At 32.6% G+C, this 144179-nt stretch overlaps 13 protein-coding genes across 17 annotated transcripts; 7 read left to right on the top strand and 6 right to left on the bottom strand.

Annotated features, from left to right (window-relative positions):
• Positions 1-412: 412 nt before the first annotated feature.
• LOC128180902 (RBPJ-interacting and tubulin-associated protein 1-like) lies at positions 413-10549 on the bottom strand. The gene is made up of 2 exons (XM_052849097.1): positions 10282-10549; positions 413-2005 (listed from the first exon to the last, which is right to left on the bottom strand). Exons 1-2 carry the CDS (start codon positions 10443-10445, stop codon positions 1399-1401), a joined length of 771 nt encoding a protein of 256 aa, XP_052705057.1. The 5' UTR covers positions 10446-10549; the 3' UTR covers positions 413-1398.
• On the top strand, positions 2679-7965 carry LOC128180896 (SUMO-specific isopeptidase USPL1-like). The gene is made up of 5 exons (XM_052849083.1): positions 2679-2804; positions 2994-3110; positions 3894-4963; positions 5109-5269; positions 5504-7965. The coding sequence occupies exons 2-5, from the start codon at positions 3000-3002 to the stop codon at positions 6697-6699; spliced, it is 2538 nt and encodes an 845-aa protein (XP_052705043.1). The 5' UTR covers positions 2679-2804; positions 2994-2999; the 3' UTR covers positions 6700-7965.
• A 1240-nt stretch (positions 10550-11789) lies between the features above and the next one.
• On the top strand, positions 11790-21938 carry LOC128191330 (acetylcholine receptor subunit beta-type lev-1-like). Its single transcript, XM_052863407.1, has 2 exons — positions 11790-12537; positions 20028-21938. The coding sequence occupies exons 1-2, from the start codon at positions 12036-12038 to the stop codon at positions 21101-21103; spliced, it is 1578 nt and encodes a 525-aa protein (XP_052719367.1). The 5' UTR covers positions 11790-12035; the 3' UTR covers positions 21104-21938.
• A 5817-nt stretch (positions 21939-27755) lies between these two features.
• Positions 27756-29726, top strand: LOC128155829 (acetylcholine receptor subunit beta-like). The gene has a single exon (XM_052817708.1). The coding sequence runs from the start codon at positions 28213-28215 to the stop codon at positions 29347-29349; it is 1137 nt and encodes a 378-aa protein (XP_052673668.1). The 5' UTR covers positions 27756-28212; the 3' UTR covers positions 29350-29726.
• A 506-nt stretch (positions 29727-30232) lies between these two features.
• LOC128155839 (U5 small nuclear ribonucleoprotein 40 kDa protein-like) lies at positions 30233-37112 on the bottom strand. Its single transcript, XM_052817718.1, has 9 exons — positions 36951-37112; positions 34622-34751; positions 34300-34393; positions 33925-34090; positions 33467-33589; positions 33041-33161; positions 31572-31654; positions 31154-31319; positions 30233-30820 (listed from the first exon to the last, which is right to left on the bottom strand). Exons 1-9 carry the CDS (start codon positions 37056-37058, stop codon positions 30771-30773), a joined length of 1041 nt encoding a protein of 346 aa, XP_052673678.1. The 5' UTR covers positions 37059-37112; the 3' UTR covers positions 30233-30770.
• A 229-nt stretch (positions 37113-37341) lies between these two features.
• On the top strand, positions 37342-46627 carry LOC128166509 (transmembrane protein 241-like). 4 transcript variants are annotated; one of them, XM_052831720.1, is made up of 17 exons: positions 37342-37431; positions 40128-40357; positions 40591-40637; positions 40977-41060; positions 41424-41505; positions 41954-42031; positions 42391-42426; positions 42766-42843; positions 42924-42972; positions 43101-43149; positions 43267-43302; positions 43602-43636; positions 43918-43987; positions 44229-44325; positions 45528-45592; positions 46008-46084; positions 46316-46627. In XM_052831720.1, the coding sequence occupies exons 2-17, from the start codon at positions 40265-40267 to the stop codon at positions 46438-46440; spliced, it is 1101 nt and encodes a 366-aa protein (XP_052687680.1). In that variant the 5' UTR covers positions 37342-37431; positions 40128-40264; the 3' UTR covers positions 46441-46627. The 4 variants fall into 4 exon arrangements, with proteins under 4 accessions (XP_052687680.1, XP_052687703.1, XP_052687711.1 ...); XM_052831731.1 differs by having other exon boundaries at positions 37344-37431; positions 40141-40357; XM_052831743.1 differs by lacking the exon at positions 42391-42426.
• Positions 46628-46705: 78 nt separating this feature from the next.
• On the bottom strand, positions 46706-54354 carry LOC128166500 (dynein regulatory complex protein 1-like). The gene is made up of 20 exons (XM_052831708.1): positions 54145-54354; positions 53353-53553; positions 52830-52881; positions 52697-52753; positions 52510-52584; positions 52248-52385; positions 51749-51958; positions 51037-51176; positions 50848-50907; positions 50627-50701; positions 50290-50436; positions 49985-50082; positions 49510-49643; positions 49092-49181; positions 48608-48703; positions 48307-48345; positions 48036-48184; positions 47658-47810; positions 47096-47198; positions 46706-46934 (listed from the first exon to the last, which is right to left on the bottom strand). The coding sequence occupies exons 1-20, from the start codon at positions 54258-54260 to the stop codon at positions 46872-46874; spliced, it is 2196 nt and encodes a 731-aa protein (XP_052687668.1). The 5' UTR covers positions 54261-54354; the 3' UTR covers positions 46706-46871.
• Positions 54355-54374: 20 nt separating this feature from the next.
• LOC128166522 (60S ribosomal protein L11-like) lies at positions 54375-59404 on the top strand. Its single transcript, XM_052831763.1, has 6 exons — positions 54375-54408; positions 54881-55046; positions 55383-55489; positions 56551-56698; positions 57240-57334; positions 59322-59404. Exons 1-6 carry the CDS (start codon positions 54403-54405, stop codon positions 59349-59351), a joined length of 552 nt encoding a protein of 183 aa, XP_052687723.1. The 5' UTR covers positions 54375-54402; the 3' UTR covers positions 59352-59404.
• Positions 59405-62316: 2912 nt separating this feature from the next.
• Positions 62317-64066, bottom strand: LOC128166493 (uncharacterized). Its single transcript, XM_052831695.1, has 2 exons — positions 63330-64066; positions 62317-63146 (listed from the first exon to the last, which is right to left on the bottom strand). The coding sequence occupies exons 1-2, from the start codon at positions 63919-63921 to the stop codon at positions 62728-62730; spliced, it is 1011 nt and encodes a 336-aa protein (XP_052687655.1). The 5' UTR covers positions 63922-64066; the 3' UTR covers positions 62317-62727.
• A 3746-nt stretch (positions 64067-67812) lies between these two features.
• On the bottom strand, positions 67813-75353 carry LOC128166475 (methenyltetrahydrofolate synthase domain-containing protein-like). Its single transcript, XM_052831660.1, has 10 exons — positions 75329-75353; positions 75037-75183; positions 74702-74805; positions 74374-74487; positions 73030-73143; positions 72638-72728; positions 71971-72224; positions 70950-71095; positions 70102-70248; positions 67813-69418 (listed from the first exon to the last, which is right to left on the bottom strand). The coding sequence occupies exons 2-10, from the start codon at positions 75098-75100 to the stop codon at positions 68875-68877; spliced, it is 1578 nt and encodes a 525-aa protein (XP_052687620.1). The 5' UTR covers positions 75101-75183; positions 75329-75353; the 3' UTR covers positions 67813-68874.
• A 3010-nt stretch (positions 75354-78363) lies between these two features.
• On the top strand, positions 78364-85333 carry LOC128166482 (hydroxymethylglutaryl-CoA lyase, mitochondrial-like). 2 transcript variants are annotated; one of them, XM_052831672.1, is made up of 10 exons: positions 78364-78488; positions 78664-78732; positions 80615-80722; positions 80959-81054; positions 81296-81354; positions 82159-82248; positions 82377-82440; positions 83429-83617; positions 83980-84105; positions 84661-85333. In XM_052831672.1, exons 1-10 carry the CDS (start codon positions 78411-78413, stop codon positions 84763-84765), a joined length of 984 nt encoding a protein of 327 aa, XP_052687632.1. In that variant the 5' UTR covers positions 78364-78410; the 3' UTR covers positions 84766-85333. The 2 variants fall into 2 exon arrangements, with proteins under 2 accessions (XP_052687632.1, XP_052687642.1); XM_052831682.1 differs by lacking the exon at positions 78364-78488 and having other exon boundaries at positions 80939-81054.
• A 5733-nt stretch (positions 85334-91066) lies between these two features.
• LOC128187854 (uncharacterized) lies at positions 91067-93646 on the bottom strand. The gene is made up of 3 exons (XM_052858498.1): positions 93260-93646; positions 92827-92895; positions 91067-92588 (listed from the first exon to the last, which is right to left on the bottom strand). The coding sequence occupies exons 1-3, from the start codon at positions 93459-93461 to the stop codon at positions 91285-91287; spliced, it is 1575 nt and encodes a 524-aa protein (XP_052714458.1). The 5' UTR covers positions 93462-93646; the 3' UTR covers positions 91067-91284.
• Positions 93647-123128: 29482 nt separating this feature from the next.
• Positions 123129-139437, top strand: LOC128156335 (zinc metalloproteinase nas-36-like). The gene is made up of 21 exons (XM_052818435.1): positions 123129-123484; positions 126837-126944; positions 127061-127265; positions 127383-127539; positions 127655-127730; positions 127830-128036; positions 128208-128349; positions 128604-128744; positions 128874-128974; positions 129087-129226; positions 129430-129551; positions 129854-130010; positions 130142-130230; positions 130353-130557; positions 130685-130819; positions 130963-131028; positions 133620-133654; positions 134607-134737; positions 137242-137333; positions 138322-138461; positions 139262-139437. Exons 1-21 carry the CDS (start codon positions 123320-123322, stop codon positions 139435-139437), a joined length of 2790 nt encoding a protein of 929 aa, XP_052674395.1. The 5' UTR covers positions 123129-123319.
• Positions 139438-144179: the final 4742 nt, after the last annotated feature.

The following is a 144179-nucleotide window of genomic DNA, read 5'->3' as shown; positions in this document are numbered from 1 at the left end:
CATCAAGCACTGAATCATGTCATTTTAAATCCTCTTTTAACAAGGTCCATGTATATACAATCTAAAGAGCAATAATTCAAACTTTACTATATGGTTTTACAACACACAGTCATTGAAATACAATTATAACTAAAACTAATGTTTTACATTTGATTTTATCTCTCTCTTTATAACCCTCCATTTATTCAGCCTGCTCTGTTTTTTTAATTGTTGTTTTTTTTTAAGCTATCCTCTTCGAGAGAAGGGTTAATTCAACCAGCAAGATATTAAGATCAGTGGCATTGAAACAAATTGAAAAAGGAGGGGGGGGGGGGGGGGCTAGACTTATCCTAAGAAATCTTGTCAAACCAAAAAAAAAAAAACTATTCCCAAAATCATCAAATTCCTAATCCATGGGGGGGGGGGGGGGGGGGGGGGGGGCTAGTATACCAATTACTCCAACTTCTCGATATTTCAATCTTTTCAAGGTAAATTTAGGAACTTTTATCTTTGCTGCAAGAACAAGAAAAAGTGGGGGTGGGGGGGGGGGGGTAGGGGGCTGAACCCTCTATGATCCTACGTACCTAATGGTAAGGTCTTACTTTGCAAAAAAAAGTTAGACCTTACCTGTTCCGACACTTATAACGATAACATAATTTTCTGCATTCAAGGCATCAGCATTTTTAACAGATGTTTTACTACATTAGAACAGTTATAATTTTAGTTTTTCAAGTAACTTACAAAAATATTTTCCTATCTTATGACCAAAAATTTAGAGCCCTCACTACATCAAGAACTATCCTCTTTAAGTCAATACATAACATCACTAGATGGTGATTCATCAACAAATACTTTGTTAAATTGTTTACTTTATATCAATCGTTTTGGTTGAATATCATCATAGCTCAGAGGCTGAAGTATTGGGATTGTGAACCGAGGATTATGAGTTTGAATCGGCCTGGGGATTTAGTAAATTAAATATTTGAAAATCAGAATTTTTTTAAATTCAAAATTGCATATTTTTTCACCTATTTGACTCATAATAGTCATGATCATTATCAAGTAATTTTCTGCTGAGAAACTATTTCAAGATGTAGTGAGCCACAGAACAGTTTGTCAGAAGAGGGCAAATAAAATTTTAAAGGTTGCATGATCTAGATATATACTGTATATGCAAGCTTTACATTTTTCCATTTATCAATATTTGACATCATCAATCACTCTGACTGTATATTGTCACAGATTCATTAGCAATATACATAAACTTTGTAAGCATGAAAATTCAACATTGCCAATTATTTCATCATCTGTAGTTCACATTTTGTTGAAAATATAATATGCTTAGTATACAAAGTGCAGTTGTGTATAATTAGGGAAATCCCATGTACCTAACAGTTGGTTAAAATATGGCTAACAGAATTATGGCTTCCAATAAGACTTAGCACTTGACACACTTTCCACAGTACATGGTCTGGTTCTAGTGCTAGCAGGTCGCCTTCCTTGCCTAGAAGGAGGCCTTCCATCCAAAGAATATGGTTCAATCACAGAACTAGCTTGAGTCATTTGTCGTGTTGAAAATTCTGGAGGTGACCAATGCAATGGGGTAGGTTTCTTTTTCTTTTCTGCCCAAGGAGCCTCAAATGAAGGCTCTTCCAATTTAGGTCCGAACAAGGTTTCATCAACAAATGTAGGTTTGTGGTTGTGAAATCTATACTTCTGGGACTCATGAGAGTGATTGATGCGAGATTTTATATTATGGTAATTGCTAGGCTTTGGGTCAGTGGAACTAGGAGCCCAAATCAATGGTGGTCCTCGCTTTTTATCTTTTGGAGTTTTTGATTGCAAAGAAAAATCATTCCTTGGACTGTCATGATGTTGGGTAAAGTTATGAGATCTAAAAAGAGTTTCATCAACTTCTGCAGTATTGCTGACTTTGCGATATCCACTGCGAGGTCGACTACCTGTAGATGATGGGGGACGAGTTCCAGTTATTACAAATGTGTCTGTCATCTTCCTTGTGTAGTATCTGGTAAATGTAAAAAAAAAATAAAAAAATTTATCATAACAGACTTTGAAAAACAAAACAAGCATTTTCAGTTTATACATATATCGAAGGACAAATTAATAAATATGTCAATTCCCATGCACTTTCAAAATAAATTAGTAACAACAATTACAGTATATCCATTCACATAAGAGAAATTCAAAGACCAAACTATTTCCTTTTGTTTAGAAACTATTCATCATTTGTAGCTGATCTGCGTGGATCGCTTTTTAAGTTTTTTATCAATATATCAGTGCTTCACTATATAAATAGTAATGGCCTCGACCAACTTTTCGTAAGACTCTTTCGCCTCAAAACACTCCGAACAAAAATGCATTGTAAAAGATCAATTAAAATTAATTTAAGAGCATAAAATGATTCCAGTAATTAATTACATTGATAAGCTGAAATTATCTCAAATCTACGATCTGTTCATTGCTGCCTGGCTGCATGTCAACAAAAGATCCGGGTTAACAAAACGCTTAATGTGGGTAAATTTAGTAAATCTGTCAGAGAAATGACGTCTAAATTTAAATCATTATGTTTCGAATTTTAAAGAGCATATCTTACGATTTTTTTGTTTAAAAAATGACAGATATTTAATTTGTCTTCACATAAATACAGACATAGTGATTTCCCTATTTACCCATATCATTGTTCCCACAATTCACAGCGTATTGGAGAAAATGGCGTCGGGCATGTGTTTCCGTGAGAGAGACTCAGAGAGCAAATGTAATGTCTTACATTGGTACTTTTACAACTGAGACATCGTGTACAAAAGGTAAATCTAGTTCAGTTAACATTTTATTTCTAGAATTTTTATATTTAAAACTCTGAACTATTGCACTCATTAGTAGAATTTATCAGGACGTCTTATAAACGTTCGTTTCGGTTTTGGTCACATGGTATCAAACGTATGAAAGTCGTTAAACGCTAAATACTTATCTCCTACCGTATTTCCAATTTGTAGGTCGCCATGAGCAGTCCAGAAAATTGTCATGTCTGTTTCTCGAAAGGGAAGACGAGTAGACTCCGAGTTTACCAGATAAATTTTGACGAGGCAGTACGCTTTTGTGAGGATGATAAGGTAAAAATTTGTATTAATTTGTCGTTTGGAATCCCTTTTTATTTTTGCTCACCAGAGCTGAAAGTTCAAGTGAGCTATTATGATCACTTTTTGTCTGGCGTCAGTCTGTATGTAACTTTTTTTCTTTTTTTTTCTTTTTTGATGTCTTCTCTAGAAACACTAAGCCAATTTAAGCCAAACTTGGCATAAAGAATCCTTTGGGGAAGGAAATTCACATTTGTTAAATGAAGGGCCAGGCCCTTTCTCAGGGACACAATAAGGATTTTTTTTTTTACATAGGAATATGGTCACCCCATTTGACAACAAAGGCTTAATTTTGAGTGAAAGCTTCCTCAACTTCGTTCAAATCTGATAGTAAAGAACCAAAAAATTGGCTGTAAATGTGTTATTAAAAAGGGAGTATACATATTTGTGGACAATTGCAAAAAGAATTTTCAGGAAAATATCTGGATAAGACTATTTTTTTTAAATTTATCCGAGGGATGATCTAATAATTTCAAGAGAAAAACAATAAAATGCCGGGTAGGGACCCACCTCAAATAAGATCATATAAACTAAATTATGAAGATATTTTGTATTTGATACCATATAGCCAATTTGATCAGAGCTACCACTTTTGTTGCTCAGGTGAGTGATGTGGCCCTTTGGTCTCTTGTTTCATGCAGCTAAGGGGAACACATAGCTTCTTTAGATAAGAAAATAACATTTTATTAGATAAACACTTTTCTTCTAAATGGAGTTTGTATTTTAACAAATTAAAAAAGAATTCCTTTGATTTTTCAGTGTACCTATCCTGCTGGTCAGCTAGCTACAGACTCTTTAATTTTAAACAGGAAGTATACAGATATTTCTCCAAAGAAAACAACCCAAAAAGTGACACCAACAACACTACAGAAATCACAACCAATCAATGCCAAATTAAGGAGCAGGAGTCATATTCCATGCTTACCAAGTATTAAGAAGATCTTAGATACCCCAATTAACAGAGTATGCTCTCCAACTGGCAAACGACCCCTAACTCCTTACATTCCTGGAAAATCAAAACAAAATCATGACAGAGAAATCCTTGCTACAAAAACAACATTATCGTATCAGGAAGAAGAGAATATCAAATTAAAGAGTGACTGGACTTTTTTCCCACAATGGCAAAACAAAGAGGCAATGTGCTGGTTAGACGTTGTTATATGTCTGTTTGTACACTGTAAAAATTTGCAAGAAAACTTGGAGTCATACACTGAAGATGACAAAACTGTGCTCAAAACATTACTTATTGCATACAACCAGGCCTGCAAAATTTTAAACAATGGCTTAGATTCAAAACAAGATAGTCCAAAACTTGATTTGACCAAGGTTGAATATCAGCAACCTGTATTACAAACTTTAACAGCATCACAGAGATCTTCAGACATTGTCCGAAATTTTCAGCAAATGTCTGTTGTTGACAAAGTTAAAACAGGTGCTGGAATTAAATTTAGTTCTGAGATTAACAAGGAAATGAATGTAATTGAAGACAGATACCTTCATGCATTTAACATTTTGCAAGATGTCAGAGAAACTGTTTTTCTGAAGCTTCAACCCAAACTACAGTGTGAAAAGGGGAAAAATGACAGTCCATTGTTTGCCATCCCTCTTCTGGTGAAAGGAGATTCTGTAGTGGAGAAATTAATGAGGATGAAGTATAGATTTGACTTTCATTGTAAGGCATGTGGATACATGCAGAGCGACTCTTTTGAACAGGTTTTGCCAACATTACCTAAACCTCCACAGAATATTGCCATAGCAGAACCAACAGTTGAACGATCCTGCTTTAAATGTAGAGCACCATGGCAGCAGCGAAAAATGATATTTGAAAAGTGAGTTTATTATTGATTCAATATTATGAATTTTAGTGTTGATATAATAAAGTAAATAAACATATTTATGACCATTCAATTACTATTGCTTTAAATTAATGTTAAATTTTAATATATAAATAATTATTGAAAATCTGTTTTTCAGGTTACCAGAAGTTGTGGTTCTACACTTTGTGGAGGGTTTGCAGAGTAATGACATTGAGTCCTTATCATTTTCATTCGGAGGAAGACAGTATAGAGTGAGGGGCTTGATCCAGTATCTTAATAACCCAGATCACTTTGTAACCTGGATACACAATGCTGAAGGTAAGAAATAAAGAATATATTAATTAAGTACGTCAATTATCATGATTAATTGCCTCAATTACATTATCTTATTTAGAAACTAGCTGAAATTACATAAAGGTAAAAGTATTGAGAAGAAAATTTGTTCTGTGGAGAAAAATAAACATGGTAAATTTTGTTTCGGATCTTACTTTACATTTGAAGTGTTCATAGGAAATTTGATCTTCTTAATAGAAATTATTGACCTCTTTCCAGATATGACTTGGATGGAGTGTGATGACTTAAAGTCCCCTGTTTGTCAGCCCCAAAAAGTGGACCTAAGGATTCCAGCTCAACAGATCCATATTGTAATGTGGGAAAGTTTTTCAACAGCAAAGACCAAGGATATACCAGTGAAAATGGAAATAGAGTCTCCAGCGCAATTAATCAAAGATCAAATGAAAAATAATAAAATCAACTTGCAGAGCTCTGACACAGGTTCCGTTGGGGTTGATTCGCCAATGTCAGTTGACACTCCGACAGAAGATGATTGCCAAGATAGTGTGAAGGCCTTGCGTTCGTCTTCTTTAAAGCCCAATATGGTGGTAAAGTTGACACACACAGGACAGTTAATTCAAGTTCAAAATCAAGTTACCTCTACACCTAGTCCAAATTACAGCCCAGTGCTGCAGAGCAGCAGCTCTTCAAAAGTCAAAGTACCCAAGCGTGTTGGAAAAACTGCTGCCACAAAGAACCAACCAGATGCAAAATCTTCTCCAGCTCTGTCAAATCCTGTTGGTTCATACACCCCTTCTTTTCTAAAGTCACTTATTCAGAAAAAGTCTAAAAACTCCCTTGTCTTGCAGGCGGAGAGTCGTGCTGGAAAATCTCCCTCCTTCCATGGAAGTACTGGTGCAATAGCTAGGCTGAGAGGATTAAGTGCTACAAACTTTAGACCTCCTGTACTGGGAAAAAAGAAGTTTGAAGGGTATTTTTCACAGAAAAATTGTAAGTCTAATACCCCCCAAGGTTCAGGACTCTTTCGTAGTTCCAGTGTTTACTCTTTATCGGGCGACTCCTCGCGTGCAAATAGTCCCACTTTAAGTTCCTTTAGTGATACTTACACGCTACAGAAAAGAAAGTTTACAGACATGGAAGAGATGAACAGCAAGAGGAGGAAATCTATTTGCAGTGACTCCAGTACTAGTTCTCCTGAGTCGTTCCACGTGGAAGAACTGATTGACGTGCCAACATCAGAAGGATGTGATGTCTTACAAAATCTCTACAATGCATTAAATCTATCTTTACCAGAAAATTTAGAGCTCCCACACAACGCTAAAAGCATAAAGTCAGCTAATGCAAAGTTATGTGATGAAGAATCTCTGCCTGATGTGCAAGATTTAGCAGGTTTCATTGAAAACTCTAATGACAATAATGTGTCAAGTTTAGATGATTTTCTTGCACAATTGTAATTGTTCATCAGTAAAGTTTTTCATTGTTTTCTTTTTAAAGCAACTCAATCTTGTCCAAAAGGTATTTTGATTTTTCTTGATATTAGTAGTTTCTTGATGTTGATTTAATCATTTTGAAAAAGGTTTTGTTACATCATGTTATATTGTGATACCAACTCATGTATTTTGTGAGTGCTGCGATTTGATAGACAGCTCATTTATATATACACTTTTTACCTGCTAATGCAGTTTTCAGAACTGACATTATGAAGGTCATATAAATGTTTAAGTTGATTTGTGATTAGTATGTGTAAGTAATATCAAATGATCTCATGGAAAGAAAGAAAAAAATAAGCACCAATTTAACGTTCTAGCAAGGAGAAATGTCAGTGGTTTATGACATGATAATGTGAGAAAGCCTTGTGGCCTTGGTGACCACCCATGTGTTCAATCCTAAAAGTCCTTTATTTACATTTGTTCACACCATTGTTTATTTTACAACTGTTAACTCTTGCATTTGTTGAAATATTACATTGTTTTCCAAAACAGAGTTCTGATTTTGTTGTAATTTAATTGAATAATCACAAAAGTTTTATAACAACAGTTAATTTTGAATCAAAATTTTAGTCGTACATGGGTGTTATATGGTCAAAAACTGTCTGTCTGAATATTTCTTTTTAATTTTTTGTCTGTCTGAACAAGGTCACTGGAAAAGATCACATTGTTTGTCTGTTGATCAATGGTTGGTGATAAGCCTTTTTTTTTTTTTTAAATTAATCTTATGTAAGGTTATTTGCTTTCTCTAGAACTCGCAATGACAACTGAACTTTTTGTCAGTGAATGTTGTTGTAAAAATCTGATTTACAGGAGCATATGGATTATCGAAATATGGAACTGTCAGCCAAACTACATGTGCTTTAATAACATTGATTCTCCATGCGAATGTTGGAATTGTCTGTCGTCTGCAGTGTTACCAAACTTGTGTCTGTTGTCATCAACGTCGTAAGGAAGAACTAAAAAAAAAAACACTTACCAAACTTGGAAATAACGTCTGTCGTCTTGGAAAAGCTCTTGTTTGTAATTAAACAGATCTTGACAAGCTTAAATGACTTGTAACAGCTTCAAGGTCACTTACTATTTATGAGAGATTGTCATGTCTAAAGTTTCAAATGACTTGACAGCTAAATGTTCTACTTTGAACTTGTAGTGCTCATGGAGAGGGTCACTTTGGTTTCTTTTGTTGTGCTTTATATAATAATTCAACAATAAAGTTCATTGTTATTTTCATTATCAAGCTTTCATGGGTAAAAGAGTGTGTTGAACATAATGCATTTAAATCATATAGAAATTATCAAATATTTATCATCTTGATCAATTGAATGATCAGAGAACGTAGAGATCCAAAACTTGTGGCCAGTTTCTATAAAAATTGTAAACTACCGGTAGTCACAAAGGGCTCAAACAAGCTAAATGTTTACCTTTTTAGCATATCTGGCCCAAGGGCTCAAATATGTTTTTCTGATTAAAGTATGTCTGTTGTCATTATTTTCCTGTACATTTTCATCTCTTTTTTTTGGTTCTACTGTCTGATTTTATTTTAGTTCACCTGAGCCTAAGGCTCAAGAAAGCTTCTTTGATTAAAATTTGCCTGTCGTTGATATAAACTCTTCTCGTTTTCATCTTCTTCTCCAGGACCAATTTCAACCAAACTTTGCACAAAACATCATTGGGTGAAGGGGATTCAAGTTTGTTCAAATGAAATGCCATGCTTTTTTAAAAGGGAGATAATTAAGAATTATTGGAATTATTATTTGTTGGTATTTTTCAAAAATCTTCTTTAAAAAACTATTTGGCTAGAAAAGCTAAAACAAGTGTTGAAGCATCCTCAGGTAGTGTTAATTCGAATTTGTTCATGATCCCCAAGGGTATGGTGGGGTGGGGCCACAATGGTGGGAGAGGGGGCAAATTTTTTACATAAGAATATGTATAAAGGAAAATCTTTAAATGTCTTCTCGAGAACCAATTACCCAGAAAAACTTTAACTTTGGTAAACGCATCCAAAGATTGTAGTTTTGAGTTTATTAGAATCTTTGGGGGTAGGGTGGGCCACATTGGAGGGGGGGGGGTCCAATTATTACAAAGGGGGAAAAATTGAATTATTCTCAAAAACTCGAGTATTACTAATATATGTCATAAACTATCAGATCAGCTTCCAAATTAAGTTTGTGAAAATAATGACCCCAATTGGCCAGATAAAAACTTAATGGGAGCGTTGAATCATTCCTTTGAGAAATTGGGATTTTTTTCAACCCAGCTTGGCACAAAGCATGTTAGTGAGCATAAAATAAGCCTGTAATATCCAAAGTTTTAGATTATAGACCAGTAAATGGTAGATATAATATAAATTACAGGCACGTAGCATCGATTTTGAAAGGGGGGGGGGGGGCAGACTCGTTCAAAAAATTTTGACAAGCAAAAAAAAAAATAAAGGGAAATGGGGACTTTCCCAAAATCCTAATGGGGGGGGGGGGGGGGGTGGCTGGCGTTGTATATATCACTTCAATTTCAATCCTAATTTCCTTATTTTCATATTGATTTTTTACATGCTCCCAAAAAAGTGGGGGGGGGGGGGGGGACTCCATGGCCATTCCATTTTTTATATGTAAATTAAGAAAAATTAGTTGCTGCGAGAAAAAGTGGGGGGGGGGGGGGTGTTCCAACTGTGAGTTTTAGTGAGTATTAGAAACAGATAAAACAAACCATTTTAGGACCTTAGAGGCTATGACTTAAGAGCAAGCAAGCTTATCTATCGATTCTTCATGTTTTGGTTGCTGTTTAGAGGAGTACTTAACAAGTAGAAGTGATTCTATTTCACAAATAAATAGTTCGGTGAAAAAAAATGGAAACTTTATTTTATATATATGTAATATATTTTGTAGTCGGAGAGGCCACGACTAGGGTCAAGGCGAACTCAATTTCTACATAAAAACACATTAATAAAAGGATGATACAAGGTTATCCATAACTTTCCCAGATGATCAGATGTGTAGCCACTTTTGTCGGCGGTGTTGGGGTGACAAGAAATTATAAGAAAAGTATAATTAATCAAAAATTCAGTGTGATGTTTAGTTGCATTGTATTCAACAAGTTTTTCCAGATTAAAAAGATATTATTAAGAGGGCGATTTACACAACTAATCTTGTTGAAATTGCATTTTAAAGCTGGATTGAATTTTTGGCCAATTACCTAAGACGTTGCAAGGTTCCACGTCCGGTAAATCGTTGTAGAGGATTACATGTTCTTAATTCAAGGACGCCTCAATTGATGTTTTTATTTGGGAGTGGTTTTTAAGTACATATACAGTCATTCAACATGCATTTGTTATTGGATATCGAATATCTCAACAAAACATTCGGTTTATACCCGGAATTTGTCCCCTTATTATGCAGATGTTGATGTTTAAAACAAGTACGTATATGATAATCGTATATATGAAGATGACCACACTGTGTACATTTTTGTTGCATAATTTATGCATGTAGTTCCAATGGAAAATGTATATTGGCAAATCCATTCAAGATGCGCAAAATCCGACCTTCTTACCTCTCGGCTTTATCGGCTTCCGAAGCAGAAAGTAGTCCCCATAATTTGAATTTCTCATAAATATTGGCACGGGCACTGGCTGTAGAGTTTTTATCCGGTTCATTGTCTTTGGTAAGCCACGACAAACGATCACTTTTACCGGACTCGCTCCTTCCTCCCGCCATCCTGTCCTCAAGTGTTTAATGTACATGTACACATGTATTAGTTTTGATCTTTTTTCAATTGGCAAGTTCCGCGTGTTTTTGTTGTAGCGTCGGACACATTGGTTAATGTGTTAATTTGTAAATATAATCACATTAATCTAGAACTTGCTAGGCATTTAATGGAATGAACGCGATGACAAGGCCATGACAAAAGGAACGAAGAATTAAATGTTCTGTTTATCTATGATACCTATCTTATAACCTAACCTTATTTTAATTTACACGATGGCTACTATAATTAGCTAAAGATTTAAAGTCGCTTACAAAAAATGGACTTGGGTTTTTGTTCAAAAATTTGTTTTACGAGAGTGGTATCAACTCACTTGATTCAAATGCTCAAATGAGCTTTGCTGGCAGTACATGTACTTGTTAGATTCGTGGGCGTTATCTTTTACTTTCAACATTATTACCTTCTCTTTCCAACAATAATATGTTCCATTTCTATCAATTTAACTTCAGAAATAGTTATCAAAACTTAAAAGTTGATGTTTCTGTGTATTTGTATGCCTGAATGTTAAACAGGGTAGCTATTATGAAAGTTTTTTTTAGGCAAATTAATAAAAATTCCAAATTATATAAAATTGTCATTACTTGGGACAAATCTTGGTTGGAAGGAAGTCGATATATTTGATAGTATCATTCATTAGCTTATCAATAAGATGAAATTTAAAACATTGTAATGTAATGTCAAATTACATTGTAATTATGCATTTAAATGTTTACTGGTGAGTAAGTAAGTGCTGGATTAAAACATGACCTCGTGTCTTCTACCCATCGAGTCATTTTCTTAACAACATTTATACATATTTACGCTGAAATTCCATTTTCAAAACTTTTCATTTTCTAATGAGAGTTTATGATATTTAAGGATTGAAACAAACTTAATGTTTTGATTTGTTCTGTTTGTTTTAAATTGCGACACTTTCACCGAATTTCACACAGTAAATTCTTGTACTTAATTTAAAACCTTGCCGGTTGTAATCGTGATCGTTTAAACAAATACATTTAACTTAAGATGGTTGGGTGGTCAACGTATTAACCATTAGATCTGCCTTAAACTTTGACGTACGACATATTTGACCTTTAATAACTAAAATATTTAAAATTTGAGCATTTTCCTAAATCTTTATAGAGCTCTTCTTCACAGGGAGGTAAATATAGCCTAAAAATGGCCACGACCAACCAGCTCTCTTAACTCTCAATGCTCTGATTATCAGTAAAGGTACATTTAACTCGATAGTTTAGAGCTGAATGCTCATTACCCAATATTTGTTCGAAACATTTATATCGTTTTCTCTCATAATAATAACTTGTTCGGAATGTTTACGTTTATAATTTGAGCATTTTAAGATCTCCTTTGACGTAAATATGGTATAAACTATTGTGTATCTAGAGCTGATTGTCATGGTCTTTGACAAAGCAAACAATTTGTGCACAAAGATTTAATAAATACAAGTCAAGTCTTGTCAGTCCGTTAAGTGAGAAAACAACAGCTCTTGAAGCAAACTTTTAGATACCTTTGAAGCCAAATCGACTTGAAGGAAAGACAACATGAGATTTACAAATAACGCACTGGGATTAATAAGTGTATCATTGGTAATTTTTCAACTATGTAAGGTGAAAGGATGGAGCCGTGTTGAATTATTCAAGAATGTCATCAGCACGGTCGACCCTGATATAGCTCCTTTTGAATCAGACACAACGAGTACTCCACTGACGATAACTCTTAACCTCATGGGTATATCGAAAGTCGACGAAAAACAGCACACGGTTTCAGGGACATACTGGATGATGATGGGTTGGGGTGACCCCCGTCTTTCTTGGGACCCCAACATGTACAGTAATATCACATCAGTGCAAGTCAAAGCCGAAAAGATCTGGTATCCAACATCTGTTTGTATAATCAACGAAATTGGAAACAACAAGTGTATCGATGCTAAAGACAAACAACTGACTGTGTACAATTATGGGTTTGTTGGATATCTGACAAACGTAGAAAGTGTCTCGCAGTGTAAAATTGATGTCACTAAATATCCGTTTGACACTCAAGTATGTGGACTGGCGTTTGAAAACGTAAATTTTGGAACAGAGTTTCTAAAATTCAATGAAGACTATTCGAATTTTCTCCTTCAGTATCTTCAGCCTAGTGAGGTTTGGGACATCACGAACCACACATTTAATGTTCACGATGTTTTTGATTCAAATCTGAATAAAACAAATCAAATTATATTTTTCTACGTTCAACTCGACAGAAAGCCAAACTATGTGATTATTTCAACTGTTTTACCTGTCATTATCTTATCCGTCTTGAATTTGTTCTGTTTCGTGGTACCCATCGAGTCAGGAGAGAAAATGGGTTTTGCTATGGCCATCTTTCTTACTTTTGCAGTATTTCTGACGATAATCAACGATTCCATGCCTAAATCTTCTGATGCTCTTCCATATTTTACTATTTATTTGATAACTCAGCTAGTTATAAGCGGATTAATTGTGATGTTAGAAGCATTCGTTCTGTTGGTTCATTTTCATTTTGCTGCTCGCAAGGAAGAGTTGGATAAAAATGGCAAATTGACTGTGAAGAAGACATTAAAAGTGACAGGGGTACATTTAGATATAGCATTTGTTTTGTGTGCAGTGTTTTGCGATATTTTTTCTGTACTTTACTTTTTCTTTAATGTACTACGCTAATATATAATATGCAATCTTTTATATTGTTTGAATGTCAGTGGCATGAATTCATAACTATAATTCTGTGCGACATGGTTTTATATTGTAAACGTATTCTAATAGGTTTTCAGTCACGTGGTCAGAGTGTATATATACAGACAGTATAACTACATAGGGCCACGCGGTATTTAAGGGAAAGAAGGTACAAAAAAGGTGGGTAGATGAAATTCATAAATTCAAAGTACGAATTACAGATGTTGCACAAATGTTGTTAAGAATGTATTATAAATTAAACGGTAACTAGCGGCGTTCCTATACAATAAATATATAAAGTTGGTTTATTCAGCACTTTGTTCGTTTTTATTTAGATAAACACCGTTGGGACAAATATAAAAGAGCATCATTTCTCTCCACCTTAAAACTGCCAACGAGCGTAAACTAATATTAAAGATTGATTTCTAATGCAATGCATATTCCTCTTTACCTGTTGTATAACAATCATGTGGCATTAAAAGAATTAATATTGTCGTTCACCATAAAGCTTAACATTTAATTCAAGGAATTGCTGCTGAAAACGTGCTATAAATAGAAACACATGCATGTGAACTGTTGGGGGATGAACAATTTAAAAAAAACAATCAATCATTGTGAAATTTGCTTGGAACTCGATAAATAAAGTTAAAGTAGGAATGCTTTGCAAATTGCAATTTTCCCAAACATAATTGTAATTTACTCCATACATAGTCTTAATTAATTTACGAAGGGATGGATGTCAGTTCTTCGATATTAGTATTATCTAACTGTAACATGTGAACAGAGAGAAGATAAAAACATCAATTTTTATTTTTGAACAATATTTGTATTTATTCAAATGCTTTGCAAATAAAGTGCATTCCATAAACACGACACCATATTGAACGCATTTACTGGTAAATAGGTTGTGGAAATGAATGTTTGCATTGTGCTGAAGTTCGGAAAAATCCATTCCCAATAAGAGTTACACAGAAATAAATGATTTAGACAGTTAAAGGCTAAAAACTCATTAAACCCTTTTAGTTATAGGTTTTATAATCGTGGATGCAGAGAATTATTTTAACAAAGAACATTCCACAGAGACGACAAAGCTCAATGTACACTATTTTGATCGGCCAATATGCCAAAAAGCATCCTTATGTAAAAGCCATCACAGTGACAATTAAGGCTTTCTCTTGCTGCATGTATATGTGAGGTCACAATGATAATGATTTAAAAGGGGTGGAATATGTACTGTCAGATTAAAACCACCCCTGGCGATTCAATGGCATAAAATTGTCGATCTAATTAGTGACCGTATTTTACATAAATTACAACACATTCTCCAACACACAGGAAAGAAGAACACATAAACAAGAACTTTATCAGTGCTTGTAACATACAATATGTTCTAGCTGGCGACCATACTCCTTTCCAGTTGTTTTAGACTTTGATTAAATCTTTTTTGATTCACTTTTAGGGACAATATATTTTCTTAAACTTTTCCATCTCTTTTTGTTGCATTTTTTTTATTTACGCTCTTTTTTCTGATTTCTTTTTCTTTCTGGTCTTTAATTTTCTTCTCCCTCCTTTTTTGTCTAATTTCATTGATAAATTCATTCTCTGTAACACATCTAGCACAAAGCCCTTTCTTAGTTTTTTCTTCGAGCACAGGTTCTTTGACAACTGCTGGAAGCCGAAGTCAGTCTGTATTGTCTTCTGAGATTGGTAAGGAACTCTGTGGAACCTGGGTTGGCTGTTCATTACAGACTGGCATTTTATCACCTGATGGGATTTCCCCTTCACCTGCAATGCTGGTTACTGATGCTAAAACTGAAGTTTTTGATGGTCCGCATGCTTGTGCTGGAATAGCCAGGGGTTGAAGGGATAAATACCCGTAGCTCTGAAACCTCCAAAGATGTTTATCATGTTCATTTTCTCATTATATGCATTCAAGAAAATTCTACAAAAGTCATATCTGGATATTATTCTGCCAGGATTTGTTTTTCAAACCAATAACTCGCAATGTTTGTTGTATACTAGTACCTTCTTTAAGGGACCAAAAACACTTCCGTCCAGTGGCTGTATCTAGTGTGTTGTGTGATGCAAATGAGAAAACAATATGGCATTGAAAAGTTTTATTTGTGATAAACGTGTATTAAACTTGTTATTTATCTACTTGAGCCATAGTTATACAGAACGCAAGGTGCCCAATTTAGTGCCGCCAGAGCAGCCCAGAACCGTGTTCGTTGGAGGACTGTTGTTGAAGGTCAATGTTCCCGACGGAACGAAGGCCTAAGTTAGTAAGGTGCCCAATGGTTATGTCCATCCATTTTGGCGATAATGCTAAATGACTTTTTCTTATTCATTTTTTTAAAGCATGAAATTTCAAAATAAGCATCTATTCACCCTAGCCATTCATTCGAACGTCTTTGCGAGATTTCTCAGTGGCAGTAGTCATATTGAAATCGTGTTTGCTTTGATGATTTACACAACATCTCCTTGAGAGAAGGGTCAATCAAATTAATTTACTTGTTTGTGACTTTATTTTATTAAAAGAAACTGTATATAATTTTTTTATGTAGTAGATTTTTCTGCTTATGAATAATTTTACCTGGTTAAACGAGCACGAGTTCAATAAGTGAACATTGTGATTTATTTTTGTAATATGTAGAAAACCAGTTATATACACGGTAAAATGTCGAAAACTGGGTAGCGAATTTTAGTTAACCACTCTGTAAAATAATAAAACCTTATTGTGTTATCACTGGACTGTAATTAGTGAGTCAGTTTAACTATCTTGGTATATTGTTTAATTACAATGGTGAATTTTTATCTACACAAAAGCACTGTTCAGTTCAGTTCAGTTTATTTCACTCAACACCATATAATGGTACAAGAGGTACATAAGAAGACCAAACATATTTACATATATACAATATAGTTGTAAAGTTCAAGAAAGTAAGTGGGGTGAACGAACAGTATGATTAATTTTTGAAATAAAGAAACACAATTTTCTTAATGTGATATAATCGACTGAAGACATGATTTCATAGAACTTTTTAGTGTTAGGAGAAGAACAGTAATATGTATCTAAAAACTGACTTCGTAATTTACTTAATGCCTTGCATTCTAATATAACATGAAATTCATCACCAATTTTGTTACAAGTACACAAATTACAATAACGTTTACTTTTTTTAACAATACCCCACCTTCCTATTTCAACAGGAAGATGATGATTTGTAGTTCTAAACTGAACTAATATTTTTCTTAATTTACTGGGTAACAAAAGTAAGTAGCGTTCACATTCAAAATTTGTTTTATAAATTCTATATACATAACACCCTTAGTCGATTCCTGAATATCGTTATGCCATTTTTGTAAAAATTGATCTCTTAACCTTTGGTTAAGTGTGCAGCACAGGGAAACAAACCAAAGAAAATTTGAATTTTAACGTTGAAACTCAATTAAATGTTTTTGATACCTATGCAAAAATTGTGTCAAGCTATGACGCTGAAATTTAGGGATTCCATAAATGCCAAGATGTAGAAAAAAGCATATAATTTTTTGTAAGAGGGTTTTGACTGTCAGAAAAAATACATGCAAATTTCAAAATGTAGATTTCCTCTAAAAATCTGCAGGAAACAAAAAAAAAAAAACAAAAACAAAACAAAAACAAAAAAAAACAAAACAAACAAAAACTCTTAATGTTAATAATCAAAATAGATTATGTACACTGTGCATGTCGCTAACGTACTTTATTCAATATGTATAAAAACATTTCCCACATATATAACCTATGAGATTTATTTGTTCAACGGAATACATACATGCAGACTTGTGCATTTCTTACTGTCATAATACCTTTTGTATCTTTATGCAGAAAAGTGGAACGCTTTAAAAATGCTTTCAACCAATCTTCTATTTATAGCAGGATTTCTTGGCAAGAAAATGAAAATGAATGTAAATCATATATTATCAAAGCATTATGAAATATCATGCAGATATAAAAAGCGAAAAATTATAGGTCTTTCAAACATTACTTCTGCAAACGTGAAAACAATGTTCAAAAAGACATAATTTTGTTACTGATTAGACTTCGTTTTGCAATTTACTTTCAAACTAGAGTCGTAGTTATTCATTGCTACCCTTGTGAACAAGGTGTCTGTGGACATTATATAACTACTTTGACAATTTTAGAAACTTTATTAATTTTTTTTTTGTGCATTATGAATAAATATATGTATTCATTACCTCTAGCTATTTCTACAAACTTCACGTAGAAATTGTAATACACAATGGTTAATGTTGGATAATCATCAGTAGGTTTAAACCGTTATATTGAATTGAATTGAAAAAGGTCGACACAACAAGGTGCCAAGAAATGAAAGATTTTGCAATCATTATAATAAAAAAGATTTAGAAGATGAGTTCCACTCAGGCTTGGGGTAATGCTCAATGTAATGGTAATGCATTGCAATGCATTACATGTTTTCAAAGTAATGCTAGTAATGTGTAATGCCACAAAATTAGCATTACAAGTAATGGTAATGTAATTCATTACTTTCCAAAATCTAGGGTAATGCTGGCATTACATGGCATTACTTTGCATTACTATGCTTATTTATGCATGTTCACTTTAAAAAAAGTGATAAATAAATGAATAGCTGAAATTGTATTTGATTAAAATTATTTTAAAGGAGAAAGCAATAATTCTTGAGATAAAAATGTTCTTCAGATAAAAATGTTTTGGTTGTATTATAAAAAAAGATTTTTAAAAATTTCATTTTATTACTTGATATAACAACACAATTCCATAACATTTTTAAGAGTGTTGTTATTAAGAGTTTGAAATCATTTAAACAATTTACTCCAATTAGTTTTCACTTCAATTAAGAAGTTGTCAACAACACACAATGCCCCCAGGATAATCTAAGTATCAAAACAATCTATTGTTATAAGAAGCACTGAAGACCCCAATCCCCTTCCCTTGGCTATGTTCCAATAGAAAAAAGGACAGACATGCACCTTTAAACAAAATGAATGCACTGTCCATCCATGATGAAAATCAAAATCACTTTCAATATTATAACCCATTTGAAAATTCTCTCTCTCTCCTCTCTCTCTCTCTCTCTCTCTCTCTCTCTCTCTCTCTCTCTCTCTCTCTCGTATATTAAGTACATTAGTTTACACTGATAGAAAATACAAGATTCATGTAATTTTTCTATCTTTGGTCTTGATATATATCCTAATATAAAGATTGCAAAAAGATGTTCAGTCCCAGCTTCCACTCCTCCTGTAAAAGGTTTATGAATTTAGTATACATGTTCAAAGCTAACAGGATGCAGTTAAGAGATGAACCCTTTGAAACTTTGGTGATCATAAAGTGCAACAGCAATCTTTTGTCTTAAAGTGTCCTCAGTATAAAGAAATCCGATTAAAATATATTAAGAATTACTGGGAAAACCCTCTGTTTATAAATTAATTAAGTTTCCAAAATTATAAAGATTTGTGTAATCTGGGGAAATACCCCCATTTAGCTAAAATAACCGCAACATTATTCCATAATTTGTTTTCTGTTATGCATGTACTTCTGTGTCTCTATTTCATACCTGACATTGAACCATGTCAAATGTCTATAAATATCAATTTACTTTATGTGATATGTTATTCATAATGCTATAAGATGATTATATATTGAGAAAATACAAAATGAATCTTATATAACTACAAGTCATTGAATTTGAACCTGATACTGAACATGAACCTGTAAATATGTTAAAGAGTGTTTTTTATTTGAAACATTTTTCAAAAACTCTTTTATTTAGTCTCTTTTTTAAACCAAAGTAATGGTAATGGTAATGCATTACTTTACTCATGTAATGGTAATGGTAATGCATTACTTCAAGAAAATCAAGTAATGGTAATGGTAATTTAATGCCCAAATTCATGAAGTAATGGTAATGTAATGCATTACTTTACAATGTAATTCGCCCCAAGCCTGGACTTCCACTTTATACTCATATGTCCTTTTTACGCTGAATTACGAAAGAAATATATAAAGAGTTTTTATTACAAAAAACCAAGTGTTTTTAAGCTAACTAAACTTTTTTAAGTGTTAACAATACAAAGGAACCCAATAATTTAGGAAAATATTTATCTAGCGCTTCCAAAATGAGAGCGCAGCATTGTAATAATACTACAGTTTAAGCTACTTATACATTTATGTTCATTCATATCTTAGATATGTACATGATTATATTGTCTTAATATGTCCACTCACTTACTGCACATTGCACATTTGTACATAATTTTATATGTATTATAATTTGTATTCCGATGAGTTGTAAAGCTCAAGGATAATAAATTGAATGGAATTGAATTTATAAATTATACAATGGCATGTGCTGTCTTTGCTTTGATATCGTTACTGTTCGGTTGTATTCAGAACATATTACCTATTTCCTAACGCTAATTGTCGATCGATCGATAAGACAAATACAGTATAATTTGGTTGCTTTATATACGTGATTGATTGAGAAATTGTATCTGAATCATCAATGCTTTTAATGACTGTTGATGTCTGTTTACGATTACTTCAAAATCCCGTTTTGTAAAATGAACTGTTCTCAATTGAAAAGCCTTAGTCGTGGGTCAGCGAGCAAGAGTTTTTGTGAAAGGGGTTTAAAATACCGGTAAGCGGACAGCTTTTGTCTGTTTAATCAACACTGCTCAGAACCTTCGCTAAAATCACTGCTCTGGTATTCATAACAGCCAAGTGACTTCAAGGAAGGGGAAACATGAAAGCTACGTTTAGAGTACTGGAATTGGTTATTCTATCATCGGCACTTCTTCTCCAAGGTGAAGTGAAAGGATCCAACCGGTCTGAATTATTCAAGAATGTTATCAACAAAGTCGACCCTGATATTGCTCCTTTTGAATCCGCCCTAACAAGTACCTATGTGACAATATCCCTCAACATCATGAGTATAGCAGAGGTGGACGAAAAACAGCAAACGTTTTCAGGAGCATATTGGGTGACGTTAGGCTGGAGTGACTCTCGTCTATCCTGGGACCCGAAAATGTACGGTGATATTTCATCAGTGCAAGTGAAAGCCGAAAAGTTATGGTACCCTACCTCTGTTTGTATGTATAACGAAATTGGAAACGACAAATGCTTCGACGCTAAAGACAAACAATTGACAGTTTACAGTTATGGGAACGTTTTCTATACAACTTATTTGGACAGTGTCTCGCAGTGTAAAATCGATGTCACCAAATATCCGTTTGACACCCAGTTTTGCGGTCTGGCGATGGGCAATATCAATTTTGGAACCGAGTTTCTAACTTTCAACGAAGAATATTCGAGCTTCCTTCTTCAGTATCTTCAACCCAACGAAGTGTGGGATATCAAGAATCATACATATGATGTAAATAATGTTTTCATCCCCGCTTTGAATTCAACTCAACAGCAAATTTATTTCTTTCTACAAGTGGACAGAAAGGCCTTCTATGTTGTGATTTCAACGTTGTTACCCGTGATTATCTTGTCCGTCCTGAATTTGTTCTGTTTCGTGGTACCAATCGAGTCAGGAGAGAAAATGGGATTTGCTATGGCAATCTTTCTGACTTTTGCAGTATTTCTGACTATAATCAACGATTCCATGCCTAAATCATCTGATGTTATTCCATATTTTACTATTTATTTGTTAACCCAGTTAGTAATTAGCGGATTAGTAGTTGTTCTTGAAGCATTCGTTCTGTTGGTCCATTTTCATTTTTCTACTAGCAAGGAAGAATCGGACACAGATGAGAAGCCTCGATTGAAGAATAAATTCAGAGTGACAGGGGTACATTTAGATATAGCATTTTTCTTGTTTGTCCTACTTTCCAATATATTATCGTTTCTCTACTTTTTACTCAACGTCATACGTTAACAGTTTTGAATTGTATTACAAACACTGATGTTTAGAACAAATATTTGTTGATCAAGCAAAAGGATTATACTGTAACATTAAACATGACCTTATCAAGGCAGACAAGGCTCTAAAGGGACTTGGACACGATTTGAGCTCAAAATTTCAAATTTTATTTTTCCATTTTTTAATGTTTTGAATGATTAATATGGGTATAGAAAGCATTTTATTGTTTATATTAACATCTTTCTTCAAGCTAATCGATAAATTGATTAGGAAAAGTAAGTAAAATTCACTAAATTACTGTTGATGTACGTAAGTGAGTTAGCTAAAAGAAACAGCCAAATCGTCTCCAGTGAGACTTTGAGTCTGACATCGTCATCGTTATTTCGTGCAGTCCGTGATTTTTCCTAGGTCGCTATAGGTTTGGACCAATCGATAAACAAGGCGTGTCGATATCTGTCCTGTCATTTTCTTGTCAGTTTCAGTCGCTGTAGATTTCGACCAATCGATAAATGGGGCGTGTAGATTTCAGTCTGGCTGTTTCTATAGAGCGATGAATTAACTATAAGTTTCCGTGAGAAATAGAGGGAATAATACTTGGTAGATGTAAATATATAACAATAAAGTTAAAGAAGGAATGCTTTGCAAATTGCAATTTTCTCAAACATAATTGTAATTTACTCCATACATAGTCTTGATTAATTTACGAAGGGATGGATGTCAGTTCTTCGATTTTAGTATTATGTAACTGTAACATGTGAACAGAAAGAAGATAAAAACATCAATTTTTATTTTTGAACAATATTGTATTTAATCAAATGCTTTTCAAATAAAGTGCATTTCATAAACACGACACCATATTGAACGCATTTACTGGTAAATAGGTTGTGGAAATGGATGTTTGCATTGTGCTGAAGTTCGGAAAAATCCATTCCCAATAAGAGTTACACAGAAATAAAAGATTTAGACAGTTAAAAGCTAAAAACTCATTAAACCCTATTATTAATTATAGGTTTTATAATCGTGGATGCAGAGAATTATGTTAACATAAAACATTCCCCAGAGACGTCAAAGCTCAATGAACATTATTTTGATCGGCCAATATGCCAAAAAGCATCCTTATGTGTGAAAGCCATCACAGTGACAATTAAGGCTTTCTCTTGCTGCATGTATATATGTGAGGTCACAATGATTATGATTTAAAAGGGGTGGAATATGTACTGTCAGATTAAAACCACCCCTGGCGATTGCAAAAAACGGGGTGGATTTAATCAGACTGGAATAAAATAATATAACTTATTAATTAGCTTTCTTTCATTAAAAAGCATTACAACCTGTTAAAAAAAGCGGTATGAATGTGTATAATTTGACCGTGTAACCTATAAAACTCGGGTTTAAACACTGTACAGTTGACTCAGCAAGCCTTCAATCTAATTCTGCATACAGGGTATATGTGAAAAGTGGACCACAGTAAGGGTTTCATAGAAGTTTGAATACTTCTAATCTGAACAAATTTTTTCCTCATAGTCTCCCAACTGAAAGTTCGCTCTTTCTCTTTTTAATGTACTAGTAAAGTATTTCTCACACTCATTCATTTTTTTTAAATATGGACTTGGAAGATGAATTTAAAAAATGATTAGTTACCCCATGGATTTGGGGGTAAATGTACAGTGTTAATTTCGTAATTGTTGACCTTTAATATACATTTACACAGTCTTATATTTAATCATTTAAGGCAAAAATGTTAAAATTTAATTTATAATTAATGGAATCGAAAATATTGAAATGCATGTGTATTTCTTTTTTCTAAATTCAATAAATTGGCATAAAATTATCGATCTAATTAGTGACCGTATTTTACATAAATTACAACACTTTGTCCAACACACAGGAAAGAAGAACACATAAACAAGAACTTTATCAGTGCTTGTAACATACAAAATGTTCTAGCTGGCGACCATACTCCTTTCCAGTTGTTTTGGACTTTGATTATGTCTTCTTTGATTCACTTTTAGGGACAATATATTTTCTTAAACTTTTCAATCTCTTTCTGTTGCATTTTTTTATTTACGCTCTTTTTTCTGATTTCTTTTTCTTTCCGGTTTTTAATTTTCTTCTCCCTCCTTTTTTGTCTGATTTCATTGATAAATTCATTTTATGTAACGAATCTAGCACCAAGCCCTTTCCTAGTTTTTTCTTCGAGTAGGTTCTTTGACAACTGTTGGAAGCCGAAGTCAGTCTGTATTGTCTTCTGAGATTGGTAAGGAACTCTGTGGAAACTGGGTTGGCTGTTCATTACAGACTGGCATTTTATCACCTGATGGGATTTCCCCTTCACTGGCAATGCTGGTTACAAAAGCTGAGACTGAAGTTTTTGATGGTCTGAATGCTTCTGCTGGAATAGCCAGGGGGTTGAAGGGATAAATATCCGTAGTTCTAAAACCTCTAAAAATATTTACCATGTTCATTTCCTCGTTATATGCATTTGAGAAAATTCCACAGAATTCAAACCTGGATATTTGTCTGCCTGGATTTGCTTTATAAAATAATTCGCAATGTTTGTTGTATACTAGTAACTTATTTATAAGGGACCAGAAACACTTATTTCCAGTGATTTTGTATAGTGTTTTTTTTTTTTGGGGGGGGGGGGGGGGCAAATAAGAGAACAATATGGCATTGAATGGTTTATTTGTGATATACATGTATTAAACTTGTTATCAACTTCAGCCATATTTATATAGAACGCAAGATGCCAAATTGTTATATCCATCTATTTTGGCGATATTGCTAAATGGCTTTTTCTCATTCATGATTTTAGAGCGTGAAATTTCGAAATAAGCATCTAGTTCAGGCACGTAGCATCGTTTTTTAAAGTGGGGGGGGGGGGGGGGCAGACTACTCCAAAAAAATCTTGACGAATAATTTTACCTGGGTAAACGAGCACGAGTTCAGTAAGAGAACATTATGATTTATTTTTGTCATATGTAGAAAACTAGTTATATACACGGAAAAATGTCGAAAATTGGGTAGCGAATTATAGTTAACCACTCTGTAAAATAATAAAACCTTATTGTGTTATCACTGGACTGTAATTAGTGAGTCAGTTTAACTGTCTTGGTATATTGTTTAATTACAATGGTAAATTTTTATTTACACTAAAACACTGTGCAGCACAGGGAAACAAAACAATTTTCGGCATATAATCATAGTAAAATGAAAAATTTGAATTTTGATGTTGAAACTCAATAAAATGTTTTTGATACCTATTCAAAAATTGTGTCAGGCTTAAGGATTCCATAAAGGCGAAGATATAGATAAAAGCCTATACATTTTTGCAAGAGGGTTTTGACTGTCAGAAAAAATACATGAATATTTCAAAATGTAGATTTCCACCAACAATCTTTAGGAAACAAAAAAAAAACTCTTAATGTTAATAATCAAAATCGATTATGTACACTTTGCATGTCGCTAACTTACTGTATTTAATATGTATATATACATTTTCCACATATATAACCTATGAGATTTATTTGTTCAACGAAATTCAAATATGCAGATTTGTGCATTTCTACCGGTTATAATATCCTTTGTGTCTTTATACAGAATTTCAAGCGAAGCACTTTAAAAATGCATTCAACCCATTTTCTATTTATAACAGGATTTCCTGGCAAGAAAACGAATGTTAATCATGTATTATCAAAGCATTATGAAATGTTATGCAGAAATAAATAGCGGAAAATTATACGTCTCTCAAACATAGGTAATCACAGATTACAAAGCTCACCGAGACGAGGCATCAACTTTATGAGGCATCACCTTTAAAACCACCTTTATCATATGATATGAAAATCATAGTTAATGATCTTGGATATTCATGGATACTGTTTTGACACAATATCGTATATCATATGTAAAAAAATTGTATGATAATCCTATGTTCATTTCATACATTATTATAAGATACAATGTTTATCAATACAATAATATAAAATATGATATTGCATCCAATGATACTTACAATATATATCATTTAATACAATATAATACTGTAATAAATATTGATGCAATATGATTTTGTAACATATAATATGACATTGTATCGTGTTATACATTATTGTATTTAATCACATAATACAATATCATAATATCTAATATAAATACAATATAGCATTATTTGATACTATATCATATCACATAATACATCACAATATTGTAACATATGATATTATATTGTATAATATAGTATAATTTTGTATTGTATGATATTGTATCATATTTGATACACAATATTGTATCATATGATACAATATAATTTGATAAAACATTGTTTCATATCATATGATACAATATCATCTGATACAGTACGATATTATATAATACAATATCATTTTATACAATATCATATCATATGATACAATATCATATTATACAATATCATATTATATGATATCTTATAATATCATATAATACAATTTCATGTATTATATAACAATATATTATATAAACCAATATCATATTATACAATATTGTATCATACGATATGCTATAATTATAATATACAATATCGTATCATATGATACAATATCATATATTGCAATATAATATGAAACAATATCATTCGATAAAATAATATATTATACAATATCATATTCTACAATATTGTATAATAATATACAATACTATACATAACAATATCATAATACAATATCATATAATAATGTACAAAAAAATTGATACAATATCATATCATATCATATAACTTTTTACAATATAATGTATGATATTACATTGTATCATATAAAACAATAGTGTATCATATCATAGAATACTATATCATAGGAATCATGTTAAATCATTTAACAACAAACACATCTATCAAGCAGGTTTGAGTGAGGTAGGAGAATTTTTAGCATCCTTGATAATGGAGATCAGGCTCTGCATCTGAAGCTACCTCTGCAATTCATTTATATTATAGTTAAATCAATTATGCAAGCTATTATCTATAAAACATGTAACCTGTTCCAAAAAACTAAACCTCATCCAGCATCCGAAACCTATGGCTCAGATTCAGCATTCAAGCCTGTCAGATGCATCAGTATCATGAGATGCATCATCCCTGCAAGTTTGGTGATGTAAGGACCAGTAATAACTAAGATATAATCATCAGAGGGCACCTGCTCTAAAAACTTTAACCAGCTCTTAAAACCTTAACCTCATCCAGCATCCGAAACCTATGGCTCAGATTCAGCATTCATGCCTGTCAGGTGCATCAGTATCGTAAGACGCACCATCCTTGCAAGTTTGGTGAAGTTAGGACCAGAAATAACTAAGATATATTTTTTAGCATCCTTGATAATGGAGATCAGGCTCTGCATCTGAAGCTACCTCTGCCATTCATTTATATTATAGTTAGATCATATATGCAAGTTTGAAATAGTGCTATTACCTACATATATTAAACATGTGACCTGTTCCAAAAAAACTAAACCTCATCCAGCATCCGAAACCTTCGGCTCAGATTCAGCATTCAAGCCTGTCAGGTGCATCAGTATCATAAGACACACCATCCATGTAAGTTTGGTAAAGTTAGGACCAGTAATAACTAAGATATGATCATCAGAGGGCACCTGCTCTAAAAACTTTAACCAGCTCTTAAAACCTTAACCTCATCCAGCATCCGAAACCTATGGCTCAGATTCAGCATTCAAGCCTGTCAGGTGCATCAGTATCATAAGACGCATCATCTATGCAAGTTTGGTGAAGTTGGGACCAGTAGTAACTTAGAAATGGCTATCAAAGGGCACCTGCAACAAAAACTTTAACCTGCTCGAAAAACCTAACTTCATCTAGCATCCGAAACCTTCGGCTCAGATTCAGCATTCAAGCCTGTCAGGTGCAAAAGTATCATAAGACACACCATCCATGCAAGTTTGGTGAAGTAAGGACCAGTAGTAAGTAAGATATAATCATCAGAGGGCACCTGCTCCAAAAACTTTAACCAGCTCTAAAAACCTTAACCTCATCCAGCATCCGAAACCTATGGCTCAGATTCAACATTCAAGCCTGTCAGGTGCATCAGTATCATAAGACACACCATTTTTGCAAGTTTGGTGAAGTTTGGACCAGTAGTAACTTAGAAATGGCTATCAAAGGGCACCTGCAACAAAAACTTTAACCTGCTCCAAACACCTTAACCTCCTCCAGCATCTGAAATTCATGGCCCAGATTCAGCATCCAAGTCTCTCAAGTCCATTAGTAGGTCCAGATGCATCATTCATGCAAGTTTGGTGAAGATAGGACAAGTAATAAGTTAGATACAGGACCTGCAACAAAAACTTTAACCAGGTCCGGACGCCGACGCCGACGCCGACGCCGACGCCGAGGGTATAGCATAAGCTCCCCCCGACTTCGTCTCGGTGAGCTAAAAATTACTTCTGTAAACGTGAAACCAATGTTCAAAAAGACATAATTTTGTTATTGGTTAAACTTTGTTTTGCAATTTACTTTCAAACTAGAGTCGTAGTAATTCATTGCTTCCCTTGTTGACAAGGTGTCTGTGGACATTATATAACTACTATGACAATTTTAGAAACTTAATAAGTGTATGTATCCATTACCTCTAGCTATTTATACAATCTTCACATAGAAATTGTAATACACAATGGTCAATGTAGGATAATCGTAAGTAGGTTTAAACCGTTATATTGAATTTATAAATTATACAGTGGCATCTGATGTCTTTGCATTGATAGCGTTACTGTTCGGTTGTAATCAGAAGATATTACCTATTTCCTAACGCTAATTGTCGATCGATCGATAAGACAATTACAGTATAATTTGGTTGCTTTCTATACGTGATTGATTGAGAAATTGTATTTGAATCATCAATGCTTTTAATAACTGTTGATGTCTGTTTACGAATACTTCAAAATCCCGTATTGTAAAATGAACTGTTCTCAATTGAAAAGCCTTAGTCGTGGGTCAGCGAGCAAGAGTTTTTGTGAAAGGGGTTTAAAATACCGGTAAGCGGACAGCTTTTGTCTGTTTAGTCAACACTGCTCAGAACCTTCGCTAAAATCACTGCTCTGGTATTCATCACAGCCAAGTGACTTCAATGAAGGGGAAACATGAAAGCTACGTTTAGAGTACTGGAATTGGTTATTTTATCATCGGCACTTCTTCTCCAAGGTGAAGTGAAAGGATCCAACCGGTCTGAATTATTCAAGAATGTTATCAACAAAGTCGACCCTGATATTGCTCCTTTTGAATCCGCCCTAACAAGTACCTATGTGACAATATCCCTCAACATCATGAGTATAGCAGAGGTGGACGAAAAACAGCAACCGTTTTCAGGAGCATATTTGGTGACGTTAGGCTGGGGTGACTCTCGCCTATCCTGGGACCCGAAAATGTACGGTAATATTTCATCAGTGCAAGTGAAAGCCGAAAAGTTATGGTACCCTACCTCTGTTTGTATGTTTAATGAAATTGGAAATGACAAATGCTTCGACGCTAAAGACAAACAATTGACAGTTTACAGTTATGGGAGCGTTTTATATACAACTTATTTGGACAGTGTCTCGCAGTGTAAAATCGATGTCACCAAATATCCGTTTGACACCCAGTTTTGCGGTCTGGCGATGGGCAATAACAATTTTGGAACCGAGTTTCTAACTTTCAACGAAGAATATTCGAGCTTCCTTCTTCAGTATCTTCAACCCAACGAAGTTTGGGAAATCAAGAACCATACATATTATGTAAATAATTTTTTCATCTCCGCTTTGAATTCAACTCAACAGCAAATTTATTTCTTTCTACAAGTGGACAGAAAGGCCTTCTATGTTGTGATTTCAACGTTGTTACCCGTGATTATCTTGTCCGTCCTGAATTTGTTCTGTTTCGTGGTACCCATCGAGTCAGGAGAAAAAATGGGATTTGCCATGGCAATCTTTCTGACTTTTGCAGTATTTCTGACTATAATCAACGATTCCATGCCTAAATCATCTGATGTTATTCCATATTTTACTATTTATTTGTTAACCCAGTTAGTTATTAGCGGATTAGTAGTTGTTCTTGAGACATTCGTTCTGTTGGTCCATTTTCATTTTTCTACAAACAAGGAAGAACCGGACACAGACGAGAAGCTTCGATTGAAGAAAAAATTCAGAGTGACAGGGGTACATTTAGATATAGCATTTTTCTTGTTTGTCCTATTTTCCAATATATTTTCGTTTCTTTACTTTTTACTCAACGTCATACGTTGACAGCATTCAATTATATTACAAACACTGATGTTTAGGCTAGAACAAATATTTGTTGATCAAGCAATAGGATTATAACTGTAACATTAAACATGGCCTAATCAAGGCTTTAAAGGGACTTGGATACGATTTGAGCTCAAAATTTCAAATTTTATTTTTCCAGTTTTTAATGTTTAGAGTGATTTATTATGGGTATTTTTAATGCTTTACGAAAAATTGAAAGTCAGATATTGAGTTATTAACAAGATACAGAGTTTGGAATTCTTTGTTTTGTAAACAAAGCTCGAGCCTTGTTATTGTTTAATTACCTATGTGTTTTATTGTTATAAGTTTCAATTAAATGTTGCCTTCTTCTATTGATAATATATTTTATAATCACATTGAACAAGTTTTCCTTGTTTCCTACGAGTTATTTAGTCAAAGAAATGGTAATGCATACTTTACATTATTTTTTAAACAAAAATAAGACTGTTTACAGAACAATGAATTCTTACCTATGTATCTCTTTATAACTTAAATTATAACATTAAAATTTTGGTCAATCATTCAGAATGTGCAAGTTAACCATTTTATATCTAAAAAATAAAATTTTGATATAAACTCATGTCTAAGTCCCTTTAATTGTCCAAGTCTTGCTCTGAATCAGCTCCATATCCAAGCCAAAACCATTGAGATTGTGAACATGGTAAAATGGGACTCATTTATTGAAAATGAACTTAGTGATCGAATTAAGTGGTGATTTAATTGACATCTTGTATAGACAAAAAGTTCCAAATAACTTTTACAGTAATGAGAAATACCCAAACCCACTGTCCTATTTCCAGTTTTTTAAACTAAATAATTTTCCTCAACTCTCAAACTCACAATTTACTAATTTCTGGAGATGTTTGTGAGATTTTGATTTTATTTATGAATGCGCTGTATTGAATGAAAGCATTGATAAATGATAAACCATCTTTATAATTGACACTGAAAATTTTAATAAAGAAAATGCTTTTATTATTAAATTGAAGTCTTTTCATTTATTATTTTAACAAAATTACAAGTGTGTGTATGGGATCAATGTTTAAAATGGAAATAAACATTCATACCAAAAGAATCAATGAATACTCTCAGATCCAACATTTCAGCAAATACAAATATCAATATGTCAACTTCTACAATAAAATCTCTTCACTCACTTGCACAGAATCATAATGGAATTGTGATGCATAACCTTTGTTCAACCTCACAAATAGCTATGTATTGTGTGCTTTCATCCTCCATTAGTTGTGTCAATACCTATGCATCAAACTAACACAGGAATTACTTCTGTTGTCTATGTTGTTTGACTCTGGAGACTCACTGTAAATTTTACTGCTGCCACTTACAGGTGCCCCTTTTGTCATCAAGAACACTTTGTACATGCACCCAATCTCAAAATTTCATTCAATTTCTCCAAGATAAATCTTCTTGTCACTGGAACATGACATAACTGAAAAAAGCAAAAATTACAAATAACATTTGTTATAAAAATGTTTCAAAGACAACAATGCCAGTATATATTATATTATGTACATCTAATGTACTTTTTATGAGCTAATAATTTCAGAGTTCTCCAAATGCTTTTATTAAGGTATTTGAATGTAGGGTGGCATTCTTTGTTTTCAAGTACTGGTAAAGTTAAATTAAAAATTCACCACAACAAAACCAGCTTTAACATATGCCAGGATTGCCAGTTACAATTAAAAACTCTTAAATATTTACATATCAAATTACTGTTTACAGAATGTTGACCTAATAATGCCAGCACTGAGTGCATGCGTACCTATTGGTTCTGTAGGATGGAAGCCTACATCATTCACAGACCCTGCATGCCCTGGTAACTTGTATAGTATTCGTCGAGATGTAGTATCCCAGATGTACAGGTACCTGTCCCCCGAGCCTGCTGATATTTTACTGCCATCTGGTGACCAGGCACACCTCAATAGATTCTACAATGAAGTTTACAGCTGCTCATTCAAATTTTAAGACTGATGGTACAAAAAAGATTATTTATGGTACTATAGATTAGAACACTGCATTTCATAACATTCCTCAAGCTTTGCCTTACTGATTTAAAGACACAATATGTACATATTGTTCTCTAGCAATAACAAAATATCTATAGTATCTTGTTTACAAAACTAGAATTTGGACTATTCAATATGATATTCCTGAAAAATATATTACCGGTACCTACTTACTTTTTCAAAAGTATGCTGGTGTCCTTGAAAAACCTTCACACATCTCTCTTGGGGAGCAAATGGCCGCACATCCCAAATTCTTACTGAAATTATATTGAACATACTGTGGTTTCATCAATATTCGTTGAATACCAATTTTCGTGGATTTCGTTGTTAAGTTGATCCACGAAATTAAATGTTCATTGAAGTTCAATTTCAACTAACATTTTGTATTGATAGGGTCTTAGGCCACGAAATTACGTATCCTTGAAACTGTGGTCTTCAGAAAATCCACGAAAATTGATACCCACGAAAATTAATGAAACCACAGTAAAAGGATTAAAATATTTATGTCATAGATTCATAGGATCTGATTTTCAGGAACAAATATGCTGTGTGAAGAATGCAAAATACTGTGGAATCAATTTTGGTGGTGGGGGGGGGGGGGGGGGCAATTTTTGTGGATTCACTGGATTGCTTAAATTTTGCAGGTTCATGGGGACGTAATCCTCTAACACCTACAAAAGGATATATGACTATCTAACCCTTATTCATTAATTAATGGAGGATGTTAATTTGTGAATGAGAGGTACCCACAAATTCCAAAAAAATTGAGCCACCACATAATCTTATGATTTCACAGTAGCTGAAGAATGAATATATCAACTACATTTAAAGTTTTTATAAAATTTCCTTTTTCAATTAAAAAATGTGATAAAATCCTATTTTGTATTAAGCCATAACCCAGTACATGTATCATGAATCAATACTCGCAATATATTCTTTTCAGTAAACCCACTAGCCAGCACTAATAATTAATGATTAAGGTCTTTCGATTGTCGCATGACGTCATTGGGAGCATTTTGGAATATTTTTCCATTATCGGTTATAATATTAGTGTTATGTGATGTATGGTTTTGCCAATATTACTTAATTTAACTTGTGTTTTACACATTTTAAGCTATGAAAAGTGAAATGACACTTATGTTTAACAATTTATAGAGGGTAGTTTGAGTTGAAGTTGCTGAATTCAATGAAAACTGATAAAACTGTACATAGGAAAAGTTGACAGAGACTACAATTCATTACTTTTCTTATTTTTCACCCGGCAAGGTAAACATTTCTTTATAGATTTCGATAGGATATATAATGAGTTACAAATGTACCAATTTTCAATGAGTTTGCACCATTATTTCAAAATTTATAGACTGACGTTTTATGTTGCTAAACTGTACTCATTCATGGTTGAAAAATTGTATCAAAATTCACTCTAAATGTGATTGCTTTCATACTGGCAAGTTTAAATGGCCTTTAAATGTTAAAATACATAAAATAAAGGATTGCGATTAATTTCTTTAAAAAATTGCTTCAATTAGTTAAACTTCAAGTTTAAAAGATGAAAAAAAAACCCTCCCTCCTTGGTCTAGAAACCTCAAGACGGCAATTCCAAACAAACTTATTTTTACGAGTGGCCTCCGTATATATCTGACCTGTGTTATCCATGGAGTTTGACAGAAGATAAGATCCGTCGGGACTGAGTTGAAGTCCAGTCACCGTGTCTGTATGACCTCGTAATCGGTACAAAATGTCATTCTTCCTCAGATCCCAAACCTGCACAAAGTCAACCAAACAAACTGACTAAAATGTGTATGATTATGTACCAGCTTCTACAGTAAAAGAAGTTTTTGAAATATTTCTATTTTTTATGCTAAATAATTATCTAAACATTCTAAAATACTTTAAACACATTGCTCCCTACTGTTTCTTTGTAGTTACAGCTAGTTCTTACTTTAAAGATAAGATTGGAAAGCGGTAGTAAGTTTGAGTTTATTTCGGTTAAAAATAAAGTAAGAAAGTAAGAAAAATATATATATATATATATATGTAAGAACTGTAAATTTGAAACTATTACTAACCTTTATATCATTATCAATCCCTCCTGATATGACCTGCTCTGCAGTATCATTGAACGACACAGCAGTGACTTGGTATGTGCTCTGAAAGGTCTGCTGACACCCCTTTTTCCTTGCATCCCAAAGCTGTAACAAAAATGTCATCAATCTGTGAGAACCAAGTACTGTGGAATCATTTAAATATGTGGGGGGAAGTTTAAATTCTAATACTTTTAAGATTTCATTGTGAGGATGTAATTTTGAGGATTTAGAAGTACACTAAAAGTGACTGTGTTTCAAAATTCTTTGAGGATGTTAATTTGTGTATGAGGGATACCCACATAATCCACAAAACTTAAGCCCCCATGAATTTTTTTGATTCCACAATGATTGTTATATTAATCCCACACATAGGTTTTGAATTGATATATCAATGTGGTAGAAATTAATTAACTTTTTCTTTGTTTACAAATATTACACACCTTGATTGTACCATCATCACTTCCACTACAAATGAGCTGTGGGCCTCGTCTGGCAATCTGACATGAATTAACAAATGTTGTGTGACCTTTCAACTTTTTGATCCTCTCCCCAACTTCAACATCCCAGAATGCAACAGTTTTGTCAGTGGATGCTGTGACCAGTGAGCTGCAATATTTACATCAAATCTGTTACCTTCTTGTTTTATTTTTGTTTTTACTAAATCTTTATAGAAATAGTGGTACACGTATCTCGAATGTTTTACAGAATATCTTGATTTCAAAAAAAGATCTTAAATTTAAACATTTATTAATGAATAATAAAATATAATCAGGTGTAACTATGTATATAAGTATCTATAAAAAATTTAGTTTTACTTTCCATCTGTTGAAAACTGAAGTTCCATGACTGCTCCTGTATGTCCTTTCAATACAGCAAAATTTTCACATTCACCGTACACAGTCCAGAACACTTAGTGGGAAAAAAAAAGATTTACCATTATATAGTTCTTCCAGTAATACAAACCACAGACATGATATATGTATGCTATCATACAGAAAGGACTCTCTCCTGTCTTGATATATTATAAGATTATATAAGATATATTACCTCTGATACATACATTTTTTCTTGTTCATTAAATCAATATTATTGTATATTTTCCCCTTAGAATCCAAGAATGTCAAAATAAAAAATTACAAATTAATCTGTCAAATCCTGAAGATGCTATCATCTGTCCATCAGGGGAGAACTTGGCTGTGTAGATTTCACCCTCATGTCCACTCAGCTGCATTATAGGAGCCTCCAGGTTAGAGAGCCTTGGTGGGCCCTGTAACAATTCATTGGATTAATGAAGATTTCAGATTGGAAGAAAACAGTCCTGTCTTAGTCCCAAAAAAACTTCAGGCGTTATTGCACATCATAAGAATAATGTGATAAATGAAACTTTACAGATTATGGGAAAACACAACCATCTAAATAACAAATAGTGTGTTGATCATGAAAATTAGCAACCGTGAACTAGTTTACCTTCAGTGAATTGTGCAATAAAGTGATCGCAAATAAAGTTAGTTGTCTATTGATATCTAATTACAGCTAAGTAAGCTAGGCCTCTAGGTGTATGGAAAAAGCTGTAATTCTAATAATTAAGTAGATACAATGGATAGTTTGTGAAAAGACAAAGGAGCTTTCCATGAAGGTTACATCTCTTGTTTGCATTTATCAAGCTTAAAGGACTTCAACATAAATGAATTTTTCGAATGTTACAGTCGATCAGGCTTAACTTGAAAAACCCATTATTGTAGAATAAACACTTGTTTAGAAACCAAATTTCCGCGAGATTTGTCAAAACTGAAAAACTCTGACTAACATTTCTTCCTAAGGTATACAGCAGTGTTTTCCCCAGAAAATTTTTTAATGCATGGGGGAAGTTACGCAGCCTTGGTGCGCGGTGCAACAGAACAGCGCCCCAGCCAGCGCAAAATCACTGCGCGTAATAGTACTACAAGTTATGTACTATAATTGATGCATTCTCATGAAATCTACATCAACAAGTATTATTTATTTCATTTTATTTGTAATTCATATATTTATCCATAATTTTTTTGGGGTTTATTTTGTAGCAAAACTAATAGAATTTTTATAAAAATCAATTTATTCAAGAGGCTTTTACAAGAAATATAGATTCATAAAGCAGTTCCAACACCTTCTGTTTTATTCTTTTACCTTTTATATATAGAGGAGGTTACTTCTTGTGTTTGTGTGTGTGTGTGTAAGGGGGGGGGGGGGGGGTTACAAGAAACAGGCAGAACCATGAAATTACAGCAATCATGTTTCAACTTATTCTGGACAGTCGACATTTTTTGTTTAAATGTTGGGTTTATATGAAACTTCCTGTGATAATTTGATCATTTAGATTTAATTAAATTAAGTTACTATACTATAACTTGGCAGTCAGTCCCTATACATGTGCACACAATCATTTTCAGAGGCATACTTTACTATACTATACGATGTGTCTAGTCATGTGACATCGCTTCTGTGTATTACTTGCAGTTAACTGTATTTTTTTTCTTTATTGTGTACATTTGCTTAAGTTTCCAATATTTTTACGGCAAATAAGCAGTTCAAACATATCGCAACCAAGCTAACACCATCGAGTGAACACTGTGCTATTTTTAGATCTTGGAAAATCCACAACATTCAATAATGGCGGTGGTGTTGAAGAAGGCACAATATATTAAAACAAGAAGTTATCACGTCTCTATTTGTGCATTTATTACCGATTAATAAACTCACTTTCAATATATCTCAATCATAAGCCAAGTCCATTAACCGTTAACCACGTGTGACCCCTTGCTGAGATCGATGTCCAAGTAAGCGACGCTCTCTGCGGGTGCAAGCGTTTTTATGAAGATTGAACGGAATAACGACAATTTTACATCTACTTATCACTGTTAAGATGTGAAATAATTAGAAAAAAGATTTTTTGCTTTATAATAAGTATGCATAGCGGGAAGCATGGCGGCACTGTGTGATGCATGGCGGGGGATTTTCTACCGGCTTGGGGAAAACACTGTACAGTACTCGTTAGTCAACACTTTTCAGTCAACAAATTTTGCTGGGATTATTTAAAATCATACAGCGAATTTCATTGTTATTCAGACCCTATATTAATTGAAGAAAGCAAATGTTTCCCTCTGCTGTTTGAATATATATACATATCTAGAAATGGCAGAATATCAGAACATCACTTGTCACCAGCCTCTGTGGTTTGGCTGAGGAAAAGGGTTAACACAGCTAGAATTTTCTCTGTTAATTCTAAATAAATAACTTAGAAACTTTTCGGTGCTAAATCAATTCTGAGTTCAGCCTATCAAGATTGATCAATGAATCATAACACAGTATCACTATATGATCACAAAAGCTTTTCGTATTTATGAATTCCAATAATATAACTACCGGTGGTAACGGCGCGGCTATTACCACGCGACATCGCCCATTTCGCATTGATTTTCAGCATATTTACCGATTCTATCAGGGCTCCACTCTGTCCTGCACCATATGCTGTGATGTCAGTTCGAGGTTTCTTCACTGGAACAACCGCAGTTTCTACTGCTTTCCTTTTAAAATCCATTTTTGATTCCAAAAAATCGACACACGCTTTTGCAGGAAGTTACAGCATGACTGAAATGTTGAAAGTAAACCAAAATCAACGTTCTCCGAAAAAAAATATAACAAAATATCTACGGCTGTAATCTTAATTTTTAGACTGTCTAGCTAAAATATATAAAGGGAAAATAATCATTATAATGCTAAAAAAGGTTTTTATGGCCAATTGAATTGAATTTTTAACCTGAAAATTAAAAACGCAAATGTATCCGGAAAGTTATTATTTACACATTTCATTGACATTTAGTCAGCTGTTTCTTTTTCCCGTTTTGGGTTCATGTTCTATCCCCCATCCTCCTCAATTTTTAGTGACTACATCGATGGCAAACGAATAGGTGGTGAGTTTTTATTCATCGACTTGTAGGAAAAACACACCATAAGATCATGATACCAAAACAAAACAAAAAATCAATACATTATATAGCCCTATTTTATCTGCTATGTAAAAATAACTTACTTTTTTGTATTTTTTCTGATATGAAATAGCATTTATACGGTGTGAACATTGCGCCGGGCGTAGATTTTTTGGTTTTATAAAGACAGTTTAATTTTTATTTTATGAATCATCATGACAAATAATCATTGAACAATACAAACATAAAAAAGAATTGATTTTATGTACTTAAATAATATTCTCTAAAGAAATTTTTTAAATTAATCAAACTGTTTGAACTAATCTCAGCGAGATTTGTCATAACTGAAATTTTTTTTATGGATGTCTCTTCCAAAGAGACGTCTGTCAAAAATTTTCAGTCTCGACGAATCTCGCTGAGCATATGTTAGAACTTGAGTGTTAGAAAAGTGCATCTTAAATTATTATATACATGTACATGTCTTCAGTTATCTGCTCTGTTAATATATTTGAAATATATATGTATTGGTATATATAAGTAAGAGGGTTAATCAAGAAAAATGTAGAAAATGTCGCGGTCTTTCTTATACTTTTTTTTATGAAAGCCATAACTAACACATTAATCACATTAATTCATGTTCAAACATTTATTTCATATATGTATTGTGAAGTTTCATTCCATCTGTTCAGTGTTGAAAGAGAATTTTTTTTTACCCAATTTTAAAAATACCATGTTCTGTCACCTCGGAGCAGGGTTATGTCCAAAACATGGTGTCAAGACATACATTTAAACACAAATGCGCAACAGCAAAAAACTGTTGATACATTATTTGCATTTATATTTATCGTTTATTTTCACAGTTTCATTCTTTGCTGAGTTGAATACATAGTTACTGTTATCACTTCTCAGTGGCAGCATCACCTTATTTAGTGAATTTTAATGAGGACTGGTTATTTCTAGTGATTGATATCTGTTCATTAAAACAATATACATTGTATCCTGTCAAAATTTGGTAAACAGAATGTTAGGGCAATAGTTAATTTTAGGTTTTATTATGATTTGGTTTTAGGTCCAAAATATAGAAACATTGCTTTTGATATAATACATGTATGGTTTATTGTTTACATAACAAATAATTTGGCCATGTGCCATGAACTCATTTTTGCAGTTTAAATTTTCAATAATTTTTACATATACAGGAATATACATTCAGATGCAAAAAGTATGTGAATTTTATTTTCTTTTCATATACTATATAATTCATTGAAAACCAACATTTTTTAAGGATTATTAAAAAATAAATAATAACCCCCTGACCATGTTGACCAATTTTAAAAAGACCCGGATAAATAAATTCAAAATTTCCCTATCTCTGTTGGCATCATATTTAAATATTTTTCTTATCTTTGGTTTTTGAGATTTGATTAAAAAAAATTCAAAGGAAGATTTTGGCTAGATCACATCTACCAAATTTGGTGATAATAAGATGTTGAGTAAAAAATCTATATCAAAAGTCTGCCTATTTTTTGATAGACCCTTGTATATAAATTTATTTCTACACTATGAAAATTTGTTTGGGCTGAGGTGTCTTTTATATTGGCAGAGGTGTCTTTATATGGGCTGAGGTGTTTTTGGACATGTCTGTCAGGGCCCACTTTGGACTAAGTAATATGGAATCTCAGTTATGATATTTGTGAAAAGAATGTAATTTGTTCAATACAGTGTCTAAATTTTTTTTATTAAAATATTTACACCTTTAACCAGGGCTACAGGAATGTCAGCAACAGAAAATAAAGTAAAATTATTAAAAAAAAAAAAAAAAATTGTGATCGTAATCTGTGAAAAAGTAGGCGGGGCCAAATCAAAATAGATATTATTTATCTTAAGTGACCAGCAGGGTCTATTGGGGTGTAATTTTTATACTCAATGAAATGGTTGAATGTAAAAGATAAGATGTTTATAATAATGATATTTATCTAGTATAAATTCATTGTTTTAAAATTTGATTACCAGGTACATAAAAAATTTGGCAGAGCCTTTTAGTGGGTGCTTTTAGCAATCAGACTGGAGGAGAAAAAGCTTATTTGAAGAAGTAATGATAATCATTAAAAGCAAAGTACATACTTTAAATATTGATTTAATACACTTTACATGCATTTATGTTGATTGTTCTGTTAATGACCCTATAGTGTCAATAATTGGCTGCAACATCTAATCCTGACTCTGTAGCAACCTGTCTAGATGACTATTGATTACCTGACAATACCTGTGTGTTGTGTGCATTCATGTGGAAAGAGATGCTCTCTCTCTCTGTTTTATTCACTCTTATTATTTCTTATTTGAATTAATATTTCCCTGTATACAGTATATCAGTCTTAGAGAACATTTGTACCTTTTGTCAATCCACTCTTTGATTAAGGTACTTATTAATCCACTCTTTGATTAAGGTACTTATTAGACACTAAAAAATAAGTTTCTAATCACAGTAACAGAAATATACTGGTATTTACAATAACTAAATCATTATCATGTTCTCTGTAAATAGTTGGTAATTACCGATAGCTACTGCTGATAACTTCAGCAATTTACAGTTCATCAGTGAGCCACTGTAACACTTCTACCTGTAAATTGCTTTAGTATCAGTAAGTAGTACCTTTGATGTTGATTTTGGTTTGTTGTAGTTGCTGAAAACAGAATCAAGCCTAAATTAAAAATGGAAACTTCCACCAAAGTTTGAACAACAGAGCAGGATATTTTGAGAGAGGATAAGGGAGATAACTATGAGCTGACAGTAGTGTGTCCGGACAGGTAGGGACCAATGATGCTAGCGGTTAAGGGGGAGGATAGGAAAATGGCATCATCCATAGGAATCTATGCCATATTGTTTGTCCTTACAAACTTTGTAAACAAGGTAAATAGATTTTTTTATGATTTCATTTCATTTCTATGGTTTAAATTTCTATTAATTGCAGTTTTTAAAATATGTGAAATAGTTTATCTATTATCTTTCTTTTGTTCACCAAAAAGGAGTTTGAAAAAACACATTTAGATTTTTTTTACATCATGAAAAACAAAACAAAAATGTATTGAGCATTAGAAATTATTTTGTATTATGAAAAGCCATTTTGTCTTTATCTCTCACAGTATGTTCTCTCAGTTCTGGAATTCAAATACCCAACTGTGTTTCAAGGGTAGGTATTTCAAATCATTTTATTTGTTCCAGGCAAGTTTGCATGCTCTCCATTCAAATTTCTATTTTGAAAATGCATTACTCTTTAGTAACTGGTACATGTGTGTATCAATCTATACAATGATGATGATTTTTACGTTAAAAAAAACAGTGCAAACTTGTTGTAAGCCCCCCCCCCCCAGCCTAAAACCAATGAATAATACATGTATCGGTGGATATAACAACATGTATTCATTATACAGATGAAGTAATGCATCATAGTTACCGTATGTAATTTTTTTTTCCGTCTGAAACTTCTTTCATTTACATCACAGTTTGATCTCTGTTTCTTACTTCACAGATGGCAGACTCTGGTTGGATTCATTGTGCTCCGTCTTCTTGTCATTACAAAACATGTCCCAGCAATGCTGACAGACACTCAAAGGTTAGAACATTTAAGTCTTTGTGATCTTATAGCTTTTTCAAACTTCGATTAGCATAAAAATGTGAAAATTTATGCAAGTGATAGTGATAATACAGCAGACATAGTTATTATTTTTGTGCTGGGCAAAGAAAATGAAAGCTGTAAACTTGAGTACCGGTATTATGCATGTGCAATAACCAGACAAGCTGTTTGATGTATGATTAATTTATAGAAAAAAAAAAAGATGACTTGCTTGCCATAGATTAATTGTAACAGATCAGTTATTAAATCATCAGCATTTCGTGAATAAAAAATGATGCTTATATCAAATAATTAACAGAATAAAGTCATTACCAATTGTTAACAGTTTGTCTCCTTCCACAGGTCAGACTGGGTTCGGTGGATACCAGGCATGATGTTGTTTGCCGGCTCTGTTTACTCGGGTTCTAAAGGTCTGGCTAACCTGGTAGGTTTCACAGTCTCCGACAATCCTGGATTGTTTTTTCTTTATTTTATCATTTATCCTCTACTCTTCTTCTTAAAGTGCATGTTTTGTGAAAGAAATAACTTTCCCATCAGAAATAACTATTTATTCCCATGCATATTCATTTATTCAAAGGCAGTTTTGGTGAAAATTTACCTTGCAATTTATTCTTGAATTCAAATGTATATTCATTTGAAAAACATTTATGGTACTTGTAATTAAATATCATATATTAAATCAAATTTTTATTATGAGTAAACAAATTAGAGAAAAAATAAATCTTATGAAGCATGGTTACATATATTACTTTCAATCACTTTTTTAAAAGTACAAGTATGATCCTGTAAACCTATCGCTTTTGAGAAATTTCTACCTTACTTGTTTCCTTCATTACCTCCCTTTTTAACACAGCTATTGGATCTTGTTTCAGCCAGTGCCTGTGTTCTTTGCTCTCCAAAACTTATCTTCAGTCATTGTGTGTGGGGTCCAGATGATCATTACTCAAACAGTAAGCATTTTTCTATTGCAAATAAAACATACAATATATACTGTATACAGGGAAATATTCACCCTGATTTTATTTTCGCCCCTTTTACCCAGGATGTCTGCGGGTGAATTTAAAACTGGACCTATTCCAATGTCTCATATTATCTCTCTTTAAACAAAACTCCGTCTGGATGAATTCAAGATGGGTCGAAACCATTTGCAAGTGAATATGGGCGAAAATAACCTGGGGCAAAAATAACCCTGTATACAGTAGTTTTTTGATGGATTAAATTTTGACAGTCACTTAAATATATCAATTTATGAAATTTAAGTTTATACACCTCTAACAATTTTCTTTGTTTTTTTTTTTTGACACATTAGCTCATTATTTACAATAGGCCATTAATGTATTTTGAGGTAAATAGGTTTATTTCATGTATGTTGTATACAAGTCTCAGAGTATAATGTAGAAAAGAGTTTTACTTGTTTGGATATTAATCCCAATTATATTTACAGGTAGGTACACTTTCACAAATTTGATGTTGTAAAAATTTCCATGGTTAGTTTTTAGCTTTATTATATAGTATCTTTCATCATCATTTTTGTGTTTTGTTGTCTTTAAAAATATATCTTATAACAACAAATTATTAAAAGTATATTATTGTCATTTAGATAATAATCAGACAAATATGTACCTGGTAATTGCTTTGCATCTGTAAATGTAAAACACATAACTATATAATTGTCTTTTGACAGCTCACAAGCTTTTTCACCTACTGTATGATGATGTTGACAGTCATATCTTCTGTGGTCATCATCCACAGTGATCCTCAGGTATTTATCTACGTACAATATTAGAGTCTTATCATACTTAATTCTAATCAATATCATTAATTTGTTACGTTTATTTTTAGTTTAACCAACAAGGATATATATGGGTTGGATTACACATCGTATTTACAGGTAAGAAAAATAAAATTGTCACATTAATATTAATTTTTATTTTATGTGTATGAAATTTATGATTGCTGAGCAATGTTTTTACATGAATTTCCCAATTTCCCCGTCAATATACATATTTTTTGTTTCAGGGGGGCTACAAATTTATTCAAAGTTGTCAACAGGGAGATTACAAGCTAGGTAAGCTAGATGCTACATGTAATTCTTTTCACATCTGTAAATCATAAATTTTTACATATACTGGTACATGTATATGTAGTAATTTGATTAATATGACTTGTTTCCATCTCTTTTCAGTTCTTTAGAAAAGCTATATTGCAATTATATTTACTGGTAAGACCATACTTTATGTACTGATTGAAATTCACAGTGTAGTATGCTGTGATAAAAGTAAATATATGTAATTTAAGAGTATTCTTGCTTTGGTGTGGTTCAACTGGCTTAATACCATTCATGCATCTATCAAATATAAGGATATAATATATGTATGGATAAATTACTATTTTTTCCCTCTGTTAATTAAACGGTTGAGTAATCTTTTAGGCATGTATGGTACCAGTATTTAATTAGGTGATATACCAATGCTTTGTATTTGGATTAACACTAACCTTACATTTTTGTAATCTTTGCAGCATAGTTTTGTTTGCACCGTCCAGTTATTTGATTGGTAAGTGGATTCTGTTTTAGTTTGGTAAAAATCTTATTACATTACACTAGAATAATTTAATGCATCACCACCAATTGGTCAGCTCAACATGCAAAAATTCAAGATTTCAAATAAAATGCTGTATGCATTACCGTACTTGCATACACAATCTTTTAACTACTAACTAGTGCTTGATATGGATCAGCAATTGCCTGCACAAAAAAGAAAATGAATAATCTTTTTGTATATAATATTTATGGTAGTGCTACACCAGTACAGAACTATTTCCCTTATTGTTTCAGGTGATGCACTAGAAGCAGCCAGCTTTCCTTATCTGTATTTTTCAAAGTTCTGGTTTGGCTGCATTCTAAGGTAGGTGTACCCAGTAGTCCACATCAGTGTGAAGTTTGCCCTTCCAATTATAGAAATGCTTAATTTTAACTACATAAATACAAAGTACATGTATTGGTAATAAAAATTAGTGAGGGTAAAAAAAGAATACCAGTAGGTGTGGTCCTGAATGAGTCCATGTCATATTCTGTAATTTTTGTTTCAAAACATCTGTGTGGAGTGTGTAGGGAAGAATTCATTACTCTAGATATTTTTTTTTCAGTGGCGTGTTTGGTGTTTTATTAAGTTTACATTCCATAAACTTACAAGAAAAAGAATTGGGACCAGTAAATTTTGCCAAAGTTCAAGGCTGCTCAAAGGTACTTTTGTTTAAGCAATTTCCTTGGCCCTGACCCTCACCTTTAAGTTAACTAGTACTCAGCAGCCTAATTAACAAAACTATACATCTACTGTAATAGATGTATTATACATGTACTTAATATGAGACGACAAGATTTATTAAAGAACTATATATGATAAGCGTTAAATTTGGCCCCCATAATTCACCATTTTTTAAAGTGTTTCGGGTACAATAACATGTAATGTTATAATTTAGAAGAGTTGATATAAAATGTATTTTTCACATATTTGTTTGATTTATTTGCAGTCACTTGCAGTATATGACGTCAGAAGTGACGCTATTTCTATAACTCAATCAAAATCAGTCGAAAATAGACATTTTTCTCATCTTTTTACGAATGGGAAATATAGAGCGCATGCTTAAACCAGGACAAATTTTTTGTCACTTATTAGACTTGGCTAGATACATCTCTGATTAAAATATTTAGTTGGTTCAAGCATGCGCTCTGTGTTTCCTGAAAGAAAAACTGCTTGAAAACAAGCTTTTTTATGCAAAAATGGCGGAAAAAGGTTGTCTTTACAATGCCGTATTTCTAAATTGTGGGTACTTGAATCAAAATGAACATTAAGTAAAAACATCACATATATATCTGTACAAGAAAACAAAGAATTACAGTACAATAATGATATTCCTTTTAGGGGCCATTTTAGGCCCATACCATATATAGTCCTTTAGTTATGAATGACACATCATTTATAATTGTAAATTTATGTGCCATTTTATACCGGTATTCCTAGCATGCAGAGATTTTATAATGCATTCATGTTATTAAATGGGCAACTTATAGAACAAATCAATTTATAGTGTCTACTGTGACATAGAATGATGAAAGCTCTGTTGTTTGGAATTTTTTTTCCTCTGTTTTGTCTGATTTAAACATGCACTAAAATTAGATTTATTTATCCACCAATACATGCAAGAAGTTGTGTAATTCATGTAGTATATTATGTGATACAGAGTATTGTCCCTTTAGCATTTATTTGATATGAAAGTGCCTGTCACAGTTATATCCACAATCCAGCATACCGCTGTGTCAGTATAACTTGTCTGCAAGAGTCTACCTGTCATCTGTGCAAGCTGCATCGAGGTTATATATTCCGGCCAGTTCATAATCAAATCACATTTGCCCCTCTTATGATTCAGTTTCTTCTTAATTTTCAGATTTTAGCTTCCTTCTTGTCATATTTGGTGTTCAGTGACTTCTATACAGCAAACTTTGCAATGTGGTAAGCAAAAACTTATCTTAAAATTGTAAACTTGATTACGGTAATCACCAGTAGATCTGAATATATATGTAGGTCAGGAGACACAACTCAAAGCTGTGATCTGTGATCATTTGTTAATTGATAATGAGAAGATTTCAGCAAATTAACGTATAGTGCCACATTAGTTTTATATTTAACTTCTAGATATAGAAAAAATTTTTAAAACTCATAATTTCATTTATATAATACATTCATTAGGTCCATATACAATCAAAGTAAATGCTGAATAGTAATGGTGTTAAAAGAAGTAAATTTTAATTGTGGATCAAAATTGAAAAGAGTGATGTGTGTAAACAACTCACTCACAATTTAATGTTTTAAACTATATGTATCTTATCTACGACCCATAATCCCTATCTTACATATAAAATTTCAGGATTTTAATAAATTTGTTGGCTGGACTCAGTGTAGAAGATTCTCGGCTATGTACAACTGACAAAGAGGATTCTGAAGGTAAAAAAAAGTCCTTAAGCGTATCTGTAGTATCCATTGTTTTATCTTGTTCACTGATTTCCCCATCTTCACTGGCCAAGGGTTAATGATCCTCTGCTCCCATAGAGGAGCGGAGTGGAATGTAAACTCTTGACTATCGAAGATGTGATATCCCGAAAGATATGATTTTCAATATCTTAATCCCAAAGCTACATATTCATTACACATTTACCCATATTGTTTTCCTTTCAGATTCTAGCCATTACAATGGTACCAGTACACTTCTGCCAACAAGTCGACATAATGTTCTCTTTGAGGATTACATTAAGGAGGATAAAGATTACATTGACGATTTTACAGGACCAGACGACCTTTGAGATTCATATGAACTTTTTATTATCTGTACAACCATTACAATTTTGTTAAAACTACTGTTGTCGTTTTTATTCCGTTGTAACTTGTTATTCATTAGAATAAGTATGTAATACTATGTGCAATATTAAAATCATGGATTTGTAGAAAAATACATTTATGTTATTCTTTGAATAAAGGATTTAATTTATACCTACACAATTATTACTTTTTACTTATCGATAAAGAATAAAAATTGCATTAGGTTTAAAAATAATAGAAATAAAGAAATCTTCGGAGTTTTGTATTTATTTACAACAAAGTAATAGTACATGTTATACACAGATTTAACAGAAAATATCACACATACTCCTGACAGAGTTTAAACTGAATGTTCGGACGGATCACTTAAAAACAATATGTTCTTCTTTCTTATCTTTTGAAATAGCTTTACACCTTATCGAGGATTCATTTCAAGCTGTAAAACTCTTGTTGGTGGAATTTCCAATTCAGCATTAACCTAAAAACATAATTTTTAAATGATTGTAGTTGTGAAATAAAAACTGCTTTTTTAACACATTGATCAATACTTTTCTACTTGGAGAAAAACTATCACCCAAATTTATGAAATAAATTTAAATTGACATTTTGTATTTCAATTTTATCAATGTGTCAACCTACCTTTGAATTCACATATTGATGGAGTAGCATTCGGAGTTCGGCATTTTGTTGGCGAAGAGCATCAGTCTCATTTATGAGGCCAGATCTGGATGTCAGAACTTCACTGTGGATGAAAAGTGATGGTCATTATTTTGAAGTTCCTGTTTTCCTCATTGTTTATCATTTTAACAAGGGCACACAGACTTAAATCTTTTCATGATAACAAAGGGTATATATACAAGCAAGCATGGATGGGCACTTGCCGTAAGCAGAATATTAATTTTTAATCATGTGAATTAATCATGTGACCATATTGTAAACTGACCAGATTTTCTCAAATCACACATATTTTTTCTTAAATGATGACATTTTAATCAGTTACCTAAATTAAAACTTTTTATTCCAAAAAAAAGGATTTACCCAGTATAAATGCAAAAATGCATGGATTGGCACTTACCGTAAACAGAATATTTATTTAAAATCATTTGAATTACCGGTAATCATGTGAGCATATTGTGAACTGACCAGATTCTCTCTAATCAAACAGATTTTCTTTTAAAATGATGACATTCTAATCAGTTACCTGTATTTCTCTAGTCCTTCTACAAGAGCATCCCAGAGCCTCTCTTTCTTCTCATCCACTAGTTTGGCATAGCTGGCCCAGTAGTCCGAGTCCTCGGAACTATCTCGCTCCTCCAGGGAGGCAATCTTAAACTGGGACTGTTTCACCCTCTCTCTGTTCAATGCAATTATTCACATTTTTGGGTTCACATAAGCGTCATTTCTAATAGTATCAGCTGAAGAATTTCAAAACTTAATATTTGAAAATATATTTTTTGTGTTTCTGAATATCTATAACTTCTATGCACACCAGAATGACAAATGATGTGAATCAACTTTATAATGATCAATCAATATGAAGTTAAGGTTTTTCATAATTTAACAATAAAAAGAAACCTACTTGGATGGTTGTCTGTTCTCCTCTACAAAGGCTCTCAGAGCCTTCATCACTTCATTGTGGTGGATCAACTCTATCGTTTCACTCTTGGATGAATCAACATCACCCTCCTTGCCTGTCAATTTTCTGATTTCGGCATCAATATCATCCATCTAAAATCAGATTGATATTATTTTCTGTTGAATAAAATGTAACTTGAAAATGCATAATGAAAATTGTGTAAAGTAAAACCTTTTACAAACAAAAAAAAGGGCATGAAAAAATGGTAACATACATCTCCTTCTGTCTGGGTTTCCTCCATTGTTGTTTCCTTCTGAAATCAGACAAAATAAATATCGTGAGTATATTTATAAAATATAAACTACAAACATTACTTGAAAATGTTCATATTGATATTAAGATAATGGGAAGTAGTACCGTAAGCTTCCCATACCATAAAACGGTACATGAGTATCTTTAATTTTTCAATTAGGATCAAATGAACACATTTTAAAATTTTTTCAAACAATCAAATTCTCTAGTCTTAATTGTTTTCAACTGACACGGACAAGTTAGAATAAAGTAAACTTTGTCACCTCTTCTTCCTCCTCTTCTGGCTTCTTGCCCCCCTTGACGTGCATGAAGTAACTGGCCAGCAAATGGACATCCTCCTCTGTGTCAATTCCTAGAGCCTGTGTTGTTTCAAAGTAAATTTTATCATCAGTTAAAGTACATCTAGCAGGTATAAGGGTGAAAAGTTTACTGTAGATTCCTAATTTAAAACGATATCCACATAAAATCGCAAGAAGCACATCTTGCTAATTTTAAAATCTGGCTTTTATTTTTCAAAGAGAAGTAAACTTAATGCAACAATGATAAAAATTCTGCACTTACAATTTTATATTCTTGCAATTTGATGCAAAACAGTTCGATTGTGGAATCAAATAATTGCATAAAATAAGGAATCTACAGTATGTGATCCAATACAATTTACAAAATTGCAGAGTAATTTATTGTTAATATGTTGTAAAATATTTTGAAACCCTTCCCCCATTGCAAAAAAAGACAAGTTTTACTCACACTGAAGATGGCATCCAACTTCATCAGAGACCTCTCGTCCTTCTCCAAAGGAGCCAAGAGTTTGTTCAGCTTGGACTCAACCAAAAATCCCTATCAAATCAAACAGTAACATTAAATATTAGAAGGATGTCACTTAGGGAGGCTTGATGGTCAAGAGAATAACCATTAAATCCTCCTTATATTTATAGATGATTTTTAAAGCCAAAATTTTTGTTCAGTAAAAAGAAATTCCTAATATTTTAACGTTACAATTTGGATATTTTTCATCTTTATACAAAGCTCGATCATCTCCTAGAGAAGATTGATATAGTCTAAAAATGGTCATGACCATCAATCTCAATACCTCTTAAAAAAGAGTGGACAATCACTCTCTGGGTACCATAAATGAGAAGAATTGAGAGACTATTTTTTCACTCACCGATTCGTCACACAGAACTTCCAGCACACTTTTGATGGTGGTGGCAGAGATCTTGGACAGCAGGGTGCTCTTGGGAAGCTTCCTGTCTGAGGGAATGTCATCATCCTCCTCCTCCTCCTTCTCGCCTTGGCTCTCTGGAATAGTAAACAATATCACATCAACACATTCCAAGGGGAACAACTCTTTGAGAGATTCTTCTCTAAAGTGCTCACATAACATAAGAACTAAAAACCAGTTATTTCTCAGCTGGCTTACTCTCTTTTTCCAATATATAATCAAACAAAATGATTTGAAATATTCAAACCATGCAAATTTTAAAAAATCCTCATGGGTTGAAAATATACAGATTCATTTATGAGCATAAAAAGTGCATTTAAATCATGAAGAAACAACCATTTAGGGTATATAAGAATATAGAAGATGCTGGTGATCCAATCCCTGACTCCTACAGATATAACCAAAGACTACCACCTACCAGCTTGTGACAAAATTTCTTGGACCAGCTGTTGAGCAGACATGCCTCCTTTCTGACTTGCAGCACTCTTAATGGGGCCAACATTGTCTGCAAAGGACCTATCAAAACAAAGAGGGATACAGGGTGAATAATTTGTAACACTGAATAAAATGTGACTACCTGACATAATAAGCATACTTATAAGGTAAATGAGAAGGAAAAATTCACAACTGATTCTAAAGCTCAAATCAGGTATTGATCAGCCTTTTATTGGCACCTGAGCTTAGATTATATCCAGTAATTGCCACAATTATATCTATACTTACAGGTCTGGGTTTTGATACTGTATTCCCAGCTGTTGTTCGTGGATGGCCCTATCAGCCTCCACCAGTGTGGTCACCAGCTCCTTGCACTCCGCCTCATTCATGCACCACACATCCTCAAACTTCTTAGAATCAGCCTGCATAAAATGCCTGCAAAAAAACACCCCAATAAATTCATCAACATATATCAAATAATGTTCTGCAATTTCACCAACATCTCTGCTCCACTCTTCTGTGTGATTTTCAAGAAATGAGGTGATCAGAAACACTTGGTGAGTAATGATTTTCAAAACTAAATACATGCAGGCAAAAATTAATGCTCTGTTTTCTTCTTTCTTACCTTGATTTCCTCTGGAGATCCCTGAATTGTTCTGTGATTCTCTTGTAGTCCTCTGTTAGCTGCTGGTTTTCATCCCTAACCGATAAAAATTGTAGCTTATTCAAAAAGTCTGCACAGAATCCCTGACTGTTAAACATATTTGGAATTTTCCTTGCAGTCGGTGTGAGTCAATACTACTTTCTTTGCAATAATTATTTTTAGTACAAGTCAATTTTTTATACCTGTATTGCTTCTCCTGTTTTGCTATCTTTATCCTCAGTCCATTCAACACATCTTGTAACCTAAAACAGAGGAAAGTAGCTGATGAGGGTTCTCCATAAAAATATTTAATGCTAACACAAAATATTCAGGATCATAAAGAGTTAAAGCTTACAGCTTGTGGTACGTACGATAAATCAATCAAACATTACCTGGTGATTTTTCTCTTTTGTTGGTTCCTAGTAATCTGGTTCTCCTCATCCCTCTTCTTCAACACCTGGAAGTTGTAGTCTAGTTTCTCCTGGTTTAACTGGTAAGTTGCCCTCATCTGCTGTAATTGCTGTTCCAAAATCTATGAAGATAGAATAGACTTGAGATAGATGCTTGATAATTTTCATGATGAATGAGTGTATGTTTAAACTTATATTACGTGAGTACGTAATTCCGCGATCCCGCTGTTTTGTATCAAATTGCGAGAATATAAAATCGTGAATGTGGAATTCTTTACCTTATTTCTCATTGTTCTCAATTCTTAGAAAATAATGGCAAGTTTCTAGTTTCAGTGAAGGGTGCTTCTCACGATTTAACATGGATAATAATTCTTCGCGTTTAATTAAGAATTTACAGTAGTTAATCTCATTTAACTATGATGATGTATTTCATACATGCAATATCATCTGCTAAAATTCTTTATACATGTATACTGATACATTACATACCATGCATATAGTGTAAACATATAATACATTTAGCTGTGTAATACACTTGGCATTTTTAGCAACAACAAAAAAACTAGTACATCATCTAATGTCATGCATTTATGAATATAATTAGGCAAATTCAAAAATGCACTAAATCAAAACTGTACTTGATTATTGAAAATATTGTACATGCTAAATATAATGCGGTTACAGCTGATTTTACCTGGACATCAGTTTCCATTCGGATCTTGATCCTGTTGTATTCCTCTGCATCCTGCACTCTAATGTTATGGAGCTGTTGTTCATAATCTTCCACTCTCTTCTCCCGAGCCTTCATGTACTCTATTTCCTTCTGTCTTCTGAATTCCATTCTCTCCTCCCATTTCTTTTTATGTTGCTCTAACAATTCATTCCTCTCTGCCACAAATGCTCTCTGTAAAGTCAACTCTCCTTTTATCATTTTTGTAATGTGAATTTTCATGCTCTAGCTTTTAAGTAGAAAATATTACAAAAATATGTCCACTTAATTGTTTCCATTTTATTTTTGAATAAAGATGTTTTATTCTCCCTCTCTCTCTCCATCTCTCTCCATCTCCATCTCTCTCTCTCCATCTCTCTCTCTCCATCTCTCTCTCTCTCTCTCTCTCTCTCTCTCTCTCTCTCTCTCTCTCTCTCTCTCTCTCTCTGCTTTGATCTAATGTTCTATCGGGAATACTACCCACCTCAATCTCCTCAATCTCTGTTTTGTACGATGTACTCAGACTTTTGATCTGCTCTTCCATTCTCTCAATCATCAAATCGATATCATCAGCTTGCTTCTTCAGATCCTTTATGTACAAGTCATCTTTCTTTTGCAACTCCTATCAATTACAAATAAAGATTTAGACAACTGTAAAAGCACTGTCCATTAGGCATAAATAATAGCATACAGTATCAATTCATATTGCAAATGTCCTTTTCATTCAAAACTTGACAAATACATACCTCTTGAAAGTCTTTAATGAGTTTGTTTTTATCCAGAACAATTGCTTTGCATGCATCTTTTTGTTGTCTCAACATCTGCAAAACAAAAAATAATCATTTTATGATAAGTTATAGATTTTATATTTATAATGAAATCTACAAAAACATTGTTTTTTAATATGAATATCGCTTTTATTAATATTCTCACCTGATACAAAGACTGAGGAATCTCTTTTTGTAATGCTTGCTCCCATTTCTTTGTGATCTATAAAAAAAATGTAAATTAATTAATAACCAGAATCTGCAAACATGTAATATATCTATATAGAAGTTTCATTTACCTCTTCGAACTTTTCTGCCCCTGATTTGGCTTCCTGCTCCAGTCTGTCTTTCCTAAAAAGAATTATTTGAGATAATGAAATTGTATCAACTAAACACTATACAAACAGGTTTATACATGGAGATCTAAATGAAACATACTAATATTTTCTGACCTGAAATTTTTTAAACATGAAAATTTGTTGAAACAATTCATACAATTATTACTCTAGTAATGGATTTTTAAAAATACTGAAACTGAGAGGAGAACATGCTTGTTACTTAACACTAGCTATTAGCCAACTTTCATTCTAAACAACTTTATTTTAACTAATTTGTAGATTTACAAAAACATCATTACAAATAAGCCAATGCACCTATAGATAAATATTAACAAATATCAGCTTAACACTTGAATTTAAGGCCTCATTGATTCAAGATGAAAATGTTTGTAGCAATACTGTTGTATTATCTGTAATAAAATTAATAAATCCAATATACTTCATTACTTCTCTGAAAATTGCTTCATCTATATGACTAGTATACCTCTGTCTCTTTGCATCATCATCCTCCGCACGTCTTGCTGCTTCACGGGAATCTCCAGCAACTCGTATATTTGTTACTAGCTCGTTGCCATCCTGCTTTAACTTTGTCAATCTTAGACGACTCTGTTCAACCTGCTTCCGGCTCTTGCTGAGTTCTTCTTTGACCTCCTTTTTGTCATTAGGATCTTCCCCAAGTTCAGCTCTACAAAAAAGATAAGGCATTCCTGTTTTATTTCTTTAGCTGTATTTCATGGCTCTTTATTTATTATATATATGCTTTCAATAACTGAATACAAGAGAACGTTATTAATTGAAGAAATAGCTACCAGTTTATTAGGCCTTATCAGTAAAAAGAATCACATTTTTGTTGTGAAGGCTCTACATGCAAAACACTCAGTTTGTTGAAGCTGATATTTTGTTATATTTGTGTTTCATATCACTAAGTTCTGAGTTATCAGTATTTCTTTCAAGTGATTTATATTTGTTTCTTTTGTAGAACTGATTTTTAAAAAATGGGATTTTTTCTTGTATGGAGAGTTTTCTTAAGGTGCTAAGACAGCTTGAGTTGTCTGGAGGTGAGTTGTTTTGATTCCTTTGAACTGCTCTTAAGTTAAATGTATCTTAATTCAGTATCCTCACTTATTTCAGTTTTTATATTTGTTAAAATTGGCTGTAAACTGATATCTGCAAGCAGTGATTATAAATTTTGGCAATGAACTTTTAAAACAACTTTTTCTAAAATAACTGATCAAGCATTACACTTCAAACTATAACAGTGTATAATGAAATGTACCTTTTCGCTGCATCAATTCGTCGATTTATTCTCTCTCGTCTTGCTTGGATTCTCTCCTCTGGATCCATTGAATCAACGCTTGGTCCAGTTTCATCTTCCTCACCACTGGAACTCATGTTTTACCGTAATTTGTTGTATTTCAGTTAGTTTTCCGATAGTTTGTTGTGTTGCTATGCTCGGACAGCCATTACAAAAAATGGCTAATATCAAACTTCCGGTAAAAATAAACATGCAACTTCCTTTTCCTGTACAGCCAACATGGCGGTTAGTGTCTTGTGTTTATTCATGCCGTCAAAAATCGACAAACATCGATGCATTGCTGCATTTTCTTATTAGTCTTTAGGTTCTAACGTATCCCCTGTTATGTGGTGATATTACGTATTGCAATTTATTTCCATTCATATTGAAATAAAAGAGAAAACGGGGGTGTCTTGACCCATCGACTTGGTAGAAATGAAGATACCATGAAATAGGTGTCTGAATTGGAGCCACAATACTTTGATTTTGTTGAAGATTAACGTATTTCATGAACACTTTTACACATAACAATTCTTAATTAAACAACCACGGTCGGTGTAAGAATCTGAGAGCAGTAATCGACCATAAATTGATGTTACATATGAAGACGTGCTATTTTAATGTTTGACAGTTGTGTATATTCGTATGTGAAAGTCCATGATTTTTATGTTGTTCATTTAAATGAATATAATTGACAAGTATTGCTATTGAATTGTAGGACAAAGACAAGAGCAAGAAGAAAGAGAAGAAACAGAATGTTATGAGAGAGCTGAGGATCCAAAAGCTCTGCCTCAACATTTGTGTGGGAGAGTCTGGTGACAGACTGACACGAGCATCAAAGGTGCTGGAACAGCTGACTGGCCAGCAGCCTGTCTTCTCTAAAGGTATCTTATTAAAACCACAGTCTAGCAAATTATTTTGTAACCATTCACGATTGCCTGCTTCTTTATGCAGTGAAGCATGGAAGTGCAAAAAATTGGTTGTTGGCCGCAATGTAAGATATTAAATGCAAATACAATGTAGCAAATGTTGCTTGCTTGCACTACATTCAATACCTTTAAAGATCTAAAATTAATTTGCAAATGAAATACTGCTTAATTGATCCTTTGTCCTAACTATTCCAACCCATCCATTGTTCTTGATTCCTCAACTTGTGCTCTATTCTGTTTTTTGTATGTACATATTTCTAAAGTTATATAACTTAAGTTATTTTCATTTAGCCCGCTACACTGTCAGGTCCTTTGGCATCAGAAGAAACGAAAAGATTGCTGTACATTGCACCGTGAGAGGAGCCAAAGCAGAGGAAATTCTGGAGAGAGGACTCAAAGTGAGTAATTGGCATGTGAAACCAAACAATTGCTATTCCATTCATTCAGCTGTAGATTTGTGAGAAAATACTATCCTGATAAAGCTGCATTTCTGCTGTTGTCAATGAAAACTTGCAATCTTGGGCCACAATTAATATTTAGATTCTCATCCCCAGCAGCCCTTGATGGTGCTGATGAATTTAAATTTTGAAAAAAAAAATTGTGTGGGGAAAAAAATTGTAGAGGAAAAATTGTGCTGGGTATGCATAAAAGTCAGAAATTTAATGGCTGCTTGACGTGGATAATTGTTTGATTTCAATCAAGTTTTTTATTATTTGAATACAAATGTCTACATGTTTTAGCTGTTAAGTTGAAACAAAATGGAATTCAAAGATTACTAGTTGGTTTGTGTACTCATATTAACATTAACTATTAAGCTAAAATTGTTGTTATGTCAAGAACATGAGCGGTGAATTAGAAATGTTTTAAAAAGTGAAAAATAATATCAACCTGATGGCCCCATATTTTTTGCCAATGAGGATGAAAATCTAAATATTTATTTTATGTGGCCTTACGTGCAAGTACTTTTTCACGTACCAACTTGTAGCAAATAGGTATGAGAGTAACAGTGTCCACTTGTTTTCAATAGATCATCAGTCCTGCAGCTTACTCTGATAAAAATAATAGTGGGCGTCTTGCTTGAAATCTTTTTAAAGAGTCTTACTTTAACAATACAACGTGTTAAGATCCTTGCTAATTATTTTTGTAGTCTAAAAATGAGATCAAACAGCATGAAGTAGCTTTCTCTGTTTTAAGAGGCATAACTAAAGAAGATAAAATATTAGTCTCTCCTGATAGAATGAAAATTCTAATCTCTGGTCATTTGCTCAACTCATTATTATCTCAATGGGCATTACTGCAGTCATGTTGATACTATAGTTGAGTGTTGGGTGTTTGGGCTAACAGGACTAAAGTGTTGGTTAAGTGTTTTATTTAGAAAATTTATTTTTATTCAATTTATTACACACAATACATAAACATAAATATTAGCTAAAAAAAATACTTATGCATTTATTTCCAGGTTAGAGAATATGAATTAAAAAAGAACAACTTTTCTGACACCGGAAACTTTGGGTTTGGTATTCAGGAACACATTGATTTGGGAATCAAATACGACCCCGGCATTGGTATTTACGGAATGGATTTCTATGTTGTGCTAAGTCGACCAGGTAAAAACCTTGATTAGTAACCTATGTCTCATCTTATAGTACTCAAATATTCTGTTATATAAAATAAATATTCTACAGACAATAGAGAGGTTGAGATTTAAAACGTGTACGCGTACGTGTGTTTAAACTACACGTACACGTTTCTGTAATTTATCAGTTGAGATTTCTTAACTTGTAGGATATAAATGTGTACATAAATCAACGCAGTTTTGTGACATGAATTTAGTTAATTCCAAATAAATGATAAATTTTTTATCAATTTTCATGCAAATGAAGTTTAAAAATCTATGTAATGAATCGCAAGAATACATTCACTCATCAATAAGACTTTATTTGTTGTAAAAAGCTACAGAAACTGATGACGTAATAAGCGAAGAATTTAGATGATTCCACTAGTTCACGTACCCGTACACATTTGAAATCTCAACCTCTCTAATGAAAGCTTTGAGTTGCTGGCATGTTAACAGTTTACATTATCAACAAAAGATTACGTAGTAGCTCTGTGTCACATATTAGTTTACTAATTTCCTTCTCCCTTCAGGTTTTAACATTGCCTACAGACGACAGAGAAAAAGTAAGATAGGCCCACAACATAAAATCTCAAAGGAGGAAGCCATGAAATGGTTTCAACAGAAGGTATGTATGTTTATTATCTGCATTAACCCAAAGCCACTCTGTCTACAATTGTAGAATATCTCTATTTCTGGCTGTTGATCATCTGTGCTTGCCAGTGGTCTGATTCCTATATTTTTCATTGCCTCCTAAAATTATTTTAGTAAAACACGGTTATAGCGAACACGCTTTTAATGAATTGACGCTTTCAGCAAAGTGATTTTCATTCCATGTGACTTAATTGCATGTTGTAAACTTGACAGATATAACACTTTTGTTTTGCCTCGGACTAGAATGTCGCGACGTCATTGGATGAAACGCGTCACGTGGCTGCCTTACAAATTTCTTTAAAAGGCAAGCGTCAAAATTTATAGGGCAACATGGCGGACGTAACGTTATTTGAACTGATTTTCTACACAAACGTTTGTTTACATATCAAACTTTAGGTCCTCGACAAAACAAAACACTTATAAGGTTCGTTACTGACTGTTTAAAGAAATTTGTGGGGTCGGTAAAGTCCATAGAAGGCGAGGCGAAGCCTCGCCTTCTATGGACTTTACCGACCCCACAAATTTCATTAAACAGTCAGTAACAAACCTAATAAGTAATAGTAATGAAGATAAATCACCTGTCCCTGGCACTTCATTACAGGCATGTTTCACAGTATTATAATGGCAAGGTTTAGACAGACTTCTTTACACTTTGACTTTTCAAGGCATACAAAATTGCTCCTTTTATTCAAACATGTAATAGAATCAAATAAATTGGTGCATTTTGGAGACATATCATTACATAGTTGATTCTACACATCATAACTTCTCAACATACTGCACTGCAACAGAATCTTAAGTCTTATACTTTACACTGCATTTTGATTTTTGTATGAAAGTTTGTAAAAAAGTAGCTCATCAGAATTTTAATACTCTTTGTGTCCATCCAATACATGAACTTGAAGCTTCAAATCTTTGCCTGTAACTAGTTTGTGAATGTCAAATTAAGCTTGTCTTAGACATGTTCAATTATATATCAGCCATACAAGGTACCATTTGCTTTCTGTCAGTGGCACTGTGCTGTATTTGTTGGTCATGCACAATAGATTTTTGTTCTGTAAATTAAGCATGCTGATTGCAATATTCTTTCCAAGAAAATGTATGTAATATAATACCTGCAAAACTATAGCTCATGGGGAAGTTCGGGTTGACCAAAGAGCTTCAGTTTCACCCATACAAACAAAACTGAATATTTATTGCGCACAGAAAGGTGCTGTGAAGTTTTCTTGAATGCACTGTAAGATTACAGGGACTAGTACCTTAATTTGTTTTTAGGATTGTGTACAATGAAACTCCCTGTTTTAATGAAATATATGTTATAAAAATATTTTATTCAATAATTTCAACTGGCAAGATGCTTGTGCAAAAGTTTTTAATGAGATAGGCATACCATGAAATATGAAAAAAATCTCAAGGAAAGCTTTTAAGGATATGTTTGTGTAATAGCTAGAATGCCAACCACTATGTTGACATTTAGTTAAATATAGCATGCTCTCCTGTTGTGCACCTACTGATGTTTGCCATTTTGGATCTCATAAGAGTTTGATGTGATAAAGGTTCAAGTAATTTATCACATGAAAATCCATTGATATGTGAAGGAATAGAAACACTTAGCTTAAATTTAGTGCACTTAACCCAAGTGTAAACTGGGTATACAAGTTGATTATTGTGATGGGCTTTTTCAATCTCATACGCATGTCAGACTTTACTTACAAAATGTCCTTTATGATATGATTGGTGTCCTATAAGATCAATGTCAGTGGTTTTATACCTTGGTAAATAATATTTGGGTTGTATTGACTGGAAACACTTTTGTAGTGGAAGAGCAATATGTTCTCTTTGTGGAGTATATTTTTGATTTGATGATAATAGAGGATCGTTTCCAAAAGCCTAGCTCATGTAAAGAAGCTTGTTGGAAATATTTCATTCACTAACTGAAGAAATTTCTTTTCTTTTTTCAGTATGATGGTATCATTCTTCCCGGAAAGTAAAGACTGTATGAGTGAAGAAAAAAATAAAATATGTCCTGGTCGAAGGAAATAAATATTTGTTGTGTCATATTTTCAAACAAAAGAGTAACAAGAAGTAACAATATTAGTTGCTACTACTTATAATTCATTTAAACAATAAAACGCTTTCTTTGGTGATTTATGCGGCATATGAAGATGGCGAAATAATTAATTGCAGAAAAAGTACATCACTTGCGTTAGCGCTACCTTCATATAAACCCACATGAATCATCAAAGAAAGCATTTTATTGTTTATATTTACATCTTTGTTTAAACAAATTAATAAGTTGATCATAAAAAGTAAGAACAATTGACCAAATCATTGTTAATGTACATCAGTACGTTTGCTAAAAGAAACAGCCGAATTGTCTCCTATGATCTTAGTTTCCGTAAGAAATGGAGGGAATCATAATCGGTATATCATATGTAAATATATACATGTAACTATTAAGACATTAAAAGAGGACATCATATGGATGGCTGAAAAATTCCTATAGATTATATTTAAAATAAAAATAAAAATCATAAAAGGTGGATACTGATTTGGAAATGATAAATGTTGGAAAAAGGCAAATTTACCTGAACTCGAATCAGCTTTCCAGATCACATTTTGTCTAGTCTGTCTGTCAGTCTATAAACTTTTCACTATCAATTTCTCAAGAACCACTGGGCCATTTTTAAGCTAAATTGGCACAGAGCATCCTCTGAAAAAGGAGCTAACTTGGCTGAAAACCTCCTTGAGTAGTGTATATTAGAATTTCTTCAAATCATGATCCCAGTTGAGTAGAGTAAGGTCACAACAGATGGCGGTAAATATTTACATAAAAATAAAAAGGGGAAAATATTATTTGGTCAGAAAAGCTAGAACTTTTGTGGAAGCATCCTCAGATATTAAATTCAAGTTTGTTCAAATAGCCATGGGCAGAGATGGACCACAATGAGGGGTTGATTTTTTACAGAGGAATAAATTTACAAAAATCTTTAAGCATTTGGCTGGAAAAATTTGTGAGAAAGCAGGTAATTTAATCTTGTTCTAATTATAACCCCCGGGGTAGGGTGGGATCTCAATCAGGTAATGTGTGAATTTTTAGATAAAGAAATATTTTTAATAATCTGATTTTTGTGTTTGACACTCCAAAGCAGATTTGATAAGATATACAGCTATTGTTCAGGGGATCTATTCACAAAAAAATCGTACGTTTAATCGTAGACGTAAGATTTTTTTGTAAGATTTTGCTTATTCACAAAATGTCTTACGTGTGACGTTACGTCAAAATACAGTCGTAAGTTTACGTCTACTACTGGGTTGACGTAAGTCTATAATTGATATGTTTATAGTTGAGTTATGGCAGTTCTAGGGACTACCTTCATTTCGTCATAAGCAAAATTAAGAGAAGAAACTCCTATTTGATAACGCGCTATGGTTTACCACGAGAAGACAGTGCCAGAACTCCTTTTGTATCTTGTGTTGCAAAACATATAAATGGTGGTTGTAATTTATTTTTCTTAATCATATTTGAAGCACAATTATAATCATTCGAGCAATTTTGCCCCAGAGCTGAGAAGGTCTCTCAATATGTTGAGCAGACAAGACATTTACATTTATTATATAATCGATTAATTCATAGCTCTCTGATTGGCTGGTGCTAGAAAAATTCAAACGTTATATTCACCTGCATGTGACATGTGTGACCTAGGAGGTCAATATACATGTAACATTTGATTTCCTCTACATTGGACTGAAAATAAATCATGCAATGAAATATCGCATTTGTTCGGCTATATTGCTTCAAACAAAAACGTTCGCTTGAGAACACTCTCAATTAATTGATTTGACAATTCGTCGTCGCTAAATCATATAATGAATTTAAACAATTATTGTTGTTTTTGTCGACTTCGGCTCTGTGAATATTGTACTTCTCGGGTAGAGCTAAATCGTCGTATTGACCTCAAAAACGGCAATAATTGTATAATGTAGTTTGACTTTGTGAACTCAAATTCAATGGGGTCATCTAATATATATTATATACGTATTTATATCTGTAATTCTATGATATATGTCTTCTCAACATTAGCACAAATAGGAGGCTGGATAGTCAACAAATTAAGTTAATCAAAATTTATAGAGTTGAAATGATTTACTATGACGTTAGGAGAAATAAAACGTTGTAGACCCCCCTCCCCCTCCAAAAAAAAATAATCCCAGCGACCAGGTGACTCTATAAGGTTCATGGTTAATAGTTATAGTGAATTTATTTCGTCGCTACTATATACATCTACCGAATATTTTTTCTTCAATTTTTTTTAAGGAAAACCGATTGCGATTCATAGCTCTATAGAAGCTAACAAGGCTGATATATTCGACCGGTCGATACCATCAGCAAGTTGAGCAACCCAGGAATAATCACAGACTGCACGAAATAATCATGATATCAGAGTCCAATTCCATATAAGACGACTTGGCTGTTCCTTTCACTCAACTTACTGATGTACATTAACAATAATTAAGTTACCTTACTTACTCTTTACGATAAAATCATTAATATGCTGAAGAAAGATGTAAATATAAACAAATATTTACATTTTCCAGCGTCTTTGTCTGTGATAACACTACGAATCGATTTTGAAATATATATTCCCAAAAAATTTCATCAATGATGATTTTAATAATTAATCGTACAATTGCTGAAAATTATATAAATGTAAGTAATGAGGAAATCGTTCTTTGAGTAACATGAGGTAATCAAATACGATCGAACGTGATCAAATCTATCATAAAGCCCTTCGAGTTTAATTGAATTGATCACCCCCGACCGAATTTGATCACCTCATAATACTCGATCATTGCGATTAATTTTTCTGCAATGTCGCTACCTTCATACCGGTTTCCCGTATGAATCGCCATAGAAAGCATTTTATTGTTTAAATTAACAAACGCAATGCCAGATTCGAATTGAATTCATTTATTAACTACTACACTGTAGTAAGCAGTAAATCATCAAACTTATAAACAGACAATTACAAAAAAAATATATACAAAAACAAAACAAAAACCATTGCAAACACCTTCGCTTTGAACATCTATGATTTAATATTTTCTAGTACATTATTTTAAGTCGATTCGGTAAAATGCTTTGTTAGGAAAAGCGATGTTCAATACAAATGATGCTGTCCATGGTGCAACATTTCGTACGCATAACACATGAATGGACGTGACGTAATGTTTAAAAACAAAACAAACACATTTGATCTTTGACTTCTGACCGTTCGAGTTGCACAATTTCTCAAGGAATTTCTGCAACATTTGCAAAGCCAACATTTGCTCATTTTAGGACGAATCAAGCTATTTGTCTGTAATTCATATGTCCATCTCATGTAGTAAATGACCTGCAAACTGAGACTGCACGTGCCCTACACGTCCATTCAGTTCCCCCATCCATTGGACCCACACCCGGTCTCCCTCATCTAGATGCACGTAACTGGTGGCACTCCCCAGTGCCCCCTCCCTGTCAACGAAATGCCCAGCTATGTGAGCGAATTGTTCATTGTTTCGGTAAATGGCACCCCTGACGTCACAATTGGTGGACTCGATGGATGCAGAGAAAGTATAGATACCGCGGGCTGTTGCGGTAAACACCCCCGTGTGAGGATCGAAGCCACGCCCTTCGTTTAACTGGTTCTTGTCGAATACAATTATTTTGTTGGTAGATATAAGAATTTCTCTGGAGAGCTGAGCGACGAAAACAACGAGCTTGTTCTTTTGAGGTCCTGGAAATTCTGGAAGGAAAATTCAAAGTATTTTACTGGTGTGTGTGTAATCATAACTATAAAAGAAGGCGTATGCACTGAAAAGCTTTTGCATGTGCCAGTAATAACAGAAAAAGTAAACTTTGGAAATTGCATTCAGATCGAGAAAATTAGGATTTTGCGATAATAAATAGACCACTTTATAATACTTACTGATCTGATTTAGTGTGGAGACAATGTTTGACTGGTTGTTGGAAATCTCTTGGAACTTGTTTTCCAGAAGCACGTTCTTGTTCCGGAGGATGTCAAAGCTCCGGTTTGTCATGCCGGATATACTGACGACTTCCTCTGTAACATTACTGATTTCCGTCCACAGGGCCGACGTCTTGTCGTCTAACCGTACATTGGTGTTGTCTACCGTTTTCTGAAGGTTGGAGTTGATGCTCTCTAGGGTAAAGTATTTGGAACTCTGGTCGTGGAGATCCATTACAGTTTGATGTGTCAGGTTCTCCAATTGCTGGATCCGCATGGTGGCCTGATTATAGTTTGTTTTCAGACTGTTGAAGTTCTCTTTTAAAGCGTTGTAATTGTTTTGAAAGTTTTGAAGAGTGTTTTCCACGAATTCAAGTCGGCTTTCTAAGGTGTTCACTTCTTTCTGCAGTTCTTTATCAATATCAATTTGTTCAATATGCGGCGCATTGTCAGAACCATTACCCGCTTCGTTCGATGCTTGAGTTCTTAGAGGTTCACAATTTAAACAGATTAAAATTGCAAAAAATAAAGCTGCTCTGACTATCATGTTCATTGCACACACTGTCGCTCCCTACGAAATGAATAAGAAAACTGCGTTCCTAAGCCGGTTTTTCACTTTATTATATACGTTACATACAATGACCCAAAAGTTCTGAATGACATACGCAAACCGCGTCATATCGAAATAACGTTTGGCCACTGTTTTTATCTACTTCTGGGTTACTCGGTTTGTCGATAGCTTTCATAGTGCTGTTGTGACTGCAAGGTTTACGTTAGTAACTGCGTCTTCTAAACTTTTCAGACGCGGGACCAATTGGGGGTGATAAGAATGAAAGAGATTAAGAGAGCCATTATATGGAATGATTCATGCTGAGTGAATCATATACCAAGTATAGAAATAAGTTTATTTTTAAACCCGACGACTGATAATTTCTCCCCCTTGGTAATTTTACAGGGTAATGAAAACCGTGTACTTTAAGAAACTGTCAATATGCATGCATAACCAACTTTGGGTTACTTGTACTGTGTATGCTGGAGACATGACACAGCCACGTGGATTATCAAAATCTGTATCTCCATTTTGTAACAGCGATGCTTGTTGACCGAGTTGCTTGATTTTTCTCCATCGAGATGTGCTGCAAGATTCAAGATTGGTCATAACATAAATCTTAAAACTTGAGTATTATTTAGAAAACCCTGTTAAAGAACATGCACAAAATGTTCTTATTATGCTTTTGTTAAAGGGGGAGGGGTATAGTGATTAAGGGGTGATATTTTTGTTACTGTGATAGGTTATTTAAAACAAGCATAAAAATGCGAGTTTTGGAGAGGGATTTAACAATAATCATTTAAGTACAATCAATTCAAAAAGAAATCAAGAGGCCAATGGGCCACATCGCTCACCTGAGGAACAATAGGCATGATAAAATCAGCTTAATGGAGTCATAATACAAACTATCTGGACAATGTACAATAATACATGAAGATCCTGTATAAATAAAATCCATATTTCCCCTGGATATTCTTATGTTTATAATCATAAGTTCCTTTTCTAACAGGATGATTTTATAGTCATATCATATGTTGAGTATTGCAGTTCTCAAAAAGATCCTTAACAATATGGGATATAAACGTACATCAAACTCTGAACCTTCTTGTGAGGCCAAAGAATTGTCCTTGGCCCAAAGTCTTAACAATTATAAAGAATCATCTGGCTGATTAGTTTCTGAGAACAAGATTTTTAAAGATTTACCCTATATATTCCTTTCTTAAACTTTGACCCCTCCATTGTGGCCCCACCCTACCCCTGGGGATCATGATTTTCACAACTTTGAATTTACACTACCTGAGGATGCTTCCACACAAGTTTCAGCTTTGCTGGCTGATTAGTTTCTGAGAAGAAGATTTTTAAAGATTTACTCTATATATTCCAATGTTAAAATTCGACCCCCCCATTGTGGCCCAACCCTACCCCCGGGGGTCATGATTTTCACAACTTTGTATCTACACTACCTGAGGATGCTTCCACACAAGTTTCAGCTTTCCTGGCTGATTAGTCTCTGAGAAGAAGATTTTTAAAGATTTACTCTATATATTCCTATGTAAAACTTCGATCCCCCATTGTGGCCCCACCCTATCCCCGGGGGTCATGATTTTCACAACTTTGAATCCACACTACCTGAGGATGCTTCCACAGAAGTTTCCGCTTTCCTGGTCTTATGGTTCATGAGAAGATTTTTAAAGATTTACTCTGTATATTCCTATGTAAAATTTCGACCCCCTATTGTGGCCCCACCCTACCCCTGGGGGTCATGATTTTCACAACTTTGTATCTACACTACCTGAGGATGCTTCCACACAAGAGTCAGCTTTCCTGGCTAATTAGTTTCTGAGAAGAAGATTTTTAAAGATTTACTCTATATATTCCAATGTTAAAATTCGACCCCCCATTGTGGCCCCACCCTACCCCCGGGGGTCATGATTTTCACAACTTTGAATCTACACTACCTGAGGATGCTTCCACACAAGTTTCCGCTTTCCTGGCTAATTAGTCTCTGAGAAGAAGATTTTTAAAGATTTACTCTATATATTCCTATGTAAAACTTTGATCCCCCATTGTGGCCCCACCCTATCCCCGGGGGTCATGATTTTCACAACTTTGAATCCACACTACCTGAGGATGCTTCCACAGAAGTTTCCGCTTTCCTGGTCTTATGGTTCATGAGAAGAAGATTTTTAAAGATTTACTCTGTATATTCCTATGTAAAATTTCGACCCCCTATTGTGGCCCCACCCTACCCCTGGGGGTCATGATTTTCACAACTTTGTATCTACACTACCTGAGGATGCTTCCACACAAGAGTCAGCTTTCCTGGCTAATTAGTTTCTGAGAAGAAGATTTTTAAAGATTTACTCTATATATTCCAATGTTAAAATTCGACCCCCCATTGTGGCCCCACCCTACCCCCGGGGGTCATGATTTTCACAACTTTGAATCTACACTACCTGAGGATGCTTCCACACAAGTTTCCGCTTTCCTGGCTAATTAGTCTCTGAGAAGAAGATTTTTAAAGATTTACTCTATATATTCCTATGTAAAACTTTGATCCCCCATTGTGGCCCCACCCTATCCCCGGGGGTCATGATTTTCACAACTTTGAATCCACACTACCTGAGGATGCTTCCACAGAAGTTTCCGCTTTCCTGGTCTTATGTTTCATGAGAAGATTTTTAAAGATTTACTCTGTATATTCCTATGTAAAATTTCGACCCCCTATTGTGGCCCCACCCTACCCCTGGGGGTCATGATTTTCACAACTTTGTATCTACACTACCTGAGGATGCTTCCACACAAGAGTCAGCTTTCCTGGCTAATTAGTTTCTGAGAAGAAGATTTTTAAAGATTTACTCTATATATTCCAATGTTAAAATTCGACCCCCCATTGTGGCCCCACCCTACCCCCGGGGGTCATGATTTTCACAACTTTGAATCTACACTACCTGAGGATGCTTCCACACAAGTTTCCGCTTTCCTGGTCTTATGGTTCATGAGAAGAGGATTTTTTAAAATTTCTCAAAATTTTTCATAAATTCCTAATTATCTCCCTTTGCAAAAGGGCGTGGTCCTTAATTTTCACATCTTTGAATCCCCTTAGGCTAAGGATGCTTTGTGCCAAGTTTGGTTGAAATTGGCCCAGTGGTTCTTGAGAAAATGTTGAAAATGTGAAAAGTTTACAGACAGACGGACGACAGACAAAATGTGATCAGAATAGCTCACTTGAGCTTTCAGCTCAGGTGAGCTAAAAATAGGTGATACAAAACGTGAAAGCAGGCTTATTTATTTCAAGACTTTACTAAGAGTATCCTTTAGTACACAATGTAACAATGTGTACATAATTTCACCATATGAGCTCGAGCTCAATGAAGCCCCCAATCAATCAGCACATTTCGGGGCCTTCACACTCGGTCAAGGCTGAGCATCAGAAATAAGCTTGTCTCTATTTTCTGGTTCCAATGTCAACTATAAGGACCATGCATTGTATTTGTTTGCCTTGCTCATCATAGCAATATGCTTTCCAAGAGGTGCCCTCGCAAATCATAGAGAAAATGTCTTTCAAAATGACCAATAGAGCTTGGCCTATACTATGTTACTAAAGTAAAATGTCAAATATATAATAATCACTGTGAAAGAAGAAGCAGATTTGTACATGATAATGCACATTTCTGGTATCTTGGTTTTTCAAAAATCCCACACCTATTCTACTATATTAACCAGTAAACCGAAATATAAGGTGCCACACTGTCAGTGGGTGAGGTTTAAATATCCTATAGCTAGGACCGTGCTCAATGATATAATTGATATCAAGGGTGCATGCCCAACCTATTCCATGTGATTTGATTTTGAATTCTTTTCCAATATTCTTCAAATGATAAAACACAACTCTTTATTCATTTTACAATTTTTTTTAATTCTCAGTATATTAACATCTATCTGATTGTGACAACTGAAAAAATATCATCAATAAAGCCTTTCTTACGCTGTATATTGCATGAAAAAAGCACTGAGAGTCTGCAGACTCCTACACACAGAGGATAAGGACATGGTGTTAAACATTGATGTGGTGAACTGACCTTCTACAAAATCCTATCTCATTTAGAGTACTCAACCTTTTACTGTACATGTAATTGGTACCGTTTAAATATATATATATTGCTATATTATATGTCAACCAATTTACACACAATAAAAAACTTTAAAATTAAACTATTTTTACAAAAATTGGAATATAACTAATTACATTTAAATACGATATAAGTTTGTGGGGGATGAGGCTTATCATTCAATGTACCTTTATACTTGATATAACAAGGAAAAAAAATACCAAACTCTAACAACTTGTAAAACATATCATACTTAACACAACTCTTAAGTAAAATAATTTTTAAAATACAGTGAACATAATGATTCAAAAGCTATTTGGGGATTTTTTGGCAACAGTGCAAACCTTAAGCACAGAAAACATAGAAAACAATAACTAAAGACGTGAAAAGTGAGGAAGTAACTGTTATGCCAAAGGAAAGGTCAGTAAGGACATGAAAACAGGTAAAATTATTGCTCTATTTTAACAATTTTGATGATAACAATGTGTAAAATGTTGAGACACAGTGTAATAATTGATAAACCCTACAATTAATCTCATGTAATGAATAACAAGCTGATGATTTTACAAATACAAATTAACAAATTAAATTTATTCAGTAGATTTCCTACAATTTAAAAAGTCAAATATTAAATGGTAAAAATTGAGAAGTTATGCATTTTTAAACAAATTACATTCCCAATTTTGCAAAATAACAATAAATGAAAAATAGATGAAAAGAATACAAAATTTGAAAATAAAGAATTGAAGAATAAAATGGAAGAAAAAACAATCCTTCACTGTTCTCAACTCGAAAGAAGCAACAAAACATTTCCATTACCAGTTCTACATGATAACCTCAATACTTAATCATCTGCTTTCTCATCCACTACCCCATCATGTGCATTATCGGAGTCGTCGTGCTTCAGCCGGTTAGATTTCTCCACCCTAAGCTTTCTGCCACGGATTTCCAGATTCTGCAGGGCATCCAGAGCAGCTTCCATCTCCTGCATTTCCTGGAACTGGAGCAAGGAATAACCCTTAGCTCCATTCCAGATAACTCGGATAGGGTTGACATCCTTACCGCGAATTTCTCCCTTCAGCTCGCTGACTCGCACTGATCTCTGGATACTTCCTACAAACAGTGTCGGGATGGGGGCGCGAGTCCTGGGTCCTCTGCGTCGTCTTGGGCGGTAATCTTCATGCTCCTCATCATCTCCGGTGTTCTCTGACTCGTCACGTCTTCGTGGGCGGCGACGTCGCATGTTTCGTCGTCTGGGTTGTCCACGACGACCCTCCCCCTCGCTTTCACCCTCTTCGTGCTCATCATCATGTGATTCTTCATTATTGTCTCCATCATCTTGACGGCGAGGTCCTCTACGTCTACGGAAACGACGGTTCCTTCTGAATCTGAATTTGTAAAATAAAATAGTAAAAATCATTCTTTATTTATTGCATGTCGAAGACATTACCTAAATGATTGAATGCTATTTGACAGCAACTTGATTTCAATGGTTACCAATTTAAGGTGGAATAACACATCATCACAAAAAGGCTGACCTCTTATTGAAACACCATTTTGTTTTATTAAAAGTATTTTATCGACATTAACATTTAACTTGCTCCGTAGCTGAGTGGATAAAGTGTCGGTCTTGTAATCCGTACATCACAAGCTTGAATCCTGATGGGTTTTTGTTGTTACTTACTAAATTAATTTTTTTAGATATTCATTTTTTATCCCCAAACTGCAAATGTTTTGCTTAATTGACATATGTACAGTTTCCTTATCATTATATCTTTCATAATCAAATAATTTACTAATAATTTGAGTGATTTTTCCAGGTGTATTATTCCACCTTAATCAAGACCACTTCCATTTCATGCCAAATAAATGTGGATCAAAACCTTGCATATATCACTCATAGAAACATAAGTCTCTGAACCCCAATCACAACTTTGGAGTTGCATTTCTTATATGTACATCAAGTGCGTACTATAATGCAAGATATTTTGTATGGTCTGGCTAGCTGCCTATATAGAGAAGTTTTATTGTTCTACAACACACAACTTAATGATATATATTCTTCCTGCACCTTTGACGAGATTTGTCATCTCCAGGTTCCTCCCCATTTTCAGCATACTCTCCACGGTCTTCCTCGGTGTCCCTCCTCTCTCTGTAGGGTCCCCCTCCTCTACGTCCACCACGGAACCTTCTGAATCTGCCTCCTCTTCCACGGAACCTACCATAAATGTAAAATGTAATTTACTTCTTAAGTAAAATCATATTACAACTGAATAGCAAAAAATTTACACACTGCAGAATATCATGATAACATCATTAATGATTAAAAGCATAGAATAATTCATTTCTATTAGACATAAAATAAATACATGCAGCTTAATTTCTTAAATTATCTTTTATCTTTAATAATGTAGAATTCAAACGGCATAAAAAACACCAAGATTTCTCTCAAAAAACGCCCTTCTAGCTTGTCACATTTCAATACACAGCTTAAAATAAAACGTCTACGGGGATTTTGCATTGCAAAAGACATAAAAGAATCTGGATGATAATGTTGAAAAATTGTGCAAGGTATTACGAGAGACTTCCAAATGATAATTGATGACATTTCCCATTATGAATCTCAACAGGAAAGTTGTTTTCATTCTTGTGAATTTCTCTGGGTGAAAATAGATGACGTGTCAATAAAGAAATCTTGGATTTTTCTCTTTCATCAATTTGAATTGTACTTCTTTGACAGGTGATTGTTTGTTTAAAATCAAGAAAAAGTGACGGAAACGTTAGCTTGGGACAGACTATAAAAGAAGATCACCTTAAATAGCAGTTTGACCTCTCACAAATATACCTGTATTAACATCCATAGTTATACAATACAGTAATTTTAAGTTTGGTCAACTCATGCTAAGAAACAATACAAACCTCATCCTTCCATAGTCCGAGTCCATGCGTCTCCTGTCTTCCCTTTCTGGTATGTCCTCCTCTTCCCGCCCATCTTTCAAGGTTACGTCTTTTCCTGCCTCCTTTTCTTTTTCTCTAAGATGTTTCAAAATAGGAACCTGGCGGACCTATTCAAAAACAATGCACATCACCATCATAATGAATTCTATTTTGTGCTTTTGGTATAAATGTCTTTAATATTTAAAATGCATACATTAAATAAGTGCTTATTTATAAATATGTACATAATTTATTTTTTGGTTCCACAATGTGTTTTTTTTCCCTTTTTCTTTTTATGTGCATAATTGACATATTCTTGCATGAACAAGATGGATCATGTAATAAAAATACCAAAAACAATTAACAGTAATTGTCTTTGGAGGTTATTTTTTCACAATACATATTACAAAATGCATTATCCAAGCAAGTTTGGTAAAGATTTAGGTCAAATATTAACTAGGATAAGGCCATCAAAATGGACCTGCTCTGAAACCTTAAATTCCTCCAGCATCCAATATCTATTACTAAGTTTAAGCACCCTTGGATGCTTTAGCTTAAGCCTGTGAATTGCAAATGTATTACAAGATGCACCGTCTGTAAACATTTAAGAAAGATTGGACAGTAATAACTTAGATACACGTATGCAAAAGTATCTGCTCCAAAATCTTTCAAGTACTCCAAAAACTTTTACCTCTTCCATCAACCGTAACATATGGCTCAGATTTAGCATCCAAGCCTGTCAACTACATTATATGAGTATTAAATGATGCGAGTAAGTTTGGTAAAATTAGTAATATATGTGACCTCACAACCTGCTACAAAAACTTTTAGCAAAGACAAAAACTGATACGTAGGGTATAGCATACGCTCCCGACTTCAACTCTGTTAGCTAAAAACGACTGAAAATGCCAACTGACTTCCAGATATCCGTGGTCTTTGGTGTTTAGTGAGATAACATAGGTAAAATGTATACAGTGTGATATTTATCCCTCTAAAAACGTACCTTTTCTGGAGTCAGCCTGGACCAAATGATGCCAGTGGGTTTAGGCTTAGTGCGGTTGCACTTAATGACCTGGGTGTCTGTGATGATATAGTCCACCAGTACATCATGATCCTCCATCAGCTCCTCGGGAATGTCAACAATCTGGGTATCGTGAACAGTGGTCACAACAATGGTGTCCGGGGTCACAGCTCCCATAGCACACATCATGGCATACTCAAGGTCAGCATAGCCCTCCCCTTTACCAATTCTGTATCCTATAAAGCAAATGAATAACTAATGCATGGCAACTAAATCACTTAAGAAATAATAAGGGTTTTTTTTTTTTTTATCTTGAAAGCAAATCCATGTATACTGTAGAAGCACATATTTTCCTTGGGTCAAACTTTCGCTGTTTTTGAACCCCAAAAAATTCTGTTGGCATTTAATTTTGTCAAATCATTATCTCTTTGTATTCATTAATAATTCATTAAAATTTGGTTAAAAATTCGTCATGGATTTAATTTCCTTGATTTTTACTGCCAACGAAAATAACAAAATTAAATCCTCAACCAATATTTCTGCTTCTACAGTATTTATTGTCAGAGACATCAAACTAGAAAATCAAAATTTTTCAGACTATGCTATTTCATATAAATCATCTCATTCCTTTTTCCATATGTTTGTTTACCTTCTTTGGAAACAGCAACTGATCCAATAACAACCAAATCAACTTTGACCTTGGCCTCCAAGCCAATGGGGACACTGTATTCCTTCAATCCCTGTAAAATTCACATTTATGCATCAAAGTATCATTTTTTCCCCACTGAAAATATTTAAGAATGAATTTTCTTTTAAATAACAATAGACTGGGCACATATTACTACTAAAAATAAAATTTTCCGACTGATTTAATATTTGAAAAAATTATTCTTGCATAAATTATGCATTCTTGAAACTCGCAATATGATGTTTGTAAGTTTGTGATACTTGCATAAAACTGAAGATGAAAACATACGTTATTACTATACCAGGTTCGAAAAGAAGTATGCGACTATGTGGGATCACAAATTCTGTACATACCTGAGAAGTAGAGCAGTAGCGGAGAATCTCCTTTCCACATCCCTGTGGAGGCAACAGTTTGTTAAACAGACCATGGCGTAATCGAGGTGTTGGTACCAAAAGAGTCTTCTCAGCCTTCAGAAAATTCATCAACAGAAGTCTCCATTATACATGTATACTTAGCAACAAATAAAGTTACATTTACCATTGCAGTAGATTTTCTTTAATGAGTAAAATATCTATATGTATGTTATACTGCTCACTAGAAATGAATGTACCGTTTCAAAGGGTATCAAGCTCTTCAAATTTATTAAACAACTCATTAAGGACATTGTTTACTCAGGGTTGGAGTTCTCAAATCAGGATTGTGAAAAAGTTCAAATTCATGAGTAAAACTTGTTTTAAATACAAAAAGTATTTATGAAATGAATTATTATTGACATAACAATAGATAGTTTTACTAAATTATGGAATTAGGCTCTGACAAAGTTTGTGCTTTTAGCGAAACAGAGGAAATTCGGACTAAATTTTTCAGATTTTGATTTCCACTGAAATATTTTTGGTAGTACTATAATATTTAAAGTTAAGATTTTATTTCTTAGTCAACATAATTTTGCATATTTTCTGTTGGTTTTATTTTGCTTTTTCTTTAGATAAGCGCATGGCACACACTACAAAAATATTGAAAAATGCTTGAAAATAATTAAAGACACCAAATCTCAAAATTTTGATCATTGACCTCATATAAATTTCATGCCAGCAGAGAAAGGTCAATATACTTAGTTTAATACTATAAATGTCTTAGCATTATCATTATTCAGTTTTTTGTTATACTGAATCAAAAATGGGTAGTAATTTGAAAACTGATAGAAGAAATTCGGACTAGAATATCTATAAAAATTGTGAATGAAAACTTAATGCTTTGTATCTATTTAATGTCACTACCATTCATAAACTGTATTTCATTTGTTAAAGAGTTAAGCAATTTGTATTATTTTCACAATTAAGAAAATCTCAATCATAGTGAAAAATTTTTATGGATTTTTCTTAAATTTTCAAAAAATATTCAATGGCCATTAACTCAAAAAGTAGGTCATTGACCTACTTTTTTGAAAGTGAAGAATGACACTACCATGTAAGGTCTATAACACACAATAGTTGGTTTTTCATTATCATCAGTGGGTTTTTTTTTCATTCTGAGTAAACGTCATCCTTAAAATTAATATAACATTCTATAGAGTATCAAACTCATCATTTTTGTTACACTAACCACTAAAAATGAATATATCATTCTATAGGGTATAAATTTTGCCATTTTAAACAAACACAAAATTAACTATGACTAAAAATACAAATAAAAAATACCTCCATAGTAAGAAATCTAGCATTTTCCTGTGGTTTATCTGGGTTGATTTTAACAGTCTGGGCTCTCTTGAACACATCCAGTTCTGTCAGCTTCTCAGAAGCAGTGGCAGCTCCCTACAAGCATACATGAGATCTTCATGTAAATTATGCATAGTATAAATTAATATCACAAATAGCATCACTATTGATGAAATATTTCATTACTTTTCATAAATTAAGCAGGGCCCAATTAAACATATAAAATTAAAAAAATCGGTTAAAAGGGTTGCCAGTGTTTCAGGGTTAAGAGGTTAACAGGAGCATGTGTACATGCAGAATGGGACCTCACCACAAAGTTTGGAATCCTGTGATGGACTGGGCGAGGGAACTGAACCAAATCATTGTCTTCCAAATAATTCCACACGGACTTGCGAATGGATTCTTTTGTCACTTCTGTAATCAATCAACTTGTATAAATATATTTTCATTTAATAAAGCATACATATGACATGATACACAATACAGTATTATGAAATAGCAGTGCATTTACATGTGGTCAAACCAACACCAAAAGCATTTTAAAAGGTTGTTCCCTCCTTCTCAAGTAAAATAAAATTATGTGTTTCAATACAGATACATGTAGTAAAAATCATTTATATTTTATAATTTTTTTTATAATCCTACCTTTCCCCATCTCTTGGACAGATTCGTTTGGGGTTTTGGTTTGCTTTGGGGGCATTGTGCTCATTATCAAAGCAAAAGGGCGAATCTGTGGCTTGTTCTATACACTCCTTGAGAATCTTTAGATCAGGTTTAGATGAACATGTCACACTAAAAAGAAATTTAAAAAAATACATTTATCATATGAAAAATTAAAGTCTTGCAATATTTGATATAACTTAAACACTTTACAAAAAAGAATCATAATACCACCATCAAATATCCACCAAATTTCACTAAATGCATGCTATCCTACCTGATCCCACCTTTCTACATTATTGATCTTAAAAACGCGAGTCCAAATTTTATCTTAAATATTCTATGATAACAATGCTATCTCCACATTAATCTCTGCAATATATACTGTCACAATTAAATTGTTAATCACAATAAAATGTACTTTCACCGGACTTTAAGTCCAATGTATTTTATTCTGTGGTGCAATATCAATAATTGAGTGGAAAAAGAATAGATAAGTTCTTAAACCAAATAGTTTATGTACTTTGCTATTATGAGATAACACGGCACACTATAGGACACATGTGCAGATAACATTTTGACATCCATGCAAAAATAGAAGCACTACTTCACATATGTTTACAGCTTTTACAAAAATTACCTTTCAAGAGAATGTAAAATTTAGCTTGTGTTACCTGGATCAGGATGATAAAGGTAATTTAAAAGAATGCTTTAAGATAAAAATCTTGTAAGGCAAGAAAGAGAATTAACATCTGTCATAGGTGATACTATCACACACCCACAAAAAGAGGGTCTAGATACACTGGTCTTTACAACTTCTTAGTTTGATTATTTGGTCCTTTTTAGGGCAAACCAATATTTTTTTTCTCAAAGGTTGAAACTCTCAACCAAATTACAGCTGTAGAATTAGTCTCTTTTAATAGATAGAAATATTTATCTAAACTAAATAACTTTTAGATGGATAATAACAATAAATACAAAGCTCATATGGTTAAAAAAAAATAGTTAAAATAAATCATGTCTTAATTGCTATGGAAAATTTCCTAGCATTTCTAGGTACTGGTAACATAACAAAAATCAGATGAATTTATTTCAGCATAGTATTTTAATTTTTAAAATTCAAAATGTTTGATAGCCAGATCAGATTATTGTTGAGAAATTCCCTAGCCCTGATAAAATGAACCTGCCTCGATCAACATCAGAATAATTCTTAGCAAGGGGAAAGTCACCTTACCAAATTAATCATTCGTAAACTCATTTCAGTAAATTTGTTTTGTCAACTCATTTTAAAAAATTTAATCATTCATGAATTCAATTCAGTAAATTTGTATTGTTGACATTTTTAGATCTTTGTTTAAAGAAGTATTGGGACTAGGGTACTGGACGGCCCAATTTTAATGTACAAATAAAATCTTGGTATTGCAGCTTCTATTTTCTATTGCATGTAACAGCATCATGCTGATTAAATGGGGGCAACTATAATTATATAATATTCACATCATACTTGCCAACTGACCCGATTTCGTCGGGTCACACCCGATTTTTCAACCCTTCACCCGATTATTTTTTATGACCCGGCGGGTCATGCTTTTCACCCGATTTTGGTCGAACAACCCGAAAATCTCCCGATTTCCGGATTTGGTTCGTAAATTACGTTGCGCATTTGACTTCCAGTTATGAACCCAAGCTGAGCTTGGATTTACGTAACGCGTAAACAATGCCGATGGCTATTACAGTCACATTAAGTGTAATTATTATCGTGAGTTGTTTTGACTAAGCGAAGGTTTAAATCATTAAGTGTGATGGCTTCCAATAAGAAAAGGTCTTCGTCGGGGCCAGCGGAATCAAAACCAACAAAAAGAAAATGATATTTTGTACCTATCAACATATCTGGGAAAATGAATTCCCATAGGTAAAACAAAGTAATCGAGTACAAAACGAGGCTTTTGTGTTCTATGTAACGCACGTTTGAATATTGGATTTTGTGCCCAAAATGATCTGACTAAACATTCAAAAACGCTAAGTCATATATAGAATGCTTTTTAATACACAAAAGTCTTCCAAGTCACTTACAACTTTCATGCCATCATTTACAGAGTTCAAAAGCAAGGTTAATGTAGCAGAAACTCTTTGCATTTTTTTAGCTGAACACAACCTACCATTTTCTGTGTCAGATCACTTTACAAAATTCAAAATCAGCAACTGTTAGTTAAAATGCTTCTTTGCAATAAAGTATTACACATAAGTTTTAACACATATTTCTACTGTATATACCTATGAAATGCATGGTAAATATGTCGTGAATGTCGTTACGCGCTATGACCAGATTTTTTACTTTCCAAATCTGGTCATGACCAGATTTTCACATGTTGGAGGTTGGCAAGTATGATTCACATTAAATGGTCCTCCCCATCTTAAAAAAAGTTCTCCAAACCAACCCTCTCTTTTACATTCATTAAAGATATGGAATTCTGACATATATTCAACTTTAAAATAACAGAAATGGGTTCAGTTTTGGAGAGAAAAAAATCAACTGTCTTAAAAAGTTTAAGTCACAGGGTGTGGACAACACTTAAAAAATCCTATTACTTTATTCTACACAAAATGTGTTTACTTAATGAAAAAAGCTACTCTTCATATTATAAACAACATAAAGTCAGTCTATCCATAAAAATTAGTCAGCAAGTAAAAAGGTAAATCAAATCTTATATCTAAATTTCTGTCAAAAGAAAATACTTTTTGTACACTTTAAAAGAGATGTTAAACACTCATGAACTTTTCACCATTATCAATAACGCATGGCTTCCAATTGCCAAAATGAAAGTCAATTTCCAAAAAATAAAATTTGAACATTTTTTTCAGTCTTAATTACACAATGTCCCTACAAATTACAAAGATGCCAATATACATTACGACTTTAGACATTCAAATAATATACTGTAGAATCTACTTTCCAACCGGTGTAATTTCACTTCACACACCTCTTTTAAACTCTAAAATTACATCAATTTCGATTAAATATCCTTAATCTAATTACTTGTTAGTAAGCATTAAACCCCAATAAAGTTAATTCAATGAAACTGCACATTGTAACACCATGCAAAAAAGTGAAAATTGGTGAATATTGACAGTGGATTTCTCAACGTGGCATGATGGAGGCTACCATTTTGCAACTCTGCAACAAAATAGAAAGCAAACGATATATTTATTAATTTTTCAGAAGTTTTCTTGTATCACCGCTCCATTTTAATTAATAAAATGATGTGTAATTACGTCTCATAACTTTATTTTGAACTTTTTTAAGAGTTTGGCTTAGTTTATTTTCTGCAGAAAAAGAACTGGGCTTCCGGTTCTGCAGAATGGCTTCCTGTTTTGTTAGAATGTTTTCATTTTACAAAGTGTGTTTACAGCAAGCAAGGAGCTGTTCAACGCGTGCTGTATGTATATATACTTTCTTGAAATAAAAATCTTGTGATATTTATTTTAAAATTACGAATCGTGACACGAATTAGTGTGTTTTAAAGGGTAACATATACTAATGAAATGAAGGAAATCTCGAATTTCCTCGAATTTGTTTTACAAAATAAGCACAGTCTACTTTCTTTTCTGTAGAGTACAGGTTTACCATCATTTGTAAAAATCGTAGAAGTGGGACCCAGAGATGGACTTCAGAATGAAAAGGTATGTAAATTCTTACTTTTGACATGGGTATTATCAAGTGTTGTTGTGTACCTTAATAACCAGAAAACATGTGATATAATATTTCGGGGATGTTACCATGCTCAGACATTTCTATTTCTGGAGTTTTTAAAGCAAAATTTTGTAAACAAGGAAAGGACAAATACTGACAAAACAGAGCTTAGTTGTAGATAAGAATTTTCTATTTTTAAAATGACAGATGTCCTACGGACCTAGTTTAACGATAGAATTCGTCCCATATACTGGCTTCGTAGCAAATAAAAAAATCGATCTAGCTGTATCTCGCCTAAATTTTCATATGATCAGTCTCAAATACCTACAATGTTGGTCTTTCATAATCCCATTTGACCACATTCACTGTTTTTGCAACAAAATCACTGCCACTTTGAACATCACGTTTGAAACCTCGCTGTTTTACGGTTGCCATGTTAATGATAATATCAGAGACATTCCAAATGCGATTTCCGACAAAAAGGAAGACAACTACAAAAGTCTATATTAACAATATGCATTGATGCGAACCATCAAATGGATTATATTGTGGATTTAACTTACAAATGCATGTCCAAAATGTGTGTGGTGTATAAAAATGTGTTTTTCCCCCTGCAGATTATTTTCAACAGACTTAAAGCGACGCGAAGCAGATCCGCTTTGCGGCTGCTACATTGCAAGTTTATGGGACAATTCTTACTGTGACCTGAGCGTAGCCTGGTCCCAGTAAGATTATTGTTTCTAGCTTAGTTGGTACAGCACCTGACTACAGATTCAGCATGTTGAGGAGGCCCGAATTTGCATCCCAGTCTGATCAGCATTTTTTTTCTCCCATTCCCTTACAAAAGGTTTCAGTTGAACATGTAAAACTGCATGGTGCTTCTTATGTGATCAGGTTCTTGGGAAGGTCTTGCCATTAGAGAAAAATGTAGAGACTTGTTACTTAGTCATAAAAATTAAAATTGATATAATTAACGGGTAGTTTAAATTTACACTGAGTAAGTGAGAAGTAGATATGTCTCTAATTCACTACAGTTTCCAGTATGGCAATTTTGTAACCTAGTTACACAGAGATATGAAAATTATGCTTTATATGTAAAGTATAATATGTATAAGGTGCAACCATTGGGGCGAACGCAGCATAAATTGAATTGATAAATATGTTTCATACAGATAATAGATTAATTAAAAACCATGGTTTACCTGATGGATGCATCAATGTGATAAAAAATAAATAGAATTAAAATATTTTACATTCTACTATACATATATAAACATTTACGTTACACAGTACGCAGTGGCTTTGTAAGGGCGAAGCCAATAACACGATCCCAATTTCACTATCAGATTCATTAGAACCATGCACAATTGGATCCACTTATCCATTTTTTCATTATGCTAAAGGTTGCATGCTCAGTCTAGGCATTTTGACGTCATGTTAATAGAGCAGACATCATTGGACAATTTCTGTCAGAGTTACAATGCTCCGAACAATTTGCCAAGAAAATAGCTTATAAAACAAACCAGTTCATAGAATTAGCAGAATGTTCATCTTCAGAAATTCGTCTTTAAAATGCACTCCATTCTTAAAATACATTTTTACCTGATCTCACGAGAACATGACATTGGAGGCTTTATGCAATTTACATCTTACTGGGGGTGCGAATCTTACGACAGAATTTTCTGTATGTCAAAGGGAGCAGAAGTGTGAATTTTCTGTTTGTTCAGGCATTGTCACTGGAGCTCGCAGTGCTTGCCGAAGCTTCGCACCAGTTTACATTTGAGAAAAAATGTTCACTGTCAGAAAACCCAATGAAACGGGTAAAAATTCTTCCAAATACAGTATTCAGATTAGATTTTCTTATCTCAACAGATGTTTGTGCCAACAGAAACCAAAGTGGAATTTATCAATAAGCTGTCTGATGCAGGACTGTCAGTCATTGAAGTTACAAGTTTTGTGTCTCCAAAATGGGTCCCACAGGTAGTATTCATAAAAACACCATTTCTGTCATAGACTGTTCTGCAAGAAATCATAAAATTATATGTGGAGAGAGAGAGAGAGAGAGAGAGAGGAGAGAGAGAGAGAGAGAGAGAGAGAGAGAGAGAGAGAGAGGGAGGGAGAGAGATAGAGAGAGATTATAATTCATGATTAAAAGAGAAACATATATATATATATGTAGTAATATTGTACTTTCAGGTTTGTGTCTTAATTTTCAGATGGCAGACAATGCAGAAGTTCTGAAATTGATCAAGAGGAGAGATGGAGTCACTTATGCAGCTCTCACTCCAAATCTGAAAGGCCTCAAAGATGCTGTAAGTTATATCATTTTAACATACCAAAGGCCTTTCTTTACTTTTGTTACATGTATAACAGTATATATATTTGTTGTAAATGTTTGAAGAACTAATATCTGAAAACATTTTGTGGGACTTTTTCGTTGTTCAATTTGAATATTGAAGCGTAAAGAATAGATCTGAATGGTGTATGTAAATTTACTGTACACAAACATGCACATGTATTTTACCTTTTACTGCATTGGCATTTTCTTCATAGATTTCTTGTGGTGTTAATGAAGTTGCAATTTTTGGAGCCGCATCTGAAACATTTAGCAAGTAAGTTTATTGATCTAGTGAATTAATAATGTGCAGTAAACTGGTAGGTCCGTGGATTCATGAGTGCATAGATGATCTATCACTAAATCTATTGAGTCTCAGTTGCACTGCACAGAAATAGTATAATAATGGTCCAGTGACTTCCCTTTTCATGAGGAAATTATGTTTCTTAAAAATAACAATGTGTATAGTCTGTCCCAAGATATTTATGCAGAATATTTGGACGATTTAAAAAAAAAAATACACATACCTGTGAAAGAAGTTCACTTGTAATAGTTGAAAAGGATAATTTCCAAGATAATTTCATTGACACATTATCAACTGTCACTCAGAAAAATTCACAGGAACAAAACAGATTCCTTACGGAGATTTATAATGGGGAATGTTTACATCTTTACTCCATTCGGAATACACTCGGAATACATCACGCAATTTTTCAACGTTATCATCCAGGTTTGCTGCAATACAAAATCTCCGTAGACATCACATTTTTTAGCATTGTATTGAAACCTGATACGCTAACAGGGGCGTTTCGACTGAGAAATCTTGGAAATTTTTTATACTTTTGAATGAACATCGTTTGAACCCTGAGGTATTTATAAATACTAAGCAATTAAGCAAAATGTGAATCCAAGATATCTTGGGACAGACTATAGCAACATCAGATAAAAACTCAAAGGTCTGTTGAAAAAATCGTGTGCAATTCAGCAAGTGTGTTGAAAGTGTTTATAAAGACTTTGAACCATTCTTAAGATTGCAAATTTACAAGATAGTTTAAATATCTAAAATCAATTTGTTTTTCAGGAAAAATATAAATTGCAGTATATCAGAGAGTTTACAGAGATTTGAAGAAGTTGTCAAATTAGCTAAGGAAATTAAACTGCCTGTTAGAGGGTAAGTGATAATAAAATGTACCGGTACAGGGTTAAATGTCTGTGTTCTGTGTATATATCAGCAATTAATGAAAATTTATGAAATTATGAAAAATCGCAAAGCAAACACTACAAGTCTTTATATTGCAGGTATGTCTCGTGTGTTCTTGGATGTCCTTATGAAAAAATTGTCTCACCAGAGAAGGTTGCACAGGTAAATTGAAAATATTTGATAACGATGTTTAGTTGAATGTGTTTTGAAAGCTTTAACTGCTTATGATAAAACTTTTAGCAGTGATAATCACACTTTTGATCAAATATGATTTGAATTCTTGAATAACCACTATGAAGCATTTGAAATTTTCATTGTGATAAATTCAATTGACGAGGCTGAGTACAGATCGAGTATGCACGCTTTCGCGCAGCATTTCATTTGTATTGTGACGTCATCTTTTTGCTTTGTTGACGCCATGGCGTGATAGTTTCAACTGCAGATATTCAGCGAAATTTGTTGAAAAAGCTCGTTTGATGCTTAAAATTGATATTAATTGTGGAATAAACATAAATGTCTCAAAGTATAAGCTATATTTGGGCTCGAGCCAAAAACGTGAATAAGGTTTAGCAAGTCTAGCCCACTTTCACGTTTTCTTAACTCGCCTAAATATAGCTTAATTCATATTTCAAGACAGTAACCACATATTTTAAATTTATGACCCTTAATATGTGATGTTATATATTTATTTATTACTTAAATAAGTCTGAATGTTTTAATAATACTGTAAAGATCACCATTTCCGCCTTTGTCAAATAAAAAATAGCCATTATCTGACAAATCTGGGAAATTGGGCATACAAAAAACAACTTTGATAAGACCAGGAGGTAAAAGGGTTTTTTTTATTTGACCATTTGATGCCTTTTAGCAATAACTTTAATATGTAAAACAGAAAAGAAATCTCTAGGGCAGAAGTCTTAAAAAAATGTGCAAAATTGATACATTTCAAGCAAAATCCCATAGGGTCCTATGTTAAAAATTATCAAACTTTGAGATGACCCCTTAAACAAACGGTGTGGTAAATGTCTTATTTTTTTTATCTTAAAATAATAATTATATCAGTAGAAATTTTCATTCAAAAATCTAGGGCAGAACAAGTTAGACCCGGCCTCGTTAAAATGTATGATATATCAAAACTAATGAATTACAGGTTGCCAAGCAGATGTTTGAGATGGGCTGCTATGAAATATCCCTTGGTGACACCATTGGTGTAGGAACTCCAGGAGCTATGAAACAGCTGATTGACGTTGTAACGAAACATGTCCCAATTGAAAAAGTGGCTGTTCATTGTCATGACACCTATGGACAGGCTCTGGCTAATATCCTGGCAGCATTACAGGTAATGGTGTTTAAAAAAATCCGGCAAAGCATACAAATGTTGATAAGCTCTTGGATGTACAGTAATTTTGAAACTAATCATAGGATGATAAAGTAGGAGAATGGTTTTTGATAAGAAAATTTATAGTTTTATCTAGCACAAATTACCTTCTTGCATAACATAAGGCAATTTGTAGATAGTGCAGTTGTTTCTTCTTTTAACTGTATAAAAAAGAACTGAATGTATTCATTTACAAAATGTAAACTTGAGCATTGCATTTATCAATGAAGGTGCACATAAAATGATGAAAATTTGATTTTACTTTTCCACTTTATTTGGTAATTTTAGTGAGAATTTAAGTCATTCTCTCTTTCTGTGTATAGATGGGCGTGTCTGTCGTTGATAGTTCTACCGCGGGTCTTGGGGGTTGTCCATATGCCAAGGGAGCCAGTGGCAATGTGGCAACAGAAGATGTACTGTACATGCTGGATGGGCTTGGAATTAAAACAGTAAGAAACTCTGATTTTGCTTTATTACAAGATACCTTCTTTCACGTGTGAAAATAACAGCTGGGCTTATATATACTTTCACTAAAACTCTGGTTGATGTACATGTATATGTGAAGAAACAATAAGTTTTGAAGCCCCTTTCCCTTTTCTTATGCCACAACAAAAGAGGACTATTCTTACAATGAGTTCCACCTGCAGTGTGGAATATAAATGCCAGGCCACTTTTAAAGTCAACATAGATATTTTTACTGTTTTTCTAGTTTGCTCCAATTACCCTCATTGCTGCAATCAAATATTATTTAGGGCCAATAAAGATGGAATTTTTGCTTCTTAAAAAATGACCATTGATGTAAGGGCAAATTTGAAATAGAGTAATATCTTTTACAAATGCAATTATGTAAAAATTACATTGGTTAAATACATTATTGCATTGTATCTGTTGATATTTGGTTTAGTCAAAATGAGTTATGGGCCTTTCATATGCATTTGAAAATGGCAGTTGTAAACAATTGATAAAACCTAGCCCTCTTCTTATCATGATTCTGTTGTTCACAGGGAGTTGATCTGCAGAAGACAGTGGAAGCTGGTCGATTTATTTCACAAGCATTAGGACGAAGTACACACTCTAAAGTGGGACAAGCCATGAAATCTTCATTATAACAAGAATTCCTGATAGATATACATGTACATGATGACATTGATATGAATTGAACAGCCCAATCTCAACAGTGTCACAAAAAGAGTACATATCTTTTTGTATATGGCTGAAAGAATTTCTTACATTAAATCTCTAGTTAAGAGATACTGGATACAAGTTCCTGTAATGTATACGTAAACTCTGAGAGTCAGTAGTTTGTATGTTAGATATAGAGTGTACAAGTCATGTGTATAAATCTTACAGATATATGAGTGTTGTTTAGGGTGTAAACTATGGACATGCATCTATAAATATATCATATTACATATTATGTTCATGGTAGACCTGCTGATTTGTATTACATTCATCATGTTTCATGTGAGATGTTAAAAGTGCTAGTTTGTTGAATATCAGTTATCTCCCTTACTGTCAATAAACATTATTGTTTTGTAGATGTCTTTTTTACAGAACTTTCTGATGATATTTAGATACTGTATTTTATTTGTATATATTCATTCTGCTATGATGTGAGATATTTGTTGATGTGTCATATTTGTTGATGATTCACAGTATTAAATTTGTTTTTCAAAGGTTTTAAGTCTTATTTCATATTTTCTCACGTTAAGGATTACTCTAAGACTTGTAAACCACAGTTTTAATTTGAGAACAGTAAACTGTTCATTAAATGGTGAAGGAAAAAATTACAATATCTTGTAATATTAAGAATTTAAATTGAATATAATTTACAAGGAAGTCTGCAGATATAAGTGTTGGAAAGGGGGAGGTTTGTACTTGATCTTTAATCATATACAAGTACTAGTGCAACCTTGTAGAAATATTAGTACATAGTCATTGTTACTCACTCAGTGAATCTAAATTTGACATGTAATTATCAAGGCTACTTAAAGTCAATGTCCTGTTTTCAAAAAGTGACATATAACATCTTCTCAATGAAATGAAAAAGGGTAAATGAGGACAATGTGAAATAGGAAAAGAATTTAAATGTCAGTATGCCAGCTGCATATATTACAGTATGTGCTCTTGTACTGTCCAGGTACAAACAGTTCATTGAATGCTGATTAATGCACTCATTTCATTGAGAGAAATTTGGAACAGGGGTGAAAATATCAATGAAGGAAACAGAAAATGTCTTGGTTATAAAGGAAATTACCAAACTAAAAGGTTAGGGTAGACACAGTTCTAATTAATTAAATCTGGGTGTTAATACATAAGCACCTACACACCAAATTAGGCTATTTGTTGATTTAGGTAACATGCATTACTCAAATTAAAGGTATTTTTATCGTTTTCTCCTTAAAAGTTACGAGATCCTTATTCATTACTTTCATTGCTATCAAAACTTTCATTGCGTTCAAAACTTGTGGTCACACACACAGGTGTTTAAAAATTAGTACGATGTTTATCATACTCGACAGTCTTATTATTTCAAATTAAACTCATTTAAATTCATTTTAGTGCAAAATCCAAGAATCTGGTCTGATGATGTTTATGTAGTGTAAGATTCATTTTTAACTGTAGATGGCAATAAGAGTCTTTAACATTAGTCTTATACTTGATTTCAGTGCCCTTCTTTTTTCTTTCCATGCAATACCAAAATCTAATTGATTAATGTATTGTTTTAATGTTTTCTTTTATACTTCATACACCCTAATTTCCGATCGGAAGTTATTTTGTTTATTAATTTTCACGGTTTTTATAAAAAGATAACATGCATGGCTCTAGTATTCCCTTCCTTTTAATTATCAAACTCGTTGAACTGATATTGGAGAAAATGGATTTCAATATTTGAAGCTTAAAAAAATTAAATTCGAAGCATTATAGAATTTTGAGATTTAAATAACTTTTTGTCAGGAGTACTGTATGCTTTTTTTTCAATCATATACACTGCAAATGGAAATCTTTTTAATTTGTTAATTGCAAAACGAACCGGAAACCCCCGTATTATTTCATTATTTTAGAATTTCGTACACGGACTTGTTTTTTCTATTTGTAGTTTAAGGAAATCTTAAAAGACACAAAATAAGTCCTAAATTCTCAACCACCCGGATGTAACTTGTTGCACAATACCGTGTAATCAGACAAAATCAACTCAAAAATCGTTCCTGATATTGAACATAAAATAGAAGGAAAACCCCGAAAAACACTTCTTTTCAGTGCAAACCCATCAATGGTAGATGAAATATGTCAGAATAGATATTTTTTAGCAAAAAGATCAGAAAATTTGACAAACTTGTCATTTTAATGATTTCCCTTCATTTAAAAATACCTTTTGGTCTGCGATTATCTAGTATTTGGATGTCAATTAACCCTCCTACACGCATGCATTCAGTTCATTACTGCCAAAGCAGAGTGTGTTAAAAGCACAAAAATTAAATCTACGAAAGACGATGATGTACTACTTTGACAATTTTTAATATTTTCTTAAATAATTTATGGAGGCAGGTGTTTCGTATTAGAATTTTCAAACTTCGAGAAAGTATGATTTTAAACATGATACTCACAGATAAACCGAGGGGAAACTTGATGGATTATATTCTAATTTAAAACTGATGTAATTAATATTGTTATAATTTTTTGCACGTGTAAATTAAATCAAGAACACGCATCACTATATTTTCTTAATTTAATGCCGCTGTACATTACCGAACTTTCTTGTGTCATTTGTCGTTAAATTCTATCCTTTTTAACAATTTATTCAATTGAAAAAAAAAAGAAAAGAATAAAACCCAAATACAAAACAATCAAACCAAAAAAAAAAAGTGAAACAAAGAAATTCGGTAACAATTCATGTTAATTGTTGAACATACTTGCACATTAATTTAAAAATATAGATCATATAACAATTAACTTTGTTCGTCAACATATTCCAAGATTTTTAAGTAGATACAAGGAAATTAGAAAAGAAAATATCCAAAACAAATATTTATTCAATACTGATAGCATCCTCACCACGCCAATGTCCTGACTCCACTTGTGGGACGGCTGCGATTCCACTCAGGACCCTCGACGTTTTGAGAATGGGGGATGCAGATCATTTCTTCATAATAATTGTCAATTCATTATAAGCGTTTTCACTAATAGCGTGTTTTACTGTACTGAAAGACGCAATATACTATCGTAAATACAATTTTGCATGTATGCTGAAAAAACTAAATATTATACTTTCTTTTTGCAGAGGTCATTTTCAAATCATAAATGAAGAAGAGAGCATTGGAACATCATGTTCATTTGTGTACAGAAGTCCCGTAAATCCAATTAAAGAATTATAATGCTGTCCGCTGCAATATTTTAGGAAATACTGCACATTTACTATAAATCTCGCACCAACACAAGAACCCCGGACACAGAAGTTATGAATTTTGTACATTTAGCAAAGGACCCCTATTCATGACTGATTCTTGCATACTATTTCCCTGTTATAGAGGAGGTATTGTGGATTTCACATACTTAGGAGATGCTTCATTATACCATATATTTATTAGTTGTCATGCCAGATGCCGACGATTAGATAAGAATTTAAAGATTGTATCAAATATTCCTATTTGGGTCTGTCGAGGCAAAGATACCAAGCCTGGGGGATGAGGAAACTTAAAATGAAACACGTTCCAGGACTAACTGGGAACGATGTACGACCATTTTTGAAAAAGTGCAGGAGACGGTATCCATGGTCCTATTTTTTAACTAATTGAGAAGCAATATTTATTCCACGTTTCGATATATATCACTAAGCTTCTCTTAACAATGTTTGATCTCGATAACTACGAAGAATGCTTCTGTTTAAGATTAATTACAATCTAAGCTGTATATTTTGTCTGCTAATGAACAATGCATTTTTTTTTTCTTATCGCGCCCACGCATTTTGTTGATTTATATCTTAAATAGGTATGTATGCCTTGGCTGCGGGGATCTTTAACCTACGGCTATGTTTCAAAACTGTGACATGCTGTATGATTGGAGTTCGGAACAACTCACAATTTACACAAACTTTTTGACAATTATACTGACATGTTATTCACCTTCGACAAATACAACTACATCTTACGCTTCGATTGTTCGCACAGCTTCAGCTCTTAAATACTGAAAAAAATATCATTATAAGCTCCCCCCTCCCCTAAAAAAATTGATTGCACATACCCAAAGTATATTTTAAACTGAAATTTTTGAATAAAGGTTTCTGGCCATGCAGGCATACAAACAATAATTTTTATGTTTTATATGAGGGAATTGTTAATTTAAAAAAGACACTTTGCATTTCTAGACATAATTAACTTATAAATACATGTGATCGGTTTCCGCATAACAGGTGACAACTCTACACCTCTCAGCGAAATAACATGCAAATAATTGCAAGCACATGAAAACTGAATGAAAATAAGACATTATACATCTCAATTATCGACCAAAAAATCAGTGTAAAATTTCTAACAACATCATCGATCTCTGTTGAAATAAAACAAATTATCATACGATCAATCGAATATTGAATCTCAATGCAGATGCGTAATCAATTTATACATGTATCATCAATGATATTGAACAAAATGACTAACATATTTGACAGCTCGAATTAAAATGATGATCGAACTGACAAATTTTAAAGGACGTTGTATGAATTTTAATTTCCACTGAATCACTTCGCACGTGCTCTGTATTTACATACTGCCTTGGTTTCCTTCGGAACAGTAGCGATAGGATCAAATAGTCCCCCCTCTGGTAAGTAAAAGTTGCAAACTCTGATATGAAGTAAACTTTCACGAATTACTCATCTTCAGCGCGCATTCACGCCAAGCGGTTCGCTCGTCTGCTATTGCAAGGTGAACTTTTCAAGTTCATTTCAAGTGCAAGCGTATACAGTAGAAGTGACGATCCAGGAAATCGATCAAAATAAAATTTGATACTTGGTCGTCTGTCAAAGCAAACACACCCACCCCTCATTTATATACGACCTCATTCACTTCTTCCAAAGGTCACGCTGCAAAGTCGTAACTTAAATGTCCTTATTGCATCGAAACCAGAAATTTGAATTTTGTTTTCATTAGACGATATTAAAAAATATATATATTCATCATACTTATCATAATTCAGGCTGCAGATGTTGAATGCTGATCGCGAATTCAATTTAATTCTTTTTTTCATTTTATCAAATTCAAATGGACGGGAGAGGAAACAAAACTTCATTGGAATACGAAAGTAGATAATAAAAAAACGTTAATATATACTGTTAAAAAGTTGAAAACACCTGGCTTCTTCAAGTATTAATAAATTCATACCCCACGGATTAGATGCCTTTGAAACTGGGGAAAGAAGCAATTAAAAATCTTTGTTCCATTTCCGCTAGGTCGTAAATTTTAAATTCGGCATATGTATATTCCCAGTAAACGGCCGCAGAGTTATTCATGGAACAGTTTTTCTGCAGTGTATACTTTAATTGCTGTCAAATGTAAATGATTAACATTTGCCAACTAAATAAATCCATGTAGTTTTTAATTTTTTGGGGTAAAGAATATAGATAATGTTTTACTAAAGGTTAATTTGATATCCAATCAGGTAAGGTTTTCTTAGATGAAACGCCATTAAAATTCGGTGTTTTTACATTCATGTACATTTATATTTGGCTTATTTATAATTGTCGAAAATAATAATCCATTTATAAATACTTACATTAAATCATTGTGTTTTAACATGGTTAACTTAAGATGTATAAATCAAAGCTTTCAATTGCAATCAACTTCACCTTTCAACAAATAGTATAAATTACAGATATAGTTCTTACGTAAATTATCGCGCAATTCTGTTCATACAGCAGCATCTACTAAAAACATTTTTTACATTTTTCTTTTCTTAATTCATTGCATTATTCGATACTAATGGGATATTGTTAACGAAATCGAAATTTTTGGGCACATCTCTTGTTTTGTTTTTTTTTTCTCAATTTTCTCTATCACGCACATTATAAAATTATCTTTTACATCTGATATCAATTTTAATAAATGAGTAATTATTCTTGATTCATGTAAATGCGTGTAACAACTCTATTTTTATAAACTCTTCATCACCTTTTGAAACCTTTCCCCTTCCCGCCCGGCTACATAGTCTAGACATCAGGTTTAAACAATTTTCATCTGACCTCAGTCTAACATTGAAATGACTTCTGAACGTTAAACCTTCCCATTTTTATTACTCTTTTTATTACTCTAATTTAAAGCCACCTTTTTAAAAGTGCTAACTAATACGACTAGACACCCCAATGTTAATATCATATCTATATTCTTTTTTACCAATGAATACACATTTTAAAACATGTTAAAGGTTTATTTGGCACATATTTATTTTCAAAAATTTCACATAGTAAATTGAACAATATCAAAACTAGAATACAAGTGATCACAGGCATTTTGATTATTATAGCACTACACAATCTCGCATCGTATGCAAAAAATCAGGTTTTTATGGACAAATTAAATCACATGAATAAAAAGTAAAACAATCTATAAAGGTTTATCAAATCATGCAGATCAAAATTATTCTTGTATTTTGAACCCTGCAACAAATCCATAGCCAAGATTTGGCTTCTGTTTCCCGTACACATACAAGGAGAAAGTCTCGTCCTGGATGTTTGTTGCCGTGTGGTACCCTGGTGGTATTGGTAGAGCCACCACTTCATATGGCTCAGAGTTGACGCCATACGTAGTTCTACTTTCTCCATTAATGACGCCATTGTCAAGTCTTAATTGCGACACATTTCTGCATACGATTGTTATATAACTCGTTGTATTTAGATCTGGTACCACAAAATGGTATTCTGAAAGAAGATTCTGTTGTTCTGGAACATGCAGCATGAACGCTGTACCTACTCCATCAGTGTTATTTTTTCCAGGTGTTATAACCATCACAGACACAAATCTACTTGCACGGATAAAGACGGGGTCATTCGATTCCACATCAATATCTACAAAGTTACTTTGAACAAATAAGACTTCCGTTTTATTTTCACTCCCTACAGTATATTGCAAACGATAATCTAAACTCTTCGACATTATCCTAATTCTATATCCTCTTAAAAATGGATAGAAGAAAGGTGCAACATACAGATGTTCTTTCTCGTAATTTTTTGAGTCATTCGAGTCATCCAATGGAATCACAGAATACATTCCGCTGCACGCATTGTCGTCGTGCAGCCGTCCACAGTTGTTACCAGTGGCAAGGAATATGGGATCAATGGAAGAAACCGAACTTCCGGTTAAGTCCATTCCATGAGATATCACAATTGATTCATATTTATTTATCAAAAGTCGAATGCTTTCGTTGTACCAGTATGTCTGATTATCAATAGTGATCGAATCACTCTCCGTTAAGTTCAGATTAACCGTAACAACGTTATTATCGCCACTTGATACTATGGACAGAGTACTATTATAAAGATGATAATATTGCGGAGCCACCGACTTTGGTTCAATGGAAGGAATATATCTATATTTGTAATGAAATCTGGAGTGAATGGGCAAAACTAGAAATGCCGTGGTGGTGAATTTGTCGTGCTTGGCCGCGTAAACGTTAACGCTGGTGCTACATTCAATATGGACGCCCTTTCCTTCCATTTGATTCTCTAAGGCCATGTATGAAGCTTGTAGGAACAGGGTATTCTGTCCTGGCTTTAGGTCTAGGTTGTATCTTTTGGTCAGTAGTGGCAGTGCTACAGTACAGGTACCCGTGGTGACTGACACGATGTACAATACACAGTAACTGTCGCCCCCATCAAAGAACAGTGGAGGAAATACCATGTAAAATTCCCGGCCCATTAACTGTGCTGGCTTTGTAGACGAACCTATATAATACGCACATGTATGAAAACATTATCATTCGAAGATCACACATTTGAAGCGTTGAATGAATATTTTTATGCCGAGTAAATATATACAATAATCTTTTCTTTTTAAACTTTGCCACTGACTTGCCTAAGAGATTTTTTTCCCTCAGACAGAATAAAATGTTGACCCATCTTAATATAATGTATTTTTTATTTAAATTGATAACTGCCAAGATTGTCAATAGCTAAACGTTACCATTTTTGTTTGTGAAATTTTGGAACGTTTCTTCTAATTTGAAAATTCTGTCATTTATTTTCTCTGCATCTGAAAAATAAAAATAAAAGAAATATCCAAATTAGGAACAAACTGTTGTTTATTATTTACTCAATGACACTTTTTATTACAATGCTTGGTTCAAATTACCGTCACCTGTGCCTTTTTTGGAAATAACTTAATGCATTCAATAATTCACAGAAAAAACCCCCGAATTAGACAAATTAGATGACCGAAAGTTTTTGTAGCGGAATGGTCGAAGTCACATTCTTTCAAAATGTATCTGAAATCTGTACATTGACAAAACTAATATAACACAGACACTTGTCTGGCAGGGCGACATTTTTCTTAGAGTACCAAGATTTTTACAAAGTCGAAATAGTTTTTTTTCCGTAATTAGAATAAACTAACTCACCCTTTTGGTTTTTTAGATCAATACTTTTGATCTGGTTTTCCAGAGCTTTTATCTTGTCTTCGTATAACTGCAGTTTTGCAGCAATCTTTTGGTCTCGCCTTTCCTCACATCGGAAATCATATTCGTCAAAAAGTGACTGCGATCGTAAGACACCAAAACTACAAAGGGTTACATACCAAGACAGAAACAAATATCTACTCATAATGGTGGACCACTAAACTTTCATCGGTAAACTTAACCACGCACAATGTACGTACAAATGAAAGTTATATTCCCAGCCGGACACATATGCCCGGAAAACATGTCGAAGCGATGAACCATTTAAAATACAGAGGCTAGAATTCAGATTGAATGAAGATAACAAATCAAATGAGGTGTCGTTTTATTTAAAGGGGTTTTCTTTTGTGTCCTATCATTTGAGGGAAAATTCCGAGGTGGATTATATACATAACGTTTATTGTTATTATAAAAACTTTTGCAAGGCGGTGACTTATGTACCCCGATTGCGGATTTTATCCGGAAAGAACGTTACGAAATGTTATTTCAAATCTGTTCCTGTCTGTGCCTCAGGGGTTTACTGATTTAAGTACGTAAATTGACAGTAGAGGGGTGAATTGCGGGTGAAATCCCACAGGTATTTTAACAAACAATATTAAAACCTCACCCTTAAAATTGCATTTAAAGAAAACATTTTTACACATCGAATACTGATACATCTGTTTACACAGCGACACCCTTCCCTCTCAGCTGACATACCGTGTAGATATTATCTATGTTGTCTACGTCATTGCAAGAAACATTTGAATGATTCACCTGGATATAAAAGTCAAACTGTTATCCTTGTTTTGTAATGATTGACAATAGGTACATGTGGTTTACATCATGGGTACGGTCGGATATTCTGAACACGTCAAAATATTTCATTTCATCGATGTGATGAAATCACAGAATTCGGAATTATATCTTGATTAAAACACATGAAATTCTATAAGATAACGAATAAGATAAATACAATGTACAGTTTTTTGTGTAAATAACCGACAATTTTATCGTTGTTCGATTCAAATATTAAATAATCTATTGATCAAATAAATCGCCTCAGATGTCGTATAATTTGTGCTGACAACCTCCTTTGTCGATACATGTACATGTATTAAATTGTTTCAGCTCTTGAATTCAGAGTATACATCTACTTCGCTTGGTCTTGGTAAATATATCCGTTTTGGTCTTTTGTTATACAATAACTGATATACGAGAGTTGATCCAAAAGTAATGTCGCAGATACGATGAAATCGTGAAAAATCCGCGTAAAGTGACAAAAATTCATGTTTTGAGATATCTACTAATTTAATTCAGATCTTAAAATTTTAATGCATTATTAAACATATATTTCGGAAGATAATATATTTTGTAGAGCATGAGGTAAGAATAGTTGCCGCACGCTAGACTAGATCTTTGGCGTTCTGGTAAAATTTAGTAATTTAGTACTGTATATAAATTGGCTACGTTCCTCTATTTTACGTTTTTTTTATAAAATCATTAAAAAAAACAAAACTAATTAATCTTTTTGTAATCTATGAAGTAGTATATTATTTAATGTGCGATCAGTTTGTCGAGGTCTCCTCAAGAAGTCATGAACGTAGCTTTATAATATATATAGCCACTGACGTAAGAACCCAGCTTTAACTTTCTTTCAGGGCATATGTCTACTGTCTATCTAATTTATTTATTTAAAACATGACATATGCTTTTGTTAGATATTGAAACCATGATAAAGGTATCCCGTACCCTCGCTCTCAATTTTAGGTTGATATATCAATTCCAGTACAATTTCTAGTGATTTCTATTCATCGAAGCAAAAAATGCATCTTGTCACTATTCACATGTCCAGCCTTTTTATTCCTTGATCTAGAGACAAAAGGCATTGGATAGATATCCGAATGGACGGTAAAGGTCCCTAATTTTTTAAAACAGTTAGAAAACAGTTATAATATATCTGTTTCCAAATATTGTGTTATTCGGGCTTTTACAAATTTTGAAGCATATAATTCGTTCATTAATACAAACCTTAAAAAAGACGTAAATTCATGACGCAGCGATGTCACGTATATATATCATGCTATAAACATCAATATCTTGTTAAGCGTTCAATGAATTTTAATCGTTTTAAAATTTTAAATTTGAATTTGAGTTTTTATAAGAAAAAGTTTGATGTAACATTTTTTACAATACAGCCCCAGTGAGAAGCGCAGTGCATACTGAGACATTACTTGTGGATCAACCCTTGTACATACCTTATTGCATTTATTTGATCTCTGCTGTGGGTTGTCATACCTAGTGTTTTCAAATGTACTTCTTCTACAAATTATAATTGTTTTAAGACTTCATGTAAATACAAAATGACACACTTAAAATTTGTTAAAAATACCTCAATACATTCAATTTTTAATGTACAAGAAAATGTGAACTGTGGAACACTTTCACCTCCCCTCCTCCTCCCACATTTTAAACCCAAGGGAGGGTAAATATTGCTTGTCAATATACTTAATGTCATTATCACAATTTTGTACTGATGGGCTGTACTACCGAAAGTTGTACTTTCTGAATAAAGATATTTGCATTATTTCAGAGACTGTGAGAGAGACAAGCTGTAGAGGATTAAGACACTATAAAATCTTAATCCGCATTAATTAATTAAAGAGATTGGTGATGTGAGGTGCAGATTAAGATTTTATTGTGGAAACATAAACTAAAGATCCCTTTAGCGTGAATGTATTGCACACGCGCAAGATTGTAAAATCCGAAAAATCCAGATGCAGTCCGGGATCTTTTGAGAAATTTTCGTTGATTATTAATAAGCGAAGCTTAATTGAGAAAAAATAAAAACAAATTGGTAATCTTCAATTACCAATGATGTTAATGAAGCATTGAATCATTATTTTTTGAAAGATGTAGTCTGATAACTGCTACGGTGTGTGCATACAAATTGAATAACGCGCGCTAGCGCATTATGAAAATTTGTTTGCACACACTGTTGCAGTTATGAGACTACATCTTTCAAAAAATAATGATTCAATGCTTATATTTACGTTTTATAGCATTCATTACCTTTTCGTAAATATAATTTATTTTTTTAAATATCTGCCTTATTCAACGAGTAATGCGCAATTAGCGGAAGAGCCACTGGAACAGCCGAATTATGCTGACAAAAATAGTGCACAGCGTTTTAGATTCTAATAACACAATTTTATTTGTCATTCTGTAATTAGATGAATTTACATTTGGTGTACTAAGAAAATAATTAATTGAATTCATTTAATCGTTGAAAAATATTTACATCAATGAAATAATAATCAGCGTAAGTAAAATATCAGATCGTGATCCGGTTATAAGTTCACCGAGAAGTAATGAAGAAAGACTGAATGTATTCATTCGCACCAGATTTGGTGATTGGGTCTTCCGTGTTATACATAAATATCACTCAAACCAATCAATACAGTGTAATTGGGGGAAAGAAAGTAAATGTAAATATAAATATATAAAACAAAAGACAGTACTGTTCCGATTTTATCGGTATTAAAGCCAAAAAACTTCGAGTCTATATTATTTTAATATAGTAGTATAGATACTAAACATTTCAAAGCTTGCTACATGTTTATCGCTGCTCAATTGGAATTTAACAATAATTTCCTTTCAATATGCTTGATTACCAATTGCAATTTATAATATTGCCTCGATCATACATGTACATGTTTCTGCACTACTAGACACGCTGATCTGTTATAAATTCACAATGAATCTTCAGTTTATCCATTAGGATTGAGGAATTCATATGCTTGTATCTGAATGACTTTTCCTGATCTGTTTGAAAAAACTGATCAAAGTTTGAAATTAATGTCTGTATTTTTTAGCATCTCACATCAATCACTTTTTAAAACATTTAAACAATGTCTCTATTTATAAAAAAATACTAATAAACAATTTAATTTTCTTTTCCTTTTTTTTACATTTTCAAATCAATTCTCGAGCTAAAATGTATTCAGATACAGCAAGTACACAGTCTTATTGGTTGATTAATCAGTATCTGGCAAGGATTTAAATTAGTTGTCTTTGGGATCAAAGCAACAGCTTCCGGATTAAGACGATGATAAATAACTATAGATGATGCATTTCAGTATTTCATGACAATTGTTCATGGTGATAATGTAAGCAGTTACATTACAACATATTTATATAACATTATGGCACTTTCTACATGCACTAACTCTTATGTTTATTTGCAACTTTTTGGACTTTTCTCTCCGTCCGTCTTTCCTCTTCTTGTAAATACCCGAAAAGTTTATATCTTGTAACATTCAAATAACCTGACAGTTTTACGTAAAATCAGACATTAATGTATACTTGTATGTATGTATATATACTTTTCTCTCGTACAGTTACGTTAAGTAAAGATAAGTTGATATACCATTGTCAAAGTACTTGCTTTCTGTCATAACAATATCTCTGAAACAGTATCTACGGTGCTACGAGCATTCTAATTAACAATTTTATTAAGAGATCCATGATTGACTTGCCACCTGTTCTTGTGTATAAGATTTCACAAGCAGGTGTCCATTGTTCAATAGCAAGCCTTTTGATGTGGTTTTTAAGCGATAATATTCTCATTACTTTAATGAAGTCTAGATACAGTTTTTGCTGCAAAATATTGAAAATGATAACACAGCAACGTTGAGTTCAACGTTCAGCAACGTACAACAAAATTCAAAAAATTAAAATTTTTAAAAAGAACTGATCTTTGTTCTTCGACATGTTTGTAAACATTTCTATAAAATATCTGAAATATTTGCTCGTAGGAGAAGTGCAACAGCAACTATGAACACGTAAACAAAACGTTTAGTGCTGTTGACACATACATATATAATTAATCGGAGCAGATCGCAGGCACGTAGCATCGTTTTTGAAAGGGGGGGGGACTCACCCAAAAGGAGGGGGGACAAGTATGCTTTTAACTTCAATTTAACGGCTTATTTCATTATTTTCAATTAAATTTTTTTACTTGGCCCAATAAAATTAAGAAAAAAATTTTGCTATGCAAAAAAGTGTGTGTGTGTGTGTGTGTGTGTCAAAACGCCCATGCTTATCATAACTGTAGAGTAGATATTCAAGATTTTGTTTGTGTGTGTGTGTGTGTGTGTGTGTGTGTGTGTGTGTGTGTGAGAGAGAGAGAGAGAGAGAGAGAGAGAGAGAGAGAGAGAGGGGTTTTTATTCCACCTTGGATCTGAATCGCTGGTATATTATGTTCACATCCGGGACTGCTTTGACGCTAGTCCTTTATATCAACTCTTCCGGTGCGTTATACATGCAACGTTCTTTCTTTTTGACACGTTTTATAACACCCCAGCAATCCTGGAAGTCCTTATATCATTTGGAAAACTGACATTTACTTTGCTTACCAAGTATACATGTAGACTAATTGACAAAAGATGACAATAATTATAAAATATTGTGTCATCTATTGCCCTTATTGATTTTGGAATGATTTTAAAATTATATAATTTCATGAAATCTTAGATTATAAAAGAGCAATTCGCTGAGAATGATTCAATTAATTCCAAAGGTATTCCTATAAATATTTTAGAAATACAATTTGAAAACAATCAAAGCAAATTTTTATATTTGACTAGATTTATAAAGAAGGTCTAGAACAATCTCAGATAGAATGTTGAAAACAGAACCCGGTGGTTTGGGGTGAAAGTACAAAAACAGCAATGATTCTATTTGTTCAGTTTTATAATTGTAAATAAAGAAAAAATCAATGTTATTTTTTTACCTTTGAATATAGAATTCAAACTACTCCTTGTTGGCAAATAGTATAATAAAAAACTATACAGTAGGTTGTTTGGTTCTTTTTTCTCAAAGTTCGAAATCCGTCGGCATTATTTTTCTAATTGCCCGTTATTTGGGCGCCTCTCATCTTTGATGATATATTTTACGATAAAAATGATCAAATAACAACAAAACAAGTACTTAAACGTTTAAATTGTTAGCTTTGCGTCAAGATCGCTATATTGATAATGTGAAAAGTAACAGAACATCAAAAAATATGTTAATAAATAAAAACTTCATATGGAAGGCCCACCCAAATGCTCGATTCACATATGATGAACACATCAACATGTCAGCGATCTTTGACAGACAGTACCTATATAGTTGGCACTTTAAAGTCGATAACATTGGCCGCTAGAAGTTGCTCTCCAAGATCATCGTGCTGGGAATACTAATCACGCTTCCCTCTCCGCTCAACAGATGTTTCAACATGTATGTTTTAGTAATTGATGTTCGGTGTGAGCGAATCGATAAATTTTATTACAGGTTCACGGCTTTTGATGTTAGAAGGAAGACGTACCTTTAATCAGTCAGATTGGACCACGCCCGGGGAGTTGGGACCAGTAGCAGGACCGTGGCTCATTATTTTTGGCAATATTCAATAATTGCAGGAAGTGCAGAAGATAAAATACTCATGTCTTTTAGTTTATAACGTTTATAGATTTTGATTTCAATGCTTAAAGTTGAAGGAAGTACAATGAACACATAAATCATACTTTGGCGCTTTTCGTCATCATTTCAAAATATTAAAATGTTCAGCTACATCAAAGATTCTTAACTTGTGAAGTTGTCGATTCATAATCTCTTGAAGTCTTAATTATTTTATTTTTTGTTGCCTTGCAGATTGAACTTTTTTCTCAGCCAAAATTACTTATTCCATACTCATATTGAAATGCAACAAAAAATATACAATGAGATCCACGTTGAATACCTGATCTTATCTCTTATAGATAAAGCAACATTCTGTTAAAACCACCTCCATAAGTTTTAAATATGTAAGATAAAATGGAAGAATGAAATGGCATTTATAGACAGAGGAGAAAATTAAATGCAAAGAGAGAGAGAGAGAGAGAGAGAGAGAGAGAGAGAGAGAGAGAGAGAGAGAGAGAGAGAGAGAGAGATTTAATCTTTAAATGTTACTTATGGACATTGTACATTCTAAATAGTAACTGCTTATATCTAATATTTGAAATATTAAATAACTACAAACGTTGAGAAATTCAATTTTTTGGATAATTTAGAGGGAGATAATTTATAAGATTTTACGTTACGAGTAATACCATCAAGTTAAACATTTTTTTTTACATCCTATAGTTGAAATGAATGTTAATTTTATTTTCTGTAGAGATATTTGAAGAACTCACTTGTTATTATTATTTTTTTAATTATCTCTGTAAATATGTATTTCTACAGTATGCAATGAAACAGATAGTGTGTTTAAAAAAGTAAATATAATTGAGAGTAATTAATTCCATTTTTCAAAGATGTAATTTAGTCTGTTTTTAATTACAAATAATTGAATGAATATAAAAACATTCCAATAAAATGTCATGTATTTTTAATTACATTTTATTATATAATTACCCTTTTCCAAAAGTTAAAAAAGGTGTCTTATAATGATGCTTAGTTTGCATACCCGTTGACCTTGCATTCTATTTGTGCAATAATTAAGAGTCTAGGAGTCTCATAATGATTACCTATTGTTTATACAGATTGACACACTGCCTAGGACAATAAGCTAAGATCTTATTTTATTTAGGAGTGACCCCCCCCCCCCCCCACACACACACACCAAAGGACAAAAAATAATTATAAATGGCCCTGATAGAAAAGAAAAAAAACATGGACTAAATAAAACTACAGTAACATTTGTCAAAGTAATTGAGTGTAATTTATTGCATTTGAAAAACTCAATGTAATTGTAATTGCTAGTTATTCATTTGACAAAATCGACAATGTATATAATATATGTAATTACATTTGAGAGTAACTGATCCCAACCCTGCAATAAAATTTGAAAAAAAACTTATTGTAAGGTCTTTATATGAAGAAGTTTCACGATTCTTCTTCATATGACCATCAACAATGTAATCATTTAATTAGCAGATTCATTGGGGTCAATCGTTTAGGGGGTCTGGGCGGTTAATAAATTGGCTATCATATCTACCTTAAATTATTAAGCTGTGATCAATAATTTATTAAAGGAAAATCTTTAATAAGAGTTCTTCTCATTAAAGGGATCAATAAATTTTGAATTGTTTTCTATACCTGTATTCAGAGTTCTTCTCATTAAAGAGATCAATACAGTCTAAAAATGGCCACGACCATCGAGCCCTCTTTGTGGACGTTTGCAACAGTGCTTTTGTGAGACCATTATTACTTTTGGGGGTAGCTTATTACGTATATTTTACAGCTACACGACTCAATAAACTCTTTCATATCAATACAATGTTGTAAGTTTCTTTTTCTATCTACATGGCGGCAATGATCTGCAATTTTATTTTTTACTGTCAACCATATAGTAAATACAAACAAATAACACGTCAACGATGAAAAATCAAATTTTTCTTCTTTTAACCATCGATTACAACATTTGATTTTAAGTTTTAGCTTCGTTCTATATGGAAAAAATGCGCATGTACAGCTCAGGAAATCTTACCTTAATCTTTTCGTGCATTTCGTTTATAAATTCTGATTTGTCAATTAAGTTCAATGATTATAGGTCATTAAGCTACTGTCAGCCTAATGATTCGTTATTAAGTTTAACTGATAATTCAAAAGATGGGGGAACGAGATTGGTTAATTTTTGGTTACTGAATACATTAATTTGAACAAATTGATTTACTGTCTACCATATTGTATGTCACCAATAAATCAAACGAATGCCGATCTTTGCAGTCACAGTGTTCAAAGAAATCAACCAATGATTGTTACATGTACATGATAGAATATCACTATGTATTAATTTACCATACTGCGTTGTGTTTTCTCATATTTAGTACCATGTATACAATGTTTACAAGAGCCTGAACTGGTAATAATTGCAATGTTTTTTGGTCGCACTTGATGTCAGTGTCATTATGCCAATCTAGAGGACATCGTGAGTGATGGATTTAGTGTAACTTCCGCCAATGGTTCTGCTACCATACTTCTCAACTAAAACTAAAACTATTTCTTATAATGTTTAAAACGATCAAAGGTCAAATGAATTTTATAATGACTTTTATATAACACCATTGTCGAATGAGATCAAAGATTTAGATGTATATCAAATCATATTGGACGATTCTGTATTTATAAAAAAAAACCCAACCCCCAACCCCCCTAACCCCCCCCCCCCCTCCAACCCAACAAAATAAACAAATAAACAAACTGGTAGCATGTCAAAGGTATTAATTCACCGTTTTCTTCTGTGATGAGAGGTACCCCTTGGATTAATCGATACAATCTAAGACGTACATGCCAAATTGAGGTTTTTTTTTTAAAATAATGATAATTACCTCTACTCATATGGCGAAAAAAAACCCCAGTAACAGGAATGAGAAATCGCCAATTATACGTACAATCCCCGCTTTTAAGTGCCACCATTTACTTTCAAATAATAGTGTTCAAATAACTAAAAAAACCTACTTTGTATGCCATTCATGATCGAAAAATCCCACAGAATTTTACATTTATATCAAATTTTTTTATTCTTGATTTTGAATAAATAACAAATGATGAAATGATTTGTAAGTAAAAAAAAAATGAAATGTGGATAAGATTTTCCTATTTTTCCTTCCATTGAATATTATGAACAATAAAGTATAATTTTAAATTAATTCCGAGTTTCCTCTATCTATTTATTGAATTAATTAAAAATTTCAAACACTGACTAATAGGAATTCTAAATCACTGATTGTCTTAAATTAAATATATTGTCTATATTTTGTTGTTATTGAAACTTTGTGAGACCAATCACTGATCAAATATTTAAAATATGCTATTTTGTATCGATTTTGTGCGTGTGTTTTTATCCTATTGTGTGTCAATTTGTCATACGAAACCGTACATGAATTTATACACACACACAAAAGATGCAAAATGACAGAAAATACATAGAATTATATTGCTTCAATGGAATAATATTCGTATAAAAGAAAAGGAAAATATATTCTTGATTTCCTCTGTTTCAAAGAACTTCGTAAAAATTGGTTTTGGAAACTCAAACCCTGGAGAAAGGTTCTTCTAAAACAAACAATTTGTGGACATTTTATTCTTTTATTGCGCAATATCACTTAGTAATTTTAAAATATGTGTCGTAAATAGTAAGGATGTATCAAAATCTAATAAATATTGCAATGTAAACAATTATAGACTTTGATCAAAACGGATTTGAAAAGAAATTGAGAAAAATATCATCTCAAGGGTAAAGTTAACTCGGGGTTTGAAATTTCAAAAATTAATTTTACAAAGTTCAATATCTGATGTCAATAATTGTTTTAACACAAAATATCAACATTATAAACAGTTATCAATTTTGATGTCTTTTGTATATTTGAGGAAGATATGCTCTGACCAAGGTATATTAAAATTGAAGCAGAGGTATTTCGGTCAATTTGTTTAAAACAAAATTCGCTTAAAACTTTTAAAACAACAAACATTTAATCGAAAAGCTATAAGTATCATTTATGTATCTGAAAAATAAAATAAAATGAAATAAAAGGCGTAACAAGACCTTGGACTTTCAGTAGGGCGTAGCTATCTTTTCTTTCGGTCAAAACAAATTAAAAATGACGCGGTTTCAAGCGAAATATGCATCGATTGCGTAGTCTTATCTCAAAAGCCAGACAATTCTTGTTGATTTTACAGAGCTATGGTCGAGTGGCTAGCAATGATATAGACAGGCCTACGTCACATTGCTGTTTGACACAACTACCCAAAGTCCAAGCTCGTGTTTAAATGGTTCTAATATCCCGCCTTTAAGTCTTTTAATGTGGCGTCATAACGCCTCTATTCGGGTTATTACGCCTTTTGTAAAGGCTGTATAATGTTTTTTTTTTTTAGAGAGGCGTTATCACGACTTTTGAAAAGGCAATATAATGCCTTTATTTGCGTTATATAGGCTTTTCGCGTTATAACGCCTTTTAAAAAGGCGATGTTACGCCTTTTTGCGTTATAATTACACATTTTATTTGATTTGTCTTTTACATAAATAATACTAATAGGCTTTTGTAATTATGTGTAATGTCGCTTCATTTTAGATCTTTTTTGGTTTTATTATTAGTTTGTTGTATAATTTCAGACTACTGTCTGACACGCTATAGGAAAAAAAACCCATTTAAATTAAATTCCAGAAAACAAAATTTTGATAATTGACCCTATATAATTTTAATTCTATTAGAATAGGCAACGTTTAATTATTTGTAATAATTTGAAGATAAAGAAAATCTTTGTTTGGGTAGGCAATTTTGACGGATTTTTCAATAAATTTTTATAGGTCACTAGCATGATATGAAAAGAAGGTCATTGACCTATTTTTGGGAAAGTGAAAAAATAGTACTAATTTCGTAGGACTTCAATGCATCCTTATTTGAAAATTAATACCATCTTATCTATAACTCTGTGATTATCTAGGTCTCTTAGAACAAGGACATTCCCATAAAAATGTGTTGATTTAAATGAACGAATGTCGATCAATATATTCCAAAACGTTTTGCTAAATTAAACTGTAATAAAAAAACCTATGTTGACGCTATCTTTTAATGCTATAACATCAGAAATGTCGAACGCATTACCAAAGTAAATTACAATGTCAATAATTATTACAATTAATTAACAATTCCTGCCCTTTTTTCACTTGACACGTTTTTATTTCTATAGGATAAAGAGTTTCTATTTAGAACATTTCTGCGCATAAATCGTGTAACATTGTTTATTAGTGGAAGGTGTTTAGGATGGATACATATAGATTTTTTAGACAAAGTTTGTTTTAAATAATTTAATTGAAGGTAAGTTTATATTACATCTTTAAATTATCCAAATTAGTGTCGTAAAAACAAAAACAAAATAATTTTTACATGTGCAAAAAGGTAAATTAATTGATGTTTTCTTAATTTAGAAATTGCAAAAATGCATGATAATAACGAACATAATATATCTTTAACTACATACTTTATTCAAAGTGGCACTATAGTTTTAATAAATTGAAAACTTCTTAGAAAACCTAATAGATTTAAAAAAAATATGGTTGTTTATGAATAGCATTAATGCTTTTTTTACGCACTCCTCATATTTATAATATTTATAAATTATTAAAATTGATTGTATTGTAACTACTTTCTGATGTGTTTATTCACTTCTTATTTGTTTCAAAAGGCATTGCAAATATTGCTGATATTATAAATGAAAATAACACTGTTCTAAACAGTATACTTGTTGAATAGGATGGCTTTAAATGAGATTGTTCTTAGTCCGAATTCAAATTAGAGTTAAGATTTTCTGTTGTAATCGATATAAAAATGAAACGATATGTTTAAAAAAGATACGCATCCTATAAAGTAAAAAATATAAATATTTCCATGCACCATTCAGATATGAAAGGAACGAGTTGTAGTGAAGAATAATATTGGGAAGAATATATTCAAATAGTAGCAATGTCCTTACAGCATCATTGCGTATGCTCAAACACACACTTTGTCGCGATGCATTAATAAAAATATATCTGTCCTTTATCCGACCTGTTTTAGAATATGGCGATGTTATTTGGGACAACTGCAATGACAGGGAATCAGATCTTTTAGAAGATGTTCAAATCACAGCAGCTAGAATTATCACAGGCTTAAGAATCAGTTCCTCTAGAACAAAGTTGTATTATGAATTGGGATGGGATATGTTATCAGAAAGAAGAAAAGTGCACAAGTTAATTTTGTTTTATAAGATGGTAAACCACATGGTACCTACTTACCTTGAAAATCTTTTAGAACCATGTATTCCACCCATAACCCCATATCCTTTAAGAAATCATGATGAATCTACTTACACTATCCCTCAAGCCAGAACAACATCTTATTTAAAAAGTTTCATACCATCTACAGTTAAGCTATGGAATGATCTTCCACTAGCTATTAGAAGTCTTCCAAAGTTGGCTTGCTTTTCAAATGCTATTAAGAAATATTTTTTTAAGACTCCAACAAAACTTTTTAATTTAGGGAATCGGAGGGAAAACATTATACATTGTCAACTAAGAAATAATGCTAGCAATTTAAATGCTGACTTATTTTGTGATTTTATTCGAGAAAATTCTGTTTGTGATTATTGTGGTTTTCATACTGAAAATGCAAATCATTTTTTCTTTGAGTGCCCAAAATATAATGATGAAAGAAATTGTTTCTTTCATCAAATATCTATGTTAAATCTCCAAAAACCAATTACCTTAGATCTATTACTGTATGGAGATAATGATGTTTCATATGATGAAAATGTTAAATTGTTCAAGCTTGTACATGAATACATTAAAAAATCCAGAAGATTTGTGTAAAGAAAATAATGTAATTAACACATATACTGAAAATGTAAACAAAATTATGCATATACCTATATTTATATATATATGCTGTAACCTTATTGACAAAACTTGATGATTCTGTTCTACTTTTGTTATAACCGGTTTTGTCAATTTCATCTTTTTTTTCCCCTCTTTTTTTCTTTTGTTCACTTTGTTACACAAAAAAATCATGTATTCTTAATTGTATCATTTAACTCCACAATTCTTGTATTTTATACATATGACTACCTTGTACCTGGTGGAGAAGGCTTAAATAGGCTTTGCCTGCTGCCCAATCCTATTATGTAAATATTATTTTGCATAATAAAATATGTTCAAATCACAAATCAGCATCATAGGGCCTAAGGTAATGTCTATTGGTATATAACAATTTCGATTACATTTATTTAAAGATCGTTTTGATCAAATAAGGACAAGATGTTCTGGTTTAATTTATTCATTGACAATGTTGTATAAAATCTAATAAAACATAGAAGCTCATATTTGGCATTAAATTTAGCTATATCACGGTTATTAAAATGCACAAGGACAAATTGTTATTTGCTAAGAATGTAAAAGTTGTGTAAGAAATCTTTTTTCTATGTGACCGCAAAATCAATAGATTTATGATAAAATGTCGTTCTTATGATTGTTTGTGTTAAATCATTTTAAAGGAACCATTCAAGATAAATAGGTCTTTGAAATCATTTGACAAATCGCGTTTGAGTTGAACTCTAATAATGATTACACTACCTTTGCATAAATTATCGACTGCCGTATGAATTTTAAAGGTTATACAGAACCTTGCAAATGGTGTAATATTTTCAGTTTTTAGAGGTTACATTTTTTGTATTTTCTTACTTAATCTTACATAGGTTATTATTTTACATGAATCTGCAACCACTTGGAGCTTATTCAGAATTAACAAAACAACGCCAATAGAACATAACAATGAAAATCCAAATTTGAATGAAACCTTTTCCTTCTATATTTTATATTGTGGTTTTTAAAGATCATTTACAATACAATGGATGTGCTTACAACATGATTATTAATGAATGATAAGGTAAATTCTTCGAATTTAATAACTTTTAATTTGAACACAAATTAGTTTTATTGATTGCCCGAAAGGTGTTATCAAATTTCTTCACTGCCCTAAAAACGTAGCATTTAGCAAATAAATATTCAGATGAACGATAAAATTCCAATTTAATTTATTTAATACTAAAACTAACCTATTTATTGTGAGTGACAGTGTGCTGAATGGCCAATATTGCAGATATTGTATGAAAGGACGATCTAAGATCTAAATTCAATATTCATAACTTTTGTCAAATTATTTTAAATTTATTGTCAATAAAATCTAATCTATTTAATGTTTATTAGACATGTTAATTCGTTGAAACAGCAGTTTCTGTGGCATGTGACATAATCCACATTTTGTGAACTCGTAGAACAAAAAATAAATTTCTTTTTAATAGTAGAAAGACACCAAAAGATAAAATTTTGCATGAAAAATTCCTATACAATAGTTAATTTTAACACTCGAACATCTATATCTCAAAAGTGTGCACAATTTTTAACTGAGTATTGATAAATTGCTTATAATATAGGTCGGAAAAATAAGAAACAATTTGTATTTCAAATTTGACATTTCCCATTTTTTGTAACGATAGCAGTTCCCAGTTCCATAGATATATGATTGCAATTGTAAGTTTCTCTTAATAAAAATGAAAGAAAATATAATAAAATATACCTATTATCAGTTGTTTTCTGAATTTAATGTTGCATATTACTACTTTTAAGTGTAAATCTAAGTTTCGCTTTAAACATTTGTCATTGACTGTTTTACAATTTACGAATGAGGTTCTAATGATTTGCCTACAAAGTCCAAAATTCTTCATTGCTGTACTCCTTTTCCCATCCTCTCTTTGAAAATGTCGCGTTTCCTCAATTTGACATAAGCTACACCAAGCGGTTGATAGTGTGACTTTTCATGTCTTCAACGCTTTTTTGCTGCATTTTATTCTTTAGTGTAAACTTTACGCAGTTATATTTCTGCGTATGTATCGTGCATTTTGAAAAATATTAGGATTTTAATTAAAAAGTATGAGAAATTTCATCATATTGTGTCTTTTGAAAAATATAAGGATTTAAATTTTTAAAAGTAAACTTCATCTTATTCAAAAGTTATATTCCAGACATGCGTAGATAAATTATATTATTTTAAAGTGCCAGTTTGATTCGTTTGCATTCTTTATTCCGGCTAATCACAGATTATTTGATCTCATAATGCAAACGGTAGATCCAAAAACATTGTCTTTACCTAAAATGATTTCCCGAAACATAGAAGAATTTAAGAACAAAAGACTTTATTCTTTATTATAAGTACATTAAACCTCGGGCGCACGACACATAATAAATATTTTCATTTGGTTGTAAATATTGTCTTATTGGCAATCTATCATGAAAATTTATTAATATTGTGATAATGGAACGAGATCAGAAGCCAGATCTGTCATTTAATTTGCTGCATAAAACTAGTTTGGCGTATACAGACGTGTCGCTATTGTTTTTTGTGAACTGTGGATCTGCGTGATCCAGACTTCATATTGGAGACGGAAGGCCTAGCATTCGAGTATTGACATTCTTCAGCCAGAATCGCTTGTTTAATATTCACTGAATACTTTTTGAACTATCATATCTCCAAGTACTTAATGCTTTAAACTTTAGTTAATGTATTTAACAATCACTTGCTTTTTAAAGACCTTCGATTTAGATTGATTTATTGCCGAAAAAGATTTGCATAGAAATTTTCCAAAACAAAAAAGTGTGCAGATTTCACATCTTGATGGCTTAGATTAATTATGAGCAAGAATAAAATCTTTGTTGGCATTACACGACGAAAGTTTTTAAAACCAATAAAGTAGATAGAGTGTTTTTTTTTCTTTCAAATTTTTTTTTTATGATAAATTCCTGAAACATATTTACAAAAGCGACTATATCATATTACGTTCAGTCTTAAGAAAAAAAAGTAATTTAACTAGTTTATCACAAAGAAAATAGCGAAAAAACAAAGTATCTAACTGCAAACACCACAACTGCGTAAATAACAAATAACGAAAATAAATTATCATATATTGACAAATTAGACATTGAGAAAGTGTCAAATTATTGTCAACCTTAGAAGGAAAAACCAATCTTAATATGCGTAAGCTTTGAACTTCATCGTTAAAATATGTACAAATATAAACAACGTACTGATAAAGTTCTTGCAGATATTAATTTAGCAAATATTTTCAAAATATTTCAAAGTACTATCTTTTGATGATGTACTTAGATCTCTTCATTTGATATTTTTACTTAAATCGTATGTTTGGAATTAAATATAAAAAATTCAGGAGAAACAAGTGCATATACCCTCAAAACAACAAACAAGTGCCTTTAAAATCTCTACACCATCTTTATGATAAAATAATTACATTTTAATGAAGTACCGCATGTATGTAAATGCTTATTAGATCTAACACAAAATAGCAAAGTGTGCTTTGATTGCACAAATGTCCTCATAAAGATGAGACATTTCGTAAAAAAGCATATAGTTAATGACCTTCCAGCATGAAGCCCCCATTGTTATGATATATGACTGTCCGGTTTATCCTTGGTGAACGGCGGATTCCGCTAATCGTTCAGGTATTTGACGTTCAGGTGTCATAAACCGTGGATTAAGGAAACACTTTACATGTATTAATGTCACATATGACACCTTAATAATTAAGGAGCAGCGATAATCGCTGGATTTGTGCTGCTAGGTGAGGTAAAGGGATTAATTTCTTTCTTTTGTATGAAATGTTGTATATCTTACCGACTTTGGCCATCTTGATGCATCCTAGTTTGAGTTAGGAGCAATCTAGATTACATTAGGGCTTTGTTTACTCGTTATCCATTAACTGCATGCATACAATTCTAATTGAATAATACTGAGGTTGTAATAAGCAAAATAATAATTAAAAAAACACCCAAGGTATGAAAACCTATCTGCGCAACTTTTCAAAGCATGTCAATGAAAATGTACAATGCTACAGACCTTGCTATTTGGTTTTAAACGATGTAATTCATATTAGTATACAACTATGACAGGAATTTATTATCTTAAACAGAAATTTAATTAATTATCGCGTTAACACAGTTTTAAAGCAAAACGCTGTGAAAACACGTGTTTCTAGTAATTTTAATTATCTGAACGTTTGTTATAGACATACAGATTCAACCTTGAACACCACACAAAATAATTATATAATTATATGCGGCTGGACTCTACCAAACAAACGCCAAATTAGTTTTCTACCGGAAGGAAATTGATTTCAACCTATATAACTTTAGAAAGCAAACATCAGATTGTGTCAAGCCAAAATTAATCACTATATGTTCATAATTAACATACGTTTATGTCTACAGTTCGTGTTGCTATAATCGCATTTAATTACAGTTAAAATTTATTACTATACAAGGTCTTAAATATCTGTCATAAAAGATTCTACGTCTCATCTTCACCTAATTCGAGATGCTATTAAAGCTATGACATTGCTGATATTGTAGTAACATTTTGGTAATTACGCGACTTTAGCTGTCTTGTAACAACGCTGACCTGGATGGACACGTGGTGTATTTTATTGTCTTTTTGGTGAACATTAGGGCACTCAGTTCGCTGGAACATTGAATCTGCAAAACGTCAGCAATAAAAACAGTTCGTAAAATATTAAAGATTTTTGCCACATCTCACTTCCAAAATTGTTAAACAGTTTTAAAAACTTTGAAATTAAAAATACATATTAATAAGTACGATACTCTTTTTTGTCGGGGTTAAACCTCAGTAGAACACTTGAGGAATATTTTACTGAATTATATCATATTGTTAAGATACATTAGTGCCTAAAAGCCTTGTTCAATCACAAGTAAGAAAAAAAAAATTGAATCTTTGATAGTGTATAGTAATATCATCATCTCCACCTTTTTTTAAACCTGAAAATGCTATGATAACAAAAATCAAGTAAATACAAAAAATAATTTATTCTATATCACAGAATTGTTGATATAATCACAGCACAGGAAAACGACAATGCATTCATAGCATCAAATCAATTGAATTTGCAATGAAAATCCAAAAGGTATTCAAGAAATCTTATAGGAATAATCTAGAACTAAAAAAAGTTCTCACTTTTTAAGATTTAACAATACATTGTAATTATAAATACAAAAAGAAAGATTAATTTTGAAAATAAGTCTATTTGTCTATTTGAAAAACGTATCAACAAGCATGTTTTTTTTCATAATTATTGTTGAATTATTGTAACTTTACTGTTCCTCATAAATGACTATTTGATTATTGGTTTAAATATTTTTTAAGATACCAATTTCATGTTGATTTCTAAAAAATAAAGTTCATCAAGGTTGAATTTGGGAAAACTGTCAAAGTTTCAATTCGTGAAACATAATCTTTTTTGGAGTATAGTCCTAATCTTTCCTTGGCATTTAATCATTTTCGTGTAAGACTATAAAATCTAAAATTAATAAATAAATCATCTATCATTTGTAAGTTGCCGTGTGCATTTCCTTCATTTGATCACATGAAGTTTTCAAAAACTTTATGTATATGCTCGTTTATGGCTATTTGTGGTGAGTTGTAACACATTTTACTTTGTAACATGCAGTCCCTCGCCCACTATCGATGTTGCCAGGAGACATGAAGACCACTGTAAACCAAGCAGTTGCCCGCATTGGCTTGGAAGTGACTTTCCAGATTTTGTTCGGTCATTCTATTGAAATATTTCAGATTCCTTCAAATTCCAGCCATGTTCTGTGATTTTTCTCTAAGAGTACTTAGTACATTTGATATTTGAAAATGAATTTAAAAGCGTTGCTTTTTTGCGAAATGACAAACAAAACAAAGCGAAATTATACGCTTATTTAAAAAAACCCGTATACAATCAAATATGAGAAGGATTATGCAAAATTGACAAGTAGAAAAAATAATTCATCACGAAATAAAACAATGACAATCTTTATTACAAGATGCAACATTTTAGTTTGTTTTAAATACTGTAGAGAACCAGCAACTTGTAATCACATTTTTATACACATTTCGTAGACTTTCACATTGGCTGTCGTTTCATGACATTTATTATAAGCTTTATGTCAAATTTTGACAAGAAAGAAAAAATCAAATGATTTTTACTCCACATAGGGTGAATACTAAACACAAAAGTGCCCGCGAACCACTACACGTTATCTGCTGACACGGTGACATAAAAAACGGTTAATGGATATTACTTACTTACCACAAAAAATACGTATGTAAGAGTCCAATAAGTAGCTTACAACTAATTCATTACGTTTTGTTTCGATAAAAGCAATATACTCCTACCATGCACCATACAGCCCAAACTCCAATTTCATGCATAAATCGGATGCAGATGCTAGAAAGCTTTAACAGTTTTCAAAAAATGCAGAGACAACTGATTTTCTTATATGAAAGCAACAAGGACACCCGTCGTTTTTGAAAGTCTCATTTTTCTGACATCTCTACATCTCTGAAGAGGTACAGGAAATACTTCAATGAAAGAAGCACCATTTTTTCCCGGAGTCCCTATAACAGCGCGAGTGGATGTTTTTTTTTTTTCAAAACTAAAAATCAAACTACGGCTTATTTCTGTCAGAACTTTAAGCAAGCGTATAAATAAAAGGATGCTATCGTTATTTCCTGTCATGTATTTGATGAGCAGATAACCTTGACAAATGACGTTTTGGTCAGATCAATGAAACAATAGGTGTCATTATTCTATACTGATAAACCTCCAAGGATTATAAGGAATAGTTAATATGCTCTACCACAGCTGAAACTGTATAATTTAGAGGGACCTTCACATACATTTTAATCAAGGAATACAGTACTGTTGCGTAGGAGGCTATCTGAAAGGTAGCAATGGGAAAAAAATCCTTAACATGTTTTCGCAATATTTGCTCAGGTGTAAAAATGCATGATACAAAATATAATAACGCCTTTGTTTAAAGCTTTCCTTGTGATAAAATTTAAATATTTGTTGTTCTATTACAAAACAGACTAAGTGGTTGTTATTGATATAGTCATGTATGATATGCAATAACTTCCACTTGAATTAGCATAATATATTATTTGTTTATTTGAAAATCATCAGGGCTTTTAATAAACTTAATTGAAGATCCGTGTTTATTAAATGTTAAGAAGGTATAAAATGCTGTCTCTTATTTCTAAGGTATCTGGTGGTTTTTTTTGTTTGTTCACGTGGTAATAAATGTGCTGACTGTTGTGCATTTACAGAACATAATATTTCTATTTCAATTCAAGAAGTTGTCAGCATCTTACTATAAGTGCCATTTAAAAATGCTTTATGTCAGTCTTAAACACTCATACTAGGCATACATGCAATACTGTATTGAAATGAATTATATTCATTTGTTTGACATTTTGACAAGGGTAACATGTGTGCCCAAGATATATCATTTGAATACGAAAAACAAGTTTTAAAAAATTTCCAAAGCAAAGACTACATAATTTATAGTAAAAAGAATGGTTGACCAAGAAGTGTTTAATTTTAAAAAATACTTTAATAATTTTGATCCCTTGAACATATTGGCAAATATATATGTATTAATAATTATGACGAAATTATTCCACTTAAAGTTGTTCTTATAACGTTGGTTTTCATATTTTTTCATTTATTTGTTAATTTGTTGAATCATCTTTATATAAAAAACGAAATACACTTCATAATTAAAACAATTGGTGATTTCTTGCCTATAATAAACCAATCTTGTGAAAATCGAGACTTTGTAACAGGTTCGTGTTATTCAGGACTGCATTCCATTGTAGAAATTGGTGCACTCTTGGATTATAACCTTCAAACCCTTGTTAAAGGAACAATTTTTGTTAAAATTATTACCACCAATTGAAATAACACTAAGAACATTTTAAACAATGCACAGGAAAGAGAAGACGACGAGGAAGGGCTTATTTTGTATCTAATGTTGTTTAAAATGCTTACAATAAAAGATTTTCCCCTAAATTCGAAGTTGTTAAATGCTAAATATATGTATTCAGTGCCCTATATTTTATCACTGTTTTGCTTTTGTTTTTCAGGCACATATATCAAAATAGCAATTAGACTAATGAGATATTTAAAAAATGCAAATGAAACCTTTGTTAATCAAAATGCAAACTTTTATTTTATTTCTCTTAAGAAAGATGTTCTGACATAATAGCATAGAAAAATGTAAAAGCAATCAGAGGAAACGCAAAGAAGCAGTATACACTAATTTTTCTCCAATTCTCTTCAATATTGATAAAGCAAATACATTTAACATTTTCCCCTTGTCATATCTTCTTAATGCATGTAATCAATCGATAAGGACGACATAGGCATCAACGCATTTTTGTATTTAGTTAAATGATCACAAGAAGACAAACGCAAAAAGTTTTAAGCCATTTATTGTAGACACAACTCAACTGTTTTATTTAACTAAACATTTACTAATTACATACTTTCACGTCTTTATTGAAATTTAATTTTCTGGTGATTATAAAAATATGTTACTTAATAATTGAAAGGAATACCCAAGTTATGCACTTTCTCATAATACAATGCTGCCATAAAGCATTGAAGATTTTGTAAAACAAAAATAATGATTAAAAAAGTTCTGGTGATTGAAATAGAGAATATTTCAAAATAACTGAAACAGCAACCGCGCAGCAGTAGCAATTTGAGTTATGGCCCAATAGTTATACATTTTGTACATGCAAGACAGATAATGAGGTATAATTTTTCATAATTGATATTAATGTCATGTGAACTGATGCATGATATGTTAGATATGTGTTCAGGAAACCATGCTTTATAAGTGAAGATACACGAAACTGCAAATAATGAATGAAGATGATAATAAACAATCTTGAATTCTATCGGTTTTTTTGTCAAGTGTGGTCGGCCGGGTTCTTGGAACTTATAATTAATTTGCACTGTGAAGTATACTATGATGTGGCTTTCATAGAAATCAAAAATAGATATTTTTGCATAAAATGACATCATATTGTTCATCATATTCTCACACTCCCGGTTGATTAAATTATTTTTAGATGCTTTCTTTACTGTTTTTGAAGTAATTAATTAAGCTTCTTTACTATACCAACATATATAGCTTTATTATTTAACAATTAATTGCCATACTTTATGTATATTAATCTTATTTTCACTTCTATGTAAGCATATGCGTTTTTGTATAATGAACATATGTATGTCTGCTGAACATTTGGAAAATCCAGTGACATTATCCATAATTATCATTTTGCGTTGTTTAACGAAATACAGATTAAAACTATCATTCGGAGCTGAAGCAAATGTTTGTATTTTTAAAACAATTACAAGCAAATTCATTGAATATACTAATGAACAAAAAATGCATGAGTATAAAAACAGGAATAAAATCAGTTTTCTAAAATAATTTGAAATCGAACAAGGTAAGCACTTTAATTATCGAAGAACTCTTTACATTTTTTAAAATCCATTACGATGCATCAATGATAATGCATTTAAAAGAAAAACGTATGTTGCTGTTTGGAATTTTGACATTTTAATTGTCCAAAGCCTACAATTGTTTTTGGAGCGAGTCTGGGAAATACATCACATAATTTGCTTTCATTAAAAATTCCAAAAACCCTTTTGACAACTGGAAAGCTGTAATAACTATTATAGCAACGACCACGATTCAATCATATTAATACCTACATGTCACGTGTCTGGCGACAAATATTCTTATCGGTGTCAGCCTTTTTTTAAGTATATTTGAAATATGACATATTATGAGAGAGTTCTAGAGTGTGTTGTCTTGTTAGATTAAGGACTCTCTGAAGTTCACAGAAGAAGGCTCACGGGAAACATGCATCTTACATTTGACAAACAAAACAAATAAAAGAAAGACAGCAATATCCAAACTACAAAAAGAAAAAAAAAAGGATAAAGAAAAGACATTGGTGATGCAGAAGTGGACAAACAACTAATAAACTTGTGTAAATGCACTGTTATTAAAAGCCAATTTTTCAGATGTATTCATGACAATATACATATTTATATATATATATATATATATATATATATATATATATATATATATATATATATATATATATATATATATATATTACTATTGCAATTTTGTAACCTCTTCAACAAAATTATAGAAAACAAATAATTTTGTCGTCTAAGTTACTGTTGGCAAAATAGGAGCTTAAGGTACACGGAAACATGGCAGATAAAATCTCTTTATTACTGCAAATCTCATAAAATATGATATGAAAACCAAAAAAAATCTGGTCAACTTGGTATTACAATTAGTACATATTCTATATTTTGAGTTAAAATACTCTTGGTATTTGTAAATGACTAAATAAGTCCATTTTTGTATAATGCTAATTGCATTTCCTATCAATTTCTTCGTAGTTTTGTATTTATTTCTCGATAAACAAAAAAAAAAGGATAATAGGAATTTTAAAAACAAGATATCTATATTGACTTAGTAATTACTCCACTATTTCTTGAGGAAACATGTCGTTGCATTTGTAATACATTTGCATATATATAGCGTATACTAATCGCCCCATTATACCCCTTTCCAAAACTATATCGTTTTTGAAAATTTTTTATAGATCCATATCGTTTTAATTTTTTATTCTTTAAAGATGATTACGAAAAAGTAGTTTAAACTTATTCACTAGTATAGATCGATATCTTTATTATAAAATTGGATCTTGGAGACTCGAATGTAGACTCTTAAATTCGTTGTTTTGCGCATCAAAAGAGTACAATTATGTGCAATACAAGTTAATGTAATCATTGTGTGGCTGACATGCATTTCTTGTTTCATTATAATTTAGAAAATCATCTGATAATCAAAAATCTGACATAAAATTATCTGATAAATTTCGACAAATTATCAAATTTAAGTAAATCTCATGAAAAAAGTATTTGGAAGTGAAAAGTATCGTTTTGAAAGTTGGAAGAGTAATACAGAGAACGATCGTACATTATCAAATGCACATTCACTGCCTATTTTCTATACCTTCTGTCAGGTTTTATTTTCTCCAGTTTGTGAAGCAAAGCAAGGCATAAGAGGCTTATTCCAAACAATCAATCAGATCTTAGAATTAGTTTAAAACCACGTAACATGAAAACTTCATGGATATTTTCGATAGATTATCTTAAACAATATTCAGATTAAAGTATCCCCGCACTTTATTTCAAATGTGCCATTTCTCTTAAATAACAAAAAGATAACAGAATGATGCAGACCTGAAGGATTAAAAAAACCAGGATATGAATGGAAATGTTTTCCATTCTTGAGAACTGAGTATGGTAGATTGTACCACAGAGGAACAAAGTAGGAATAGCCGGAGGTATTAAAAAACAACAAGGGATTTATGAACGGGCTAACCTTCCAAAAGTAAATCTACAATTGTAGATGGAACTCTTCAAGGTGAGCGTAGCGTCTACGCCCTTACACCTCATCTGTATTTCCTGACTGAATGAAAACTGCTTGTCATAAATCACTTTGCACCTTCATCGACGAGAGGGAAAGACAAAACTGAAAACTACGCATGATTAAATGTTCATGAACAATCATTTTTCATAAAGTGGAATAAAACGCAACAAAAATCTTGCTCTATAAGCTGTGGTGATGTCTTTTTATAAATAAAAGTGTTTAAAATAATTAAATTGACCTTTAATTGGCATATTAATGTCAATTCCTTTCATTTTTCTTTGATAAATTGCTTTCTAAAGTTTAATATCTTTGACCCTCTCCAAAAATACAAGTACAATTTGTTATTTTTTAAAGTTGTCACAAAAAGCTAAAAACGTTTTAAATTACTAATATTTGATAGAAACAACCGGTATTTTACTTTCAGATAAGAAATGTTTTGTGTGAATTTAAATTATCTTTTTTTTGAAACTTTTATCATAATATAATAAATGGAAACTTGCATTACAATTATTTTTGTTTTCGTGTTTTTCTTTTTGGGTAAAATATTTAATAGATGATAAAGAACTATCTCATAGTATTTGAATTTCAATTATAGGTATCGGTTAATAATAAAATACTTCAGATTAAGTACAAAAGTACTTATAATAATTATAAATGTACACGGTATTTGAAGGTACTGAATACCGGTATATATTTTAAAGAAGTGATGTAGCAATTTAAAAAAGGCCAAAAGTGAATGAATCATTTCGCTAAAATCATTCATTATCCTAATAGAATTTAAAATCCGTGCATACGTATACGTATAGAACATTTTACTCAGTAAATAGAATAAAACATGAATGCAAATAAAAACATGAATGAAAAAATGACATCATACGCACTACAAACGATTTATCAATTTGTAATGAATAACACACGATTATGAATTCGAGGTGAAAAATGACGGTCCTGACAAATCATGAACGAACCACGCTGAAATCTTTCAATGAAAAATACTACTAGGATCAAGGAACTATATGATGAAATTGTCGTGGTGAATTTATATCAATTAGTAAATTACTAATCAAATATTAAAGAATTAAAGTTAAAGTCAATTGTTGACTCAGTTGGGATGAAATTAAACATGGATAGTTACAATTTCCTGTTAGTGAAGCGGTTTTTTTTCTCTCTCTCCAAAAAACGTAACATTTATCTAAATATGCATTTTTAAAATCTACTCGGACCAATGGAGTGCTATTGAGATTTGAATAAATACCGCGTCCGCCTATACTATGACGTCAACAACAAAGTAACGCCCCTCGTAATCCGACGATAATTAATTTATAAACCCCGATTTCCGTTTTTCTTGAATAATCATAATAAACAATATCACGTCTACTTCTACACAAAATCCTTTAACTGGTCCTTTCATCCTTGTAACCATAATCATTTACCGAAAGATTGACTAATGCGCTACAATTCACTGAAAATTTGAATTATCACGAGTGTTTATTTGCATTTCTAAAATTTCTGTGTTCATTCAAACTTGTTTTTTAACGCCCTGCATGGGAGTTTCTTTTTTTAAATCTTAAATAAACAGTTTTGTTAAGAAAACATGTTCTCCCACTCATCTCTACAATTAAGATTGATGAACAAATAGCCTGTGCGTAAAAAGTGCAAAAAATAAATAAATTAAGATGCATAAATAATCCAGGTTACTAGTATATATAAAAATAAATTTAAGGACGATGCAAAACTAGGTCGGTTCTTTATACTTATTACTGATATTTGCATTTTGGACGACAAAAAGCGCATTGCCATAATGCAAGTCTTACGCGAAAATGTCATAATGAAATATATTAAGGCCACTACGGTATTATACCGTAATACAATGTGAACCTAAGGACACCTCAGACTTATTAAGAAAAAATTATCATTACATAGAATAAGTTTTTCTAACATACGTGATCACGATGAAATTTGTCAATGTATACTTAATTTAATTTTCATCTATTGTGATTGCAAAATACTTTGATAATAACATTGTCGTCTAGAAAAACTTTTTGGAGATTTTTTGCCGGCATAAACGTAATGTGAAGTGGTTGTTTTGATAAAAGTAACAAGTAATAATTCTTTGAATATTATGAGGTAATAATTTTGGTCGGGGCGTGATCCTATAAAGCCTGAGGAGAATAAATAAATAATAATAAACAACAAAGAATCCTCTGCAATTCTCCTGTTAATTGTATGTATCATATGCATTTGAGCCACATGGCTCCTTTGGTCAATAAAAACCACCCTCCGACCGAAATTATCACCTCATTATATTTAAAGAATGATTACTTATGTTTAAATAATGTTTAGCACTTGTACGATTGACGATTAATCATTAGAATATTGACAAATTTATGTGATTTCCAAACCCGTTTGCACACAAACGATACGTCATTTGAATGTATTGGACTTTTAATACAAAATCGATTCGTAGTGTTATCACAGACAAAAAACTGAAAAAAATGTAAATAGCTTTTAAAGTAGCAAATCTCAATACGATTTTGACATCCAGTTCAAATGTAAATACTTCAGAGTAAAATCTGATACACAAAAGCCAATTATTATTTCATAATGCCATTTCATATAAGAGGGACTACTCTTACAAAAATTGGACTAGATTTAAAAAAAATCATATGGATATGAATTTCTTGCTTGCTTAATTTTAGTAAAAGTACACATGTATATACAATAAGCATGGTTTTTGTTGTGAAATTTATAGATTTCTTTGTGATAAGAGAAAAATTACAGTCAAAAGTGCATTTGCCTGCTGACACATACATTATATGATAATGATAGCGCCGTCGAATTTTGGGAGAGAGAGAGAGAAAACAAACTTTGTAGATCACGAAGAATGGAAACAAATGATTTGCTTATGTAGGCAATTTGTTCAGAAAATAGGTTTTTAACCGTGATTTTTATCAATTCATATAGCATTCAACAAAAATAAAGAAGTCCTATTCTGAAATATTTTTTAAAATAATCTTTCTGTTCATCATCAATACAAGAGGCCTCGATGGTGGTTGCCATTTTAAACTGTATTGATATCTTTGAGAATAAATTCTATAAATAATGCTAAAATATTTCTTTACTAAATGACATTTTATGGCTATATGCATTGTCTAAATTTTGTAGGTAGTTCTGTTGGATGAATTGTTGACCATCCATATTTTAATCTCCTTTAGAAGAACAGTTCTGTTTATAAATGTAGTAAAATATTCAAATTTTAAAGCTTTTATGCTTGGAGTTTTTCACTGAATTAAAAAAAAACCTTTTATCTGAACTTTACAATAAATCTGACTGGTAATTTGATGACCACCGAGTCTCCAAAAGTTAATGATTTCTGCTCAGTGAGAAGTAGCCGTGCTTCAAGTTTGTTTATTTCAGATACATTTAATATCCTTTTGAGCACTATTTACAAGAACAGACGACAGGAATAGACAGCATACCTTTAGTGTTGATAAAATTAGGTTCTTCTGTTCATAATTAGAATTATGCTATATATGTGGCACCTGCCATTTTCATATGCGAGACAATAATTATTTTGATAAAATAGAAATAATTATAGCAATTTGCCGTAAAACTTGCGTATGACTAAATGCAATAAAGATACAATTTCATTTGTTTTTGCGTAGACAGGAAAATGGACTGTTTAAATATATTTTCGTTAATCGTTGTTTATCATTGTCTAGTAAGGAATAAATTTAGAGTTGAGAGCTGATTATGTTAAGAATATTGGAAAATCTAGAATAAAGTAAAATTCTATTTCTTGTGTAGTTCGAAGATAGATGTGAATGATGACTACAGTGTAACAAATGTAATTTCTTTCTCTCTCCCACATTTTTTTTTGTAAACAAGATTTTTTTATTTATAAGCACAAATTATAACTAACATTCCAAAAATGCATATTTCTTTTCTTTTATAATGAATTTAAAATTCAAATTCTGTGAAGCTGTGTCCTACAATTTCATTGCCGACCTTTCGCAATGTGATGTTTCACCCTAGCGCACCACATCTTGACTTACATAACATGCAAATTGTCAAGGCTTTTGAGAGTATTCTATGGTATTTCAAATATATATTGTAATAAAGTTGCGAATTCATTCAAAAATATTCTTTTTAATTTAATAGATCAATTATAAAAGATGCTGCCTTAGCAAAAGTCGCAAAAATATAAATCAAGAAAGCACGTGCGATTTTATGAAGCATGTCAATTAACTTAGAGATATACAAACACCTGGTGTGAAAAACAGTGATGAAGAAAAAAATGGATGTATGTAGTCAAAATATTTACATTAAAAATTTCATTCTACAAGCACATAAACCGCAATGACAAAATGCTTCCAGAATCTGTGCGGTCAAGATATGCTAACTAACTCATGTACGAATCTACTATGGCTAACGCCTAAATCAATCTAGTGAGAGCTGAATCGAACATCTGTTCATTACTTAAACATGTAAATGAAGTCGACCGGAGTTTATTGCATCCTAAACAATACGTTATCTTTAAAGTACACTTATACTATATTAGCTTTCTGCTCATGACAGCAAGTAACGGTAATTTCCCCTATATATTAAATAAAATTCATTCATCGATGTGTTCAGCGATCTAGAACAACTTTCATAAGTGATGCATCTGGCTGTCTTCAAAATTCATCGCTCTTACTGGTCAGATTAGGAGAAGGGGTGGAGATTTCGGGAAAAAAATGACAAAACAAATTTGAACGAGCTATCAATGAAATAGGTAATCAAATGCCTGCGTTATGAGTCGATAATAAACAAAAGGTAAAAGTTGAAATCGCACGAACACGACTTCCGACTTTGACTAACACTAGGAGGTAGATATAAGATAAAACTCGCAACGGATCGGAACAAGGGGTGCCTAAAGCATCAGCGACAGTGAACGGACTTTCATAAACATAAACTTATGTTGTATACTTTAGTTAACCTTTGCTTTAGTTTCTCTTAGCCGTTTTCGCGATATATCGTTACTGCACGCATTTGCTTTCATTTACCTTTAGTTTGTAACTCGCTTTTCGACAACGCTAACCATGATTGGTTCGACACGGTCTTTGCAGCATACCATACATTGTATAATTTATACTGGACTGTTTATCGCTATTTGGATAAGGACGTGCAATGGGATGCCAGTGGATATCTCTATGGAGCGACTCAGTGAGACTTTTATACCATTGGAATCTTCCGAATCTTCAGAGGTAAGACGGACTCTTAATTTCATCGCAGCGCTAGGAAAACCGAAAAATATTATCTTTTGGCTCGTTTTAATTGTTTCACTCCAGTTAACCACTTGAAATATCATCTGTCAGATAACCCAATTTTTATGCAGATTTAGTGAAAAGGGAAATTCTAAAATAACACAACAAAACTAATTCGTTTACAGAGGTTGTTACCTGCGATTATTGTCTTACCTTTTGAACATATAAAAATTTAAATCCGTGAAAATTACTAAAATTTCGGGCAGAATAACTGGTCGATGTCTTGCAAAAGTTGTCCTAAAATAGGATTATCGCTTTTTACATGCATATTATGGTGTAAAAACTCTGGCTTAGCGAGTATCGTTAATCAGGCCCTGGGACAGGCGTTTATGTCAGTCCTTGACGCGGGGTTTAGCACAGAGTACTCCCTTGTCGAGATGGACAGAGCTAAGGGTCCCCTTTATAGCCGGACGAAGACAAACAATCCCTAAGAACTGTAAACTGCGTTATTGCATGTCCCTCGTAAGACGTCAAATCACTCAAAATATCATTGTTGCATAAAAGGAATTAAATATTCTATTTTTTGTCTCTCAAAAATATATCATTTCTGTCATTTTTTATGAAAAAAATTAATTTCGATGGCTCTATGAAAAGGCAACGCCTAAAACACTAACGATTCTTGCTTGGATAAAAAAAGTGGCTGATATTATTCCAACTCATAACTACATGCATTATGGTGAAAATAAATGAAAACAATTTAGGGAATTTTTAAAATGTGAATAACCTTATTATAATTCTTGTTTATGATCTCTTTTGCTTGTAATTCACATTAAGTAGTCCAATTATTCACACGTTTTTAGATGGATGGTTTGTAAGGCTTAATTAGATTATCGTCCAGCGACAAGATTAAGTGAGAAAAAAAAGTTATCTTATTTTTGTACATCCCCTTTAATCTACAATGCTCACAAAGATGCCCCAAAAGCAGTCTTTAGAAATATATGTAGCATTAAAAAGCATTCTAATAGAGCGAACCCAGTTTGACAAATTTTAATATCTTTAAAAAGAGTATGTCGTGAAAGAGACCGCGAGTAAATTTATCATCAACGTCTGCAAATGTGTAGAATAAAAGTACACCAAACTGTCAAAAAAGTCATTTAACCTGTGTGTTATCGTATATTAAAAAAGAAACTCTTGTTACTAACTTAAATTTTGTACAGAATGTTGAATTCATTTCCATAAATCTATGTAATGCACACTTGATTGTACTTTTCATCCTTTTAAAGACTGAAATGTGCAAGAGGTATATGATAATTTTTTTCAAATACTAGCAATCTTCACAGTGAATCAAATTTAATATTAGTCCCAATTTTTTGTTATCACTAACCACTACCTTTCACTTGATTGATAACGCGTGAATTACTAGATTTCAATACTTTTCCTGTTTTTCGTCGAAAAATCCCGCATGTGAATTTCTTAAGCACAGTGTTAGGCAAAGTTTTACAAAGTAGTTTCCACAGGAATGTTCACATGCAACTTTATTTCCCCCGAGCACTAGATATTATAGTGTTCGACCCCAAACCTTGTTTTCGCCGAATACATTTGCCCTTAAACATTTAAATAAAAACTAAACTAAAATTGAAATAAAATGACATTTTCATCTGAAATAAAATCTTTAAAAAAAATTCCTTCTGGCCTGTTGATGAGCGCATCAAAGAGAATAGAGAGCTTTTATCTTAACGGGGACGCCATACAGGATTGTAAAAAAAGGGAGAATATACAATGGGGCATGAATGGCCTACAGTCGCTCTTACCCATTTGTTCAAATAAGTTTAAGCTGGAATTCCAAACGAAAAAAGCAGGAACTCTTTTACTCTATTACAGTAGTGATTTGGTTTTATTTAGGTTGAAAGTATGTGTAAAAATGGAATTACAATTCATCAATTCCATGATCGCCACATTTTGATATATAATACATTTATGAATCATTGTACGCCAGTTCGTGTGCTAGAAAGAGATGATCTTCGAGTGTAAATAGAATACAAAACGTTGACGATGATCGATTCCTTGTACAAAAATCAAAACCATGATCACCATAAATCAAGCTTATACGGCTAATAATTTCGAAATCAGTATATAAAGCAAAGTGATTCATGGTTCTGAAAAGTCCTCTATGATAACTCTATCTGCACGAATCTTTTTAAGAACAACAGCAAAAGTACCCACCCCTCCTGGAAATTTTGTACAACCAAGATCGATTTAAAATGTTTTATCTGAAAGTATGCCTAGTATAGTCAAAGGATAATAGTTTTTGAATCAGAAATTTTACTTTTAAACAAAAAATGCGTTAGAAAGGCGTTGATTGTATTTACATGAAAACGCCATTAGGTCGTTATTTTGAGGTCTTCTCTAATCCTGTCTCTCCACTCTGAACGATGACCATCGAACGGGGCGGCGAATCCGTTTAGTAGATCCCCTTAAGGCTTCATATCAGATTTGTGAATCAACAAAAGAATGTGGAAACTACAATACCCAACCCGTGAACCGTAACAAGGCGCGTGAATTTGATTTATCCGATAACACTATCGGGTGTGTAATCAGTTATTTTTATCTCGCTTACATTTCAACAGATGGTCAAATATGTTCATAATGCTTCAAAACTCATTTCAAAAACTTACAAGGAAAATTTCAATACTTAAAAGAGTGTAAAAAATGATTTTAAAAATTTCCTCTGATAAATAGGTGTTCATATATGATTCATGGAAAATACCAAGTAATGCATTTTACATATTTTTGGTATTTTTTTTTTTTTTTTGGTCTTTAGCTAGAAAACAGTTAAAATACAGGATGTCGAATCTTCTTTTTTATTAGACAACATCGATGAATATCGAAAACTTTACGGTAGGAAAGGATATCAAAACAGAACGCTTTGAAGTTAGTGATATGATAAATAAACATAAAAAAATACGTAATATGTAGTTCAACTCTTTCATCGTTGGAAAATGTGACATTGAAAATCGATTTGAATAAAATGAAATATATATTGTCAGACAGACAGTTTCATATCTGATTTATAAGAAGATAACAAATTCAACTTGCCCCCTGAAGCAACACTTTCTTTAATCACATCGACAGACGATAATCAAATATTACATCTCAACATTATTTGTGTATATATGTGTTTTCTCTTTGAAATAACTTACGCGTAAAAAAACAAATAAACCTAGACCTATTTGGAGCAAAAATATCCGTTTGATTAGAAAAAGAAACAGAGTTGTTTGTTATGAAATTAATTGCATTGATATAGACTTGCAAAGTTCCAACACCTCTACAAACCTCCATTTTGTTTTTTCAGCCCTTTGACCCTCTCGAGATCAACGATGGCCAACCTCTGGATGCCAAACTCCGAATCATGGCTCTTCTTTCCGAACTTGAAAAAGAAATGGAAGAGAAGTTTGACAGAGTATGCATTTAAGAACCTGATTTTTTGCGCGTTCATTTTTAAAAAATATTCAATCGAAGAGAAAACGGCTTGACTAACAAAAAAAATTAATAGCGGTTTGATAATTTGCATTGCAGAAAAAGAACAATAACAAGGTAAATGCAACAGCTTCAACTCTGAGAACAGCTCCGTACATTTTCGAGGGGGACATCATCTTACAACCAAAACAGGCATTGGAAGTAGTAGAAATGGGAAAACGCCGACAAAAGAGGAAGTTACACGCTAATACGGTACTCCTCTGGAAACTTCCTATCTGGTTTACCTTCCATCCAGATGAGTACAGTAAGTGGAAAAATCTAAGCATCTTTACGAATTTCTAGCCGTTCGGAACAAGAGTTTTAAATTCACTTTATTGCTTGGTTTTATTTTTTAAAAACTGTAATTTGCCTTTAATTATAGATAAAATGGAGGAAAACAGCATCTTGAAATCCATCAGTACCTTAGAGGAACTTACATGCATCAAATTCAAAAAGATAGATTACCACCTCCTTTTGAACAAGACATACCAACTGGAAAACCAAAACAACGTGACCATCAATTTCACCAAAGACATGGGGTAAGAAACCATTACACACAAACAAACTAATCTTAGAAATATATAAAAAGATTAAACTTATGGATAAAACTGTAATAATTAATGAATATTGTAATGTATATAGATCTGGTTTCAGCTGTTGGTCATACATTGGAAGGCGGGAATCTCATAATGGCGTACAAGCATTATCAGCGGCACCCAACTGTATGGTTGTAAGTATCACTTTAATAATTGTGGAATCGCATTCAAAATCTGGTTAAACCAACGTTGACATTATAATAAATTTTGGTATTTTTTTTTTTAAAAAATAGAATGAAGGGTCCCTGCTCCATGAACTTGGCCATGTCATCGGCTTTTGGCACGAGCAATCTCGGCCCGATAGAGACAGCCATGTCAACGTTGATAAGAATGCCATAGAGGAAGGAAGGTTATACAATTTCTACAAGAGCAGCTGGCAGTATGTGGATACGAAAAATGTCAGCTACGATGTCAGCTCAATAATGCATTATTCCGCCACTGTAAGTTATTCACTTCCGACCTTTAACATTGAAAACAATATTATAATGCATGCTTTGATGGCTTTTTGGCCTTTGATCAAAATAACTGGGTCAAATTTCTGACATACGATAGAAATGTTCATCAACATCTTGTGTTATATTCTGCTAATAAGGCATGTTATTTCACCATAGGCCTTTGCGGCAGTACAGGGTGGTGGTACGTATGTCCAGCCGACCCTTATTGCCAGGGATGTCCGACTCCAACGTGCACTTGGTCAGCGACAAGAATTCTCTTTCTATGATGCCAAACTTGCCAACTTGGCATACTGTCGTGGTAAGAAAGAAACTTCTTTTAAGTACTTTAAATAAAATTAAACTATTTTTATGTATATTCAGTTATTGTTTAAATTTATAACTTAAAAAATTCAAACTTAAGTGTTGTATTTCACGTAAGAGTCATTCATAATGCCACTTGGTATATCTTTAAACTAGCCTAAACTCACATAGTAAAAGATTACAAGTGCGTTCATTTGTCTCATTTCATAACTAAAAACAGATTGTTATATATTTCGTTATGTTTATCTATAGATGTGTGTGACCCTACACTTCTGGCCAAACCTTGTCTCCACGATGGCTATCAGGATCCTAAGAACTGTTCTAGATGTCGCTGCGCGGATGGTCTAGGGGGAGACTACTGCGAGGAAGTTCAGCTACATCCACACAGTGCAGGTAATACAATGTAATTCACTCTGGATGATATCACTTTTTTAAAAAAATCCTTTACCGTTTAACGTCATGCCAATATTAGAGTGTTAGTGAATTACATGTTCTTTTTTTTCTCTTTTTTTAACAAAACAGCAAAAAGTGGGGAAATTTTCGTTTCGGACAAACCCGTCAAGATATCAGCTTATGCCACAAGTGATTACAGGAAAGGAACCAAACTGTCATGGCTCTTCAAAGTAAGACTATTACTAAGTGCTCAATATTGTTTGATTTGTGTTTTGATTCGTCTTATGAATCTTTTTTTGTTGTTGAAAAAGCAATATATTTAAAGATTTTATTTTTTTTCAGACTGAGCAAAATAAACAGATCAAACTGAAATTCAAGGGAGATTTTATGATGTATTACAACTGTACCGATGACCCTAATGTAAAATGTAGGGACTATGTTGAAACTCGCTACTATCACAATTTGGCCAATCCCGGGGCAAGGTATTGACATTTACAGTTTAATGAATTAAAAAAAATTATCACGTCATTATTAAAGATGAATTAATAATAAGTGGTGACCGCGACTTGAAAATTCCCCTCTTAATGTTGATTTTAGAGGAAATTTTGAAAAAAAGACCCTTAAAAAATTGGTATAATTCATATTCTTTGCTGAATATTTATCTAAAATAACACTCTTTTTACAGATTCTGTTGCTTCAATAAAAATGATAAAGCATCGCCCATCTTGTCTGAAGGAAATCAAATGTTAGTTTTGATGCGTGCATTTGGAGATGGGAAAAGAGGATTCGAAGCCGAGATAGTTTCAGGTAACTGTCTATCAAAACTTTATCTTGATATGCGTTTTGTTCATTTAATTCAGTGTTAAAATATTTTAACGTTGTAATAATTATCTAACCAAAAATCTTGCTCATTTTTTTTAAATTTTCATTTTTTTTTTCATTTTTTTTTTTATCGTAAAATAACTACAAAAAATGTAGAATTCTACATACTATAATGAAATAAAATAAAATATTGATAATAACATTAACTATTCTACGTGTACATTCTGATGCATTTAAATTTATTTTTATTTGAATTTTGCTTAACAGTAACAATTTTTTCTCTGTAGAGTATTGCGGTGGATTTGGTCCTAGCAGTGAACAAACTAAGACTTATATGCCGTGCTCCCGTCTGGTCAACGAGCCGTGCGAACAGGTGTGGGAACAGGAAGAGGAAGTTGCGTGTAAAACCTGGTACACATGGGCACCTGACTGCAAAACAGAAACGTAAGACACCTCTCTCTCTCTCTCTCTCTCTCTCTCTCTCTCTCTCTCTCAGAGTTTCAATGGTGAACTTTCTCTTTCTACTTTTAATGAAATTTTATACATTATAACCTTTTCTTCCTATCATTTCACAGGATTGTGAAGAAGTCAAGGCCTGCACTTTGTCCGCGATCCGAATATTACTGTGCCGATAACTTCTACTTTGATGGTCAACTCTGTGTTGGTAAGAAAACAAAACCTTTACCATCGCATAGAAAAACCGACTTTTTCTATGTTAAGTTCCATGACCTTTTAATTTTGAAATCATGGTGAGTTTTTGAGAACTTAATATTTGATTTTGAATAGGAAAAACCACAACATTCACACCATCCTCCTCCAGTTCGATGCATTCGGTTACTGCTAGCAACAATCCACAGTCTTCCACTAGCAGCATCCTCAATGACGCTGTTGGCTGGACATCCTGGTCTTCCTGGAGCGCATGCAGCGCCACCTGTGGAGGATGTGGAGTGCAGACAAGGGAGAGAACTTGTGAAGATCCACAGCTTTGTGGGTAAGTGTCTGAACGATTCATGTTGATTTCTTACGTCCCTGATAATTTTTCATCATAATTTTAAAAACAATGCAACCTTTTCATTTCTAGTACTGGTATTCATATTTTGTTTTGTTTTGTATGATAGGGGTAAGACGCATGGATCGGAAGTGAAAGCATGTGGTCAGGAACCATGTGACAAAGACAAGATATCCAATAAATGTACCCGCGTGGTAGAGAAAAAACAACTCTGCAGCCCGCTATCCATGGATATTTGTACAACGTAAGTCAATCATGATCTCAGAAAAATCATAGTGCCATAAAATGAATGACAATGTCTTTTTTACAACTCTAAATTAAAATAAAATGGGTGAATAATAGACATAGATTTTATATTTTGAAAATATGTTTAATTTACTTTCACAGGACATATACAGAGACGTACGATTGTTTTGGTACATGTTGTGCTAATTACAAAATTGAGGAGGACACGTGTGTTCCAATAACCAAAAGATAGGACTCAAAGGAATATTATTATAATGGATGCTTAATCATCAAATGAAGCAGGCAGGTTTCCCGCTTCAAGTACCCCAGAAGTCAATATCTGTGATATTCCGAGTATTTCGCCTAGATCATCTAGTCATGTAGAATGCAGGCATCATTTCTTTACTTCCGGTTTCGATCGTCACAGCTACGTCATCACTGCGATGCGCATGTCACGAAAAGCTATTCAACCACCGCCAGAGTAACTGGTGATTTCTCTGTATCGCACGCGTGAAAAGAGGATTAGTGGAGCAGAGCGGAAAAAAGTCATTTTGAGCATATTTGATCATTAGAATTCCATTAATATATGTTTACTTTGTGTTCGTGTAAATTGTAAATATTCTTTAGTGTTTTATTGTTTAACAAAACATCCATTTGTGAGAAGTTTTTACAGACATTAGGTTTTATGTTTTTAGAAAACATGTCAACTGTTATCATTTTTCAATCTAAAGAAAAAAAAAGTTAAAAAATTATAAATTTTCTTGCTTAATCTCTTGCGCCTACAGGTATTGGTAAAACCAAATTGAATTCATTTGTTAACATTTTTTCCACATTTCATCTCATCTCTCATCTTATTTATTTTTTTCATCATAGTCATAAAACCAAAATCATGCAAAAAAACACAGCTAATCTGCCTCATAGTTTTATAGAGTAGAAATAACGTGCAGCTGATGACCATAATTATTTACTTTTCGCAATGAATATACACATGTTCTTTATTTTCAATTTTTATTAAAAATTTCGAAAATTCACAGAATAGCAATTTTTGACGTTGATATTGAATACAATGTAGACATTTATTTTGCTCAACTTGAATCTGAAGGTTTATTTTGTATGCAATACCTCATGTATGAAAATTGCATAATTGCACATAAGGAGGTAGAGGACTTTTACAATGAAAATAACATTTTAAAAGGAATGTAATTCAAAGGGATTCTTGTACATCTGTACAATAACCCTATTCATAATTTAATTCCCGATTCATATGGCGTAGTTGTTAAATTTTTGGGGGATTAAAACTATGTTGTTGCTATGTAGTAGTGCATTTTCCCGCGCTAGCTAAATGACTTGGTAAAGAGTTGATTTTGGGAGGTGGGGAATCGTCAAACATTTATATTACTAGTACAATTAAGGTATTGTGTATCGTACACCCGTCATTGTTTTTCGGGATTCCTCTACCTCTCTTTTAAATGCCATTTTTATCATACGTTATTGATTTTTCGATTGTAAATACTTGATATTTATTTTGTTATTTGTTTGTATTTTTTTTCTTTTGAATAAATAAATCCGTTTTAACTTTAAGGCGTTTCTGTCATCTGTTTTAAAGTTTGAAGCCATAGAATATGCAAGAATAAATTAACAAATCGGCTATATAATTTACGCAATATTACAAAGCTATGCAGTTACGGGAAATGTCGAGCGCACGCGTAAGGGCGCCTGACGATAGGAAAGTTCCTTCTTTTTTTTTTATCATAAAAACAATGTTATTAATAATACAGGGAATAATTAAAGAAATATTTGTAGGTTCAGGCGTCTGTGGTCGAACGTGTTGTCCGGTTGTTCTACAAACTTGACGTCACTTTTGTCTCTCAATGCTATCAGTGTTTGGGTGATGTCTGAAGCCGATTTGAAGATGTATTTTCTTATTTGAAGCTCAGGAGTATGTGCAATGTACAAAAAAAATTCAAAAGTATTGAGAAAATATCAAGCAATACACTGATCTGCACATATTTATACTCAATCAATCGTTCTTGAAAGAATTAAAGCCCTGCAAATGGTTACTTTGAAAAAAAAAACTCTTTGGTCATAATCGTATGAACAGATAATAATTAAGCAGTTGGTGTTGTGTTTTATAAAATAAGAATATTTACTCTGATATAAGATATGCTTTTTTACGACGAAATATTGTAGAATTAATGTTTAGAATTTACCATTGATCCCGTAAAGGAACGCAACCCAATACACATTCTGCTGAGTACATGAATGTTGACCAGCTGCTGAGTTAAGCACTATGTAATAAAATTAATATTTATTTTAATCATATGTACGTGTACTTAACTTGCATGTAGCTGCAATTGAATATTGTTTTATGATTATTACAGCTTATTCTAAACGGTTTGATTTTTTAATGATGTCTATTAAAATGATAGATATTCACAGCTGTACAAACTTTTTTAAATCGGGATCGAAATACTTATATTCTTAAATAACAATATGGCAGCGCCCATTGAAAACGACAACCTGTAAATATTGTGAAACGAAAAATTAATGCTTGAGTATCCTTAATTATAGTTCATCTCAGTTTTCAAATTAAGACAACCAAGGCAAGTAAAAATGATATTTTATACGGTTTAACCGTTCGAGTGAAGGCAGCAGACATTGATTACCATGATTATACACAGCTTGTCTTCTATGTATACAGGTGTAGCCCCCATCCAACAGGTGTCCAATTTTTTTGCTAATTTGGCCCCCAAAGACTCCTCTTCCCATGGTTAGCAACTCACCTTTAATCCAAAATGCATCTACTGTCAACGTATCAGATATCTATTGCCATCTTACATACAAGCTACACACGGTATGTCAACTTGCCACGATGCCAACAGGTCAAAAAATCGATAAACGGTGGCTCAGTTGTACAGCTGCAAATATTTGCACCATGCCTTTATGGTATCTTAAGTTAATTACTGACAAGTAAAGTCAAGAAATTATTACATACTTGTTTTCATTTTTTTTTTAGACAAACAAACTTAACAGAAATTAATTAATGCCTATACAACTACTTTTAAATCAGTCGGGCTAAACTCTAAAACAAAAATATTTTGTTTGTAGTTGCTGATTTACAATTTTCAGAATCAGTGGTTAGATACTTGTAGAATGGCCAGATGCCATTCAAATGGGTTGGTAGGCAACTGCAAAGAAACCCAACAAAAACATTTTAATTTAATTTTAGGGCTGTAATTGTTTGTTTAATAGACTCAAAACTGCTACACTCCACCAAGCATTAACTACATGTGATAGTTTGATGACCAGGGAAAGAATGTGATAGATTCACTAGCTGGAATTTTAACTACCCTTAAGCTCAGTAATAGTGGTACAAATCGAACATTAATTTTGAAACAGTTTAAGTCTACATAGTTGTGATTATGTTTGTAACATAATAATAATAATGGTCTCCTTTTCAAACTTCACCCTTTTCTTTACATCAAAAAATCATTAATTGCTTATCAGTGTAATTTTTTCTTGCGACATGAGTTGTTTAGTTGCCGTGATTTTGCTTGTTTTAGTAATTTTATTATTTTTTTAAAGGTATAGTTGAAATGAAAAAGGGAGAAGAATGCAGAAAATATGGAAGCGACCAAGAGTCTTAGTCTTGATTGTGATTGCGGCTGTGATATTTTTGACATTCCAGTTCTTTTCTTTGGAGGCTTTGTTTCACACACAGAATAAGGCAGTCCAAGTGTCCCATTTAAAAAATGAAGACCCAGGTTTAGAAAATGTGATAGAAAATTTTAATGATGAAGACTCAGTGGCTATTGAATTGGAGAAGTCAAACAATAATAAGGTTGACAAACCAATAGGTGTCCATGATGATGATGCTCATTTATATAAAGCTGTTCACGTTAAAAAGAAGGAGATGTTCAGGTGCTTAGAAACTAAGGTAAAAATAATCATGTCATTATTTACATGTACTTGATTTAGCCTGTTGTACCAATAAAGAGAAAATGATGCATATATAATATATTCATATAAAGGGAAATAACATTACTATTTTACACTTTAAGAACCTTTTTTACTAACATTTAATGTATAATGATGTAATGTATCTTTAGGACTATATGATATATAAATTGTTTGATGAGTTCTTTATGTAAGAAAGAAGCCAGGAGTCATAATTGTTTATCTTTAATATACATGTACATGTATAAGCCTATTATGCTACTGCTAGGAATACTTTGTTACTTTATTTAAATTAGTCGAATATTGATACTGATCAAGACAAATTGTTTTTTCTAATGCAGTTTGAAATATACATGTATGTAGTATAAACTTTATTTTAAGCTGCATAATTATGTGAAAAAATGATAATTGATCATTCTCTATTTACATACTGTACATGTAAATGTTGCAAAGGATTGTTTCACCTCTATCCAGATTTCAGTGTGTGTGTGTGTGTGTGGGGAGGGGGGATCATTTATCAAAAAGGTTATCTTCATTGAACCTTATTTTAAAATCATTAGAGCAGGGCGTGTTAATACATGTACTTAGTGTTGTTTAACTTTAACTGTAACTATTTAATACTTGATCAGTATTGGAGGTGGCACTAGGCTTGAATTTGTTTGTATATGTGAAAAACATTACCTAAAAGTCTTTCAAGAAATATATAGGAGGATGGAGTGATATAAAGTACTTGCATCTACTAACACTATATCTTTTTTCTACTGCAGTGGATTAAATATGATTTTCATCAGACTGCATGAGTAATACATGTAATACAAATGCAAGTTAACTCTCATGAGTACCCGGTATATGATAAGTTTCCAGGGTTGGCAAAAAAGCGGGAAATACTCATATTTCCCAGGACGGTGGGAAATACTGGTAATTCCTGGGAATTACTGGTATTTCCAGGGAAATACTGGGAAATAAAGTACAACTACATATTATAGTACTTCATACTTAAGACATTAGTCTTAATTAAATCTGTAGGGATGTAGACAATAGTACACCTTGTCAGCAATGACATTTTATAATGTTCTTTGATTTTAACAAGTTTTGACTGGTCAGTAATGCATTGGTTATCTCTTATGAATACTCAAAACATGGTTCATTCATATACCATTGTAATTTGTTTTTAAGGCTTTAATCAGGTATAGGTGCATCTACACAGTTATCATAAACATGATATCAAAGGTTCCATTTTCTGTTTATTTGGTGAATATGAAAATGGGGCAAGAAAATTGTGAAAAATAAAGTGTGACTGTGTCACTACCTCAGTATGCAACACACCTAAGAAGAAGCCAATTAACCCACTCATAGTATGTATCTCCCCAAAACAGGAGCACAAAACTTTCAAGTGTAATTATTTATTAAAACAACATGTGTGATTATTAAATTTTTACTTGCAACACCTACACTAATTATAACAGTTTATTTTGTGCTTTGAATTATAAATCTGTAAAACACAAAACTTGAAGTTTAAAAAAACTGGACTAAAATTTGTACATTAGCAGCTATAGAAATCTTTTGGAATAGGTGATCTGGTGAATTTAAGATTTATAAACTGACAGTGAAATGGGGAAGTATAATAAATTGGTTTTTGATGCTTACCGTTAATATCTTTTATCATAAACATAGAAGTTTTACATTGAACAAACTAAACAAATAAAGATTATAAATTTGTATTTCCCAGCTAGTATTTCCCAGTTTAGTGGAAAACAGTAGTAATTACCGGGACGGGAAATACCGGTATTTACCACCGGTAATTCCCAGCACTGGTATTTCCCGGCCAACCCTGTAAGTTTCAGATGAAGATTTATTTACTGAACAGTGGTGCAAGTACCAGTACTTGATTTAAAGTAGATATGTAAATCAATTACCCGTTAGTCATTTTTTTTTATTGAAGTAAAGATTCTTTATTTGGTTGAATTAAAAATCCAATGATGTGAGTCATTTGATCCAAGTGATATAGCACGGTAATACCAGTAAATCATAAATGTACACTGATTTACAATTTACACACTGTGAAATTTTATATCTGTAATAATATTTAACCAATAGGAACAAGTAGATCAACAAGATGAGAGCTAGAATTCAGATAGTAACTTCAATTAAGTGCACAGCTAGTTAATCTTTTTTACAAAGTATTTCAGTCTTTCAAGATCTTTATGGGGTTGTTGACAGATATTTTAGTCATGCTCGAGCATATTTGACCTAATTTGTATTTCTACCTTTATTCAGGTATCTGTTTTATATGTGACAGTACATGTATAATGGCCTAGCTTACAATGCACATAATATGCCACCTGCCAATATAAAGTAAATTTTTTCTGATCAGATCTTATTTCAACATGTTTGAATCAGTTTGCTACATAACTCATTTGTATCATATATTTTTGCTTCCTATTGATTGTTATTCAAATAAAGCATTACCTTGATATTTTGTAGAAACTCATTCCATTTTCCTGGCTTAATGACAATTATTGTGACTGTGAAGATTCGAGTGATGAACCAGGCACTGCCGCTTGTCCCAGAGGAAGGTACATGTAATTTGTTTTACAGTAAACTTGTATATAATTACTTTATTGAATCAAAAAATCATTAATTGCTTGTCAGTGTAATTTTTTTTTGCGACATGAATTGTTTTGTTGCTGTGATTTTGCTTGTAAAATTTCAGCTTCTTCAAACATATTTATTTAACAAAATTTGGATGAACCTATAGAATAGCGAAAATGTTCAATTCTGTATGAACTTTTTTGTGACGTCACAATGTTCATAGCATGTGCTTATCGCTTGTCGCTTAGATTATTGTAAACATAAAATCTCGGTAATTATAACAGTTCTGAACGATTTGTCTTTTTCAAACGTAAATATATTAAGTTATAAACAGCAATTTTAAAAAGTTCACCGGGATATGAAATTGGTTGGTACGTGATCAAATCTACTGAGAAGCCCTTTGGGCTTCACAGGATTTGATCATGTGACCAACCAACTTCATATCACGGTGAACTTTTTAAATTGCTGTTTATTTCTTAAAAATTACATAATTCATGGTCTCCAGACCAGGAGTTTTGGTGTTAAGATAGGGATCGTTTAATCTTATGTACTGAATTTACATTAACTCTTCAAATATCTTCCTTTTTAGTACAATGTAAGAAAACTAAGCCCTAGCAAAAGTGGGCAAATCATAATACATGAAATACATGTGTAGGATCTTGGTTTCTGGTGTTAATGTAGGGCTCTGTTGACCTTATGAACATACGATCAAAACTGAATTCTTAAAAATTACCTCAATAATTTTATTTTAAAAGATGAAGTGAGTTCATGGTTATGGACAATCCTCTACCAAAATTGTCAAATTTATGAATAATATTAAATGTAAGATACCTTGTTTTATAGTTTTAATAACCACAAATTCCTTAAAATCTTCGTCATCAAAACTCAAAATTAAAAACTTCTTAAAGTAGGCCAAGGGTCTTGGAGTTCATGTTAAGGATATAACTCATTTTGTAACACTTACTGACACAGATTCTACTGCACCAATCAGCTACCCAATCAGAAAGCTGTCAGTCTGCCCAGCAGCCGAGTGAATGACGGAATCTGTGACTGTTGTGATGGCAGTGATGAATGGTCAGGGGAAGCTCCTCCACAATGGATGCGACACAAAGGTAAAATACTGGAGATTCCTTATTTTATGCGAGTACCTAATTCTGCGATCCCACTGTTTTGTATCAAAATGCCAGATTATAAAATCCAGAATGCGAAACTTTTATTCTAATTTCTTAAAATTCTCAACTCTTAGAACATAAAAGTGAGATCTTAAAATCTGCGATGGGTGCTTCTCGCGATTTTTCACGATATTCAGTTCTTGTGTTTGATTAGGAATCTACAGTATACAAATTAATTCCTTCCGATCACACCATGCCTAATGCCTTTTAAAAAGGTGGCCCAGTACAAACTTAAAACATTAAAACAAGCCTATATAGAATTGATCAAACTGAGCAATCTCAGATTGAAAGATTTTTTGTTGATATTACTGTTAAAGTTTTTCAATCAGTTGAAAAGACTTTATGTTAGCACAGAGAGATTCACTTTTGTTGGAGCTCCACCTTCCGCCCTGACCGAGGCTTGAACTCACAATCTCTGGAACCCATTCTCCTAGCAGTAAGCGGCCACCGCGCTCCCAACTCGGCTATCTAGGCAAGACAAAAATCTTGCTTTCGATAACAAACAGAACCTAGCGTGCTGGCCGCGCACGACACAGTCGCTTGAGATATTCACTCATAAAATAATGACATTATACATGGCATCTAAGTTGAAAATTTTCACATGAGTTATCTTACTTTGCATGAGAACTATCTATGGCATACCAACTTTTATTCACATTCAGTTATCAATTATTAATTTTGTGATTACTATGAGTTTTAATAAATAAAGATTCATCTGTTCTGATTTAATGTGGTCTCAGAGGTGAATCCAGGATTTGAAATCATAAGGGGCGCCAGTTTTAGGCAGGGGGTCTGGGGATTGCCTTTCGGCTCCCGGTGGGTCCAGGACAAAGCCCTGGTAGGGTCCCAGTTTGTGAAGTCATTGGAACCTCCTGGATTCTACAGACTTTGTAGTGTAAAAATGAAGTCATCATAAGACTTTTGTGATATTTCTTCTCGTGATTGTACTTAAAAATAATAAAATTATTTACATTTGTTAAAGGTTTGTAGGTTTGCAGTAATCCTATCAAAACCAACTGCCTTGCAGAAATATAAGAAACATTTCCTTTTAATTTTTTCCATTACAAATGGCTGTGAATTAATCAGTTTAAAAAAAATGGAAGCTTAAAACACAAGCTACAATTTGCCCGAAAAATATCGTATACAGTATATACATGTAGTTTTTAAAAAAATTAAATTTTTTTTTTTGTATTTGATCAGTTTTGATCACAATTTTCAAAAATTCTGTATTTCTCTGTATGTAATTGGTAAATTGTACTCAACTTTGTAAATATTCAATAGTTAAAAATATGAAATATTTGACAATGTGTGAAACTTTTCCTTGTAATGAATGTATTACCAGACTACACAAGATTCTTCTCCAATGATGGTGTATTTTGACTAAATGGAAGAAATTCAAGTTTTGTTTAAAAAAAATTTTCATTAATTTTATTTCCTTCTCTTTTTTATGTAGGTAAAAACTTAGTACAGCAAGCCCCTTGCCAAAATCACTGCAATGCCATTGCAAAACTCAGCAAAGAAAATGAACAGATAAGGAAAATGGGACAGAGGTTGAAAAAAGTTTATTTACAGGCAGCTCAGACTATCAGGGATAAAGAGGTGTGTATAACTTATTTATGAAAGCTGCAGTAGATTTGAACCAGGCTTGATGATTAACAAATCAGATACTCACCTTTCAGGATGTGCAAAAAAAATAAAAAAATGCAAATTTTTTAAAATTAAAATATTTACATGTATAAGTAACAAAATGTAATCTAATTGGGATATTATACCACATGTTTTCTAATACCTCACCTTTTCCTAAAGGGAGTTAGACAAGATTTGAGCTCAAAATTTTAAATTTTATTTTTCGATTTTTATGATAAGAATGGTTAATATTGATATTTTTATTGACTTGTCAAAATTTTAAAGTCAAATATTTAGTTTCACTCAAATTACAGAGTTTGATATTTATTGTTCTGTAAGCAAAGCTTGAATCTTGTTATTGTTTACGTATGTGTTAATTGGTATAAGTTTTTAGTCAAATGTCACTTTTAGTATTGACAATATTATTTATGAACACATTGAGTTGGTCGATCTTGTTTGCTATGACATTTTTTCAAAGAAATGGTAATTTCTTACTTAACATTATTCATAAACAAATATAAGAATGAACTTTATTTACTTAAAATGAATTCTTACCTCTGTATCTCTTTTATAACTTGACTTACAACATTCAAATTTTTATTATTCATTCAATTTCTAAAGAAAACTATTTTATACTTGAAAAATAAACATAATTAAGGTCTTCCATTTCCAACGGAAGACCTTATTGTTATTCTTCAGATTCTTTTTCTTCTTCTTCTTTTTTTTTCTTAACACTTTTTATGCATGCGATATCTCAAAAATGGTTTGACTGATTTGCACAAAATTTTCAGATCTTACTACCTATGTTCTGAACCTTATCGGAAATGTTTTTGGTTGATGACGTCATTTCCGTTCTTGAGATATTGACATTTTAAGGATTTTTAGGGCGTTGGTTTGTTCAAGAGTGTTCTCATAAACCACAAATGATATCGATTTCAAACTTTCAGGGATGATAGACAAAAGATTGTTTGTATGCACAAAAGCATTCATGTTTGCCTAGCACAAGAAACGCCAGAGCTGGATAGGGCTCGAAAATTGAGATAAAAAAGCGTTGTAATTTTGCTTGGTTTTCTTAGTTTATCACTTTTCTCGCAAATATTTTGTTAAGACATGTAGAAGAAAAAATATTTTAAGTTACAAGATCTTTTGTTTGACATCAAGAAAAAGGGGCTGGCCCCTCAAATTAGGGACCTAGAACCCTTGAAAGTTTTCACTTTATAACTCAAAAGATTTCGATATGGCTGTCGCTGCAAAAGTTGTTCATTATGATCTTGTCAATGTCGTAACAATAATATTTTGTTCGGGTATTGCATAATATGAGTGTAAAAAGCTAGATCTGTTACCATGTATTTGTGTTTTATTTGGCAAATAAACAGGGTATTTGTGTGTTAAACTGATATAAATGGTACCAGATTACTTATAGGAAGTGTTTAAACATTTAGTTATTTTCTAGTGAAACACATTATGGACAAAAGAACTGCTTCTATGCAATGCATTTGAGTCGCATTTAAAATCTAGCTGGATTCTGAGCTGTGTATGTGAACAATTACGTATCCGATCCCTTGCCAGCGGCCGCATGACTATTTAAAAGAACAAAAATAGAGCTGTGTAAATTTGTACAGAAATAGTTTTTAAGTTTACATATTTTATTTGTTATAATGGATCATATGAAAAGAACAGATGTCAAAGTCGTAATACAACCATACTAGCTACGACGTAAGGGGTCAGTTTAAACACGAGGCGAAATAATTTTGTATATATCTTGTCTAATCTGGTGGTTCTCAAGACAATGGCCGGATTAGGCAACATCCGGTGTAGAGGACAAAGTTGCAAAATATTTTTGGAAAACAATAAATTCATAATGGATCTTTTATCAATAGCTTTTTACTGAGAGATATTTTGTGCAAGGTCATAAAAGCAGATATGTTAATGATATTATGATGTGTTACGTAATACATTAGAGGTTTTTAGAGGTCAAATGTCCAACATTTTAATCACTCATAGATCAGAAATGAAATATCTTTGGAAATGTAGTATAGAAGGAAAGATTCTCATAATGATGTACTAAACAATATTAAACCTTCAAAATGTCATTAAACGGTCCCTATAAGGAGATAAGGAATCGGCCCCTAAAACTTTCTTTCCAATATATTTTAGGAATGGTAATGAATTTCTAAACACTTGTTAAACAAAATGTGTTTAAAATTAAAAGACTTTCATTTGATATTAAGAAAAAAGGGGCTGACCCCTCAACTTAAGGGGCCAGAGGGCTCTAATGACTTTTTTCTAGTCCTTTACTGAGAGATATTTTGTGAAATGTCATTAAAGCAGGTATGTTATGTTACAGTTATGTATCCAAGCAATCTAATGATTTTATCGTGTGTTACCTAATTAATGTTTTTAGAGGTCAAATGTCTGTAAAATTAATCACCCATATATCAGAAAGTAAAAATCTTTTGAAATGCAGTATAGAAGAAAATTTTTGTTAAACAGCCCCTATAAGGGGATAATGGATCAGCCCCTCAAACATTTTTTCACATTTATTTCATGAACAGTAAGGAATTTCCAAAGACTTGTTGAACAAAATATGTTTAAAATTTAAAGACCTTTCATTTGATATCAAGAAAAAGGGAGGAGTGACTCTTCAAATTAGGGATCAAGATGATCCTAAAGTCTTTTATCTATATAGTCGTTTACTGAGAGATGTTTTTGAATAGGATATAAAAGGGAAATTAAGTATAATACGTTTATATATCCTGATTTTCTCATGCGTTACCTAACTAGGGTTTTTAGGGGCCAGAGGTAAAAAAAAAGTTCAATCTTTTTTATCTTAATTGGAAGAAATGCAAGTATTTAAAAAAGCAACGTAAGAGAACTTATAAAAAGCACTACAGGAAAGCATTAGTACTCAACTCCTATTTCCAAATCATGTTTTGTTGTTGAAAGTTAAAGTCGATGACGTCATATCACCTTCTAAAAAGCGGACGGAAGACCTCCTTGTTGCTCGCAACAAGATCGTGTGCAAATACATGTAAGTTTAGTTGTTAAATAGTCTAAAATGGAGTTCTAGTTAGTGGAAAGAGTCCAGAATATGTATATATATTTTAAAGGTTCAATAATAGAAAATTACATGCTTCTTCTTATTTACAGTGCTAATATGTTTTAATAAAATAGGTGAAGAATTAATTAATAGGTACCATAGCCATGACTGCCTTTTCTGTTACACGTGTAAGGTAAACTAAAAATCTAAAAAAAAAATTTAGATTATTGCATGAACCATGACAGTTGTTTACCAAAATGAAATATGATTTTGATAATAAACATAGCACATACTTGAACTTTAAAGAACTAAAATTACACTAATTAAAATACGTGTTGATCAAAACCAGGAGTCATGCTTATTATTTTGTTTGTCATTTGAATTTAATAGAAATGATAGTTAAAGAAAGGTTTCCCTAATTTGTTTTTCAGAGATATGGACCAAACGGGGTTTTCTACAAACTGAGTCAAAAGTGCTTCCGTTATAAGTCTTCTCCATATGAGTACAATATTTGCCCATTTCATAGCGTAAAGCAGGAGCATTTCCCTTCTGAAAGATGGTTTCTTGGCAGAAAGGCAGTTTGGAAACAGAAATCTCATGGACAGTTTTTACTTCAGATGTTAGAGGGTGATGCAGCAAATTGTCCTATTGGAAAGTCACGACAGTCAATGGTATATACATGTATATATTCGTATTGACCTTCTGACATTTAGTGCTTTTCAATATTACTGAAAATCTTGTATTAAATATTAAACATGGTTTTTTTTTGTATTCCCTCATTTCCCTTAATTCAAATAACATAACTTTAGCATTTGGTTTGATTAAATTCGAAGTTTTTATCTTCTCTCACAATGCTACATATATATATATACTCTTTTTTTCACAGTTGTTAAGTGCTAACTTCAACGATCTCCAATCCTCAGCAATGTTTGATAACTCTAAATTATTTGGAATTTTTTTTATTCGTACCACAAATCTGCCTTTCATATTGA

Source organism: Crassostrea angulata, chromosome 1 (assembly GCF_025612915.1).
Source record: "Crassostrea angulata isolate pt1a10 chromosome 1, ASM2561291v2, whole genome shotgun sequence".
NCBI classification, from domain to species: domain Eukaryota; kingdom Metazoa; phylum Mollusca; class Bivalvia; order Ostreida; family Ostreidae; genus Magallana; species Magallana angulata.
This window is presented reverse-complemented; position numbering and strand designations above follow the sequence as displayed.

What these genes read in the sequence shown, in the direction of transcription:
- LOC128166493 (XM_052831695.1), bottom strand. Translation starts at nt 63,921, where the DNA reads ATGAACATGATAGTCAGAGCAGCTTTATTTTTTGCAATTTTAATCTGT. An exon ending in CTCCACACTAAATCAGATCA is followed by an intron (nt 63,147 to 63,329) that starts GTAAGTATTATA and finishes TTTTCCTTCCAG; the next exon opens with AATTTCCAGGACCTCAAAAG.
- LOC128180896 (XM_052849083.1), top strand. Translation starts at nt 3,000, where the DNA reads ATGAGCAGTCCAGAAAATTGTCATGTCTGTTTCTCGAAAGGGAAGACG. An exon ending in GCTTTTGTGAGGATGATAAG is followed by an intron (nt 3,111 to 3,893) that starts GTAAAAATTTGT and finishes TTGATTTTTCAG; the next exon opens with TGTACCTATCCTGCTGGTCA. An exon ending in CGAAAAATGATATTTGAAAA is followed by an intron (nt 4,964 to 5,108) that starts GTGAGTTTATTA and finishes TCTGTTTTTCAG; the next exon opens with GTTACCAGAAGTTGTGGTTC.
- LOC128166522 (XM_052831763.1), top strand. An exon ending in GCAGCCTGTCTTCTCTAAAG is followed by an intron (nt 55,047 to 55,382) that starts GTATCTTATTAA and finishes ATTTTCATTTAG; the next exon opens with CCCGCTACACTGTCAGGTCC. An exon ending in TGAAATGGTTTCAACAGAAG is followed by an intron (nt 57,335 to 59,321) that starts GTATGTATGTTT and finishes TTCTTTTTTCAG; the next exon opens with TATGATGGTATCATTCTTCC.
- LOC128187854 (XM_052858498.1), bottom strand. Translation starts at nt 93,461, where the DNA reads ATGAGTAGATATTTGTTTCTGTCTTGGTATGTAACCCTTTGTAGTTTT. An exon ending in TGATCTAAAAAACCAAAAGG is followed by an intron (nt 92,896 to 93,259) that starts GTGAGTTAGTTT and finishes TTTATTTTTCAG; the next exon opens with ATGCAGAGAAAATAAATGAC. An exon ending in AAATTTCACAAACAAAAATG is followed by an intron (nt 92,589 to 92,826) that starts GTAACGTTTAGC and finishes CGTATTATATAG; the next exon opens with GTTCGTCTACAAAGCCAGCA.
- LOC128166509 (XM_052831720.1), top strand. Translation starts at nt 40,265, where the DNA reads ATGATGCTAGCGGTTAAGGGGGAGGATAGGAAAATGGCATCATCCATA. An exon ending in ATGCTGACAGACACTCAAAG is followed by an intron (nt 41,061 to 41,423) that starts GTTAGAACATTT and finishes CTCCTTCCACAG; the next exon opens with GTCAGACTGGGTTCGGTGGA. An exon ending in ACAGGGAGATTACAAGCTAG is followed by an intron (nt 43,150 to 43,266) that starts GTAAGCTAGATG and finishes ATCTCTTTTCAG; the next exon opens with TTCTTTAGAAAAGCTATATT.
- LOC128166500 (XM_052831708.1), bottom strand. Translation starts at nt 54,260, where the DNA reads ATGAGTTCCAGTGGTGAGGAAGATGAAACTGGACCAAGCGTTGATTCA. An exon ending in AAACAGGAGAAGCAATACAG is followed by an intron (nt 50,702 to 50,847) that starts GTATAAAAAATT and finishes TTTATCGGTTAG; the next exon opens with GGATGAAAACCAGCAGCTAA. An exon ending in GAGAACAGACAACCATCCAA is followed by an intron (nt 47,811 to 48,035) that starts GTAGGTTTCTTT and finishes TGCATTGAACAG; the next exon opens with AGAGAGGGTGAAACAGTCCC.
- LOC128155829 (XM_052817708.1), top strand. Translation starts at nt 28,213, where the DNA reads ATGAAAGCTACGTTTAGAGTACTGGAATTGGTTATTTTATCATCGGCA.
- LOC128166482 (XM_052831672.1), top strand. Translation starts at nt 78,411, where the DNA reads ATGGCTTCCTGTTTTGTTAGAATGTTTTCATTTTACAAAGTGTGTTTA. An exon ending in TGAAAGGCCTCAAAGATGCT is followed by an intron (nt 81,055 to 81,295) that starts GTAAGTTATATC and finishes TTTTCTTCATAG; the next exon opens with ATTTCTTGTGGTGTTAATGA. An exon ending in ATGGGCTTGGAATTAAAACA is followed by an intron (nt 84,106 to 84,660) that starts GTAAGAAACTCT and finishes TGTTGTTCACAG; the next exon opens with GGAGTTGATCTGCAGAAGAC.
- LOC128180902 (XM_052849097.1), bottom strand. Translation starts at nt 10,445, where the DNA reads ATGGCGGGAGGAAGGAGCGAGTCCGGTAAAAGTGATCGTTTGTCGTGG. An exon ending in GAAGCCGATAAAGCCGAGAG is followed by an intron (nt 2,006 to 10,281) that starts GTAAGAAGGTCG and finishes TACATTTACCAG; the next exon opens with ATACTACACAAGGAAGATGA.
- LOC128166475 (XM_052831660.1), bottom strand. Translation starts at nt 75,100, where the DNA reads ATGAGCACAATGCCCCCAAAGCAAACCAAAACCCCAAACGAATCTGTC. An exon ending in CCAGGCTGACTCCAGAAAAG is followed by an intron (nt 71,096 to 71,970) that starts GTACGTTTTTAG and finishes GTTTTTGAATAG; the next exon opens with GTCCGCCAGGTTCCTATTTT. An exon ending in GATGACAAATCTCGTCAAAG is followed by an intron (nt 69,419 to 70,101) that starts GTGCAGGAAGAA and finishes TTACAAATTCAG; the next exon opens with ATTCAGAAGGAACCGTCGTT.
- LOC128155839 (XM_052817718.1), bottom strand. Translation starts at nt 37,058, where the DNA reads ATGGATTTTAAAAGGAAAGCAGTAGAAACTGCGGTTGTTCCAGTGAAG. An exon ending in CAGTTTTCAACAGATGGAAA is followed by an intron (nt 34,091 to 34,299) that starts GTAAAACTAAAT and finishes TAAATATTGCAG; the next exon opens with CTCACTGGTCACAGCATCCA. An exon ending in AAACTCCATGGATAACACAG is followed by an intron (nt 31,655 to 33,040) that starts GTCAGATATATA and finishes ATATAATTTCAG; the next exon opens with TAAGAATTTGGGATGTGCGG.
- LOC128191330 (XM_052863407.1), top strand. Translation starts at nt 12,036, where the DNA reads ATGAGATTTACAAATAACGCACTGGGATTAATAAGTGTATCATTGGTA. An exon ending in TCCGTTTGACACTCAAGTAT is followed by an intron (nt 12,538 to 20,027) that starts GTGGACTGGCGT and finishes TTCTTCTCCAAG; the next exon opens with GTGAAGTGAAAGGATCCAAC.
- LOC128156335 (XM_052818435.1), top strand. Translation starts at nt 123,320, where the DNA reads ATGATTGGTTCGACACGGTCTTTGCAGCATACCATACATTGTATAATT. An exon ending in TGGAAGAGAAGTTTGACAGA is followed by an intron (nt 126,945 to 127,060) that starts GTATGCATTTAA and finishes TTTGCATTGCAG; the next exon opens with AAAAAGAACAATAACAAGGT. An exon ending in CAACTTGGCATACTGTCGTG is followed by an intron (nt 128,350 to 128,603) that starts GTAAGAAAGAAA and finishes GTTTATCTATAG; the next exon opens with ATGTGTGTGACCCTACACTT.